This window comes from Coregonus clupeaformis, chromosome 18 (assembly GCF_020615455.1).
Source record: "Coregonus clupeaformis isolate EN_2021a chromosome 18, ASM2061545v1, whole genome shotgun sequence".
Taxonomy (NCBI): Eukaryota; Metazoa; Chordata; class Actinopteri; order Salmoniformes; family Salmonidae; genus Coregonus; species Coregonus clupeaformis.
The window spans coordinates 45,457,379-45,560,393 of NC_059209.1; the positions used below are offsets into that span (position 1 = coordinate 45,457,379).

Genomic DNA, 103,015 nt, shown 5'->3' on the forward strand with positions numbered 1-103,015 from the left:
TGTCACTTTCAGAGCTAAGGTGTACATTTCAGCAGTGGCGGTGTCAATCCCATTACGCAGTGGAGGTGATAGCCAGGCTGCTGTACGTGGCAGAGGATACAGGCCAGAGTCAGGGTGGCAGGTGAGGGTCTACTGTTATATTTTACAGCTGCTCTTTGGGCAACACATCAGGGGAATTGTGGCCTTGAAGACAATGACTGAGTTAAGAACTAGTGTAGCTAACTATAATCACACAGTGAAGTGGCCCAAAGAGCCGTTATTCAATGTTTATGAATGATTTCAATGAGTCAACACTGAATCACTGGGTTGTAGATCTATGACAAAATATGTCAAACAACATAAATATTCCCTTTATTCTCAACATAATGTATGAAAAGAGGAATAAAAACCATCCCTAACATGATCTCTACACTGGATGTAATAAAGTTGTAGAAAGTGATACCATTGCCATAGCAGACATGGCATAGAGATTCAGAGAAGGCAAACATGAATAATTTACAGTATATAAAAATTAACTCAGTCGCCAAGTTTGTGTCAATAGAGCTAATGTGTCTTGACTGTTCTCCCACTCCGATGAGCCTACTAGGGCCCAACCTCCCTGCAAAGTGTTGGTCCTCAGTGCAGTCTATGGCGGGGCCGCTGGCCGGGCCACTGTCTGCTCACTGATAACCTTTACCACTGATGCTCTACCTCCCAGGTGTCAGTCTCTGGCCATTTGCTTTAACTGCGCAGATCCCCTTGTGCTCAATAGTTAACAGCTGCCAATACACAGCCGGGCCCAAGGATCAGACGGCTCTGCTCCAGCCCAATAAAGAGCCCCTGCAGTGGGCCGACGAGAAATCTCACACCTTTGGCCCACATTAGCTATGCAGCATACCCTTTTGATGCCTTAATTGGTTACTTTGAGGGGTTTGTATAGGTAGCAGTCGCTGGCTAAAGACAACCTGATGTCAGTGGAGCTCCAATCCCTTCTGATTCAGCCTACCGGTACATCACCTCAAATACTGGAAAGACACACTTGTTAAACCTGACATCAGGGCTATTACATAGTAATTTTGTGATTGTTGGCTGACGATTTCATCTCAAGTGCAGTTCAATGTTTTAGCTTTAAACAATAACGACTATGATGTTCTTAATCAGTGAATCTTAAAGATGACTGCACAATAACACAGGATACATTCTCAAAGGAATAGATTGATCTAGCATAGTGACAACACTCCCTTTTTCTCTGCAAAACACTGAGCACGGAATAAAACTGTCAGTGAAGCACTTCGGGATTAGTTTAAAATGTAATGTTTTGGTGAATTACATTTGCTTTCTTTGGATGAATACAGTAGATAATATACTGTCAGGCCCATAATTATTGTCACCCTTAGTAAAAGATTAGCAAAAAAAATAAGTAATACTAATACTGAGCTATATTGTATGCGCCAAAGAATTGGGAAATTATATTATTTTATACTAATACAATTGCTCAAAGAGATTTAGCTTCCGTTTTTCAACACCAAACCCACCACTACTGCGCGTGGCCAAAGAGCTGTATTTTCATGTTATCTGAGCATAGCACTGGTTCCAATCCAAGTGCCAATGCTGTTAAACTCCAGGCGGTGCTATAGTCAGATTACATGAAAAACAAGCTTTTTGGCCACGTACACCAGTGGTGGGTTTGGCGTCGAAAAACGGAAGCATATGCAGAAAAGTGCCTCATACCTACAGTAAAATATCTTTGATGTTATGGGGGTATTTTGCTTCCACTGGTCCTGTGGCCCTTGTTAAAGGCAACGGCATCATGAACTTTACCAAGTACCAGGACATTTTAGCCCAAAACTTGGTTGCCTCTGCCAGCAGGCTGACACTTGGCCACAAGTGGATCTTCCAGTGAAACAATAACCCCAAACACATCAAAATCTACAAAGAAATTGATAATTGACCATAAAAATGTACATTTTGCAATTGCCATCTCAGTCTCCGGACTTGCACCCCATTGAAAACCTTGAAAACATTTGAGAAAAAGGCTGTGTCATTATCCTCATAGGGTACTGGAGTACTGAAAACAGAAGTGCCAATAATTTTGACCCTGATCTTTTTCACTAATAAAAAAAATACTTTGAAACAATATTTCCTTCTCTGAGCAATTGCATTAGTATAAAATAATATAATTTCAACAACAACAAAAAATAGCATGTACTATAGCTCAGTATTTGTATTATTTATTTTAGTATTTTTTGCTCATCTTTATCATGGGTGCCAATTATGGACTGGACTGTAGGTAGGTAGTTAACTTCTTCCTGCTGACAGACAGATAAGGCAGAAAAGACTGAACAAATCACTTACCAACCCCCTCTGCCCTATCAAGGCTTGGAGAAGACAGCTCTCACTACTTCAACCTAGGGGATGGGGGATCACACATTTGGTCCACCTCATAAGAAAACAAACCTCAAATTTAGCTTTCCTGACAAAGGGGCAAATGACAAATTCACAGCACTTCAGAAGAAACTTCTGGAAGTCGCTAATGAAGGCTAATGACTTCCCTCGTGACAGAGACTTCACACTAAAGTGTACGAGCCCTTTGACTACAATGTCAGAGACAGGGTGGTCTCAGCTAGAGGAGTTTGTGGAGAGAAAACATAATTGATACACAGGGGACATGTTGGTGGAAAGAGTGACACTGCCACAGGTTGTTTTGTTTAGGTCCAACTTGACTGGAATTGTAGTCTGTAGAACTTAATGACATTGAGGTTGTCTTGCCAACTGGTCTAAACTACTGTATACATACAGCTATTGAAACCAATACATAACCATTACAGCTGCCAGAGGTTGAAGTTCAAACTCAATCTAAATATGAAAATAAACAGAAAACGTAAGTAATGGAAATATGTGTTGAAGAGCAAAGACCAGGTAAGAGTGTATAAAGTATATTTTTGTTGTGACATCTTTAATGTGGCAAGTCAATATGTAGAGAACAACAACTCCCCAGCCTGAGCTAAGGTTGAAAAGCAGAGGAAAACCCTTGAACCCAAAGTCACCTTTCAGCCATTATACATTCCCATAAGAAGCTCAGCAGTAGAAATACAAAACAGTATTTTACACCAAAAAAATACAAACATCCATTTACAGGTAGTCAAGCAAGACTTGTTTGGGGCGATGTCCTTTACAATTATTAATTCATAATTTATTCCTTCCTAAGTATTGTTATAGACAATTCACGAGAAACATACGGTAAATATCCTTTGTTTTATAGAAAACAATCTGTAAAAAACATGATATTGTCTTCTTCTGTACAACTGACTAGGTATCCCCCTTTCCGAGTTGACTTAGAATTAACATATTTACCGAAACTGATCCAGCGGGAAGGCATTTTGTCTGAATTAGGAACATCCACACCTTCCATTACAATGCCAGTAAATTCAGAAAATAAACTGAAACACAACTGATTAAGTTATGTTACATATTAATTAGTTCCATTTTAATTTGTTTCCTAAATTGACTAGAATGGAGGTGTACTTGACCCCAATGCTAAATAAACACCCGAACCCTGTAAGAGTTGCCTCATTGGAATATATGTTTTAAGTATGATGTACAAAAGCTAATTCTGGCTAATCCAAAACATCTCTCTGTCTATTATCCTGAGCAATGCTGGTGACAGGACCTCTTCCTGGTAAAGACTCCTCCAAGCTACAAATCCACACAGGAACAAGGACAAAATCAAACGAGACTTGAAACAATGAAGTACAAAAATAGAACAAACAAAAGACAAATCAAAGACATCACACGTGGAAGTGTAAACATATCCAATCTGCTACAGGTTATTAAGCTTTGGAGAAGTAGGTTCCTCAACATTGCGTTAGGAGGCCCATATAAAAGCCTGGTTTGCAGCTGATGGTCCTCAGTAAATCGTAGTGTCCATGAAAATACAGGTCACATACAAATGTGGGTTTCTTGCAGTTTAGGTTCTTATATCAATGTGTATGGACAAAACTTGGCTGGCAACATGTTGCCATGGCACATATCATCATGTTGAAGTACCTCAGTGTGGGATGTTGCATCCCACCAACAAAGATTTAGCTGCAGTTGAAATATAGTAAAAGCAGGCCGAATTTTTGTCCCCATTACTTGTGCAAGATGCATAAATCACAGCCAAGGATGCCAATTGCATTGCAGGCTAGTCAGGTCTAGCTCAAAGGAGTGGCCTGGGTTTGTTCACTCTTGTAGCTGTGAGAAGGGGACAAGGGGGTGGGGGGGGGGGGTACAGCTGGTCAGTAGCTCAGATGTCCATGTAATCATCCTCCTCATCCCCATCGTCTGATTCACTCTCCAGAGAGGACTCCTGGCTGGAGGTCTCCTGCACCTCCAGGGCTGGCTGGCTCAGCGTCTCCTTCTTCACTGTGGCCGCCGACTGGGAGGACAGGATCACGTTCTGCACAGGGGACAGGAACAGGGGACAGACAACAGGAGGGGTTTAGTCTGACTGACAGACAGGCGAACAGACAGGGTGAGAAGATAGAAAGTGGCGAGAGATAGATACATAGATGGAATTGATAGAGAGATAGAAGGAGAAAGAGAGAAGGAGAAAGAGAGAAGGAGAGAGAGAGAGATAGAGAGGAAGCGGGAAAGCACCTTGAGTCTCTGCTTGGTTTCCTCTGAGATACTTCCTTTGGGGGAGAGCAGGGTGGGTGTAGGCGGGGTGACTGTGATTTCGGGGGGGAACTTGGTGGAGGGGATGAAGAGTTTTGGCATGTTGGGGGGGATGCGGGAGCGGACACGACTGGGGTCCGACATCTTGGACTGCTCACTGCTGCCATACAGCTGCTGGTCTGAACAACAGAGGACATAGAGAAACATTATGACAACGTCTCACAAATATCCTCTACTCCACCTTAATATAATTCTTACTTTCCCTCTTGGTATGTCCTGGTTGTAAATGTTCTTACCGGTGCAGGGATGTGTGGTACTACAGGAAGCAGGCTCGTCATGGTGCCAGCCTGCAGCCTCCTGCCCTGGGGACACAGTGGCCAGCTTCATCTGTTGGCACAGATGAGACTCCTGCTGTCTGTAGGACAGTCCCTCTGGGGGCTCCTCAAGTTCATCTGGAGAAACAACCACATCACATGACCTGGCTGGGTCACAATCCATACAGCAGCCAAACACACACACCAGCATAGTGAAGACAGACAAGATGGCAAGCTCTCACTTATACAACTGGGGTTAGCAGAATAATCAATTTCAGACTGATTCAGTATGCAGTGCACTATACTATAGCAACAATGTTTGCAATGGCCAACATTAACATGAGCTTACTAGAACATAAATATTATTTCTATACACAGACAGACAAAGCCACTGGTTTCAAATATTGTTCCAGGCTGCCATAACAGACCCCACAATGAAAGCTGGAGGCAGATGGGATATATGAGGGAGGGTAATGCCTGCCTGCCTGTGAGAATCACATCCCCATGTAGCAGCATACAATAGCACTGGCAGCACTGACAGCAAATACAATAATCCCACTCCCTCTCTACCCGACCTCTTCATTCAGGTTGCCTGGGAAACCATTGGTAGATTTCAGTGCCAAGCTGCCTGATGCTGAGCACTGATCTCCTTAACCTCACACATGTGTCTGTGTGTGTGTGTGCTCGTGTGGATGATATCCTCCTTGAATCCTTAAATATTTAATGTACTCAATAATCAGGATGGTCAACTAAAGAGGCTTGACACAATTGTGTCATACAGAAACAATGTATCATCCGGAAAACAGTGTTCCAAGTTAAAGACAGATCATTATTTCAAACACTTCCATCTGTAAGTGTCAGATGTACTATGTACTAGGGAGACTTAAGTGATTTACTAAAACAGAAACCATTCAACCAGTTCATAGTGTACAGTAGTTACATAACACAGCTCTGAGTGGGCAAGTGTGCCCCCTGCTGGCTGGTTATCATTACAGAGAGAGAGCAGCTTTGACAAGTCTAATTTATCCTTATCCCCCTAGAGCAGCAGGTGCCACGCAGGGAATCATCAACTGCAGAGACAGCACAGTGAACACAACCAGTTTGCAGCGAAATTACTGTGGGTGCTACAAATCAATTCACATTACACTATATTCTCCAAAGAGGATCTACGCAATTTTAATTAAATGTTTGATGACCTTGTCCTCTTTGTAGCAGCATACTTTAAACAGACCCACTTGGCTGTTTTCAAACTGACCAGGCAGTTTTACTGTTGTGTTTTTAAAAATGTACTGAGAGATTAAACTGACCTGTTTGGGGGTGGAAGGCCATAGTTGAAGCAGGGTGGATAGGCAGGGGGGCTCTCCTGTGCTGGGGCTGCTCGTGGGAGCCGCTGGCTGGAGGTCTGGGCACCTTGTCCAGGGGCTCGTACTGGAGTTTGTCTTGGCTGTCCTGGATCTGGATGGACAGAGGGTGGCAGGCAGTGTGGCTGAGCAAGACCGGGGTTGGCAGAGAGGCAGGGAAGAAGATGTCGCGGTTATCCTTACTGTACTTGGGTGTTGTCGGGGCATCACCAGCCGACTGAAAAAGATAATGACAGTGTGGTAGTAAGGCGAGGAGCGCCTGACCTTGAGTGCCCATCTGCAGTAGAATCTTCTTTCCCCTGTACAGATACTGTAGATGGAGCACTGACAGAACACTGAGAACTGCACATCCGCTTCCCTGGAGGGAAAATGTGCTGGACATAGAACCACCGTAGAAACAGGTTGAGTCATCATAGCCAATGCCATCTCACTGTTTACACAGAAAAATAACCGTCATTACTATTACGCTGGCTTTATGCTAGAGCAGTGTCCTGTGGAGGTCTCAGGGGGTCTGAGGCTTACTTCTCTGTGTTGCCAGAAGATACCGACTCTACCGTTACGCTTACTTATACTGAACTGCACTGTGGTCTGAACACAATCATGGTTACATTAAGACAACGTGGAGCCGGTGCGAGATATGGGTCAGAAAACGTACTTCAATGCAGGGATAGGATATGCCACTTTACTCCAAATGTTACCTTCTTGATGCATCAGTGTGGATAAAGGTACAATTTGGAGTACAGTGGCATATCCCATCCCTGCACTGAAGTACGTTTTCCGACACATATCTCACGCCGGCTCCACTGCGTCTTAAAGTAACCATGATTGCATTCTGACTCCAGTGGAGCTCAGTGTAAACAAACTTAACGGTCGGTATCTTCTGGCAATTCTCTGTGTGGACCCGGTTGTGTGTGGAGTCAGCCTGGGTACCACAGGACCACAACTCCAGGACTACATTCCACCCCTGCCTGCCACTCTCCCATGCATGTTTTGAGGACCACTCATAAACACAAGAGCTGCACAAACAACCTGTGACAACAACCGCCCTGCTCCCACAACTGCTGTCATGGCAACCGGGAAGAACACAGCCAATGGCAAACGGCATGAATACAGTTTCTGTTCAGTTTTCCCTCTGAAATAGGAGAGCATCGGACTGAATACCATCTCTTCTTTTAAAAGTAGCCGAATAGGAGGGAGACATTGGATAACTGGGAAGGAGGAATTAGAGGCAAGGCACTGATAATGACTTACAGGAGTATATAATAGTATCATGACTCATGTCCAGGTTATGGCAACGTGACTACTAAGCACGGCCATAGCTAGCTACATATCAAGTTGAAGGCCGACCGGACTAAATTATCCTTATCACTGCGATTTTAAAAGAATCGGTTCAAGGACATACACTGAGTGTACAAAGCATTAGGAACACCTGCTCTTTCTATGACATACAGTTTCCCGTGTGTATCAAGTATGGTCCACCAACCAAAGGACATCCAGCCAACTTGACCGCTGTGGGAAGCATGGGAGTCAACATGGGCCAGCACCCCGTTGAACGCTTTCGACACTATAGTGTCCATGCCTTGACGAATTGAGGCTGTTCTGACGGCAAAATGGGGGTGCAAACTCAATATTAGGAAGGTGTTCCTAATGTTTTGTACATTCAGTGTACATCTGGTGTATTAGAAGCAAAAAACAATTTTAACAATACTAAACATACACATACGAAACGACAGCATGCAGACGCACACAAACATCAACGACATCACACCCAGACCTGCCTGCTCACACTTCCATCTTCAGTGCCCGCATCACTCTCTGCCACATGGCCACAAACTGCACCATTTTGTGTCTTTCCGTCACCCACGCATTTTCAACATTTAGATAATAAAGCATTTGACCTTTCCATTGTGTTAACAATGGAGGATTGGTTGATTTCCAGTTAACTATATGTATTTTTCAAGATGATTGACGAGAAAAGTATTGTCCAACCCAACGGGTGTCTCACTGCACCCTCATATGCCATGTTTTGAAATATGCAGACAGACGGATTAAAAAGTACATTTACATTGTAATAGTTCTGACAGCCAACTTTCTAGCTCCGACCATAACTTTTTGACTATAGCATTCCCAGAAGGCATGGATTATTGAGTCATTGTTAGTTTTACACTTAAGACATGACTCTGCCGTTGTGCTGTAGAATGTGAATTTTGTCTCTTGTATAATCAATAATATATACATTAGTTTATACTGGATTAAGTGTGAATTTTTGATAACTGTCATTTTGTTAGTTATGTTCCAACATTCCCTCCATCTTGTGCCAATATCAGTTGTTTATTTTTTTTCCTAAGAGATGATCAGTTGGATAGGCTCTCTACAAGGTTTTGTATATCTTACCTATCATATGAATATCCTTTTCTGACTCAAATATGATTCCCTCAAGTTTGCTCTGATGTCCCGTAGCTCAGTTGGTAGAGCATGGCGCTTGCAACGCCAGGGTTGTGGGTTCGTTTCCCACGGGGGGCCAGTATGAAAAATGTATGCACTCACTAACTGTAAGTCGCTCTGGATAAGAGCGTCTGCTAAATTACTAAAATGTAAATGTCGAAAAGATTTAACATCGAAATGTTGTGATATAAACGTTTAAGTTGCATGTATTTGAAAATATCTACATTGGTCAGTCCAAAATTGATTTATAATTCTGTAAATGAAATAAATGTATTTCCTATTTCCAAGTCATTTACGGTTTCTATGCCTTTAGTTTTCCATGTGGACCAATTTAAAATCGGTGAATTCTGAAAAGCAAACCTAAAATTGTTCCATAGGGTTGTGCTTTTAGGGAGTGATATTGGTTCTTGTAGAATAACGTGTCATGTTCTTCCATATTGTTATAGTGTTCTTAACTATAAGTCCCCTGTAGCTCAGTTGGTAGAGCATGGCGCTTGCAACGCCAGGGTTGTGGGTTCGTTTCCCACAGTGGGCCAGTATGAAAATGTATGCACTCACTAACTGTAAGTCGCTCTGGATAAGAGCGTCTGCTAAATGACAAAAATAAAAAAAATAAAAGAAAAAAAACTATGAAGATGTTCTTGCTTTTAGTTTTATCTGTTGAAATAGACACGTGAAAAACTTTCTGGGGATGAGCATGCGCATCTTCAATATGTACCCATTGTTCCTCTTTAGTGTAAGTAAAAGCTTTAGCGAGCTGATACAATTCCAAGTCTGGAAGGTTAAAACCACCCTCAGACTTAGGAAGATGTAAAATGTTCCTTTTTATTTTATGAGTTTTATTTGCCCATATTAAGTCTTATGACTGAGTATACTTTTTAAAGAATGTCTTCGGTGGGGTAATACCGAGAATAAATATAAAAACTTTGCGAGCCATGCCATTCTGAAGAGCTTTATTATACCTGTAAGATTTATGGGAAGATTGTTCCATTTAATTAGATCTGCTTTCATATTGTTGAGTAATAGGATAAAGTTACCTTTATATATTTGTTGTTTGTTGTCACTTATTAAGCATCCTAAGTATTTCATGACTTATTCTTTTTCTTATTGCCATTATTTAGTTTTATTCCACGTACATTTTCTATTCTGAGATTTTTTAGTATTCTGATTTTTTTTTTAGCAAGGGGTGCATAGTTTTCAATATTGGTCAGGTATATCAGGAGATAATCTGCAAATAAGTTTAGTTTATATTAATGTTTACCAATACTGATAACTGTTACGTTTGGGGCCTGTCTAATTATTTCTACAAGCGGTTCAATTGCCAGTGCAAACAGGAGGGGTCAGACAGGACATCCCTGTCTTGTGCTCCTTTCTAAAGCAATTTCATCAGATTTATTATTTGTGTATATTTTTTCTTTAGGACATTTATATAATATTTTTATTTATGTATTATTTCAGATGGAAAGTTGAAAGCTTCCTAAGTTTTTAATAGAATAGGCCATTCAAGATGGTCAAAAGCCTTTTCGGCATCAACAGCCATTATTGATTAATCTATATCTTGTTTCTTAGCGTATTGTATTAAACTGAAACAAATTAAATCAAATTGTATTTGTCATATGCGCCAAATACATCAGGTGTAGACCTTACAGTGAAATGCTTACTTAAGCCTTTAACCAACAATGCAGTTTTAAGAAAAATAAGTGTTAAGTAAAAAATAGAATTACAAATAATTAAAGAGCAGCAGTAAAATAACAGTAGTGAGGCTATATACAGGGGGTACTGGTACACAGAGTCAATGTGTGGGGGCAAAGGTTAGTAGAGGTAATTGAAGTAATATGTAAAAAAAAATAAAAAAAATAATAATAATATATGTACATGTAGGTAGAGAAAGTGACTATGCATAGATAATAAACAGAGAGTGGCAGCAGTGTAAAGGAGGGGGTGGGTGGGGGACGATGACAATGCAAATAATCCGGGTAGCCATTTGATTAGCTGTTCAGGAGTCTTATGGCTTGGGGGTAGAAGCTGTTAAGAAGCCTTTTGGACCTAGACTTGGCGCTCCGGTACTGCTTGCTGTGCGGTAGCAGAGAGAAAAGTCTATGACTAGGGTGGCTGGAGTCTTTGACCATTTTTAGGGCCTTCCTCTGACACCGCCTGGTATAGAGGTCCTGGATGGCAGGAAGCTTGGCCCCAGTGATGTACTGGGCCGTACGCACTACCCTCTGTAGTGCCTTGCGATCGGAGGCCGAGCAGTTGCCATACCAGGCAGTGATGAAACCAGTCAGCATGCCCTCGATGGTGCAGGCGTAGAACTTTTTGAGAATCTGAGGACCCATGCCAAATCTTTTCAGTCTCCTGAGGGGGAATAGGCTTTGTTGTGCACTCTTCACGACTGTCTTGGTGTGTTTGGACCATGATAGTTTGTTGGTGATGTGGACACCAAGGAACTTGAAGTTCTCAACCTGCTCCACTACAGCCCTGTCGTATTTGTTTGTGTCTATTTTTAATAAACCCTTTTTGATTTATAAGTATCAGCTCTGGTAAGACTTTTGCCATCCTATTGCTTATGAGCTTTACTATAATTTTATTGTCACAATTTATTAAACGTATGTGTCTGTAAGCAGCAGAGGACTCTCCAGATTTTTCTGGTTTTAATAGAACTTAAATAACTGTTTGATACATGGAACTAGGAAGCACTGAATTGAGTGACGTGTGTTGTCATTTGTGTAAATAGGGGCGCTACTTTGTCCCAAAATATTAAATAGAATTCTATGGGAAAGCCATCCATTCCTGGTGCTTTTCTCCACGCAAATCTTTTACAGCGAAGAGGGGGGATGATTAGGTGGCCATGATGGTATGAGGGCCAGATTGGGAAATTAGCCAGGACACCAGGACACCCCTACTCTTACGATAAGTGCCATGGGATCTGTAGTAACCACAGAGTCAGGACACCCATTTAATGTCCCATCCGAAAGACGACACCTTACACAGGGCAATGTCCCCAATCACCGCCCTGGGGAATTGGGATATTTTTTTTAAACCAGAGGACAGAATGCCTCCTACTGGGCCTCCAACAGCACTTCCCAGCAGCATCTAGTCTCCCATCCAGGGACCGACCAGGAGCCACCCTGCTTAGCTTCATAGGTAAGCCAGCAGTGGGATGCAGGGTGAATCAGAACCATGCTACGAGGCTGACCAAGAATTGTTCCACTGCACCAGGGTACAGAGAGGGATGAAAGACACCTTCACTCAACATCTTCACTGAGTCTAAACCTTCACATTTCACCAAGTCATTCCATATTTGCTTCATGCAATATATATAATCCTGTAAAATAACGTTTATTTTGTACATGCTCTCGGTTTGCTTTATCTTTACATTAGTAAATGTTGCATTATATCTACATTTTAGGTTGACTTGATGAAAGATTATTCATATCCCTTTTGGTTTTGTTGTTCATACTTGCTGTAGTCTGATCTTTTGGGGCCAGACTATGATCTATTAATGTTTAGGGTCCTTCATGTTCATGCATTGCCAAAATTAGGGGGCAGGGAGGAAACCTGCCAGAATTGAACATGGGTAGTACGGTTCACATCATTGCCCTACTATGTAAACAGAGGACATCCAATAAGGAAAATGAATAACTTCAGTGGGATAAGGAAATGTTCAGCCTATAACTAGTTAGTTATAAATCAACACATACATTTGATTAACCAGACGATTTCGAGTTAATAGCAGTAAGGCACTGCATCGCAGTGCTAGCTGTGCCACTAGAGATCCTGGTTCGAATCCAGGCTCTGTCGTAGTCGGCCGCGACCGGGAGACCCATGGGGCGGCGCACAATTGGCCCAGCGTCGTCCAGGGTAGGGGAGGGAATGGCCGGCAGGGGATGTAGCTCAGTTGGTAGAGCATGGCGTTTGCAATGCCAGGGTTGTGGGTTCGATTCCCACAGGGGGAAAAATAGATAATGTATGCACTAACTGTAAGTCGCTCTGGATAAGAGCGTCTGCTAAATGACTAAAATGTAATGTAAATGTAAGCTAGATGGTAATTAGCTGGCTTGCTTTCTATGGGCTGAACAATGCTGGGTAACGTTAGATATCCTAGCGAACATTAGTTGCTACTTGCTAGCCGCAAGATCGTAATGTTTAACAGGTTGCAGTTGTCTAATGTCACTCGTTTTAGTGTTGAAGGGTTCTTATAACGTTTTGAAAATGTGTGTGATGATGTGTGTGCTCTATTCATGATGTTAGCAGAAAACGATGCCCAAACTCCGAAGGTTTGCGCTAGCTACTGTGTGTGTTTACTTATCCCGGAAGTGCTGGCCGGAAGCGGAAGGGCTGGGGCGGTCCTATGTAAAACAATACATCATGATAAATTCAATTCCGAAACGGGATATTCAACCAGCGTAGGGTGCAGCCTTTAACTCTGAGGGCACAGCCTCTTCATTATCATCACTTCGTGCCGACACATCAAAACAGCCGTTCCAGAACTCAAGTCAAGGACGTAGAGAGGCGGGTGTTAGCAAGACTATGCAGTACCGCGGTCGACCTTGAACTTCCGTGGCTTCAATGATAGGGGGCAGTCGTTCTCCCCTGGTCTAAACTTACTGTTGAGAGTTCGAATAGTAGAATACACAAGGTGCAATTTTGAAACTTGGTTGTGCATCAGCAGTTTCTCTTATGTGTCACACACTGACAGTCACTCAATTAGCCCATGTCAGTTAAATGATTGATTGGTAAATAAGTCTAGTTAGTCTAGCCAGCTATCTAAACTTGTAGTAATCATGGCCGAATTACCGACCTGGCACACAGGGCATGTGCCCAGAGGCCCTGACCTCCAGGGGGCCCCCCATTGATTTTGTTAGTCACTCTCACTCAGATATCATATTAACATTGCATAAGTCATGGCAAAATGTGTAGAATTGCAGGAAATTAACTGCAAAACTGCAACAGCAGCAAAAAGTTATGTAAAGCAAACTTATTTGTTTACCTTTTATTAATAAAATATTTTTTCTGCTAACAGATCCCTCTGTACGTATTAAATTATAGTTTTTAATCCCGGTGCAGAGTTAATGTGAGTTAATGTGTAGCAGCTAATTGTATAGCTAATAGGCTATGTGTTTGTAGATCAACTGTCGTGAATGAAGCTACAGAAACCAATGTGATAATGGCTGTGGTACTTTTAGCTTGTTTTTGCTGTTCTCCAAATAGCATTTCATAGTTTTTAAATTGTTTAGAAATGCAGTAAATGAGCTTCAACTTTCTTAAAAGCCCAGACCTCAGTAAAACTCAGACCCTGGCTACAAGGTTGCCACACAACAACAGAAGGTTAGTCTGGATAAGTCAGCTGATCTACTGATAACATAGCTCACCACAATGGTATTTTGTTCTTAGGATCCCACCGCAGGGATTTCTAGTCAAATCCTGCTCTGAGTCGTTAATTATGAGGCTCCCTGAGGGATTCACACAGGCTTCAACAAACAAACCAACCAACCAACCCCCCCCCCCTAAACTCAAACTGCAACAGACCCACCACACAGCACAGCTCAACACAGATCAACAACAGCAGCTCCTACAGGTTTCCACCACTAGCTGTGAAGCTTCTTATATAAGGAATTATACATAAAGACATAGGAACACAATAAAGACCCTTTGCTCTGAGAAAAAGTACCTGAGAGCACTGCAGCAGACTCCTCCGTGTAGCCTAGTTTTTTTCCACCATTAGTTGTGTATCATATGAAGACTGAAACCAGTCTGGCTGTAAGCAAAGTCAGATTCAGACCATGGATGGTCCCTTCTGCAATTACTGAGATGGGGTTTGAAAGCAGCTTATCAGTTCTGTGTAGGTCATCTCCTGTTCTGATCATATTTTTATTATTATCACATTTTAATGAAATTGCCTCTCTAAATAAGTTCGAGAGCTGAATCTCCATATTATTCCTTGACTTCTGTGAATGCAGCAGGTGGCACTGGAGCGTTTGAGATGTGACCTGACTTCTTGGTAAGGAGGGCATAACTCTGAGCAGAGTGCCAATGAGACCATGGTCAGAGGTACAGGTGAGGGAAAACAATGGACGGACACAAATAGCCTCCCACAAAATTGTGCAAATAAGTCCCAAGTAAATTAATGGGTGAAACAGCAAGATATGATGAATCCTCTCAATACACGACTAGCAGATTGTGCAGATCCTCCCACCCACACGAGTAATGCTCAGGTCCCTCCTGCAGGGGAGTTACTTAGCCTTATGCCAACCTCTTCCCAGGCGTGAGCTCTAACTCAACGAAGAGCAAATAGCCTAGATGTACAATAACAACAACTTCTGTAACTTAAATGTGCTATACATAGATTTAGTTTTTTAAATCTTTGTATTATCATTTCAAAAAATGTAAATATATCTGCTGTAATAGTGGAATGATCACAGTATTACTTACCCGCCAGTGTTGTGATTGGCTGTGATATTCGCCTATGGATTTCTCCCGCCAGAGGGGCATCTGAAAACAAGCACTGAATAGTGTTGGGCATCATTTTACCATCAAAATTGCTGTGAAATATCTTGCAATTCACTTAGCACTAGGCTGCATTCCAACCAAATCCCCCCTCCCCGCATCCTATTTCCCCGTAACATGTCGGGGAGACTTGCGCTTGAGCCTTTATTTTCGGTTTTGGTCCACCAGCTTCAAACGGCTGTTGTTGTTGAGAATATATTTCACAGCGATTTAGATGGTACAAGGGTCCCTACATTTTTCAGTGCTTGTTTTCGCACATAAACTGAAATTGAGCGAACAGCGTAGCATTTTAGCAACCAGGAAAAGACCGAGCGATTGCCACTAGATAACACAGCCACAAAGTCAGAACAGCTTTCCCATTTTGACAACAGATGCTACTCCGGCGGGAGAAATCAATAGGCAAATATCACAGCCAATCACAACACTGGCGGGTAAGTAATACTGTGAAATATCATTCCACTATTACTGCAGATATATTATGGACATTTTCTGAAATTACAATGCAGAAATAAATCAAACATCCTATGTGTAGCACCTTTAACAGGGCCTAAAATTAACACCCCCCTCCTGCCAAATGCGGGTAGATTTTGGCATTGTCGGGTAATATATTTATTTCACCAGCCACGTTGGCGGTTGGTCAGTGCTCCACAGTGCGAGCATTTCACTCTCATTTGTGAATACAAATAGTTAAGTATGATCACATTTATACTAAAATAAATGCTGGAGTAGCTGTTTTCAAAGCATTTCCGCAGTTTTGTTTCATAGCTGGTAAATAAAATCGCACAAAGTCAAAGAACTACGAATCCTATTTAGCCTATTCCACCTTGCGCTGCAACACTGCATGGCTGGGGTCTGTGCGCACGTGAAGAGCTGAGTGAAAATATTCATTTTTAGAAGTGCTGCACACAAGCATAAAAGTTGGTCTAATTTACTTGAAACGAAAGTCTACTGAAGTGAGACTTTGTCCTTGTGTTTCTTGACTATTTACATTGTTTGGTTCACAAGCTAGTTTTTTCTATGTTTGAGTTTCAACTACTAGGGAAGAGAAGACAACGCTTCTACTAGTCAGACTCAATCTCACAGTCACAGGCACAAACACGACTCGAGTTGCGCTACCCCGGTAACCTTCCGCCCTTAAAGGCAGGTGCACATTTTTGTCTCATCTGTGATATTTTGGTTAAAAGACTCAGGTCACAAAAAATTACTAGTAATACATTTATTGTTTTAGAAACATTATAAAGCATGTTCATCGGTTTTTTGTGTGTTTTGTTGGTGTAATTTTTGTGGGCGAAAAATATTTTGGCAGGTAAAAAATCTGAGTGGCTGGTATATTTTGAAATCTAATGGTTTTTCCTTCAAATTAAGAGCTAGACAACCAGGTGAGGGGAGTTCTTTACTAATTATTGACCTTAAATTAATCAATCAAGTACAAGGGAGGAGCGAAAACCCGCAGACACTAGGCCCTCTGTGGAATGAGTTTGACACCTGATCAATGGCAGGGTTTCCCAAACTCGGTCCTGGGGCCCCCCTGGGTGCACGTTTAGTTTTTTGCGCCTAGCACTACACAGCAGATTCAAATAATCTAAGCTTGATGATGAGTTGGCTATTTGAATCAGCTGTGTAGTGCTAGAGGATAAACCAAAACGTGCACCCAGGGGAGGCCCCAGGACAGAGTTTGGGAAACCCTGACTAGGGGATGCTAGGCTACGTTGTATGATTCTTCCGTCTGAGTTCTCAGGTGTGACTCATTCATCTAGATTTGTGCACCTGAAAAAGCATAATGTGAGTAGGTGGCAGGGAGCAGAGGATCACACAGAAGACAGTCATTTTCTGCTCTGCTGTATTATCCCTTCCAAATCACAACCACTAGAATAGTGACTAGACCTTGAATACAAACAATAATGTCAATTAGGTTTAAACATGTGGAAGTGAGAAGAAACCCATGGGTAACCTGGATGTGGTGTGATAAATGGGACACATTGATTACAGCTGACCTCATGCACACTTATGAAACGCTCCTGCTTGGATCCAGCATCAAAGTCTCATCTACATCATGACTTGTGATGCACACACATACACTGAGCTTTTATAAGGCCATGAGTCATGACCACAATCCTCATCTGTATAAATTATGCTAAATAACTAAATTGTGAGCTATGGTAGCCCACCCATCGTTTTCTCCCTCCAGTATAGTGTACAGTGGTTAACATCACCACGACAACAGGATGAGAGACCCGGCCTAGCAGGATGCGGAGGCAGGGGAGGGGGAAATCAGTGACTACCCACAGACAGCAGAATAACTGATGATTTGTTAAAGAATGTGAGAGATAAACACAAAGCTCAGCTGTGATGATTATAGGTTAGGGAAGCATCACACTCCTAACAAAGCTATTATAATGGTATTTTTTCTAGTGTCACGTTGGATATAACTTCCATTTTAATGGATCGAAAATCACTGTTGTGTCTAGCGTCTCTGCATCTGGCTGCAGAAGAAACTTGTTAAACTTTCCCCATAGAATTCAATGTAGCATTGCCTTTCATGTGCAAATAAGCAATGCTGTGCATACCAATGACATACACAGTTCAAACCAATAAAAAGTTATGCAAAGTGTGAAGACGGAGAGGACAAAAGGGAATGTTCTCACTGCACCTGAGGTTATTTTAAGCACTGGCAGGTTGGTGCAGAGAAGAGAAGACTTCAAAAGCCCAGGGATTTACCCAGCTAGTCCTGTGGCTGAGAACACTTCTCATCTTACTACAGACAGAGACTGCATGTTAATAAGCCACACTGCCTCACGTGTTCTTCGGAGGAGAGAAGAATATCAGTGAGTCCATTAGGAAACTCAATACTCTGATCTAGTTGACTTCTTCTGCAGTCAGTCACTGCTGCGCTGCCCACCCATGGAGCTCTGCAGGCTTCACAAGCTAAACGCACAGCACCCAAATAATAAGGGCAAACAGAACTAGCACAACTCCCCAGCAGACAGTTCAGTTAGTTATCTCCCTCAGTTAGGCTACAGTGCTAAACAAGGTTACAGTGAATGGGTCCAAACAACTGTCGCCTTGTGTCATCAAATAATCTAAATCTAAAATGACCATCTTTCCTATACAGCCAGAGTCACTAGCAGTCAGACATTCACAGTAGTGTATTATTTGGTTTGGCTAAAGTAATTGAAACTCAACTGACACATATGCAAAAGGATGCTTTGAAAACAATGGAAAGTAGTCAAATGATACGTTACAGCAGCCACAGGGGAAAAAAGTGAAATGGTATGTGTAGTGCAAACAGAGTAGAGGAACAGACATGCATCAAAATGGATAAAGTATCTCTTTAAAACGGTTTGTTTCCAGATAGCAAAGAAGAGGTGACAGAACAGAATATGTCATGATTAACAATCACAAAATCATTGCTGTTCCGATATTTATTGAGTCGAGCACTGTATCATTCCCCCAGGGCATCTATCCATGGCTGGCAATCTGCAATATTTAGGGTTGGGCGGTAACTACATTTTCATACTGTCATACGGTTTCTGTACCATACCTGGGTATACGGTATTACCGAATGTGCACACAAGGGGTGATATTTGTTTATGTACGTAAACAATTTAGGTAACAGGGATGTTGATCCAGGAGGCGATTGAATGTCTCTGCTGTAACTGGAGCCCTGAGCTGGATATAATTTATTTGGCACATCTTAGATTTATTATATACTGAACCAAAAAATTAACGCAACATGCAACAATTTCAAATATTTTACTGAGTTACAGTTCATATAAGGAAATCAGTAAATTGAAATACATTCATTAGGCCCTAATCTATGGATTTCACATTACTAGGAATATAGATATGCATCTGCTGGTCACAGATACTTTAAAAAAAAGAAGGTACAGAAACCAGTCAATATCTGGTGTGACCACCATTTGCCTCATGCATCTCCTTCGCATAGAGTTGATCAGGCTGTTGATTGTGGTCTGTGAAATGTTTCCCACTCCTCTTCAATGGCTGTGTGAAGTTGCTGGATATTGGCGGGAACTGGAACACGCTGTCGTATGAGTCGATCCAGAGCATCCCAACCATGCTTAATGGGTTACATGTCTGGTGAATATATGCAGGCCATGGAAAACTGGGACATTTTCAGCTTCCAGGAATTGTGTACAGATCCTTGCGACATGGGGCTGTGCATTATCATGCTGAAACATGAGGTGATGGCAGTGATTAACAATCGCGACAATTTGCCTTAGGATCTAGTCACGGTATCTCTGTGCATTTAAATCGCAATTGATAAAATTCACCAGTATTCGTTGTCCGTAGCTTATGCCTGCCCATACCATAACACCACCATAGGGCACTCTGTTCACAACGTTGACATCAGCAAACCGATCGCCCACTCAACGCCATACACGTGGTCTGCGGTTGTGAGGCCGGTTGGACGTACTGCCAAATTCTCTAAAACCACGTTGGAGGCGGCTTACGGTAGAAAAATGAACATTACAATTATTTGGCAACAGCTCTGGTGGACATTCCTGCAGTCAGCATGCCAATTGCATGCTCCCTCAAAACTTGAGACATCTGTGGCATTGTGTTGTGTGACAAAACTGCACATTTTAAAGTGGCCTTTTACTGTCCCCAGCACCAGGTGCACCTGTGTAATGATCATGCTGTTTAATCAGCTTCTTGATATGCCACACCTGTCAGATGGATGGATTATCTTGACAAAGGAGAAATGCTCACTAACAGGAATGTAAACGAATTTGTGCACAGAATTTGAGAGAAATACAATTTGTGTGTTTGGAACATTTCTGGGATCTTTTATTTCAGCTCATGAAACATGGGACCAACACTTTACATGTTGCGTTTATATTTTTGTTCAGTATATTTCACTCATATTGTAATTAATTATAGATCATATTTCATAGAAATCTGGAAACACTGGACAGTTACTTTAAGAAGCAATCAGCAGCCTCCACTGGACCCCATACAAACACAACACTCACAAATGTAAACATTCAATACGTACATTTGTGAGTGTTGTGTTTGTATGGGGTCCATGTAGGTGTAGGGTATATGCATGAAATGTAATGTACTCTGTGTATGTGCACTGTAGTGTGGGCCAGGTCATCCCCCATACCTGTCGTTGTGCTGACGTGGCCATCTGTATCTGGCAGAACTTCACGGCTTGGTCCAGCGCCACGTCCTCATTCACCTGTCCACAACATGCGGGAAGAGAAGAGAACAGAGACAATCAGAGCAGAGCAATACACCGTTCATACAGCCACCTTAGCACCACTGATGCTGCTCTGGGCAGCTAACAGACATAGAAAAATACCTTTCTCAGAGTGAATGTGGCCGTGGCAATAGGAGGCGGCGGCCCTCATTAGGCCTCTCTCTGTGAAGGCTGGCTGCTCTCTATCTGTCAGACTGTAGATATGTGCCTCTGTGTGTGGGAGTCAGGAAGCTGACGCTGCGCAGGAGAAGCACACATGAAAGTAAGCCTCCATGTTCACCTCTCCCTCAGACAAGCTAGTTTATTATGTAGTGGTGTGGTGGTAAACGCTGTTTGGTTCTGCATTGACCATACACAGTAGGTGGAACCCTCTAGGTTGTAACATGCTGCTGCCACAGGAAATGGCTTGCGGAATGACTAGGGCTGTGGCGGTCATGACATTTTGTCAGCCGGTAACTGTCATGCAAATAACTGCCAGTCTCATGATCATTGACGTTAATTAACATAAACAAGTTTACCATCTCCGGGCTTCCACGCATAGCCTACAAGCCACTGATGCAGACCTTTGGAACATCAACAATTTAAAAAGTGGAATAAATCAAAGTAATATAGCCTACACCATCAATAAAATAATTATTTATTTTAGGCAGGTCTAAAGAAACATTTGCCTATGATATTAAGAAAATGTAACCTATTTCAGATGAACAGAATAGTCATCCTTACGTTAGGCCCTGATCTGGCTATGCCATAAGCTGTGATTTACACTAATTAATTTAGCAGACAAGATTCGCTTATAATTCCCGTGGCATTATTTTATATTATTTTATAGTACGAAGACTACAATTGAAGATAGCTGAATAAAATAGAAAGGATATTTTTCGCAAAATGCGGTTAACAAAGTGATAATTTGAAACAGGTCATCCTATATGCTTAATTTACAGTTATTTATGCAACTTTAGTTGTGATACAAACCTTAGGCTACATGTTATCATTTCTAATATATCCTAAGGCTGTATGATGTGACTAATGATGATTTGAAAAAAGTTGCATGAAAGGCATGCGCTCTGCTCTGTTTCTTGCACAGGCTGCTCGCACTTAATCAGTCTCTCATTCACAATTTGACAAGTACTTGATAATATTCTCACCCATCAGACTATTCTGAATTGAATCTGGTCTTTACATATAGCCTACTAATATGTGTGGAATTATTTTTGATTGATGTCATCCATAGCCTGCACTCAAATGGTGAATGGAGGAAGCACTTCCCACGGTTACGTTTTTAATATGCCAGGTAGGCTACACCGGTTGTAAAGCGGATTAATGTGCTTAATTGTAAGAATTGAGCAATAAATATAGCAGCACGCGAGAGCTGGAATCCTCGTTTAAATAGTGGCTTATAAGAACACGTTTCACTAGGCTCTGTGGGCTATGTGCTCTCCAACCCTGTTCCAGGGATCCTAGGCCTATAGGCTACGATTAGAGTTATTTAGCCACTTTAGTTGTGAAAAACATATCAAAATACACTGCTCAAAAAAATAAAAAGGGAACACTAAAATAACACATCCTAGATCTGAATGAATTAAATAATCTTATTAAATACTTTTTTCTTTACATAGTTGAATGTGCTGACAACAAAATCACACAAAAATTATCAATGGAGGTCTGGATTTGTAGTCACCCTCAAAATTAAAGTGGAAAACCACACTACAGGCTGATCCAATTTTGATGTAATGTCCTTAAAACAAGTCAAAATGAGGCTCAGTAGTGTGTGTGGCCTCCACGTGCCTGTATGACCTCCCTACAACGCCTGGGCATGCTCCTGATGAGGTGGCGGATGGTCTCCTGAGGGATCTCCTCCCAGACCTGGACTAAAGCATCCGCCAACTCCTGGACAGTCTGTGGTGCAACGTGGCATTGGTGGATGGAGCGAGACATGATGTCCCAGATGTGCTCAATTGGATTCAGGTCTGGGGAACGGGCGGGCCAGTCCATAGCATCAATGGTGACACACTCCAGCCACATGAGGTCTAGTATTGTCTTGCATTAGGAGGAACCCAGGGCCAACCGCACCAGCATATGGTCTCACAAGGGGTCTGAGGATCTCATCTCGGTACCTAATGGCAGTCAGGCTACCTCTGGCGAGCACATGGAGGGCTGTGCGGCCCCCCCAAAGAAATGCCACCCCACACCATGACTGACCCACCGCCAAACCGGTCATGCTGGAGGATGTTGCAGGCAGCAGAACGTTCTCCACGACGTCTCCAGACTCTGTCACGTCTGTCACATGTGCTCAGTGTGAACCTGCTTTCATCTGTGAAGAGCACAGGGCGCCAGTGGCGAATTTGCCAATCTTGGTGTTCTCTGGCAAATGCCAACGTCCTGCACGGTGTTGGGCTGTAAGCACAACCCCCACCTGTGGACGTCGGGCCCTCATACCACCCTCATGGAGTCTGTTTCTGACCGTTTGAGCAGACACATGCACATTTGTGGCCTGCTGGAGGTCATTTTGCAGGGCTCTGGCAGTGCTCCTCCTGCTCCTCCTTGCACAAAGGCGGAGGTAGCAGTCCTGCTGCTGGGTTGTTGCCCTCCCTACGGCCTCCTCCACGTCTCCTGATGTACTGGCCTGTCTCCTGGTAGCGCCTCCATGCTCTGGACACTACGCTGACAGACACAGCAAACCTTCTTGCCACAGCTCGCATTGATGTGCCATCCTGGATGAGCTGCACTACCTGAGCCACTTGAGTGGGTTGTAGACTCCGTCTCATGCTACCACTAGAGTGAAAGCACCGCCAGCATTCAAAAGTGACCAAAACATCAGCCAGGAAGCATAGGAACTGAGAAGTGGTCTGTGGTCACCACCTGCAAAACCAGTCCTTTATTGGGGGTGTCTTGCTAATTGCCTATTATTTCCACCTGTTGTCTATTCCATTTTCACAACAGCATGTGAAATGTATTGTCAATCAGTGTTGCTTCCTAAGTGGACAGTTTGATTTCACAGAAGTGTGATTGACTTGGAGTTACATTGTGTTGTTTAAGTGTTCCCTTTATTTTTTTGAGCAGTGTATATTAGGCCTATGGGCTAGGCTACATGATGCATGATTTTTTTCCAAAAACTGCATGCACAGTTTTTTTTGCCTTAGGTGGCACACGCTGGGCATCATTCACATGTGAGGATATTCTTACCCATCAGACTATTCTCAATGTAATCTTGTCTTTACATATCCTAAATATTATATGTGTGAATTTTTATTTAGAACGGGACATTATCATGCACCTGTCGGAACCGAGGCAGGGAAAAAAAAGACGTCATCCGTATGCACTTGAATAGCGAATGGAGGACGCTTTTCCCGCGGTTCATTTTCATGCCAGCCAGGTAGGCTACTCCGGTTGTGAAGCAATCTGCTTAATATTAGGAAAGATGAGAAATAAATATAGTAGACCTAGCCTATAGAAAGCTGATGGGATCCTCTTTTTAATAGAGGCCATCAAAACTTTTTCTCACGCTATTGCATAAGCTATAGAAATGTTGCGCAATATAGGCTTATAGGAACAGGTGATCCTATTCCGCTCAAACTCAATGCCAGGGCTCTCATGAAGTGTTTGACTTGATTTTCCAACCATTTGCATTGATGTCATAGTGATTAGAGGGACAATCGGGCGCTGAGTACCAGGCCATTAGCGACTGGCCGTTAGCAAGTTTGGTAGGCTACTAATGTCCATCAGTGGCATCAGAACGCAGTTTTGGAGAAGCCTAGTTACCGTGACTCAACTGTCACATGGAATTTGACTGCGGTCATGACTCGTGACTACCGGTGTGGCGGTAATACGGTCACCGTAACAGCCCTAGGAATGACTTGGCAGACCTGGGGGCCAAAGACTGGGAGGACTGCAAGAGGCAGCACTCTGAGACAGAGGTTGGTTACACTGGAGAGCTGTCATTTTGGACTTGCTTTAGAGGAAGTCCCCCTAGCTTGGTAGAGTGGAGGAGTGGGCTGTGAGAGAACTAACTTTCCTTCTTCTGAACGAGCATAACAGACCAATGAGGGCTTGCCTGGGCACAAACATGTCGGATTAGAGCTGAGCCAAAGCAAACTGTGAAACCTTTGACACAACCTGCCAACTGCTCTTGCTCTGTACTTTATATTCATGGAAGAGGAACATGGCTATTGGCTACATCACTGAACTGTAAAACAGATCCAATGACATGAAACAAAACTGCTGTGCTGCGCAAAAGCCTTTTGCAATTGTGTTAGAAGCTAACTTTTAAGAGATGGCTTGTATTTGGAAAGTAAGAAGCAAGGTGAAGAATTTGGCACTAATACTGTCATTTCGTTTCACTAAAAACATGTTAGGGAAAAGCATGTAGTGTCACTGACTCAACTGTACTAAGAAATATGTGTCAAGGGTTGCTCACTTTGTTCCAGAGATATGCAAGCCCTATTAGAGTGTGTCAGAAGGGACACTGTCATGTTACCCCTTTCCAGCCACAGGGGAAAAAACATTATTTTTCTATGTCGCAAAACATGGGAAGCAAATCTCAGCCAAAGCCTCAGCATACTTTCCAATGGTTTCAATATTATTAACTTGCGAAATAGTATCTGTCAATGTGTGTGTGTGTGCATGTGAGAGAGAGAAGTGACACTGAAAGAAGCTAAATAGCGCGAGGGGTGTAGTAGCTAGCCATCTCCCTCTCTTCAGCCTAGTAGTGGCCCCTCTGTCCTCTGTTGCCTCCCACTCCATCTCTGTGGCTTGACACATAGCCAATGTCATGCCAGGTTCCCCACGGTCAGCATTGATCACTAGATCTATGCATCTTGAGGCTGATGAGAGCTGTGCTCAAACAAGATCCTCAATGCCAGCCAACGCTATAGGAGAAGTTGCCTCAGATGCAATACAGAATGTAATTAATCCCTCTTTTATTTGATCAGTTCCACTATGCAAGTGGAAGAAATTATTAAATTAAATTAACTCAACATTCAGGTTTGGGGATTTTAAAGAACTGCAATAGAAATGTCCCTTTTTGCTCAGTCTCAATCAAACTGAATCTCAAGAACTAGTAGGGTACCTACTTTATACAACAGTGTCAGTTCTAGGTAACAGAAGTCCAAACTGAATCAGAAGTTTACTTTTGGCTTCAGAGTCAGTAAGCGGGCAAGAACATGAGACTGGTTCTACACAAGCAGTGCCAGTGCACTAGAAAGGGTCCCAATCACAATGCACAAAATCATTATGCTGTCTGGACAAACCAAAGTAAATAAAAAATGCACAACCTTTACCTTTCAAACAGGCAACGGCTGTCTCAGAAAAACAGGAAACCAGTAATTTAGTCAGTGAACAATCAAGCTATGTTGTCTGCTGGAAAGACAGAAATAATAAATGAGCAATTCTCTCTGTCTGAATCCACTGAAGCCATTACCGGGCCACGTAATACATAATAAGACCTTTCATCTGAAACATTATTTTTCTTGCAATGATCAAATCCATAACTGTTGTAGAATAAGACATTTAGAATAATTGACATTTAGAATAATAAACACTTTGTACAGTTCTCTATTACGGAGGTGCCGTTCCCCTCACAGCTCCGTAGGCTAGGTCAGGATTTACAAAATGTAATGAAAACACCAATTACATTTATGATGAGATGAGTCCTAAGCTTATAATTACTTATTTTAAATGTTTTGTCATTTAGCAGGAGCAAGTAGGGTTAAGTGCCTTGCTCAAGGGCACAGACAGATTTTTTCACCTAGTCGGCTCGGGGATTCGAACCAGCGACCTTTTGGTTACTGGCCCAATGCTCTTAACCACTAGGCTGCCTGCTGCCCTTTTATGATTATACTTATGATTATGAGCTGTAAATATTAATGGTGCTATTTGTGTTAATATCTTAGTTAATATCTGTAGCACTGTGAAGATGATTAGGCTTGTGTGCTATTTGGTTCCTTACAACAGTATTTTACAGCAGTTGCGTGAGCAGGGAAAGTCCCCTCTCTGTGTTTCAGGTCTCTTTGCTAAATCAATCTCAAGAGGGATTTCCCAAACCCATTTCCTTTTTCAGTGAGTATATATTACGTGTGCATGACATGGCACAGTTATAAATAAATTGTTGATGGGAGAGAGAAATGTGGCAGTAAACATGAAGGTAAACAGGGGAGTTTGCACCAATAACTCATAAAAGTACAGCATACCTGCTTAATGAGCATGTACGTCTCTGACATGATCTTCTCAATGCGCCCCAGGTCATAGGTCATGACCTTCTGGCCCTGCTGCCACACCCGGTAGGTATCCGGCAGAAGAGTTTTGCCTGACTCCATGTCATCCAGGAGCTTCCTCTTCCTGCTGGGCCTGCATAGCGCCCCCTGGGCTAGTCCATGCTCTGCTCCGCTGGCTAACACTGGGCCCTTAGCTACCGGGCACTGGAGCTGCTGCTGGAGCTGCTGCTGTCTGGAGCTGATGCTCAGGTCCTCCAGAGAAAGCTCCGGTGCCCGGCTGCTCTCAGCCACTTTCTCCCCAGGCACCAGGACAGTTCTGGGGGGCTCAGGGTCTGGTTGGCTGCCCTGAGAGTCTGTGGTCTTGGAGGGATGCCCCCAGTGGCCAGCGTCCAGCTCCATGGGCTCCTCTGGCCCTGCTCTGGCCCCCTCGCCCACAGCAGCCTCCACCTTCCCAGATGGAGTTCTCTGCTGCTGCTCCCCCCTGTCTCTGGCTGTGGCCAGCAGGGCTGGCTGTGTCTGAGGGGTTTCCCGGGACACAGAGTCAGAGCCTGGGGCAGTGACCTGGGGACCCTCAGTGAGCTCAGGCTTCTTATGCAGTGCATGACTGCTGTCCTCTGCACTGGGCCTGTTGGACGTGTCCGTGGTCGTCATTTCCCCCATGGAGGGCGCAGGCACTTTGGAAGGCTGCTCCGACACCTGAGAAAGAACAGAGCCTGTCACAACACAAGCAAGAGCTCGGCAAAATTATAAATCCTACAAACTACAGAGCTGCTTTCAGCTCCTCTCCAAGTGTGTAGAGTGCTTTGGTTGCGTACCCTTGTGAGTTTGTTCCGATTGTCCTCCAGAACTTTTACAACTAGGAAAAATGCTCTCTGGGCCAAAACCTGACAATCCACATCCTGCAAAATACTTCCTTTAAGACATGAGAGTGAGAGAGAGAAGGGAAAGAGAAGAGTTGAACAAATTCACACAAAAACACTAGAACAAATGGTTGCCATGAAAAACTGAGAGAACCATGGTTGAGTCATGAGAGATCCTTACTTTCCCTGGTCAGGGGTTCTCTGGAGCATAAAAGAGACTTTGATCAGTGTGTCGTGGTCCTTCAGCTGAGACAGCACCTCCAGCAAGAGGACGATGGATCGGTTCATATGAGATGCAAAACTGCCGGCGCGATCAATCTCATCCACTGGAATACGCCAGATGCCCTGAAGCAGGAAGGAGGAGAAGAATAGGGGGAGGAAAAGGAGGAGGAGAAGAGGCAACAGTTCACTAACACTGCACACATAGCTTAATCAACTAAATACTGTTTGGTATTTGCGTGCCATGGAGACAGGCTTATGTATGACCTCACCTGTCAGGCTAACTAGAGTTATGTTTCAAAACATATTTTCCACTAACACACTCACAAGGCCAACATATCCCTGACATGATCTTCTCAATGTGCTCCACTGGTGGGTTTTCAGTTTTCAATTAAAAAGGGAAAACACTCAACTAAAAATTCTGAGTGAATGTACCTGATATTTTTGGTACATACATGGTGATTTATTTTACACAGACTGATAGTGAAGGAGGGCAAGAGAAAGGGAGAGAGGACACGAGAGGGATAAAGAAGTGTGACAGGGTATTGTTTAAGGCAATATATTAACCAAACCTCTCCATGTATGAGCATATCTGCAGTGCAAGTCAAGATAACCAATTAATGCTGGTGAGAAAAAATGGCAACAGCTAAATGCGTGCTCGTTTTACTCACGCAACACAGAGAACACTGATCATGTGCATGGGTCCTTTGCTAAATAAACACTTATTTTTTAACATACAGAATTATGAAGCAAAAATTCTGGCCGGCTGGCAGAGGACCATGTTTAAATATCCCTTAGGACCAGAGGTGAAAGTAAGGCGGTACGGTCCGGTGTCCCGGAAAAATAAATAGTGGGGGTACGCCATACTGGTAAAACATGAGCCTATTACAATAATTAAAACAAAATGTCAATAAAACTGTAGGCTATTACACCACTAATTATCATTACTGCATGAACGAGGCATGAAACATGTGCGAATGGACTTGAAAACAGGTGGTATAGCCTACAAAATGCGATGTGGTTTGACGAGAACACTGACATTTTGCAAAGGCAGAGATGAGTGGCCGAGACACGCGCGGACACATACATTCTGGACTAATGACAATCTCCAAATGGCATTACACTTTTTAGTATTTTGTGTAACAGAGGTCTCTTTCAATTCACCACTGTTCGGAGGCTGGAAATGCGAGTAGCTGAACGTGAGTGGGTAGCCTAGTAAAGGAGCCCTTTGAAATGATTGTTTGACAAGCGCATGCACACATAGGAGGTCCTGTACCGGGAATAAATTAATTATACTTTCACCCCTGCTAAGGTCTATAGGTAATGGCATGCACAAACCTGAATAAACTCTGGGTTGAGGTGTTATTACAGAGAATCAACAGGTTATTTCATGTAATCATTGGACACGGGCTGGAGGACAGGCTAAATGGAATATTTTGTGCTGCACATCCACCTGAGACGTACCCCACACCAGTGTGTCGCCAGTGTTTTATGTTCATGTAAGCCATAGTGTAATTAGTGTTTCCACATCAGGAGTGTGACACTAAAGACTTGGAGTGAGCAGAATCTACAACCTCTGCATCATCAAGACAGTTACTTTGTGAGAAGGTGTTCAAATTCACAGTTAGCCATTGTTATGTAAATGAAAGCTGAAAAGTACCAGTGCCTTGCCTTGGCCCCACGTCAGAGCAGGTCCGCTGGAGCCATGGCCCAGTGAGACACAGCTGCCAGTGGTGTACATCTCAAATGGAAATTCCCCACAGTATTTCTTTATGTGTGTATGTAGCATGTGCACAGCTGCATGCTACTGCAAGCTCCTCCAGGCACTGGGCTGCTAATAGGGCTGACATCAGGAAACAATTAACAGGAAGATATGGACAAACCCGCAGGAAAGAAAGAGAAAAAGGAGGTGAAAAGAAGGCAAGAGGAATTAATTTGCACTAAAACTGTGGAATTGGAAGATGGGAGCCCTAATGACAAAATGGAAAGAGTTGCTGTAGGGAGAAACAGTGCCTGCAGAGTGGAGGTGGGGGTGGACTGGGGGCTGACTTCAGGCAGGCATGTCAGATCCTGCCCCAGGCAGGCAGCCTCATTACCGGTGTGTTCTGTCTGGGTTCAGGTTGGTTCAGGGAACCACAGAGAGCAGCAGCACATCAAACACACATTGTCTTTTTAATTTCAATATCTCTGAAGGATTGGTAGGTCTTCAGATCATTACGAGTATCACAGGAAACGATCAATCATGTGACAGCATATGTTAAGTGTTGTTATGTGACGACCAAGCAGGTGTGTACAGGCAAGGTTCGGTGCTCCACAGCAGAGCAGACCATGTTAGCTGAGCGCAGATGATGGTCCATTTGCAATTTAAAAAAACACTTGGCAGTGAGCAGCTTATGGACTTAGAAGTGTATGCGAATCGGAGGAGAAGCTGGGCATATCATGATGGAACAAAACAAATGGTATGCCTCCACAGAAGCAACTGGCCCGCCCCTACACCTGGGAGCCTCTTCCTCATCCTACCAAACAGGTCCACATTGTCTGTTGACATTTTCACAGCCTTTTCGAGAGAAGCCAAGCAGGAAACAGAACAGACCTATGAAATCTAATTGCATTCCTGAGTCTGCCTCATGCAGTCAAGAGGCAAAAGCCATTTATCAATATTAATGAACATCCTTCAATAATGATCAGGACAATCCTGAAGAAATAGGACAGGCGATGTGATGTGATCCATCCATCCAGCAGAGCTCTGATCTACAGCTACACTACATGACCAAAAGTATGTGGACACCCCTTCAGATCTAAAGGGGGGGGGGATCCTCCATGGGCACAGTAAATCTGTTTAGGCAGATGTGAAGCCATGGCTTTGCACAGATTACATTGTAGCACAACAGATAAAGCAGATTTACATGACTTTACCAATGATTTTGATCTTTTTTTTGGGGGGTGAGGAAAATTACTTGCTTCAAGTTGGGGAGAATTTCAAGTTTGAGAAAAATATCCATCTTAAAATAATGTATTTTTCCTATAGATTTCTTCTTAAAATGTGACACGTTTCAGGAAGCATTAGATTTTTATTTTATTTTTGAAAATAAAAATGTGTTTTTGGGCAGAAATGCCTTCTGGAACAGGTGAACTTTCATGCGACTTAAAAACAAACTTGTATGCCATCTGTAAATACGAATAATATTGTTAAATTATGAGCCTAGTTGGTTTAGCCACAGCAAAAGACAGGAACCTTTCTGCTAGCCATGATTGGCTGAGATAATGGTTGGGCTGGACATGCTGAGAGATGAGTTGAGATTGGTCTGCCATGTAGCATGCTTCTGTCTATAACATGAGCTGCTCAGTATGTGTAGATAATCCTTGCTACCGCAGCTTTTTTGAAAGATATAACGTTAGCCATGGAGAACTACAAAACTGTTGCTACTGCTCTCAACAACATTGCTGCCCTGATTTTAGCAGGTGCTATCGACAAAGATCAGTGGGAAAAAGTTGTGACAGACTACTTTCTGCACACGGTCAGTGTGAACACGAGTGACTTGAAACAACGTGGGCCAAACAAGCTGTACAAGCAAAATGGAGTTAAAGGGGTTCCAGTCTGCCATGAAGCATTCATCCATGTATAGGGGTAAGAGTCTAGCTACATTTTCAGATATTAAGCATTTCTAATTTTGTCAGAAAGTTGTTTTCATTGCAAGTTAAAGCATACTGTTAGCTAGCTAGTGAACGTTAGCTTGCTGGCTTGCTAAATAACTTTGCGTGTATGATCTGTGTAGTAATATTATTTGTATATCAGTAATCCATTTGTATTGCTAGTTATAGCCTAATGTTAGCTAGCTTGCTAACATTGAACCTAGTTGGTTAGCTTTAGCTACCTGTAGATTCATACTACAGCATTTCATGCATGGTGGCTAGCTATGACAATCCATTTGTATTGCTAGTAGTATGGGTTGGGATTATGCCTGGTTCATTGTTTAGCTAGCTTTTGTCTTAACAAAAGACTCCACTTCGCCAGATGATTACATGACCCATCAAGTTAACCAGGTTTGTCTGGGGGTGATTATGGCCATCTATTGTATTTCATGAACATGTGTACATGTCTAGACAATAGTGACCCATCCACTTAGCTAGGTGTGGCTGTGGGGTGGCTATAGCGTTTCTTTCACATGACCCATTAATTTAGACAAGTGTGTCTGGGTAAGCATCATCTAATAATTATACAATATTTTTATCTGGACACTTAGTTTTTCTATTGCAACTATGCAAATAACCAATTCACTGTTCTGTATCCTCTGCATGTGACAAATAAACGTAGATTTGATATAGTGTGTTTACCAGAGAAGGTAATGTGAAGAACAACATGATCTGCACCAAAGTCAGATTAGAATATAGTCCAAGGACTAAATAAAGTATATTTTTACCTGGAGTTTTTCCTTATTGTAGGCTACTACTTTCACCACTTTTAGTCTTGAAATCTTTTGTTGTTTACTACAATACATAACTCACTCTGTTTAGCACATGGCCTCACATGGTTAAGGCTTAAGAGGGTGTGAACTAGGGCTGTCCCCAACCCCCAAAAATCTTGGTAGACCGAAAGTCGTCTGTTCCTTCGACCAACCGATTGGTCGAAATTTTTAAACTTGTATTTTTCCATACATAGACACACCCTATGTGTTTTAATAAAATCAACTATATGCTTTGAGCTTGTCTGATGCTTACTGTTTGTTGAAATAAGACACAAATGACTCAAGAGGGAGCCAGAGATCAACATAACCATTAGAAGAAAAAAACTTCACCTGACCTAACCATTCTCCTCCCGCTCCTGCTGGCTTTCGCAGATTCTGCCATTACTCTCCTGAAGTTGCTGGTAGTAGGCTACAAGAGGAGTCAGCAACCTTTCTCATGTGGAATGCCAATTTATCTTACAATTTCTACCGATCTGCGTGCCAGTTATGGTTTTCATATGCACATTTTCGTGGAATAGTTTCATTTCATTTATAATAACGTCTTCATATCTCAAAATCATTGTCATATGGTTAATCAAAATCTACCCAAATCTAAATGAAAATGATCAATCTAAAAAGTAACTTTATTGCCATTGCCAAATATGTAAAAATAGCCTACATAAAGCCAACAAATAAAAACCATTACTGCTAGCAGGTAGAAAATATCCTGATAAAAATAAATATCCTATAAATCATATTGGATACGCATGGCCTGTCTGCAACAGACTTGAAACTTTGTTTCAACTATTAACCTGGGTCCGGCCCAAAGCTTGCACTAGCGAACTTCATTGTATAAAATATTCTGGGTCCTCAGAGTTTCCCGTACCAGTGAGCTCATAACAGATACAGCTGTAGGCTATTTGCGCAAGGGGTAAGAAGCAGTGCTTGACATGGGCAGGAGCTCATCGGCGCTGAGTACCGGCACCTCAAATGTTCTACTGCTCGAGCTCCTGTTCCTCTTATACAATATTAGCTAAAAAGTATTATGGACTCCTGCACCTAAATATAAATAGTACCAGCACCCAAAATGAGTACCGGAACCCATTTCAGTCCATGTCAAGCACTGATAAGAAATAATCAGGTAGGCCAATTTTATTACGTTTCCACTGGATCAGAGCATTACATTTTTCCCTTTCACGCTAAGTGATTATCGAAAGAGAAAGAGCTGGAAAGATTATTCAAATACATTGAGGAACTATTGTCATTCTCAATGGATGTAAAAAAAAACAACTTTCTTTGTTTGCCGTTTGAGGTGAAGAAAACATTATTTAGTGGTGGTGCGTTAAGCCAATCAGAAATACTATCAGATCCACAAATGGGCACATTTATATGCCTACATTTGCGCGCAGGCCAGGTAGCCTATAGGCCTACTTCTATGCGTAATCAGGTGCGCATCCTTACTCAACATTGACAGGAGCGCTCCAGACAAAGGACAATGACTAAATTGTCAAAACTCGTAAATGGAATGAAATAAACCAAAACTTGTTTCTCACAAGTGTAGCACTCTGCAAACAATGTGTCCACTCCAACAATGAGAATGGTAAAAGACTGGAATAATAATATTGAATGCATTAATATAAATTACCATAACCAAACAAACATTGTAGATTAGAAATTATAGGAATTAACGGTAAATGTAGGCTACTACTGGTGATATAGAGAATTAATAGATGCTAACAATCAAAATGCAAACAATTAACACAATGAAGGTTATGAAACAATGAATTTGCACAAATTGGCGGGAGAGCGCGCATTCTGGAGAGAGAAGTGCATTGTGCATCTGGGTGCTGCATGGTCAATCCCACATCTGCATTAGCCATGCAGCATTTACGGTGATACGGCCTCTGCAGAAGTCAGGGCATTCATAATTATTGTGCTTCGCGGAACAGCTCAGAGCTGTTGTGAAGGAAGTGAGTTTATGTTTATACAGGATGTACCGCCCCCACCTACCATCAACCAATCATGTCAATGCAGAGCTATACAGAGCCCTCCGCATTGTTACAAAATTTAGGATGTGCACGGCGATGCGGTACGGAGCCATTTGGATCTTCATGCCTCCGGAGGCTCCGTAATTGCGTCACACCCTCCATATGGAGACTCCGACCACATTTTCGGATCAAGCATAAATTGGCTTTTAGTCTAGGCCTCCGCAATGGATTAGTTCACTGAGATGGGCGCAAATATACAGTACCAGTCAAAAGTTTGGACACACCTACTCATTCAAGGATTTTTCTTTATTTTTACTATTTTCTACATTGTAGAATAATAGTGAAGACATCAAAACTATGAAATAACACATTGAATCATGTAGTAACCAAAAAAGTGTTAAACAAATCAAAATATATTTTATAATTGAGATTCTTCAAATAGCCACCCTTTGCCTTGATGACAGCTTTGCACAGTCTTGGCATTCTCTCAACCAGCTTCACCTGGAATCCTTTTCCAACAGTCTTTAAGGAGTTCCCACATATGCTGAGCACTTGTTGGCTGCTTTTCCTTCACTCTGCCATCCGACTCATCCCAAACCATCTCAATTGGGTTGAGGTCGGGGGATTGTGGAGGCCAGGTCATCTGATGCAGCACTCCATCACTCTCCTTCTTGGTCAAATAGCCCTTACACAGCCTGGAGGTGTGTTGGGTCATTGTCCTGTTGAAAAACAAATGATAGTCCCACTAAGCCCAAACCAGATGGGATGGTGTATTGCTGCAGAATGCTGTGGTAGCCATGCTGGTTAAGTGTGCCTTGAATTCTAAATAAATCACAGACAGTGTCACCAGCAAAGCACCCCCACACCATAACACCTCCTCCTGCATGATTTACAGTGGGAACTACACATGCAGAGATCATCCGTTCACCCACACAGCGTCTCAAAAAGACACGGTGGTTGGAACCAAAAATCTCACATTTGGACTACAGACCAAAGGACACATTTCCACCGGTCTAATGTCCAATGCTCGTGTTTCTTGGCCCAAGCAGGTCTCTTCTTCTTATTTAGTAGTGGTTTCTTTGCAGGAATTCGACCATGAAGGCCTGATTCACACAGTCCCCTCTGAACAGTTGATGCTCAGATGTGTCTGTGACTTGAACTCTGTGAAGCATTTATTTGGGCTGCAATTTCTGAGGCTGGTAACTCTAATTAACTTATCCTAACTCTGGGTCTTCCATTCCTGTGGCGGTCCTCATGAGAGCCAGTTTCATTATAGTGCTTGATGGTTTTTGCGACTGCACTTGAAGAAACTTTCAAAGTTCTTTAAATGATCTATATTGACTGACCTTCATGTCTTAAAGTAATGATGGACTGTCGTTTCTCTTTGCTTATTTGAGCTGTTCTTGCCATAATATGGACTTGGTCTTTTACCAAATAGGGCTATCATCTGTATACACCCCCCCCCACCACAACACATCCGATTGGCTAAAATGCATTAAGAAGGAAATAAATTCCACAAACTAACTTTTAAGAAGGCACACCTGTTAATTGAAATGCATTTCAGGTGACTACCTCATGAAGCTGGTTGAGAGAATGCCAAGAGTGTGCAAAGCTGTCATCAAGGCAAAGGGTGGCTATTTGAAGAATCTCAAATATATATTTTGATTTGTTTAACACTTTTTTGGTTACTACATGATTCCATATGTGTTATTTCATAGTTTTGATGTCTTCACTATTATTCTACAATGTAAAACATTTTTAAAATAAAGAAAAACCTTTGAATGAGTAGGTGTGTCCAAATGTTTGACTGGTAGTGTATATATTTGCTACTGCTCGACCCAAAAAAAATCTCAGGTCGACTACAGCCTATCGACCAGTCGACTAATTGGGGTCAGCCCTAGTGTGAACGATGCTGAATAGGTGTAGACAAAGAAGAGCTTTCCAGTAGGTGTACCAAAACATTCAAGGGCCATTTTCTCAAAAGTGGGGTTACACATTTCAAAGCAGAATTAATTACCCATTATTCCTCAACTGCAGTGTATGATATACCATTTTGTAGCTTTGAGTCTCTACTTTTATCCAATGAAAAAAAATAAACACCATTTCAAATTTTGCAACATAAGACTGAATCGAGGTGGTCGGTCACAAATGGTTAATAATTTCCCTAAAATGTAACACTTGTTTGTGCTCCTGTTGATGTTGATGAATCCTCCTTGGTACAAGTGGAAAAAAATATATGACTCAAATGAATTACAACCAGTTCAAAAATGACATCACATATACCGTACCGCTGATGATCAAAATTACATTTTTTTCTTCTAATGGAAGTTAAGATTTGCTACTTATTTGTTGCTCCTTTTTCGGCAATTGTTTACAAGCTGTTCAGGGGTAAATGTTATTGTTCTCACGGTTTGTGTGAGAAATGTAGATGTGTTTACACCCCTGGCCCACACACAGCACAAGCTCTATCACAGGGAATTCACAATGTATCATTTGATCAGGCATTAAACATTGCAACATAATAATGACTGAATCAATAATTCAGGCAGACTTGAGAAAGAATTTGCCTTCTGCTCAAGCTTTGTCCCTGCCAGCCAACCTTAGAGCTAGAATCCTTAGTTGCTTCATAATTTTTGGGACTTAGGCTATACATTCATTTTATATAGCCATTGATTCTTGAAGAATATAACTTATAAATGCCTCATGTGCTTAGTTCACATTTAGTTCAACTGTCATACCCCATCAAGAACCCAAAAATATAAACTTGTTATACGCCAACGTTTGAAAACAAAGTAAATGTAAACACACACTGTATAGCCTCAAAACATGGTTAAAACTATAGTTTTGCTATCATGGATGGTCAGTCCTTCCATCCCTCAGCTTTTGACCAAAACACAGGCAGGGTGACCGCGTCAATTAAGGATTCCAGATTGAAGAAAGAACAAAAGAAAAGAAAAAAGACAAGACAGAGAGGAAAAGAAGATTCTCTCCTTATTCTCCCTTGGTGCTAGGAGGCCTAGGAGCATAGATCAGCCTGGCCCACACCACCTCTCCTCTCAGAGGGAACCGCTCTACCCCTCCCTGCCTGGGACTCTCAATCCACAATCCCACAGTATGTTGTAGTGTAGCAGGTAGACTATCAAATAACACCACCACTGTGATGCAAGAGACCATATTCATCTCCATAGTGGGACCATGCTTTTCAGAGTTGTCCGTGATTGATCATGTTTCCTGGGGAGGCTAGTTATCACTGATGTGGGTTATATTACCATGTGTTACACTCCCAATCAATTATGTCTGCAAAGACTAATAGTCTAATTAATAACCCTCAATAAATACAGTGGGGGAAAAAAGTATTTAGTCAGCCACCAATTGTGCAAGTTCTCCCACTTAAAAAGATGAGAGAGGCCTGTACTTTTCATCATAGGTACACACGTCAACAATGACAGACAAATTGAGAAAATAAATTCCAGAAAATCACATTGTAGGATTTTTAATGAATTTATTTGCAAACTATGGTGGAAAATAAGTATTTGGTCACCTACAAACAAGCAAGATTTCTGGCTCTCACAGACCTGTAACTTATTCTTTAAGAGGCTCCTCGGTCCTCCACTCGTTACCTGTATTAATGGCACCTGTTTGAACTTGTTATCAGTATAAAAGACACCTGTCCACAACCTCAAACAGTCACACTCCAAACTCCACTATGGCCAATACCAAAGAGCTGTCAAAGGACACCAGAAACAAAATTGTAGACCTGCACCAGGCTGGGAAGACTGAATCTGCAATAGGTAAGCAGCTTGGTTTGAAGAAATCAACTGTGGGAGCAATTATTAGAAAATGGAAGACATACAAGACCACTGATAATCTCCCTCGATCTGGGGCTCCACGCAAGATCTCACCCCGTGGGGTCAAAATGATCACAAGAACGGTGAGCAAAAATCCCAGAACCACACGGGGGGACCTAGTGAATGACCTGCAGAGAGCTGGGACCAAAGTAACAAAGCCTACCATCAGTAACACACTACGCCGCCAGGGACTCAAATCCTGCAGTGCCAGACGTGTCCCCCTGCTTAAGCCAGTACATGTCCAGGCCCGTCTGAAGTTTGCTAGAGTGCATTTGGATGATCCAGAAGAGGATTGGGAGAATGTCATATGGTCAGATGAAACCAAAATAGAACTTTTGGTAAAAACTCAACTTGTCGTGTTTGGAGGACAAAGAATGCTGAGTTGCATCCAAAGAACACCATACCTACTGTGAAGCATGGGGGTGGAAACATCATGCTTTGGGGCTGTTTTTCTGCAAAGGGACCAGGACGACTGATCTGTGTAAAGGAAAGAATGAATGGCGCCATGTATCTTTAGATTTTGAGTGAAAACCTCCTTCCATCAGCAAGGGCATTGAAGATGAAACGTGGCTGGGTTTCAGCACGACAATGATCCCAAACACACCGCCCGGGCAACGAAGGAGTGGCTTCGTAAGAAGCATTTCAAGGTCCTGGAGTGGCCTAGCCAGTCTCCAGATCTCAACCCCATAGAAAATCTTTGGAGGGAGTTGAAAGTCCGTGTTGCCCAGCGACAGCCCCAAAACATCACTGCTCTAGAGGAGATCTGCGTGGAGGAATGGGCCAAAATACCAGCAACAGTGTGTGAAAACCTTGTGAAGACTTACAGAAAACGTTTGACCTGTGTCATTGCCAACAAAGGGTATATAACAAAGTATTGAGAAACTTTTGTTATTGACCAAATACTTATTTTCCACCATAATTTGCTAATAAATTCATTACAAATCCTACAATGTGATTTTCTGGATTTTTTTCTTCTAATTTTGTCTGTCATAGTTGACGTGTACCTATGATGGAAATTACAGGCCTCTCTCATCTTTTTAAGTGGGAGAACTTGCACAATTGGTGGCTGACTAAATACTTTTTTCCCCCACTGTATTACAGCCAACTTCCCCTATTGTTCAGTCATTTTTGCAATCATTGTCCATCCCCACACGATAAAATCGGCGAAGGGACTGTGGATCCGTCTCCGTACATTAGCACGTTCGTCACACGCAATATCTAAAATTTTGACTAAACTCGAGTGAATGATGCGTCTTGCCACAGAGACCTTGCATTAAAAAAATTACACTGATTGGCCAGATGGTGGCGCTTGAAATTGCTAACTTTGAAAGGTCATGTCCCTAACACCGTTTGACCTAAAGTATGACATTTCGTACATAGGTCCCTCTCCTCACAAGGAACACATTTGCCTCAGGTACCCATAAGGTGGATTTTCGGCCATTTTGAATTTTGTGAAAAACACTTAAAATGCTACTCCTCTGGCAACGAATGACCGATCTGCACAAAACTTGCTACGTGGCATCTATGGACAAAGGTCTCAATGCAATATTTTCTAGACTAGTACCAAAAACAACATTGCCGCTATTGACCAATAAACATTCATGTGGGCGTGGTCTGGCACATAAATGCATATAAAATCAGTCAAGGATATTCTTATAGTAACAAAAGTTGGTACACGTTGCAAACACTGTCAAGACTCAACATATGCAAGAACATATCGACCACACGGTGGCGCTATAACGGGCACATGTTTATATCTCTTAATCTGTTTGACTCAGAGTGAAGAAATTTGGCACATGCTCGGGGATATGAGTCTAGCTAACCCACACGATATCTCAGACCCCACTGGCCCGATTTTGACAAAATTTGGGTGAATGAATGTGTCTTGCCATAGAGAGCCATTTACAAAATTACACTGATTGGCCCAAGGGGGGTGCTGCATTATTCGTGGGGGACGACATGTTTATTGTTGCCTTGTTTGGCTTTTATTTTCTACTTGTTGAGTAGCTCCCCTCCACCCACTCCACCCTCCCTCCCCAGCTCCCCTCTCTCCCCCTAGCCCTTAGCCAAGCCATAACCCATTCATCCCCTCCACCCACTCCTCCCTCCCTCCCCAGCTCCCCTCTCTCCCCCTAGCCCTTAGCCAAGCCATAACCCATTCATCCCCTCCACATGCCTACTTTATGATGTCAAAACACATCACCTCAGGCTCAAACAAACATCTCACATCGTTAGCGCCTATCAAACCTTTATACCCTGCAGAACAGCAAAACCACACACCTGTTAGGGGGAAACACAAACAGCAACAGGAAATTACTTTTACTACGCACTTTCTTACAATGAGTTTTCCACCTCACATTATCACTCCATCTCTCTGTACAATAACACCATGCTATTCTTGAGAAAAGCCATGCGTAGAGTAAACAATCTCTGTTGCGAGCAGGGGGCTCAACACAACTCTTCCCCCCTTCTCCATAGGCCAACTCAAATGACTCAACCCCCCCCCATGCCTCATAGAATTACTACACTAACTCTACAAACTGTGGAAGAATTCCACTCACATAAACAAGATTATACAACCATGTGCACTTTCCCCAATAAACAGAAAGAGTGAGAGTGATAGAGTGAGAGTAGAGTGAGAGAGAGAGTGAGAGTAGGAGTGAGAGAGTGAGACACTCACCATCACCAACGAAAGCTACTCCACTCGTGTCTGTATTCTTTTGGATGGTTTCCTGCTGGCTGTAACAGCACCAGAGGCCCTGGCAGCCCCCCCACAGAGCAACTCACACTGAGAAAGCGGGGGGTGGGCTGCATGCAGGCGCTGGGGCTGTGAAAGCTGCAGGAGAGAGCAGGAGAGAAGAGGAGCTGCGCACGGCAGAGCTGGAGGAGGACGAGAGGAGGAGGAGGGCAGCAGCCTGGACGAGGAGAGGAGACACGGTGCTGGCGTCAGGGCCCAAAGACTCAGCACGCCACTGACAGACGGGCTGACTCGCTCCTCTCGCTTTTTCAAACCATGCCATCTCAAAACAAAAACACCCACGCACACTCTCTCTCCCCTGACCCCAGCCTGCTAGGGTTTTTTCCCTCCACTCTCACTCTATACACATCATTGTGCCCACCCCTTTAGACTGTACCCATCCAATCAGAGACAGGTTGACTTACTCCCGCCCATAAGCACACACCCACACAATACACAAACAGAAGGCAGAGAGAGAGCACTGAGGAAAGAGGGTGAGAGCAACAGGGAGAGGGAGGAAGAGCGCTAGCGAGAGCAACAATAAGGAGGGGTAGAACACGATCACGCAACAGAAAAAGAGCAACAGGAAAAGAGAGAGGAAGAGTAGGATGGAGGATAGAGGAGGAGTAAGGAAAGAGAGGAATGTGTGTGTAGGCCTATACAAATGAATACAGTGGCTTGCGAAAGTATTCACCCTTGGCATTTTTCCTATTTTGTTGCCTTACAACCTGGAATTAAAATGGATTTTTGGGCGGTTTATATCATTTGATTTACACAACATGCCTACCACTTTGAAGATGCTAAATATTTTTTCTCGTGAAACAAACAAGAAATAACACAAGAAAACAGACAACTTGAGCGTGCATAACTATTCACCCCCCAAAGTCAATACTTTGTAGAGCCACCTTTTGCAGCAATTACAGCTGCAAGTCTCTTGGGGTATGTCTTTATAAGCTTGACACATCTAGCCACTGGGATTTTTGCCCATTCTTCAAGGCAAAACTGCTCCAGCTCCTTCAAGTTGGAAGGGTTCCGCTGGTGTACAACAATCTTTAAGTCATACCACAGATTCTCAATTGGATTGAGGTCTGGGCTTTGACTAGGCCATTCCAAGATATTTAAATGTTTCCCCTTAAACCATTAGTGTTGCTTTAACAGTATGCTTAGGGTCATTGTCCTGCTGGAAGGTGAACCTCCGTCCCAGTCTCAAATCTCTGGAAGACTGAAACAGGTTTCCCTCAAGAATTTCCCTTTATTTAGCGCCATCCATCATTCCTTCAATTCTGACCAGTTTCCCAGTCCCTGCCGATGAAAACATGGTGTTCTCGGGGTGATGAGGTGTTGGGTTTGCGCCAGACATAGCGTTTTCTTGATGGCCAAAAAGCAAAATTTTAGTCTCATCTGACCAGAGTACCTTCTTCCATATGTTTGGGGAGTCTCCCACATGCCTTTTTGCAAACACCAAACATGTTTGCTTATGTTTTTTTTGCAATGGCTTTTTTCTGCCCACTCTTCCGTGAAGCCCAGCTCTGTGGAGTGTACGATTTAATGTGGTCCGATGGACAGATACTCCAATCTCCGCTGTGGAGCTTTGCAGCTCCTTCAGGATTATCTTTGGCCGCTTTGTTGCCTCTCTGATTTAATGCCATCCTTGCCTGGTCCGTGAGTTTTGGTGGGCGGCCCTCTCTTGGCAGGTTTGTTGTGGTGCCATATTCTTTCAATTTTTTTAAATAATGGATTTTAAAATGGTGCTCCGTGGGATGTTCAAAGTTTCGGTAATTTTTTTATAACCCAACCCTGATCTGTACTTCTCCACAACTTTGTCCCTAACCTGTTTGGAGAGCTCCTTGGTCTTCATGGTGCCGCTTGCTTGGTGGTGCCCCTTGCTTAGTGGTGTTGCAGACTCTGGGGCCTTTCAGAACAGGTGTATATATACACTGAGATCATGTGACAGATCATGTGACACTTAAATAAAGTCCACCTGTGTGCAATCTAACTAATTATGTGACTTCTGAAGGTAATTGGTTGCACCAGATCTTATTTAGGGGCTTCATAGCAAAGGGATTGAATACACATGCATGCACCACTTTTCCGTTATTTATTTTGTATACTTTTTTTAAACAAGTTATTTTTTTCATTTCACTTCACCAATTTGGACTATTTTGTGTATGTCCATTACATGAAATCCAAATAAAAATACAATTTAAATTACAGGTTGTAATGCAATAAAATAGAAAAAACGCCAAGGGGGATGAATACTTTTGCAAGGCACTGTACACACATCTGCAGGACTAAAAAGAAAGCATGCCTGCAGCAGGAGGGTACTAGTGCCCACAAGGCCAGTTCAATACAGTAGCACACTGACAACAAGCCTCACCTCCTTCCCTTCCGCTCTTTATCTCCTGCTGGCCCACAAACATGCTATGCAAACTAGTGATGTGCAGTTCATAGAGAAGCATAGAAAAGAAACATGACATGTTTAGAACTGATTATGGATCGCATGGTGCAAGAATGAATGCATTTAATTGATGATTGAATGTTATGATATCATGGATACATCTTTGTAGAACCAAAACATACACACAGCCTTTGCTCAACAAAGTCGAACACAAATTGTTTTGGGTGCTGCAGTTTGAACGATATTGTGCTCATCATCACCCTCACCGCAGTCAAGCAATGCATTCCGCCAAAAGTTGTTCACAATCTAGTCCGGTTGCAGCCACAACTAGACCTCATTTCAAATGTATCAAGAAATAATCTTAGTTGTATGCCTAGAAATCAATAAAATGTACATTGCTTAAAGCACACTTTTACAAGTCTCAGTCACAAATGAGAGCTCCAATAAGCCCCTTATGGTGAACGACATGTGAACAAGAGGCTTGTAGAATCAAGACTTGAGTTTTCAGTTCATCGTTCGCTAGTATGGGGTCCTGTGCACTCTGGGCCTTAAATGAACAAAATTAGTCAAAAGATTTGTTATCAGGGTCAGTAAAAAGAGCCGAACTTTCCATCACTAACGCAAACACCTTGTTTTTCCTGCTTCCTGTTGTTAGTGTTAAAAAATAATTTTAAAAAACTTCTGACATGAGCTCTCCAGCAGGGAGGGTAGACAGACGGCACTGCAGAGGAGTCACTGCTACAACGCCAGATAGAACCTCAGAGAAAGAGCCACATCAAAATAGTCCATATATTACAACATATTCCTCTGCCTTCACACTCCTCCTCCCCTGCCTGCCTGCTCATACCAACTAGTTATCCTGGTCTCAGCAGCTCCGCCTACATAACTCATTGTGCAACACGAAGCTAGGTAGGCTAACAAAACACACCCAACGTTCTACTACTGTACAAAAGCAATCTGAAAAGGTTACACAATAGTTTATACAAGTACTGGGCTCAAGAACAGGTTTTTTTATAGCCACAAACACACAATAGCTAGTATCTCGGTGTAATGAAGACAAACATTTAAAGTGAGGAAAAAAGCCCCAAGATATATTTAAATGTTAAAGACTAGAAAGCAATGTCATTCCTCTGAAATAGGATCCAGAAAGATGACATCCATTTTGTCTGGAGCTTGCAGTAGAGTGCATGTGTGGGCGGATGAATATGTAAGCACATACGTGTCGGGGCAACACCATGCCTTAGCAAGCACACTGTGACTCTGCAGGATCACACAGCAAATCAGAGCAGTATGCCCTGCACAATACAGCACAGCACAGAGCACAGCCTGAGGGAGCAGACCAGAGGACTGATGCCTTTGTTACTGGGCAATTCCACGATAACCAAGTGATGCTGAAACTCAGATTCTTCCATTTTAAATGTATATCGAACAAAAACCAATGATCGCAAAGTTAAACAAACCATACAACTCTAAGCACAAGGAAAATTGTTAAAAGTAGTCCTTGTGCATAGAGTTGTATGGTTTGTTTAACTTTGCGATCATTGGTTTTTGTTTGGCATGCATTTTAAAGTGAAAATCTGAGTCTCAGCATCACTATTTTACCGTGGAACTGCAATTATCAGCATTGTTATGAGGAGAATTACAGCAACAGTAGCCTACATGGATAAAGTAATCCTTCTACCCCCCCCCCACACACAGCGGAGTCGCTCACCACCTTCCGGAGACATTTGAAACCCCACCTCTTTAAGGAATACCTGGGATAGGATAAAGTAATCCTTCTACCCCCCCCCCCAAAAAAAATTGTAAAGTGGTTATCCCACTGGCTATAGGGTGAATGCATCAATTTGTGAGTCGCTCTGGACTAGAGCGTCTGCTAAATGACGTAAATGTGCCCTTGAGCAAGGCACTTAACCCTAATTGCTCCTGTAAGTCGCTCTGGATAAGAGCGTCTGCTAAATGACTTAAATGTAAATGTAAATGTACATATATACAGTGCATTCAGAAAGTTCAGACCCCTACCCTTTTTCCACTTTGTTACAGCCTTATTCTAAAATGGATTAAATTTAAAAAATCTACCCACAATACCCCATAATGACAAAGTGAAAACAGATGTATAAAAAAATTAATAGAAATACCTTATTTACATAAGTATTCAGACACTTTGCTATAAGACTCGAAATTGAGCTCTGGTGCATCCTGTTTCCATTGATCATCCTTGAGATGTTTCTAACTTGATTGGAGTCCACCTGTGGTAAATTCAATTGATTGGACATGATTTGGAAAGGCACACACGTCTATATAAGGTCCCAGAGTTGACAGTGCATGTCAGAGCAAAAACCAAGCCATGAGGTCAAAGGAATTGTCCGTAGAGTTCCGAGACAGGATTGTGTCGAGGCACAGATCTGGGGAATAGTACCAAAACATTTTTGCAGCATTGAAAGTCCCCAAGAACACAGTGGCCTCCATCATTCTTAAATGGAAGAAGTTTGCACCACCAAGACTCTTCCTAGAGCTGACCGCCTGGCCAAATTGAGCAATGGGAGAGAAGGGCCTTGGTCAGGGACGTGACCAAGAACCCGATGGTCACTCTGACAGAGCTCAAGAGTTCCTCTGTGGAGATGGGAGAACCTTCCAGAAGGACAACCATCTCAGCAGCACTCCACCAATCAGGACTGTATGGTAGAGTGGCCAGATGGAAGCCACTCCTCAGTAAAAGGCACATGACAGCCCACTTGGAGTTTGCAAAAAGGCACTTAAAGGACTCTCAGACCATGAGAAACAAGATTCTTTGGTCTGATGAAACCAAGATTGAACTCTTTGGCCTCAATGCCAAGCGTCACGTTTGGAGGCAACCTGGCACCATCCCTACACTGAAGCATGGTGGTGGCAGCATCATGCTGTGGGGTTGTTTTTCAGCGGCAGGGACTGAGAGACTAGTCCGGATCAAAGGAAAGATGAACAGAGCAAAGTACAGAGAGATCCTTGATGAAAACCTGCTCCAGAGGGCTCAGGACCTCAGACTGGGGCATAGGTTCACCTTTCAACAGGACAACGACCCTAAGCACACAGCCAAGACAACACAGGAGTGGCTTCGGGACAAGTCTCTTAATGTCCTTGAGTGGCCCAGCCAGAGCCCGGTCTTGAACCTGATCGAACATCTCTGGAGAGACCTGAAAATAGCTGTGCAGTGACGCTCCCCATCCAACCTGACAGAGCTTGAGAGGATCTGCAGAGAAGAATGGGAGAAACTCCCCAAATACAGGTATACCAAGCTTGTAGCGTCATACCAAAGAAGACTCAAGGCTGTAATCGCTGCCAAAGATGCTTCAACAAAGTACTGGGTAAAGGGTCTAAATACTTATGTAATTGTCCGTTTACGTTTTTTTTACATTTGCAAAAATTTCTACAAACCTGTTTTTGCTTTGACATTATGGGGTATTGTGTGTAGATTGATGAGGGGGGAAACGATTTAATCAATTTGAGAAAAAGGCTGTAATATGGAAAAAGTCAAGGGGTCTGAATACTTTCCGAATGCACTGTAGGTTATATCTACAGGTACATGACAAAATAAAGGAAACACCTACAGGGCATTGGGCCACCATGAGCCAGAACAGCTTCAATACACATTGGCATAGATTCTACAAGTGTCTGGAACTCTATTGGAGAGATGAGACACCATTCTTCTACGAGAAATTCCATCATATGGTGTTTTGTTGATGGTGGTGGAAAACGCTGTCTCCAGAATGTCCTATACGAGTTTTCAATTGGGTTGAGATCTGGTACCAGAGACGGCCATTCATTGACCACTCGTGCCCTGTGGATGGGGCCATAGACATGGTAGCCAAAATAATATCTTGCCCAGCATTTTTATACATGACCCTAAGCATGATGGTATGTTAATTGCTTAATTACCTGTGTGGAAGCAACTGTTTTCAATACACTTTGTATCCCTCATTTACTCAAGTGTTTCCATTATTATTGTCCATCTACAGCTGTTTCTCCATTGTGGATTCCCTGTCATGGTTGATTTATTTGTAGCCTAATATCATGTTTCAATGTACAAAGACGACATGGAAATTACAGAGTGGAAATCACACAAAAACCCAATACTAGTAAAAGAAATGTCACGATTGATTTAAAAACTCTCAACTAGAAACAAATTATTCTCTATGTTGGGATCCCTAAAACGGGATCCATGCCATAACATTAAAAGTCCGTTACAAATAAACCTGTTCAGTTACTGCATTAAAACATTATTTGATGAACAACATTTAGAATTGGTGCAACAAGATTATTGTGATGACATGTAATCAGTTATTAGAAGGCTTACCAGTCAAACAGATGCCTTGGCATTGATCAGCGCAATAAATTATGCAACACAGTCACTCTCAACTGAGCTGGAACATGTCAAAACAGCAGAATATGAGTTAGGCTACACTTGATGGTGGCCCAGTTGATAACACACCAGCCAAACCCAGAGGAACGCTAGGCCAGACTGACCTACATTACATTATAGGACAGAGTGACCTACAGAAAACTCATTTCAGGTGGTCTGGCCTGGCCACCCACTGAAGATTAAGTCTCATCATGTAGCCTACTATCTCATGTCTGATCTATCCACACTGTACTGTAGGCCTATGCTATCATTTCCCATCCAGTCATTTGGCCATTCTGTCACTGAGGAACCACAGAACAGCAATGACTGTCCCCTCTGTCTGCCACACAAAAGGCACAACAGATATCACCACTGACAATGACTGATCTGTCTGTCAGGCTCGAGGTTCAGTGATATTACTGGGCAGACCATGTCAGACAACAGCTGTAGGGTGACTCGCCAACAACAAGAGTGTGGCACCCTGAGCTGACAACTGTGCAACGTGGCTTTCAGAAATCTATTTTGGCTACAATTAGTATTTCAGGGTGAGGTTTACTGTGCCCTTTCATAAAGAGTCTGACTGTCAGTGACTATAACACTCGGTTTGCCATGCAGGGTAGCAGGTTTGGCTTGCTGAGTCCAGATGGAGCCAGGGCTGTGCAGCATGCTCCCTCCACCAGCCTGAGCATGGCCTTCACACACTGTTCTCAGCAGCTTTCTGGAGATGGGTGAGGATACCACAGCCGGGGTCCCTCCTACTACACCAGCTCAATGAAAGATACCAAAATAAGACCAAACCCTAATTTAACATAAGACCACGTAACTCTTTAGACTTCACAGTAAACATTGCTTTTGTGTCAATGGGATATTGCATGAAAGTTCAAATTGAACATGCAGATCTCAAAATAGGACTCGGACCAAAATGTCTTCCTCTCCCATAACAAGGCTATGACAACAAAAATCTAACATGACGAAAACGTAACTACCACATATCTATTTCATGATGCACACGTCAGAGTAGCACTAATAGCTGCTTCCATGGGGCTTTCATTCAAGTCAATGTGAAAGGAGGTACGGTCCCTTCAGAAAATATTCATACCCCTTGACTCATTCCACATCTTGTTGCATTACAGCCTGAATTCAAATAGGATTAAATAGATTGTCATTATGGGGTATTGTGTGTAGATTGGTGAGGGTAAAAACAAAGTGAAAACATGTTTTTAGACATTTTAGCAAATTTATTGAAAATGAAACACGGAAATATCTAATTTACATAATCATTCACACCCTAGTCAATACTTTGTAGAAGCACCTTTGGCAGCGATTACAGCTGTGAGTCTTTCTGGGTAAGTCTCTAAGAGCTTTCCACACCTGGATTGTGCAACATTTGCCCATTATTATTTTCAAAATTCTTCAAGCGCTGTCAAATCGGTTATTGATCATTGCAAGACAAAAATGTTCAGGTCTTGCCATAGCTTTTCAACTACACTGAACAAAAATATGAACGCAACATGTAAAATGTTGGTCCCATGTTTCATGAGCTGAAATAAAAGATTCCAGAAATGTTCCATACGCACCAAAAGCTTACTTCTCTAAAATGTTGTGGACAAATTTGTTTACAGCCATGTTAGTGAGCATTTCTCCTTTGTCAAGATAATCCATCGACCTGACAGGTGTGGCATATCAAGAAGCTGATTAAAATGGCATGATCATTACACAGGTGCACCTTGTGCTGTGGACAATAAAAGGCCACTCTAAAATGTGCTGTTTTGTCACACAACACCACAGATGCAATTGGCATGCAGACTGCAGGAATGTCCACCAGAGCTGTTGCCAGATAATTTAATGTTAATTTCTCTACCATAAGCCGCCTCCAACGTGGTTTTAGAGAATCTGGCATTATGTCCAACCGGCCTCACAACCGCAGACCATATGTAACCACTCCAGCCCAGGACCTCCACATCCGGCTTCTTCACCTGCGTGATAATCTGAGACCAGCCACCCGGACAGCTGATGAAACTGTGGGTTTGCACAACCAAATAATTTCTGCATAAACTGTCAGAAACCATCTCAGGGAAGCTCATCTGCTGCATGCTCGTCATCCTCACCAGGGTCTTGATCTGACTGCAGTTCGGCGTCGTAATCGACTTCAGTGGTCAAATGCGCACTTTCGATGGCCACTGTCACGCTGGAGAAGTGTGCTCTTCACAGATGAATCCCGGTTTCACCTGTACTTACGCTGAGGTCAACGTTGTGAACAGTGCCCCATGGTGGCGGTGAGGTTATGGTATGGGCAGGCATAAACTACGGACAACGTACACAATTGCATTTTATCAATGGCAATTTTAATGCACAGAGATACCGTGACAAGCTCCTGAGGCCCATTGTCGTGCCATTAATCCGCTGTCATCACCTCATGTTTCAGAATGATAATGCACGGCCAGGTCACAAGGATCTGTACACAATTCCTGGAAGCTGAAAATGTCTTCTATGGTCTGCACGACAGCGTGTTCCAGTTCCCGCCAATATCCAGCAACTTTGCACAGCCATTGAAGAGGAGTGGGACAACATTCCACAGGCCACAATCAACAGCCTGATCAACTCTATGCCAAGGAGATGTGTTGCGCTGCATGAGGGAAATGGTGTTCACAACCGATACTGACTGGTTTTCCGATCCACACCCCTAGCTTTTTATTTAAGGTATCTGTGACCAACAGATGCATATGTGGAGTCGGGGACTACGTCGGGTGAGGTTGTGTTTTCTCTAGCAGGAGGTAAGCTTGGCTTCTTATATGGTGTTGAGTTAAGCTTAAACCATGTATTTTAGATTGTAGGTAGGTATTGTAGTTAGATATTGTAGGTAGTTTATTTAGGTAGTTATTGTAGGTAATTATTGTATTCGAGTTAGCCCGGTGAAGCACGAGGCTAGCTAACCTAGCGGGTAGCTACTGGTAACTTTTAGCAACGGTGGATAGTTGTTTCCAATGTTATTTCACGCTTAAGAGTACCTGTAATTAAGCCAGCTAGCTACCTACCATTCAGCTGTTTTTCTAACCTCATTATCTGAAGCATTAACGTTAGGTAGTTAGTAGCTAGTGTACTTAATTACAGCTACTGATTGCAGAAAACCACCCAGATAGCTGGCGTCGGGTAAGTTTGGCTTTATGCATAGCTTGGGCTTTGTCGAGTAGGGCTTAAACTATGTATTTGGATTGTAGTTGGGTATTGTAGCTGGGCATCGTGGGTTGTTGTGGGTAGTTGTTGTATGTAGTTATTGTAGGTTACTTTTGTATTCGGCGGTGCCGGGTGTGGCACGAAGCTAGCTGGCTAACTCACCTCCTGACTGGCGAGTAGCTATTAGCAACGGTAGCAACTAGGTACGGTGTCCTTTTGGCCAGCTACGTTCGTTCGCAGCGACGCCGTTTTTCAAGCAGGGTCAGCACAGCGGCCATTGCTAGCTAGCCAACACTGCCAGCTAGCTGTACTGTAGTAGCTAAATACAATATCTTTGTGCTAGCTAGCCAACGTTTATTTATTGCTGCGTTATGAAAGAACTAGACACGGACACGAATTATCTGTTTAGTGTGTTAACACACTATTGGTAGTTTGTTGTAACCAAGTATTGGTGCTAAACTGTGTGTTATTGGATGCTAGCATGCTAGTTAGCTATGGCGTCATAGTTAGCTGAATAAAGTAAGTTGAGTCTATTCCTTGAAACATTGAACCGCTGTAGTTTACAACAATTCTAATTTCTAAAGTGGAAGTTGGGAGAGTTTTATTCGGGTGGTTCAGTGAAACAATTATAGTTTCTGAGGTGGAAGTTGGGAGAGTTATATTTTTTTGGTGAGGGAGGCCCTGCTCTCTCCTTTCCCAGATGTTTAGTTCATTTCATTCCGATCTCCTCTGCATTATTGTAGCCATCTGCTACAGCCTGTCAACTATGCCTCTGCCTATCCCTGTTCTCTCCTCTCCGCACAGGCTACACAAACGCCTCACACCGCGTGGCTGCTGCCTCTCTAACCTGGTGGTCCCTGCACGCACCACACACCTGGAGTTCCAGGTCTCAGGCAGCCTCTGGAACTGCCGTACTGCTGCCAACAAGGCTGACTTCATCCCAGCCTATACTACCCTCCAGTCCCTCGACTTCCTGGCGCTGACGGAAACATGGATTACCACTGAAAACACTGCTACTCCTACTGCTCTCGCATTCCCCGAGAGCATCTGGTCAGAGGGGTGGTGGCACAGGAATCCTCATCTCTCCCAAGTGGTCATTCTCAATTTTTCCCCTAACCCATCTGTCTATCTCCTCATTTGAATTCCACGCTGTCACAGTCACTAGCCCATTTAAGCTTAATATCCTTGTCATCTATCGCCCTCCAGGTTCCCTTGGAGAGTTCATCAATGAGCTTGACGCCTTGATAAGTTCCTTTCCTGAGGATGGCTCACCCCTCACAGTTATGGGGGATTTCAACCTCCCTACGTCTACATTTGACTCATTTCTCTCTGCCTCCTTCTTTCCACTCCTCTCCTCTTTTGACCTCACCCTCTCACCGTCCCCCTACTCACAAGGCAGGCAATACGCTTGACTTCATCTTTACTAGATGTTGCTCTTCTACTAATCTCACTGCAACTCCCCTCCATGTCTCCGACCACTACTTTGTATCCTTTTCTCTCTCGCTCTCCTCCAACACTACTCACTCTGCCCCTACACAGATGGTAACGCGCCGCCGCAACCTTCGCTCTCTCTCTCCCACTACTCTCTCCTCTTCCATCCTATCATCTCTTCCCTCTGCTCAATCCTTCTCCCTCCAATCTCCTGATTCTGCCTCCTCAATCCTCCTCTCCTCCCTTTCTGCATCCTTTGACTCCCTGTGTCCCCTATCCTCCCGGCCGGCTCGGTCCTCCCCTCCAGCTCCGTGGCTTGATGACTCATTGCGAGCTCACAGAACAGAGCTCCGGGCAGCTGAGCGGAAATGGAAGAAAACTAAACTCCCTGCCGACCTGGCATCTTTTCACTCCCTCCTCTCTACATTTTCTTCATCTGTTTCTGCTGCTAAGGCCACTTTCTACCACTCTAAATTCCAAGCATCTGCCTCTAACCCTAGGAAGCTCTTTGCCACATTCTCCTCACTGCTGAATCCTCCCCCCCTCTCTGTGGATGACTTCGTCAACCACTTTGAAAAGAAGGTTGACGACATCCGATCCTCGTTTGTTAAGTCTAATGACACTGCTGGTCCTGCTCACACTGCCCTACCCTATGCTTTGACTTCTTTCTCCCCTCTCTCTCCAGATAAAATCTTGCGACTTGTGACTGCAGGCCGCCCAACAACCTGCCCGCTTGACCCCATCCCCTCCTCTCTTCTCCAGACCATCTCCGGTGACCTTCTCCCCTACCTCACCTCGCTGATCAACTCATCCTTGACCGCTGGCTATGTCCCTTCCGTCTTCAAGAGAGCGAGAGTTGCACCCCTTCTCAAAAAACCAACACTCGATCCCACTGATGTCAACAACTACAGACCAGTATCCCTTCTTTCTTTTCTTTCCAAAACTATTGAGCGTGCCGTCTTTAGCCAACTCTCTTGCCATCTCTCTCAGAATGACCTTCTTGATCCAAACCAGTCAGGTTTCAGGACTGGTCATTCAACTGAGACTGCTCTTCTCTGTGTCACGGAGGCTCTCCGCACTGCTAAAGCTAACTCTCTCTCCTCTGCTCTTGTCCTTCTAGACCTGTCTGCTGCCTTTGATACTGTGAACCATCAGATCCTCCTCTCCACCCTCTCCGAGCTGGGCCTCTCCGGCGCGGCTCACTCCTGGATTGCGTCCTACCTGACCGGTCGCTCCTACCAAGTGGCGTGGCGAGAAGCTGTCTCCGCACCACGTGCTCTCACCACTGGTGTCCACCAGGGCTCAGTTCTAGGCCCTCTCCTTTTCTCCCTATACACCAAGTCACTTGGCTCTGTCATATCCTCACATGGCCTCTCGTATCATTGCTACGCTGACGATACACAACTAATCTTCTCCTTTCCCCCTTCTGATAACCAGGTGGCGAATCGCATCTCTGCATGTCTGGCAGACATATCAGTATGGATGACGGATCACCACCTCAAGCTGAACCCTGGCAAGACGGAGCTGCTCTTCCTCCCGGGGAAGGACTGCCCGTTCCATGATCTCGCCATCACGGTTGACAACTCCGTTGTGTCCTCCTCCCAGAGTGCGAAGAGCCTTGGCGTGACCCTGGACAACACCCTGTCATTCTCCGCTAACATCAAGGCGGTGACCCGATCCTGCAGGTTCATGCTCTACAACATTCGGAGAGTACGACCCTGCCTTACACAGGAAGCGGCACAGGTCCTAATCCAGGCACTTGTCATCTCCCGTCTGGATTACTGCAACTCGCTGTTGGCTGGGCTCCCTGCCTGTGCCATTAAACCCCTACAACTCATCCAGAATGCCGCAGCCCGTCTGGTGTTCAACCTTCCCAAGTTCTCTCACGTCACCCCCCTCCTCCGCACACTCCACTGGCTTCCAGTTGAAGCTCGCATCCGTTACAAGACCATGGTGCTTGCCTATGGAGCTGTGAGGGGAACGGCACCTCCGTACCTTCAGGCTCTGATCAGTCCCTACACCCAAACGAGGGCATTGCGTTCATCCACCTCTGGCCTGCTGGCTCCCCTTCCTCTGCGGAAGCATAGTTCCCGCTCAGCCCAGTCAAAACTGTTCGCTGCTCTGGCACCCCAATGGTGGAACAAGCTCCCTCACGACGCCAGGACAGCGGAGTCACTCACCACCTTCCGGAGACATTTGAAACCCCACCTCTTTAAGGAATACCTGGGATAGGATAAAGTAATCCTTCTACCCCCCCCCCCCAAAAAAAATAAAATAAAATAAAAATAAATAAAAAAACAATTGTAAAGTGGTTATCCCACTGGCTATAGGGTGAATGCACCAATTTGTAAGTCGCTCTGGATAAGAGCGTCTGCTAAATGACGTAAATGTAAATGTAAATGTAAATATCTGTATTCCCAGTCATGTGAAATCCATAGATTAGGGCCTAACGAATTCATTTCAATTGACTGATTTTCTTAAATGAACTGTAACTGAAATTGTTGCATTTATATTATTGTTCAGTGTAGCTCCATTCCGTTTATTTTAAAAACTCCCCAGTCCTTAACAATTATAAGCATACCCATAACCTGATGCAGCCACCACTATGCTTGAAAATATGGAGAGTGGTACTCAGGAATGTGTTGTATTGGATTTGTCCCAAAGATAACTTTTAATCCTGAATATAAAATGTTAACTGCTTCACCAATTTATTTGCAATATTATTTTAGTGCCTTGTTGCAAACAGGATGCATGTCTTGGAATATTTGTATTCTGTACAAGCTTCCTTCTTTTCACTCTGTCAATTAGGTTAGTATTGTGGATTAACTACAATGTTGTTGATCCATCCTCAGTTTTCTCCTATCACAGCCTCAAAATCTGTAACTGTTGTAAAATCGCCATTGGCCTCATGGTGAAATCCCCCCCACAATCATGTTTTAGCAAATGTTCACTCCTGAACTTAAGGCTTGCCATAACAAACAGGTTGAATACTTACACTGAAGACATTTTAGCTATTCATTTTAAATAAAAAATAATACTTTAAAATAAATCCACTTTGACAAAAACTCATTTTAATCAATTTTAAATTCAGGCTGTAACACAACAAAATGTGGAAAAAGTAAAGGGCTGTGAATACTTTCTGAAGGCACTGTAAATGACTGGTGTGTGGATGAGATGACACACTCCACATCCATCTCCTCTTCTCTAGATCCTCCACAGACCTAATCATCCTACCAGGCACACAATACAGCAAGCCCTCCCTCCACATGTGCTTCCATTCATGACAGTGCTACCTAGGATTCCATAATTCGGCTAAAAGCAACTATACCACTGCATGCTAAAAAACTTGCTGTATGGATCACTGGGAATAAAAACAGTTGTAGCATGGAGAAATCTCTTAAAAGGACTACAACAAATGTAATGAGATGGTGGACACAGAGTATGTTATTCCCAAAAGTACCCTTTTCATTTTCAAGATTTAAACAATTGATGCAATGTTAGAATCTCTCAGTTCTCCCTCCATTGTTTTAGCCATTAAGGGTCTCTTGGTGCAGTATGTTATTGCTATAAGTCGAGGAGGAAGTCTATTGGATGACATGCCAAATCAATGCGCAATTTGAACTCTTAACATTTCCTTCCAATCATTGACTTCTGATTCGATGTGAAATTGTTTGTAATTGCTCTTATTCACTTTTGAGTTCTCAATATTCAAAATAATAACTGTTTTCACTTTCCAAATTGTATAATAAGGTCACGACTAGGGATGAATATTTTCCTGAAAGTCTACCAAGTTTCAATACCGGGAATAATTCATATATATCCCGAGAAATACCGCAAAAATCCGAAGTGCCCATTTAAAGCGTTTAAAACCAAGATATGGTCACTATGCCAGGGTTCTCCCAAAATATGATTGTCGACGTGCCACATTGCCGTCTTGGCTGCTCCACTATGTAAAGATTTCACTGCAAGTGAAACTGATATTTAGTAATGATAGAGCAACTTTGATCGCTAATAACATTGTTGTGAATTGAAAAACAGGCCGTTAAACTCAGAGCGTTATCATGTTCCTCAATTAATTCAGCACATTTCATCAGTAGGCCTAGGCTCTCTCGACACACCCCGAGTAGGCCATAGCGTTGTCGAATCATACAAACTTTGTAACGGCAATCAAACAAAAGTCAAATGACCGAAGTTGCTAAACTTGCTAGATAACCTCCAACAAATGACAGAATATCTCCTATTTGGCAGAATCAAGCTGATGATTATACAGACAGCAGATCAGCTTATGAATAACGGAGAAATGAAGAGGGGCAGTTGTTTAAACAATAAGGTATCTTAACGGGGACCAACTCTGTAAAAAAAAATATCCATATCTACTCTCCTACCATTTGTTGATCACACATTCTCTACCAAAGCTCTCATATGGGCAGCAATACGAGACAGCGCAGAGAAGCGGGGGAAATGTTATAGCAGTATTTTGACATTAATAGGCGAGCCGTGCTTTGATAATGCAACCTATGGATTACAGAATAAAGTTAGGAATTTTAATGCGACACAGTCAGGACTTTGGGTTTCAGTGGGATAAATAATACACTTGATCTAGGCTACATTATTGCATGCTAAATGTTTCTGATCAGTGACAGATGAGCAAATTAGCTACCACTTCCACTTTTCCCAGCCTAATTGTTACCAAATATCCAAACAGAGATTAAGTGAAAACAAAGCTCTGACATTGATTGATTTATATAGAATAGTTCCCCACGCTTATCAATTTATGGTGACTTTGTATGAAGTAAATATGCTAGGCTAAAGCCTTCCATGCGACCACCTGTTTGGATAATGTGCCATTTTATTTTTTGCCAATCTGCTGCTGCACATGTTGTGTATTTTGTGGAATTGTATTAGTGCGACATTGGGAGAACATTTTGTAATTTCCCGGGTCTTGTCACTTAATTTTCTTCTGGAAATGTGAAGTGTGGTTACATATGTTAATCCCTAGTCACGACAGATTGGATACGAAACTGAAGAAGAAGTGGCTGATTTCCTTATCACACTCTTTCCCACATTTTCAAATTACAATTTTCTTAGGGCATTGTGCCCTATGAACTGAACATTGACAAAAGTGTTCCAATTCATAAAGCTGATGATCCAGCAAACTTTACAAATTACAGACCAATCTCAACATTTTTGGAGAAGCTTGCATACAACAAATTAATAAAATATCTGAACAAGGAAAGTCTGTTGTTATATAAACATCAGTATGGCTTCAGAAAATCTCACTATCTACATGGCTGTTACTTATTTAATTGACGAAATACTGTACATATGGCAAATGAATCTCTCAAAAGCATTGATACTGTTGATCATATTTTATTTCAAAAACTTGAAACTATGGTCGTGAATGAACAATCTCTGCTTTAGGTTATCCATCTATCTCAAGGCTAGAAAGTGACTTTCAACGGAATTGACTCCCCCTCTGGAGATTAAGTGTGGTATGCTGCAGGGATCAATTCTTGGACCCCTATTATTTCTGATCTACAGTGGGGAGAACAAGTATTTGATACACTGCCGATTTCGCAGGTTTTCCTACTTACAAAGCATGTAGAGGTCTGTAATTTTTATCATAGGTACACTTCAACTGTGAGAGACGGGATCTAAAACAAAAATCCAGAAAATCACATTGTATGATTTTTAAGTAATTCATTTGCATTTTATTGCATGACATAAGTATTTGATCACCTACCAACCAGTAAGAATTCCGGCTCTCACAGACCTGTTAGTTTTTCTTTAAGAAGCCCTCCTGTTCTCCACTCATTACCTGTATTAACTGCACCTGTTTGAACTCGTTACCTGTATAAAAGACACCTGTCCACACACTCAATCAAACAGACTCCAACCTCTCCACAATGGCCAAGACCAGAGAGCTGTGTAAGGACATCAGGGATAAAATTGTAGACCTGCACAAGGCTGGGATGGGCTACAGGACAATAGGCAAGCAGCTTGGTGAGAAGGCAACAACTGTTGGCGCAATTATTAGAAAATGGAAGAAGTTCAAGATGACGGTCAATCACCCTCGGTCTGGGGCTCCATGCAAGATCTCACCTCGTGGGGCATCAATGATCATGAGGAAGATGAGAGATCAGCCCAGAACTACACGGCAGGACCTGGTCAATGACCTGAAGAGAGCTGGGACCACAGTCTCAAAGAAAACCATTAGTAACACACTACACCGTCATGGATTTCAATCCTGCAAGGTCCCCCTGCTCAAGCCAGCGTATTTCCAGGCCCGTCTGAAGTTTGCCAATGACCATCTGGATGATCGAGAGGAGGAATGGGAGAAGGTCATGTGGTCTGATGAGACAAAAATATAGCTTTTTGGTCTATTTTTTATTTTTGTTATTTTTTAATTTTTTTGTCATTTAGCAGACACTCTTATCCAGAGCGACTTACAGTTAGCGCATACATTATTTTATCGAACCCACAACCCTGGCGTTGCAAACGCCATGCTCTACCAACTGAGCTACATCCCCTGCCGGCCATTCCCTCCCCTACCCTGGACGACGCTGGGCCAATTGTGCGCCGCCCCATGGGTCTCCCGGTCGCGGCCGGCTACGACAGAGCCTGGATTCGAACCAGGATCTCTAGTGGCACAGCTAGCACTGCGATGCAGTGCCTTAGACCACTGCGCCACTCTGCCGTGTTTGGAGGAAGAAGAAGGATGAGTACAACCCCAAGAACACCATCCCACCGTGAAGCATGGAAACATCATTCTTTGGGGATGCTTTTCTGCAAAGGGGACAGGACGACTGCACCGTATTGAGGGGAGAATGGATGGGGCCATGTATCGCGAGATCTTGGCCAACAACCTCCTTCCCTCAGTAAGAGCATTGAAGATGGGTCGTGGCTGGGTCTTCCAGCATGACAACGACCCGAAACACACAGCCAGGGCAACTAAGGAGTGGCTCCGTAAGAAGCATCTCAAGGTCCTGGAGTGGCCTAGCCAGTCTCCAGACCTGAACCCAATAGAACATCTTTGGAGGGAGCTGAAAGTCCGTATTGCCCAGCGACAGCCCCGAAACCTGAAGGATCTGGAGAAGGTCTGTATGGAGGAGTGGCCAAAATCCCTGCTGCAGTGTGTGCAAACCTGGTCAAGACCTACAAGAAACGTATGATCTCTGTAATTGCAAACAAAGGTTTCTGTACCAAATATTAAGTTCTGCTTTTCTGATGTATCAAATACTTATGTCATGCAATAAAATGCAAATTAATTACTTAAAAATCATACAATGTGATTTTCTGGATTTTTGTTTTAGATTCCGTCTCTCACAGTTGAAGTGTACCTATGATAAAAATTACAGACCTCTACATGCTTTGTAAGTAGGAAAACCTGCAAAATCGGCAGTGTATCAAATACTTGTTCTCCCCACTGTATATATTTTTACTCTCACAGAGATCTCAATTACCTTATTAATGTTGAACTGTGTAATTTCTCAAAGTGGTTTAAAATCAACAAATTGTCACTGAATCTCAAAAAACTACTTTGTATTATGTGGTCCAAAGAACAGAAAATACAATACAGACTATATAGGGGTCCATATTGACAATATACCTGTTGATCAAGCCTGTACAACCCACTTTCTTGGTGTTTTGATTGATGATGAATTGTCATGAAAACCACACATAGACAATAACCTCTAAGATCGCCAAAAATGTGGATACTTGGCAAAATTAGATATCTCAAAACAGGAGCACTACTCTGTCTCTATTTCACAATGATCTTCTCATTCATCAGTTACTTTAGCATTACATGGGCCAGAACACACCAAACTACTATCAATCTGTTTTAGAGACCATTAACCATCACTTCTCAAACAATTAGGACTCCTGAATATTTATCAAATTAATTATCTTCAAGTTGCTCAATTTGTTTACGGCTCTTTACAAATCACTTATTCCCTCCTTCCTTCAAAAACTATTTCACCGCCACATATGAATTCCAATCTCAATTCTGAATTACCTACAGAGGCCCTATGATCTGGAACTCACTCCCGCCTGATTTTGCCAAGCTCTCTCTCATTATTATTATTTTTTAATTAAGAAACAAACTGACAACCAGGACTGGTGCATAGTAATGTTAGCCAGGTGAGCCAGCCAGGGTAGCAGAACCTTGATGGCAGAGCTGGCTTGGTGAACTGTGGAACTTACATTGAACAGGTTTGTCTTGTTCCTCTCACAGAAAAGTCCTTGTGCTGGCATATGCTTCAGCTGTTGCCATGGGACACTGCTTCCTAGCAACACATCTCGTGCCGACCGCAGATTCTGTGAAAACACAAAATTATCAGAAAACGGGGGGCATAAAAATGGGGGGGATGCCCCTCAAGAGGCAGACCACATGAACCACAAACACGAGACAAAGAAAAATGTGAAAATGTTACATCATACTACAAGCTTGATTGAATCTCTCATTTTCAGATGCATCATCCACTACAGTACCTAACATCACTGTACTGTTACCTTGTTCCCTGTCATAGCTGCTCTGATGGACATTAACTGTAGTTTAACAGTACAAAGTGACTGTAGCTGAAGTCAATTTGTTGACATGCAAGGGGTGCTCCTTTTTAAATCAGCACTGTGACGTTTTTATTAGATGGTGGAGAGGTTGGGTTAGGCAGAGGAATGGCCATTCAGATAGACATGGAACATATCGCAGACAAGACATTTCCACCACTGCCCTTTTTGAAAAGCTTGCCAACTCTGGCCATTAAATGTGGAGCTGTAAAAACCCAGATTTATAACTTTAAAATGTATATCAAACAAAAACCAATGATTGTAAAGTAAAAAAATTCTGAGTCTCAGCATCACTTTGTTACCGTGGAATTTGCCCAACACTAACCCATAGCCTGAATCTAGTATTCTCTGAGAAATGTACGATAACATTAGCTTGTAATTCAAACCCCAGGAGAAGTAGGATTTGTAGTGAAAAACAAACAGGTTTGTCACTTATTAACCAAGAGGGCTACAGACCTGAACAGCCACAATGCTGCCACTGGTCTGTAACTTTGAGAAGTAGGTAGTTACTTGACAATTTAGCAGAACAGCTCAATTCCTTGTTTTTCATTCAACTCCAAAGGAAATGTAATACAGAACCAATTATGGACTTACCTTTTCACTTCTAAAAAGGTGCAGGCTTTGTGATTTTGAGATTCTTAATCCATTTTTGTCACGTCTAAAACACTGGCGCAGTAAAATACAGCCAGTCAGGGGCCCAGGTCAGTCTACCTGACTGAATGAATCCTCTAACCTCAAGATGAAAAGCATGCTCTGAGGAGAGCTACATAACAGTCTCAAAAGGTTCATAAAGAGACAAGCAACAGTTCACTACGCTGTTATCAATGACCAAAACTCTGCCCTGGATATTGGCTAACCCAACCTCACTGAATTGGGACCAGCAGTCCCACAGGAGGGGCTGACTGGCAAAGTGCTGACTGTAGGGCGTCACGACACTACGCAGTCTTGCTGTGCCAAACCTGGCTGAGAGAGCACTGTGTTGCTGCCACCCACGCACACCTCTGCACACAGAGCCTTGTGTCCAACGCACACTCTGCTGTTTCAGCACCTACTATACCATCCCATAAACCCCACATTCCCACAGGCAAACTGGCACAATTGATAAGAGGAAGTCAGAGTCCAAGCCAAACAAATTGCAGACATACAATTTGTAGAAAAACACCATCTATTTGAATACCAACATACCATACTTGAGGCAATGCTGTAAACTAGATTCATGGTTTCAGATCTGAGGGTTTTAAATGTCAGATTTAATTGCAGGAAATGCCACTGATGATAAGTGTAGGTGTGAATATTCCTGTCAAAACATTCTGTGCATTATATGGAGGGAGGGTGGACCAACTAACCTGTTGGGTCTTGCTGTTGGTGTAGAAGAAGGCCAGGCGGTAGCGGCTCTTGTGGTGCTGAGGGAAGCGGCTCAGGCAGAGGAAGAGACTACGGACACACATCTCCACCAGCATGCGCCGCTGCTCAGTCCGTTCAGAAGGGAGGGCCTTGGGCACCTCCACCATAAATGTGGGTTTGGGGGGTGGCCTGATACATGTGGGTTTGGGGGGTGGCCTGATACATGTGGGTTTGGGGGGTGGCCTGGTGAGACTGGTGAGTGGACGAGGCCTTTGGATGGAACAGGCAGTGGATGAGAGCAGGGATCTATGGTCGGCTTTAGCGCATCAGCCTTAGGTACTGTCACTGACATGGTGTCTACTACTTCTTGGTCCTCCAGCAAGATTACGGTCCTGTCCTTCTTGTTTTTGTGTGGAATTCAGGGTTTAAAGAGGAGAGATTTTCAAACATTAACATGTCCTGCCCTCCCTAAAACACAACAGTCATTGACTTCCACAATATCACTAAAGAACATCCTATTTAAGAAATACTAAAGCTAATGTTCGGGTAGAATGCTTTTCCATTAGTGCATTTCAGGATAAAAGGAAAAACAAAACCCACCTATGTCTTTAACTGTAGGCTGGCCCTCCTTGATGGGGGTGGTGTTCTCAGATGAAGAGGTACTGCCCTTCCCAGACTAAAGCTTAATATGGCTACTGGCCTGGGAGCTGGCGGGGTCTGTGAAGGCATCCTGGGTGGAGTTGTTGTCCAACAGCATCACCACCACGCTGTCCTGACTGCACTCTGCCAGGAGTCAAACACAAACACTGATCATGTGGCCAACTGTGAGCCTGGCCTGGGTGCCAGTTACACCCATGGACCATCCTCTGGGTTATCAAGGGATCAATCACAAACCTGTTAAGGCTTTCATTCAGGAATAAAATAGTTTTGTGGATCCCAAAGAATGAAATGGGGTAAGTGTGTATAGTAGTGTTAATTCTCTATATGCATCAGGATCAGCAGCAGGATAGCCATTATAGTAATCGTACAAACATAAAACAGCACTAGACCTTAGTCATGCTTTGAGGGAGGCCTTTGCACAGCACCGAAGCCACTGAAAAAATAGGTGCCTGCATTCTTCTTAATAAGCACATTGTGCAACCTCAGCAAGAAGCTGCAGTCTTCTGCAGACAATAACCAAATTAGCAGGGGGGCAACAAAGTTCTATGAAAGGAGCTCTGGGGACTTGTTAAAGACCTACTGTAATTAGCCAAATGTAAAAATGTAGCCGATAGAGGTGTTGTAATAAAGATTGCCCCTTAAAAGAAAAGTGTGGGGTAGTGATGAAGTTATGAAAATTGTGGAACTCATTTCAGGACACCTTTACATTGAACAATTGTTTCCCTAAAATTGTGCATAACACTAATGTCCTGAATATGGATTTAAGAGCAGTTTGTGGGAGGGACTTAAGTGCAGTACCATTCAGGGATGCCAGCCACATTGGAGACCTGGGAAGGCAGGAATCATGGTCAAGTTCTGGGGTGGCTGTTAAAAGATATCAGGAGTTTGTTTTAAAAACACACAAAAAAAAGCTACATTCCTGATTTGACAATAGTACTCCTCGTAATTGCTGACTGTTACCATGATGCGTTTCAGACAGGCATCAAACAGGAAGGGCTTGGCACCCCCTGGCAAACCTGCCTGCACATGGTGGTTCATTTCTGCCATCTAGCTCAAAGGATGTGTGCCAATGAGGTGCCAACCACGTTCTGACTGATTTGGCATTATATCATCATCATATCAACTGAACACAATTGCAATGAAAACACAGTAATTATGGCATAACTTTCAAATACAATCAAATAGGTTAAGATCTTTGTTGCAAATGTAAGCCAACACCAAACCCAAGTCAAATAGTAGCCCATGGTCCAAGTCACACGGCAGACCATTTAGTGGAGTGTTTGTGAGAGGACTGAACTTGTCCAGTGACAGCATTCTTCCCTTGGGATCTACATGCATATAAATGACAAAGCAGGTGGCAGAAGCAAGCAGGCAGAGAGGTAGCAGGCAGGTAGGTAGGCAGGTAAGTAGGAAAGAATCTGGAAAGGGTGACAGAGAAACTGGCAACATGGGCAACATGGCTGCAGTATTCAGACATTCAAGCTAAAAAGGGCATACTGAAAAACAAAATGCCAAAGGCTGTTTTTATGGTATAGTGCAATGATATTTTGCAAAGCCGTTTGTAATGAATGGTCAGTTTACATTCAATATTTACAACAGCATTTATTCAATGATATTGTTTCAATTGTGGCAAATATTTGTTTTTAACCCTTGATGTCTTTGCAACAATGTAAACAATACACAATGCTGCTGTGAATATCATTTCAATTATGGGACATACTGGAGAAAAGGAAACCGGAACCAATTGTACATTTCTGTATATAGCCCTATGTTTCTACAAGGGAAAAGCTACTAAGAATACTGCTTCATACATGTGCATTTCAGCTTTTTTGCAGGAACATATTATGCAAATTTGTCCTCAAGTATTAACTGGCACACACGTAAAAAATAAATAATAATAACATTATTTTTACATGATTGCTTCCGCTCTGTAAAATACGCTCTTAAATGGTCCGTACATTTAAACGTAGGTTTAGCATACTCAGATTTTGTGCATTTTAAAGACGCACAGAGTTATACACACTGTAGTGAAGGAGACAATCAGCTCACCACCAACGATAGGGAGTTAAGAGTAAACTGCTTGTGTCCCTCACACTACTGTTGTCATGCAATGCTAAGTGTTAAAATGTAGAGCAAAGTTGCATCAGCGCATTAACTGATATCATATTGTGTTGGTAATACATTTTGAAAAGCTACCTCTCTTGTACTGAAGGATTTTTAACACTGCTCTTATATAGTCTGTATTTGGACAGTATAGGTCTAGTAAAGTAGAATAATTTAAATGACTCTTTACAAGGCGAGTGATTCACCCCACTCTAGTCTTTTAAAACAGAACATTAATGTGTACCCTAAATGCAGCCCCTTCTCCATTTCCCCTCCTCCTACTGTTCCAACTGACAGGTCTACTGCCACTAGTAAACCAGCCATCAGTAATACTCAAGCAGCACTGCAAAACAAGCACTAGACTTTGGTTTAGTAATGAACCTGCACACACAGTAAGAGGCAGTTTTCAGAACCAGTTCTTTGTCCCCCCTCTTCTCAGTTAAAAGTGTCAGTATAGCTACCAAACTTTCCTTGACACATAATATTTATATTAAGACAAGTTTGGACAAGTAAACTGCCTCCCTCTACAAGTGTCCTGTCAGTGTTTGACAAAATCTTCAATTCAGCTCAGTCGTTTCAAGTGAACCTGTAGTGAGATGTCATTGACAGGACAATGCAGCAACTGTTCCCTGGGATCAGGTAAAACCTCTCAATGGAAGCCTGGCTGTGTCTTCTCTGTGGCTCTGTGGTTGTCACATGGGTCTAGAGTCAACACGCTAAAAGCCTGCTGTGTCCAGGACAGAGCTCTCTTTTACTGGCCATTACCCCCTTTAAAAAGACACCACACCTTACAGAGAACATATCGACATCCAAGTCTAACGTGATAGCCAGCAAGCTTTCGTGCATTATTTTCAGAAATAATTGCCCTGCTATGATTATTTGATTATGTCACGCTCGTTGAAGGATGGGTCAGACCAAGGCGCAGCGTGAAATTCATACATGTTTATTATATAAACTAAACACACGAACAAAACAACGTAACGTGAAGTCCTCAGGCTAAACACAATACAAGCCTATACCTGGAACAAGATCCCACAACTAATGATAACAAACAGGCTACTAAAGTATGATCCCCAATCAGAGACAACGAGCGACAGCTGCCTCTGATTGGGAACCACACCCGGCCAAACATAGAAACACAAAAACCTAGAATGAGAACATAGAAATAATAACATAGATCTCCACACCCTGACTCAGCATACAAGAGTCCCATAAGTCAGGGCGTGACAGATTAGTAAGAAATTCAGAAAAACCTGATGAAATCATAAGATAAAAAGGTCCAATGCAGCTGTTTTTATCTCAATATCAAATCATTTATGGGTAACAATTAAGTATCTTACTGTGATTGTTTTCAATTAAAATTGTCAAAAAGAAACAAAAATAGCTTCGTAGCAAAGAGCAATTTCTCAAGCAAGAATGTTGCTAGGACTGTCTGGGAGTGGTCTGAATAGGGAGGGGAAAACAGAAAATTAGCTGTTATTGGCAAAGATTTGGAACTCTTTCTTATTGGCAGGCCAAAACTCCATGCCACCGAAACAGGCTGAAATGTCAGGCTCTTTTTAAACAGCTCTTACATTAAAAGGGCATTATCATAATTTTCACAATTTCGCCCTCTGCCAAACTCTACCATCACACCTCTGTTTGCCTAAACTAAATGCTGTCGCTTTTATAGTGCAGTAAAACAATTTCCAAATAACCTGAGATGCCATATTGCCCATTTCACCATGATATCCCAATCCCCCAGTGCTAATGGGGTCATTACTAGAACCAGAGCAATTATCATCATAGTGATTATCCTTCTCACCACCACTACTACCCAGCCCAGTGAAGGAAGGACCCAACCCCAGAGGCCCAGAGTCTAGGACTGGGACTGTACCATCAGCCTGCTGCTCCCCCTCATACTGCTGCTGCCACGTCTGCTGCTGCCGCCGGAGGGTTTTACGTTTGGTGTAATCATGGTCGACCGGAGTGGCCGTATAAGGTGGGGATGTCAGACCTGCGGCGTTGGAGGGGAGGGAGGCCCCATGAACATCCATCGCACCGCACACAGACGACACAGAGCAGTGAGAGTCCTCGTCCATCACGGAAAGGGGTTTCTCCCTGACGTGAGAGAGAGAGGGGGACAAAACAAAAGGTTGGGCCAGAGTGGGGGAATTTCATGTTTTTCTTTTGATTTGTAGCTGAGTCACAGAATGAGCTTCATATGAAAGAGCATAGATCCCAGTCAAAGGTTGAGGCCCCTCACTTTTCGTTGGAATTGGGCATGCTCTTCTCTTCCCCCCCAGGCGAAGGGTTCAGTGGCCGCCTCTGCCAGGATGTCGAAGAAGATCTCATGCTCCAGGTCCGGTTCCTCAGCCTCCAGCAGCTTGAGGATAGTGGCACTCAGACGGATGTCCAGCTAGCTGGAGAGAGATGCCAGAGAGTCACACAGCTTTAATAACACGAGGTATACTCTCGATATATATCTACTATTGCACAAAAAAGACACTTGCATGTCATTCATTCTAGATGAATACAGCAATAAACTATATTTTCAGAAGTGGTAGCTTCATGTGCAAAAGCACAACTGTAAGTAATGGCCCAGTGGGGACTGGACCTAGAAACCCTCTGGTCTAAAGCATGTGTACCTCCATGGCCAAGTCAGGGTGATTGTGGTAGTGTATCTTTTGGGGTTATCTGGCAGCCTCCTCGTGCAGATTATGTGCTGCCTGCATGGGAAGCAAAAGAGAGGAGAGAGCATCAGATCCTCATCTGGATGAAACACTGGTTGCCATGGTCAATATCTTTCAATGGTCAAATATCAGCCTTTATTGTACTGGAAAAACAGAAAAACAAACAGATACATAGTGATTCTAATCTAAGCTATAGAATGGAGCTATAGAATGGAAGTACTGGGTCTGGAAAGGTGAAGAAGCAGTGAAGGTGACAGGGAAAGACATACAGACAGAGCTGCATCATCTGACCTCTGACTTCCCAGTTTCCCTATAACTCACATCCCCTTCCCCCTCTTCCACTGTACTGACCTCCATGAAGATTCCCGCTCCTTTGAGCCCTAGGGCTCCCCCTGTCTGTATAAATCTAGTCTGCAAGGCAGACCTATGAATCACTTGAGTCTACAGATAGTGTCCCCTGCTGTGCACCTGTTTGTAGAGCTGGACGTATTCCCAGGGTGGCTGCTTGCGTTTCTCAGCTATCTTCCCCAGCATGTAGTGAATGAGCCACTCTTCCTCATCACTATCCCCCTCACAATGAGACGCCCCCTGGAAACACTGGGACGATGTCTCCAGCATGGTATCTCTCCTCTCCTCCATCTGAAATACACACAGACACATTATATCCACTACTGTCAACAGTGATTTCTCTATTAGATAGATCAATGTACTAAACAATGAATTCACACACAGCATGACCAGAAGTGACATCCATTAAATTTAGAAAAGTAGAACACAGTGCACTATTTGGAGTGTTTGAATTGGAATTGAAATTGTAATCTTTGGAATTCAATATTTGTACGATTCACAGTTAATGGAATTAATTCACAAAAAATGACCTCAGGATTTGTTTTTAAATTATTTCAACTTGTATTTCTATATTTCTAGTATAGCTAGGCAATCTGAACAGTGACATAATCGGCCTGAAAGCCTGAGAGAATTGAATTCGAATTTGTGGAATTGTTGGGTATAATATTGAATTGGGAATTAAATTATTGGAATTTACCTAACATTGGAATCGAATTCTCTGAATTCAGAGAGTGACCTGGAATTTAAATTGAATGAAATGGAATTTACAGGGAGAGGAAATTGAATTAGAATAAAATGTATGGAATTAACCCCAACCCTGCTAAACAGTTCTCCATGGCAACATGTAAAGCCAGGCTGAGGCTACATCCAGTCAATTAGCATTTGCACCTCATGGATGCCCTGTACTGACCTTCCCAGCCGTGCCCTCGATGTAGGCTGACACCTCATCCATGGTGAGGATGGGAGTGTCACTGTGGGGCACAATGCCAGAGATCCTCTTCCGCAGGTTGGCCAGGTCAGCAGACACCATGCTCGTCTTGTAGCTGTCAAACTGAGGCAGAATCTTGGGCTTGAAGTACTGCAACATGAAGAGGGCGTTGCTCCAAAGGAGTTCCACCTGCTCTCCATAGAAAAACACAGTTAGTTATGAAGATAAGCAAAACATTTATATTGTACTGTTAAAAAGAAATCATAGTACTAACACACACTTTTTAAAACTAGCCCCCAAAGAGATTTCCCAAAGATTCAACTGTTCCTAAGTAAATCCCTGGTGAATCCCTCTAGCATGATAAGGGACTAACAGCACAGGCTGGTACATTCTCATGCAAAGGCAATCAGATAATTAATCTCACTCAAACTCCCTGAAAGTGAATCAATGGAGTTCCTGGGTCGTATGACTCAGATGACCAACCAGTAGTTAATTAGTCGGGGGACTGCATTCATTAACTAATGAACCTGGTCCCTTTGGAGCAGAGTCTATTCATCATGCAATTACTGCATATCACAGTTACACTACAAGCCAATCCATGTGTAAACAACCTAATGTGGAATTGACAGCCACCTAGTGGCCAGTTGAATACATTACACAATCTCCATTAGCTAATCCTCTCAAAACAATTGGACAACAGAAATGTGAATGGCATTGAAAGATTGACAGTCAGTAATATGACATTAAGAGGGCTGGGTGTTTGACCTGTTTAACAGAGTGCTCTTCTAGATAGCAGGCCTTGCTCTTCTTGCTGGGGTAGGCGTACAGGCAGTAGAACCACTGGTCCAAGGCCATCTCCAACTCCTCTTTGTAGGGATGGGTATCCTCCACTTTAGAGAGAGACAGCTCTTTTTCCAGAACATGAACCTGAACCATGAACATGAAGACAACACTGAGGAAAGTTCTCTCCTGATTAAACTATGAAAAATACGTTGAAAGCCATTAGAAACTAATTAAAACCATATCATAGGAAAACAAAAACAGAGAGAATTGACTGAGCTGACAAAGGACGTCCACACAATCTCAGCTCTGTTGACCGACTCACATAGAACCTGAGCAGAGCTCCGTCTGAGTTGCAGCACCAGGAGCGGTGGCCCAGGTATTCATGGTCAGTGTTGAGCAGCATCAGGGAGGAGGTCAGAATGGGGGTGTTAGAGTAATCTGAAGAAGGTCACAGGAAACAACAACATATTTTAGGGCTTCCAACATAGATTTAAACAGGGCATCATAGCAGTTATGAACAGGATGGACTTCACCACCACATACACTATATATACACAAAAGTATGTGGACACCCCTTCAAATTAGTTGATTAGGCTATTTCAGCCACACCAGTTGCTGACAGGTGTATAAAATCGAGCACACAGCCGTGCAATCTCCATAGACAAACATTGGCAGTAGAATGGCCTTACTGAAGAGCTCAATAACTTTCACCATGACACCGTCATAGGATGCCACCTTTCCAACAAGTCAGTTCGTCAAATTTCTGTCCTGCTAGAGCTGCCCCGGTCCACTGTAAGTGCTGTTAGTGTGAAGTTAAAACTTCTAGGAGCAGCAACGGCTCAGCCGCGTAGTGGTAGGCCACACAAGCTCACAGAACGGGACCGCCGAGTGCTGAAGCATGTAGCGCGTAAAAATAATCTGTCCTCGGTTGCAACACTCACTACGGAAGCAACATCAGCACAAGAACGGTTTGTCGGAAGCTTCATGAAATGGGTTTCCATGGCCGAGCAGTCGCACACTAGCCTAAGATCACCATGCGCAATGCCAAGGGTCGGCTGGAGTGGTGTAAAGCTCGCCGCCATTGGACTCTGGAGCAGTGGAAACTCATTCTCTGGAGTGATGAAACACGCTTCACCATATGGCAGTCTGACGGATGAATCTGGGTTTAGCGGATGCCAGGAGAACGCTACCTGACCCAATAAATAGTGCCAACTGAAAGTTTGGTGGAGGAGGAATAATGGTCTGAGGCTGTTTTTCATGGTTCGGGCTAGGCCCCTTAGCTCCAGTGAAGGGAAATCTGAACGCTACAGCATACAATGACATTCTAGACGATTCTGTTTGGGGAAGGCCCTTTCCTGTTTCAGCATGACAATGCCCCTGTGCACAAAGCGAGGTTCATACAGAAATGGTTTGTTGAGATCGGTGTGGAAAAACTTGACTGGCCTGCACAGAGCCTCAACCCCATCAAACACCTTTGGGATGAATTGGAACGCCGACATCAGTGCCCGACCTCACTAATGCTCTTGTGGCTGAATGGAAGCAAGTCCCCGCAGAAATGTTCCAACATCTAATGGAAAGCCTTCCAAGAAGAGTGGAGGCTGTTATAGCAGCAAAGGGGGAACCAACTCCATATTAATGCCAATGATTATGGAGTTGTTCGACGAGCAGGTGTCCACATACTTTTGGTCATGTAGTGTACCGTCATCGTCCCCTGTAGATATGTGCTGGCGAAGCAGGCAGTTGAAGGCAGCCTCCTCGTGCTTGATCATGTGGTGCAGGAGAATCCAGGGCATGACCGAGGAGAAATAAGGCTTCTTGGGATCATCTGGGATCACCATGCTGCAGTCATTCAGCTGGAGACAAGACACACAACACATTTATATATAATTTTCTGTTTCCAAACACACTCTGTGTCTACCAGGTATATTAGTGTGAGTGTTGCCCCTGTGCGTGTCTGACCTGGATGAGGTTGTTGGCCAGCCGGGCCATGCTGGTGTAGCGGTTGACGTTGCTCAGGAGCTGAGAGTCCACTGTGAAGCAGACCTTGATGCCTCCCAGCAGCGTTGTGATGGTAGAGAACCCCTGGTGAGAGCTGACTGGGACAGAGTTGAGCTGCTGCAGGGCTTCATTCAGGGCCACCTCGGTGCACTCCAGACACTGACGGTAGTCCTTCAGTTTCAAAAGGGAGTTCTGGGGCAGAGACGCCAGGGAAAGAGGAAAAATGTCATAGAATGTACTGATGAAGCATTTAATACTGGTTTGCCATGTCGCTACCACACTGATTAGTATTGACAGACATGCTTATAGAATGTACCGATGTGCTAAGCATTTAATACCGCTTTCCTACGTTGGTACCACACTGATTAGTAGTGATGCCACAAAGAGAAAGACTTATTGAAACTAAAAGAGCCAGCAGCAGCTGGGAAGGCCTCTCAGGCACAGAGCTGACAAACTCCAGAGGCTTGACCCGCCCAGAGCCATAGCTGAGGGTGGGCTGCAGCAGCCGCACCACAGACTCATAGTCCCTAGACTCAAACAGACGCTGGATCTCCTCCAGGGACTGACAACGCTCCAGAAACTTCAGCTTCTTATCAATCGGTCCATGCAATGGGGAGATGGGAACGCTTTCTGATGAACCAAACAACTCAAAACCACAGGGGAACTACACGCTCTCAATGGGATGGTTGGACAAAATAATACATCACAATTGAGGGCCAAGTGCATGTTATTCAAATAGAGTATTTGTGCTATAGTTTTACTGTTCAGCCGTTCCACTGACCTCCTCCACCGAGATGGCTGCATCCACACGCAGGTTGGGCAGGTAGATGGTGTACTTGTCCTCCTCTGTGGTCCGTGCGTGACTCTGCAACATGCCTGTACACACATCATAGCTCTCCAGGGCCTGGCCCATGTCTCCCTGTGAGAGGACACAAGTCACATGTCAATAGAAAATGTAGATCAGAAAATGTAGATCAGATTGGTTTCAATGATTAAGACAAATCAATATGTGAGATGTATGGGGTAAGAGGTCAACTCAGTATGATACTAGAAACAAATATTCAAGTGATATGGTAAATATTCAAGGAAACTGGGGTAAATTATGTTGCCGGATGAATGTGAAGGTTACCTGCAGGGCCAAGAAGCATGCCTTGAGCCAGTAAACACGCACCACCACGGCCAGCCAGTTCTCCTCAAACAGGTTCCCCTGTGATGATCCCAGGACCAGCTGTAACAGGTCCCCCTCAAAGTGCTGCCCTGAGAACTCTGCATCACACACAACACTGCTCTGGCCCCCACTGCACTTTCTTGGGGACCCTTCACAATAAAAACGAAGAAAGGAATACACCAATATGGTTTTTGTAAAAGAAAGAAACCAACAGAAACCGATATTTCATTAAGGAATACCAAAGTACAGCTCTCTGTTTGACACGTACCGTTCTTGCCTTTGCTGTGAGACCATTGCTCCAACTGAAGCTCCATACATGATCGGCTCATCAGCAACATTTCCTGCATAAAACACCAATCACAACTCTCTTACAGACCGATTGACATTCGCATTAGGTGGACTGAAAAAACATAGGCAGAGATGTAAGTACTTCAACTAAAAACACTGTCAATGAAGTAACAAATCAGAAGAGTCAGAATAGATGTCCCATACCCGTATGTGTTGATTACTGCAGTTGCAGAGTAGAGAGTTGGGCAGGCCACTGCTGTGCTTCCTCCAACTATGATACACCTCCAGCACCACTGCAGTCAGCCCACGAGGCCACTCCTCCATGAACCTCTGACCCACCACTTTCAGATAGCGCATCATCAACTCTAATATCCCACCGTTGCTCATATTATTGAGCAGGAAGTTGTGGACATCCTGTTGTTCTGGGGATGAGGAAAGAGTAAGACAATGTAAATTCCATGAGATGTTTGACATCGACTCTGCATTTCAGTCAGAGGATTGTATAAATGTTACAGATGGGGCTCTGTGAAACTCACTCCTCAGCCTGAAGTGTCTCCACTTTTCGGTGGCGCGACTGGGTAAGACGCTTCAGGAGGGCGGTCACATGATGCAATTTGTGAGGCAGAGGTCCTGGGTTCGAGCCTCAGCATAAACCGAATCAGGAGGAAGCTGTACTCGCTAAGCAAGCAGCGTGGCGTTATTTACATAAGACATGTACCTGAATCCATGTATTCAATAGAGTCTAAAGGCATGCCGCTTGTGCCATGGAGCAGCTGGAAGTCCTGCTTGATTTCACACTGGGCCTCCAGGTTACTCAGGCTCACGTCATCATCCTCAAGGTCAAACTTCTTCAGTGTGAGTGGAACAGAAGAGCCTAGTTATCATCCAATAAGAATATATACTTGCAATGTGTTGAAAGTTTCCCCTTGAGGTTTCATGACAATACCTGGATGGTAGGTATTTGAACAGCAGCTCCTGGAAGTCAATCTTCTCCTCCTCCTTGCCCTGGCTCTTTGGCAGTGTCTCCGTTTTCCTCCATTATGCGTCTACTCTTAGGGGCCTTCTTCAACTTCTCCTTCTCTTTTTCAGTGAGCGAGGTTTCCATAGCTGTGAGGGCACAAATTGATCCTTAAACAACAAAATGCATTATCAGAGCATACACTAAACAAGGCGGTGACCCGCTCCTGCAGGTTCATGCTCTACAACATTCGGAGAGTACGACCCTGCCTTACACAGGAAGCGGCACAGGTCCTAATCCAGGCACTTGTCATCTCCCGTCTGGATTACTGCAACTCGCTGTTGGCTGGCCTCCCTGCCTGTGCCATTAAACCCCTACAACTCATCCAGAATGCCGCAGCCCGTCTGGTGTTCAACCTTCCCAAGTTCTCTCACGTCACCCCCCTCCTCCGCACACTCCACTGGCTTCCAGTTGAAGCTCGCATCCGTTACAAGACCATGGTGCTTGCCTATGGAGCAGTGAGGGGAACGGCACCTCTGTACCTTCGGGCTCTGATCAGTCCCTACACCCAAACGAGGGCATTGCGTTCATCCACCTCTGGCCTGCTGGCTCCCCTTCCTCTGCGGAAGCATAGTTCCCGCTCAGCCCAGTCAAAACTGTTCGCTGCTCTGGCACCCCAATGGTGGAACAAGCTCCCTCACGACGCCAGGACAGCGGAGTCACTCACCACCTTCCGGAGACATTTGAAACCCCACCTCTTTAAGGAATACCTGGGATAGGATAAAGTAATCCTTCTACCCCCCCCAAAAAAAATTTTGTAAAGTGGTTATCCCACTGGCTATAGGGTGAATGCACCAATTTGTGAGTTGCTCTGGATAAGAGCGTCTGCTAAATGACGTAAATGTGCCCTTGAGCAAGGCACTTAACCCTAATTGCTCCTGTAAGTCGCTCTGGATAAGAGCGTCTGCTAAATGACTAAAATGTAAATGTAAATGTAAACCAGTCAATTCAATGTTGTCTAAATGGGTTCATGCTTGCAAATCAATGGAATTGACATGCTAAATTTGATGAAAATAAGCTACTGATCATCAGAGGGGGCTGTAGTTGTAGTGACCTCTACAGTCTGGTTCTGTGTGATCTGAACCACAGGGCTGGGCTGGGACAGTGCTGATGGCTCAGGGACAGGGAGTGGAGGCAGGGAGGAGCTGGGTCTGCTTCTGGGGATGGTCTGGATCTCACTGACAGGAGGGCAGGGCTCAGGAGGTAAGGCCTGGAGGCAGTTGGGGTCGCGGTACTGGGACAGGTTGATCCTGTGGCCCAGGCTTGGGCGTGGCGGCTCGCAGTTGGTCTGATGTCTGCACATGGCAAGGAGGATCTCTCCCACATTCTTCCACCTGAGAATAAGTCCAAAATGCTTTTTGTCAATTAAAACAATACATTCCTACCCTTAATCACAATGAAAAACAAATACATGTTTGAATACTCACAGCAACTGTCTACCCTGAAACTACAAAGGGGGGGGGGGGTAAATGTGAAGACTCACGAGAAACAGAGGATGGGTTGGACCAGCACCAGGTCTGGTTTGGGTTTCCGGGCAGAGAGAGCCTGTCTGCGCCTTCGTAGATCCATTGCCTCCTCATGGGCGGCGCATGAGGTCAAGATCAAGACCATAAGGACAGCTGTTTGATAGCGAACATTTATGATAAGTAGACAGGTGGGTAGAAGTAGGGCCGTACCACTTCAGGAACATTTGCATGGAGTCCCTCTTCAAACAAGGCTGCTCTTCAAAGACCTTCTCCTTCAACACCAGCCCTTTGGTGTAACAATAATCATTTTCTAGGGCTTTGCAGATGAAATACAAACAGCCTGGAAAATATTATTTACATTTTACATTTTTAGTCATTTAGCAGACACTCTTATCCAGAGCGACTTACAGTTATACATACTGGCCCCCCGTGGGAATCGAACCCACAACCCTGGCGTTGCAAACGCCATGCTCTACCAACTGAGCTACATCCCTGCCGGCCATTCCCTCCCCTACCCTGGACGACGCTGGGCTAATTGTGCGCCGCCCCATGGGTCTCCCGGTCACGGCCGGCTACGACAGAGCCTGGATTCGAACCAGGATCTCTAGTGGCCTTCGACCACTGCGCCACTCGGGAGACGGGATATTATGATAGATAATTAGGTAACACTTTACTTGGATAGTCCGGATAGTCCATCTGTAGATTATCTACAGATGGTCATACTATCAAAAAACGATCTGTTTATAAGCAACTGCTTGCTAAGGTTACGGTTAGGTTTAGAAAAAGGGTTAGGGAAAAGGTGACTGCATGCTTCCCAGACTAAAAAGGTCTGAAGAGTTTGTGCATAAACTACCAGTCAAAAGTTTGACACACCTACTCATTCAAGGGTTTTTCTTTATTTTTACTATTTTTTTACATTGTAGAATAATAGTGAAGACATCAAAACTATGAAATAAAACATATGGAATCATGTAGTAACCAAGAAAGTGTTAAACAAATCAAAATATATTTTATATTTCAGATTCTTCAAATAGCCACCCTTTAACCTTGATGACAGCTTTGCACACTCTTGGCATTCTCTCAATCAGCTTCATGAGGTAGTCACCTGGAATGCATTTCAATTAACAGGTGTGCCTTGGTAAAAGTTAATTTGTGGAATTTCTTTCTTTCTTAATGCGTTTGAGCCAATCGGTTGTGTTGTGACAACGTAGGGAGGGGGGTATAGAGAAGATAGCCCTATTTGGTAAAAGACCAAGTCCATATTATGGCAAGAACAGCTCAAATAAGCAAAGAGAAAAGATAGTCCATCATTACTTTAAGACATGAAGGTCAGTCAATACGGAACATTTCAAGAACTTTGAAAGCTTCTTCAAGTGCAGTACCAAAAACCATCAAGCGCTATGATGAAACTGGCTCTCATGAGGACCGCCACGGGAATGGAAGACCCAGAGTTACCTCTGCTGCAGAGGATAAGTTCATTAGAGTTAACAGCCTCAGAAATTGCAGCCCAAATAAATGCTTCACAAAGTTCAAGTAACAGACACATCTCAACATCACCTGTTCAAAAATGTCAAACTTCAAAGTAGCCAACCTTTGCCTTGATGACAGCTTTGCACAGTCTTGGCATTATCTCAACCAGCATCATGAGGAATGCTTTTCCAACAGTCTTGAAGGAGTTCCCACATATGCTGAGCACTTGTTGGCTGCTTTTCCTTCACTCTGCGGTCCAACTCATCCTAAACCATCTCAATTGGGTTGAGGTCGGGTCATCTGATGCAGCACCATCACTCTCCTTCTTAGTCAAATAGCCCTTCCACAGCCTGGAGGTGTGTTTTGGGTCATTATCCTGTTGAAAAACAAAATGATAGTCCCACTAAGCCCAAACCAGATGGGATGGCGTATCGCTGCAGAATGCTGTGGTAGCCATGCAGGTTAAGTGTGCCTTGAATTCTAAATAAATCACTGACAGTGTCACCAGCAAAGCACCCCCACACCATCACACCTCCTCCTCCATGCTTCACAGTGGGAACCACACACGCAGAGATCATCCGTTCACCTACTCTGTGCCTCACAAAGACACAGCAGTCAGAACCAAAAATCTCAAATTTGGACTCCAGACCAAAGGACAGATTTCCACCGGTCTAATGTCCATTGCTCGTGTTTCTTGGCCCAAGAAGTCTCTTCTTCTTATTGGTGTCCTTTAGTAGTGGTTTCTTTGCAGCAATTCGACCATGAAGGCCTGATTCACGCAGTCTCCTCTGAACAGTTGATGTTGAGATGTGTCTGTTACTTGAACTCTGTGAAGCATTTATTTGAGCTGCAATCTGAGGTGCAGTTAACTAATGAACTTAGTTACTTTGGTCTTCCATTCCTGTGGCGGTCCTCATGAGAGCCAGTTTCATCATAGCGCTTGAAGGTTTCTGCGACTGCACTTGAAGAAACGTTCAAAGTTCTTTAAATTTTCCGGATTGACTGACCTTCATGTCTTAAAGCAGATGGACTGTCGTTTCTCTTTACTTATTTGAGCTGTTCTTGCCATAATATGGACTTGGTCTTTTACCAAATAGGGCTATCTTCTGTATACCACCCCTACCTTGTCACAACACAACTGATTGGCTCAAAACGCATTAAGAAGGAAAGAAATCCCACAAATTAACTTTTAACAAGGCACACCTGTTAATTGAAATGCATTCCAGATGACTACCTCATGAAGCTGGTTGAGAGAATGCCAAGAGTGTGCAAAGCGTCCATATCCAATTCCGAGGTGCATATTGAAGATATTGGAAGAACTGTCCACATTTACTTTTCGTCAGCCAACAAGATGAGTAGGCCTAACGAACAGCAAAAGCACTAGCCTATGTCAATCTACTATCCCCCATAGTACAAAAGTCGACCTATTCTATTCTGTGTGAGAAATAAATATTCCAAACATAGTCTGGGACAGTTGTGGGATGCGATAGATCCCAAATTAATACAATTACTAGCATCAAAAAACATTTTTTATGCAATGTGGCTGACGCAACAGATCAGAACATTTAGCTTAAAATGTTGATAAACGATTCAGCTATTTCTTCATATTATAAGCGCAGCAATGCGCACATGGTAGTAGGTCAAAAGTGACCGCAAATGTCATTATGCATATAATGCTTTTATTATAAAGGTGCATTCTTATGGTGAAAATTATCTTCCCCAAACTTGAAACTCACGCGCTGCTTATGTACGCCAGTTAGGCTCTACACCCCTTGTAATGCGGATTAATGTGCTTAATTTTAAGAAGTTATTTGGCCACTTAAGTTGTAAAACATATAGGCCTATGGGCTAGGCTACATGAGGTGTGCGTCTATGATTCGAAAAAGTCGCAAAAAAAAGGCATTGTTTCTTATGCTGGGCATCATTCACAAGTGATAATATATAATTCACAAGTGATAGGCTAATATTGTCACCCATCAGACTATTCTTGATTTAATCTTGTCTTCACATATACGTGTGAAATTTGTTTTGATTTAGAATGGACCATTATCATGCACCTGTATCGAAACGGGCAGTGGGAAAAAATACATGTCATCTAACTCCTGAGTGGCGCAGTGGTCTAAGGCACTGCATCGCAGTGCTAACTGTGCCACTAGAGATCCTGGTTCGAATCCAGGCTCTGTCGCCGCCGGCCGCGACCGGGAGACTCATGGGCGGCGCACAATTGGCCCAGCGTCGTCCAGGGTAGGGGAGGGAATGGCCGGCAGGGATGTAGCTCAGTTGATAGAGCATGGCGTTTGCAACGCCAGGGTTGTGGGTTCGATTCCCACGGGGGGCCAGTATAAGAAAAATAAAAAATATGTATTCACTAACTGTAAGTCGCTCTGGATAAGAGCGTCTGCTAAATGACTAAAATGTAAATGTAAATGTAAATCTATGCACTTAAATTGTGAATGGAGGATGCTTTTCCCTGTGGTTTATTTTCATGCCAGCCAGGTAGGCTATACTCCTGTTGTAAAGATAAGCAATCTGCTTAATATTAGGAATGTTGAGAAATAAATATAGTAGGCCTAGCCTATAGAAAGCTGATGGGATCCTCCCTCTTTTTAGTAGCGGCCATCACTCTGTTTTCTCCCACAATTGCATAGCCTATAGAAATATTGCGCAACATGAGCTCTAATGAAGTGTTTGATTAGATTTTGCATTGATGTCAGAGTGATTAGAGGGACAATAGAGTGCTGAGTACCAGGCAGTTAGCAAGTTTGGTAGGCTACTAATGACCAGTAGCAGCATCAGGGCTTGGAGAAGCCTAATTACCGTGACTAAACAGTCACGTGGAATTTGACTGCCTTCATGACTCGTGACCACCGGTGTGTCGGTTATACGGTCACCGCAACAGCCCTAACAGTACCAATATAAATTATCTAATGAATTTGTCACTTTGCAGAAAAATCTGCAGAGCTGGGAAGGTTGTGTCCCCCATATATATAAATAAAACATTATATCGGTTGCAAGAATTTTGTATAATAATTTAAATTGAAAAATTCTAAGTTTTGAATCAAGCGTCGTTTTGCGTATTAGTTCATAATGGAATCAGTACACTGAAAATCTCTTCCCAACTATTTTGCAATCTATTTGTCACAGCTGTCAATTTTTTGGTCCTTAAATTAAACTGGTATACTTTTTTATTTATCACAATTTTCTTTAACCAATGTTGGTCTTTAATGCAAGGCCGACAGACAAGTTCCTTACTTTTTCCCCCTTCCACTTTCCATTTTTGCAGTAATGCTGCAATTCGTTGGTTGTAAAGTAAGTAAAGAAAGTAAGAGGTTGTAATCTGAATAAAGGGAAAAAGGCCATTCTTGAACATGGAGTGAGACATTCTTACTAATTTGCTAGAGAACCAGTTCGGATTGAAGCATAACTTTTGTATGACTGACGCCTTTAGTATGAGGTCTAATGCTTTAATATTTAATCATTTCTGCCCTCCAAATTCCTATTCATTATATAAAATCGGCCTTTTTAATTTTGTCTGGCTTGCCATTCCAAATCAAATTGAATATTATTTGCTCATATCATTTTTTTAAAAATAGGTTGCTAGGTGTATGCAAGACCATAAACAAATAGGTCAACTGGAATATGACTAAAGAGTTAATCAGGGTGATTTTTCCACAAATAGACATGTATTTTCCTTTCCATAGTAGCAAGATAATAATAATAATAATAATAATATGCCATTTAGCAGATGCTTTTATCCAAAGCGACTTACAGTCATGCGTGCATAAATTTTTTTGTGTGTATGGGTGGTCCCGGGGATCGAACCCACTACCTTGGCGTTACAAGCGCCGTGCTCTACCAGCTGAGCTACAGAGGACCAAGATCTTATCTGTTTTTGCTAACTTTCTATTAAAATGTATTGGAGTGAGATCATTTCTTTCTTTCAAGATAACACTTGTTTAACACTTGTTAGTCATATGGTTTACTGATAGGTTACATAACTTGTGCTCTCTGTAAACGATTTTACCTCCAAATAAAAGTCCATGGCTGTCCCCAAGTCATCCCGCAGCACAGCCAAACTAGCCAGATCTTTGAAGGTGGAGTATTTCAGCATCAGCCCTGGATGCTTAAAACCCACCCTTTGGTCGTCCGAATGCATTTCCTGTGAGGTGTGACAACATGTTGAATCAGATAAAGGATTATAGTGCTGGATCATTTTAACAAGATATGCAGTGAAACACATTGGGTCTCTGAAGGGAATGATACCTCTTTGAGCAATGGGGTTTTGAGGAGTACATGATAGGACTTGGCAGACTCCTCAAACTTGTCATGCTTTTGAAGATCTAAAGCTTTATGATACAAAGCAAATGCCTCTGCTTCCTGTAGAGGAAAGACAGGGAAATAATTCAGAACAATCAAATATCTACTTTGAAAGTAAAGTTTAACCAAATGTGGCTAGTGCCATGTGCCTCAGCAAGACTACCATACCTGAACCTCTTTAGTTCAACTCTTTTTAGTTTTCAGGGGTCTTCACATTCGTCAGCAACCGCAGACGCTGCATTTAGTGCTGCAATCTGGATCTGGAGAAAAAAAGGGAAACTCTTGGCAAATTACATCATTGTGCAATGAAAATGTGAGAGTGTATGGTCCTGTGTTCTATCAAAAACTGAACATATGGTACAGCATATGGATCTAGTGATTTGACAACCTGCTCTGGAGGATGCATAGTGCAACTACTTCATCATTACTACTTGGACTATTTGTATAGGATTTTTAGGATGTAAAAGAAAAATACATACCATATTTCATGCACCTACAATGGCCATTAATTCCAACTGTCCAGCCCTGCAGACAAGATTGTAAACACAAACACATTTGACATTGGATAAACACTGCTGCAGGAGATGTTGCTATAGCTGCATGGACAGTAGCTGACTAAACTCAACTTCATGGTGAAGGAAGTTTCTGATGAACTCCACCAATGGAGTGGAGCAGAGACCAGGCTTTGTAGAATTCAGCTCAGACTACATAGATTCGCCCAAGGTCAATACTTAAAAAAATGTAAATTATGAAATGCTTACATTGTACCTATGTTTGTCCTCTGTAGTTGCGTGCCTTTCCTTTTTTGCTGAAATCCATAATTTTTTATAAAATATTTATCAAATACAACCACCGGCTGTTTCCTTGTTGAGATTCAATTGGCACATGCGCATTTGCGCTGAGTTGCCATCTTTGAGTCACAGCAATGAGCAAACAGTCAGTGGTTGTTTTCGATTAACATTTAATGAAAAAGTATGGATTTCAGCAAAGAAAGTTGAGTTTAGTCAGCTAGTTGCAAGTGATTTTCAAGACGATTCCGATTGCAATGCTCAGCAATAGTTCAAAGTTGACTAGCAGGTGACTGCCAGTGCCAGAAATTATGCTAGCTAGCTATCGTTGAACTGAAGCAAAGATTGGAGGCTACAAAACACTGGTGATAACCCAGAGGAGAACAACTTCCCCCTCTCATTGAAGCCATGAAGTTCAAGGCCGACTGCAGTACCGCAGGCATTGTGTGCAGAAAACAGGATCCCGCATTATAGTGAAGGGAAAAATTGCAATCTTTGTGTAAATAAATACAAATCTCGAAGACAATCATAGTATGAATAAGACAATCATGGTACCAATAATAACTTCTATTACACCAGATGCATGTCCTTGAACCGATTATTTTAAAGTTAGACAGCGATATGACGTAGCCTAGATGCAGAAAGTAAACCGCATAGTGGGTCAATTTCCGCAACAACTAAGAGCATTGAAGCGTGAGGCTCAACTTCTCTACTTTTTTGGTGCCCTGGCTACCACGCTGTGAACAGCGTGAAGCGAACCTGTGCATATGCGCAGATACTGTGTGTGACTTTGTGAGAGCGACGTCTTGCATCTCGCTCATCTCAATAACTGCGGTGCTGCTTGTGGCAATGTAATTTAGCTGAGTCTACCTTTAAAATCGCACACATAAGTTATAAGGATAATTTAGTAACTAATGGCAGTATTGAGATACGCAATGTGAGGGGGCAGCACAGAGCTAGCCTGCAACTTCACTTCCTGGAGTAGCTAGAACTGCGCATGTTATTGGTGTGTTCAAGACAACTGAGAACTCTGGAAAAAACGAGGTAGAATCGTGAGGTCAGTGATCTTTAGGTCGGAAAGTTGGCGCTCTAGGTAGATGCCTGAATTTCCAACTTGGAAATCCGAGTTGGATGACCATTGAAAATGATTTTTCCCAGTTGTCTTGAACACACTTAAGTCGGATGTCGGCGAGTTCCAAGTTGTCTTGAACGCGGCACAAGTCTACATAAATCTCCCACGAGATGCCATCTTAACCGGCTTCCTGGGCGCTATTGATGTCGCGTTCACCGCATGTCAGAAACTCGGAACCTTAGAGTTCAAATGAATGTAAGTTATTTGCGTAGAGCTTCCTATTGGTTGATTCTGGTACCTCCCAAGCGGGAAACTCGGGATCCGACTCTTCTGCCTAAGTTAGCAAGTCGGAAATGTCAGAGTTTCCAGCACAACGTGAACGCAGCATGATTATTCACATAGGAATGAATGGTGTCATGTGATCGATGGCTTTGTCCATTCATATATACAGTCACTGTGATAACCCTATGAATCATAGCTAGCTTGTAACTAGTGATACCCTGAACCAATTAGCGCATTCAAATCTCAGACTTCTGACTTCAGTGCGTTCACCACAACTGGGAAATGAAGAAAAAAAATGAGCTCTGACTGGCATTTTTTTTTTTAACGGCCATCCAACTTGGAATTCCAAGTCGGAAACTCTGGTTTCTTTCTAGAGCTCCGACTTGAAGATCACTGACGCCATGATTTCACCATGTTTTTTTGGGTGCTTTCAAGATGTTGTTGCTTTCGAGACAAATGGGAACGTGGGGGAAAAAATGGTGCTTGTGTTGCGTTCAAGACAACTGGGAACTCTGAAAAATAAGAGGTCAAATCATGACGTAAGTGATCTTCAGGTCAGAAAGTCAGAGCTCTAGAAAGAGGCCCGAGTTCAGTTGGAATTCCGAGTTGGATGACCGTTCAAAACTATGTTTCCCGGTCGGAGCGCATTGTCTTCAGAGTTCCCAGTAGCTTTGAACGCCCTGAAGTTGGAAGTCGGAGATTTCTGAGTTCCCAGTTGTTTTGAACGCAGCATTTCAAGACAAATGGGAACCTGGGAAAAAATGTGGTCAAATCATGACATCAGTGATCTTCAGGTCAGAAAGTTGGGGCTCTAAAAAGCATGTTCGTGTTTCCAATTTGGAATTCCGAGTTGGATGACCATTCAAAACGATTTTTCCCCAGTCGGGGCTAATTTTTTTCAGAATTCCCAGTTGTCTTGAACGCACTGAAGTCTGAGATTTCTGAGTTCCCAGTTGTTTTGAACACTGCATACGTATCTGGGCAGAGGATATTATGAATATGATGAATCTCCTCTCCAGACTCCTCATATTGATAGCACAGATAGAACAATGAGACAGATATTTCACCGGATGTATAAATGTGAAGCATCCGCTTGGCGTTTCTACTCGCTACCAGTGAGAGGAAGCCCAGTGGCCCCAGTGGGAGAAGATGGAACGCGATGGAATTTGGCCGACATACTGCAAATGTTCTCATCGATGAAACATTTGATCTGAATACAGTTTTCTGTTCCCAAAACTAGAATATGTTACGAACAGAGTGGACTAGGTTTTGTAGACTTTGCACTTTGCCCAATTTTTTTTTAAATTGCATTGTTTCGAATGAGCACAAAGGTGAATTTAGTTAATGCACACGCGCACTTCACATAGTAGGCGTTCCCTAACGGAAATATGCAAACGTTGGCTAGAACGCGCCAATAGGATCTCGCTAGCTCGTACTTGGCTCTGCCCACTATGACTAATTTGTTCCCATTTGAAACGACGGGCTGTGGTCTCTTGGTTTAGTTATAACAATCTTTGTTGATAGTCTCCTCCTAGCCTAGGCAGCCAATAGTGGGCGCTAGCGCAGGCCACTATCGGCAGGCTAGTCTCCTCCTCTGCCCAGATACTGGTTCAGTGATACTTAGTCTTTGTAAAAAGACATGACAATTCACAATCTACCTATATAAAACTGAGGCGAGGTTGTTGATTTGATGACGAAAATATATTGCTGGCAATCCTCGTCCTGTTAATCGCCATCCTGACCTGAGACGAATCGGTCGCCAGCTAAATTGCTAGCTAGGTCTAGCGCTACAACAAAGATGGTTAAGTGTAACTACAATTTCCTAGCTAACCTCGGTGTGCATCACTTAACTTGTGCATTTCGTTTAGCTAGCTACTCGCCACTTACCAATCCTCCTCAATCTCATCATTCCCCGCATTCACCAGACTCGTTCAGCGCTTGGACAATCGACCATATTTAGGGAGTCTGCATCAATATGATACAATATTATAAAGCTAGCTGTGGTAGACTTGCAAACTTTGACACTCTTTTGTTGTCAATGCACTAGCTAGAGAGCTCGTTCACTCGGAGTGATCCGTTGGCTAGTAAAAGCGTGGATTATTGGACAGCCTAATAGAGGGGCGGGTTCGAAGCGCCAATAATAAAATCTGAATTTCCGTTGAGCGCACGCTCACGGCTCAGTTCACGTCATTTCATTCAGACTCCGGCGCGCGTTGGCTTGCAAAACGAGTTTACCCAAAATATGTGTGTATGTCCCTTAAAGTCCTTGTGTAATGTGATATTGTACCCCCTAGCCCAAATGTCCTTTGTATATTCTTTATATATATGTGTGTTCCCCTTCTACTTTTTGTATTGATTTGTTGTAATAATAATAAAATAAAAAATTTAAAAATCTCTGCTAGGTCGTTACTAGCTAGTTAACACAGCCACAAAGTCATAAACCGCGCCTATTTCTACAATTTCTGTTCTTAAAAGAATAGAGTTCCATGTAGCTATGGCTCTATGTAGTAATGTGTGCGCCTCCCATAGTCTGTTCTTGACTTGGGGATTGTGAAGAGACCTTTGGTGGCATCTCTTGTGGGGTATGCATGGGTGTCCGATCTGTATGCTAGTAGTTTAAACAGACACCTCGGTGCATTCAGCTTGTCAACACTTCTTACAAAAACAAGTAGTGATGAAGTCAATATCTCCTCCACTTTGACCATGAGAGATTTACATGCATATTATTCATGTTAGCTCTCTGTGTACATTAAAGGCCCAGCCGTGCTGCCCTGTTCTGAGCCAAATGTACTTTTCCGAGGTCCCTCTTTGTGGCACCTGACCACACGACTGAACAGTAGTCCAGGTGGGACAAAACTAGGGCCTGTAGGACCTGCCTTGTTGATAGTGTTGTTAAAAAGGCAGAGCAACACTTTATTATGGACAGACTTCGCCCAATCTTAGCTAATGTTGTATCAACATGTTTTGACCATGACAGTTTACAATCCTGGCGTTATTACCAGTGGTGTAAAGTACTTAAGTAAAAATACTTTAAAGTACTACTTAAGTTGTTTTTTTGTTCAACTGTACTTTACTTTACTATTAATAATGTACTTTTTACTCCATACATTTTCCCTGACACCCAAAAGTACTTATTATATTTCGAATGTTTAGCAGGACAGGAAAATGGTCCAATTCACACACTTATCAAGAGAGCATCCCTGGTCATCCCTACTGCCTCTGATCTGGTGGACTCACTAAACACAAATGCTTAATTTGTAAATTATGTCTCAGTGTTGGAGTGTGCCCCTGGCTATCCGTAAATTAAAATAACAAGAAAATTGTGCCGTCTGATTTACTTAATATTAGGAATGTGAAATTATTTATACTTTTACTTTTGATACTTAAGTATATTTTAGCAATTACATGTACTTTTCATACTTAAGTAGGCTATATTTAAAACCAAATAATTAGAGACTTTTACTCAAGTAGTATTTTACTAGGGTTCGATGCCCGGGACCACCCATATACAAAAATGTAAGTCGCTTTGGATAAAAGCGTCAGCTAAATGGCATATTATTATTATTTACTATTACTATGTGACTTTCACGTTTACTTGAGTCATTTTTTATTAAGGTATCTTTACTTTTGCTCAAGTATGACAATTGGGGACTTTTTCCACCGCTGGTTATTACTTAGGTAGTGTAAAGCATAGCACAGAGAATTTTCTACCAACCTTAACTTCGCTATACTTCCTAAATTCCTGACTTTGAATACAAAGATTGTCCTCCAAACTTCCATGGCTAGTTGCAGGTGGTTCTTTTGAATTTAGAAAATGTTCTGTTATTAAATTAAATCAAATTTTTGCTCCATGAAGTAGTCCAACAATGTGTATGACACCATCCTGTCTATTTAAATTCTTCTCACAGATTGAGAAAGGTGAATGTCATTCAACGCGTTGCTTGATTTCTGAGTTGCACTCATGACATGCAGCACTTTGGGGTGGACATCCACCGTCTCAATCAATGAGAGATAAAGATTTGAAATAGACAAGATAGAGGCACACATGTTGTTGGATTACTTCATGGAGCAAAACATTTATTTAATGTAATAACAGAGAATTTTCTAAATTCAAACGAACCACCTGCAACTAGCCATGGAAGTTTAGAAGACATGCCTTGTTTTCCAAGTCGGGAATTGAGGAAGTATGCCAAGTAAAGGTTGGTCAAAAATGCTCTGTGCTACGCTTTACGCAACCTACAGTGGCTTGCGAAAGTATTCACCCACCTTGGCATTTTTCCTATTTTGTTGCCTTACAACCTGGAATTAAAATTGATATTTTTGTCTCATTCGATTTACACAACATGCCTACCACTTTGAAGATGCAAAATAAACAAAATTGTGAAACAATCAAGAAATAAGACAAAAAAACAGAACTTGAGCGTGCATAACTATTCACCCCCCCAAAGTCAATACTTTGTAGAGCCACATTTTTGCAGCAAATACAGCTGCAAGTCTCTTGGGGTATGTCTCTATAAGCTTGGCACATCTAGCCACTGGGATATTTGCCCATTCTTCAAGGCAAAACTGCTCCAGCTCCTTCAAGTTGGATGGGTTCCGCTGGTGTACAGCAATCTTTAAGTCATACCACAGATTCTCAATTGGATTGAGGTCTGGGCTTTGACTAGGCCATTCCAAGACATTTAAAAGTTTCCCCTTAAACCACTCAAGTGTTGCTTCAGCAGTATGCTTAGGGTCATTGTCCTGCTGGAAGGTGAACCTCCATCCCAGTCTCAAATCTCTGGAAGACTGAAACAGGTTTCCCTCAAGAATTTCCCAGTATTTAGCGCTATCCATCATTCCTTCAATTCCTGACCAGTTTCCCAGTCCCTGCCGATGAAAAACATCCCCACAGCATGATGCTGCCACCACCATGCTTCACTGTGGGGATGGTGTTCTCGTGGTGATGAGAGGTGTTGGGTTTGCGCTAGACATAGCGTTTTCCTTGATGGCCAAAAAGCTCAATTTTAGTCTCATCTGACCAGAGTACCTTCTTCCATATGTTTGGGGAGTCTCCCACATGCCTTTTGGCGAACATCAAACGTATTTGCTTATTTCTTTCTTCAAGCAATGGCTTTTTACTGGCCACTCTTCCGTAAAGCCCAGCTCTGTTGAGTGTACAGCTTAAAGTGGTCCGATGGACAGATACTCCAATCTCCGCTGTGGAGCTTTGCAGCTCCCTCAGGGTTATCTTTGGTCTCTTTGTTGCCTCTCTGATTAATGCCCTCCTTGCCTGGTCCGTGAGTTTTGGTGGGCGGCCCTCTCTTGGCAGGTTTGTTGTGGTGCCATATTCTTTCAATTTTTTAATAATGGATTTAATGGTGCTCTGTGGGATGTTCAAAGTTTCGGATATTTTTTTATAACCCAACCCTGACCTGTACTTCTCCACAACTTTGTCCCTGACCTGTTTGGAGAGCTCCTTGGTCTTCATGGTGCCGCTTGCTTGGTGGTGCCCCTTGCTTAGCGGCGTTGCAGACTCTGGGGCCTTTCAGAACAGGTGTATATATACTGAGATCATGTGACAGATCATGTGACACTTAAATTGCACACAGGTGTACTTTATTTAACTAATTATGTGACTTCTGAAGGTAATTGGTTGCACCAGATTTTATTTAGGGGCTTCATAGCAAACAGGGTGAATACATATGCACGCACCACTCTTTTTTTTTTTTCCCATTTCACTTCACCAATTTTGACTATTTGTGTATGTCCATTACATGAAATCCAAATAAAAATCAATTTAAATTACAGGTTGTAATGCAACAAAATAGGAAAAACGCCAAGGGGGATGAATACTTTTGCAAGGCTAAGTAATAACACACTGGCATAAGGCAGTTTCTCTGGAACCCAGCAAGGTCTGTGTGTTCCTCCCCGAATAAAATTGAACGTGTCAGCCAGACAGCCACTCACAAATTATAGACTACCCATAGCTGTCCATTGTGCTGAAATTGCAACATGTCAATGCAGCTGCCTAGCGAATCGATGATAGGCTTTCTGTGGTGCCAGGGCATGTAGCCTATAGCTTTGCTTTAGCTAATGGATAAATGTTTATTGGTAGGCCTTTGGTCGTCATTTTCTCATGTTAAGCCTAACAATTCATGAAGCTATACATGATGCTGCCATTTAGACTGCTGGCTGGCGGCAATAATGTAATTACTTGTTCAGTAATTAAAGTTGGAAATTCAAACATTGCAGATTGCAATACATTTCCGATTCAACGTGCATACTAATCAGCTACCAATTGATTTTTTGAATATACAACTGTCCTGTATAGGCTACCTGAACCTGCATGACATGAGCTGTCCTCACGCTCTCTCCCAGCTTGGATAGAACTTTGTTGTGCATGTAGCCAGTCTATTAATGCCAAATAATACAGTCTGTCCACCCTCAAAACACTAGCTCACTAGGGATTTTCATTATGCAGTGTAGCCTACTATCTATAGTTATATACTGTACATTATTTAGCTGCTATTTAGCTGCTATTTATAAACTTCGAAAAAAAATTACACATCAAATAGCCTAACAATGAGTAAAAAAGTAGTTGGCTTGAGGATAAATTCAGCCACTATTTATTGTTGAACTCAGCGGGCTACACAAATAGGCTGCAATATTCAAGGTCAATAAAATATAATAAAATCCAACTTCAGACTCCCCTGGTCTCCTGAAGTCCTTCTTGCTGCATCTCTCTCTGTCTTTCTCGTTTTCTCTTTCTTTCTCTTATCAAATAGTCTCTCTGTGTCTGTGCTTGTCTCTCTCTATTTCTCTACTTAGAGGCCAATAGTAGCTGAAGTATACGACTGCGTCGCTTTCCATTTTTGTGCGCAAATATTTTGACCACGGCCTGTAGGTCCAGGTTGAGGGGCCTGACTGTTTTCTATACTGAGTATTGCTGACAATCTTTCCTGAGACATTGTGCATTATATGTCCATTGCGCTGCACACAATTTAAACTTACATGCAGTGTGGCGTGTATTCATGGATGCCAAGGGAAGCCAGGCTTCCCCAAATATTTGACCAATAAAAATATATAAATTATAAGATCATTTCTCTTTCGTCTCTTTCTGTGTTTTCATAATTTTCTGTCAATATGCAAGCGGCTGAATTTCTCCGGAGAACGCATCAGAGTGAGGGAAACAGTGCCCCTCTGTCTCAGTGTGTGTAGCCCATGTATCTGATGCTGTCTGGACCAGAAGAGTATGACATGTTGCGACTGGAGCATTTGATTGATTGATGCCAGCAAGTATTTGGCCTCACTTGATAAAACGTTTATAAAATAATTAGCCAATCAGCTTTTGAGCTGAGCTCAACTGTGGGTTGTCCTGGTGCAGCAAAATGCCCCCCAAGGGAGGCCAATTTGGATTTGGCTCCACACCAATCAAATAACATCCTAAGCTAAATGTCATTTTAGTTTCTGGTCTGCTTGTGTTGATGTCCTGCAGTAGGTAATGTAGCTTGCTAAATCAGCCCTTTCCTATGCCATGGATGGATATGGGGATTTGGACTTGTGGTTTTGACTTAATTCTCTGTACAGACCAATGATTATGACGGCGATTCTTATCTAACCATAAATTAATATGTTGTGCCACTGGCCTGAGATGATTTAATGTAGCCTAGATGTAGCCTAGCCCTTTTAGGCTCACGTTAACTAGCTAGCTAACTTAGCTGGTTCATTGTTGCCCATGCAAGGAAGTTAGGCTAGCAAGCATTTTAGCCAGGTAGCCTATGACAACAAAAACTTCAAACATACTGTATGACAGAGCCATAATGTGATGGGTGATTTGAAGGAGTCAGGCGCAGGAGGGCAAATCACAGAATAAAAGGTTTATTCCGAACACAGTAGTACGCAGCAATGCGTCAAACACTTGCACAGTGCAAAAAACAGGCGCACTGGAAAAACAACAAAGCACACGGGTGAAAATAACCCAGCGATAAAAAAGAACTAAGAGCTCCACCGAGCTAAAACGAACCTCCACAATAAACAATCACACACAAAGACAAGGGGGCAGAGGGAACATTTATACAGGTACTGATGAGGGGATATGAACCAGGTGTGTGTAATAAACAAGACAAAACAAATGGAATGATGAGATGAGGAGCGGCAGTGGCTAGAAGGCCGGTGACGATGAACGCTGAAGCCTGCCCGAACAAGGAGAGGAGGCAGCCTCGGAGGAAGTCGTGACTGTACCCCCCCCCTTGACGCGCAGCCTCAGCAGCGCGCCGACACCGGCCTCGGGGACGACCAGGAGGACGCGGAGCAGGACGAGCCAGATGGCGATGGTGGAAATCCCGCAACAGGGAGGGATCGAGGATATCCCTCACCGGGACCCAGCACCGCTCCTCCGGACCATACCCCTCCCACTCCACGAGGTACTGAAGGCCCCCCACCCGACGCCTCGAATCCAGGATGGAACGGACGGAGTACACCAGGGCCCCCTCAATGTCTAGAGGGGGCGAAGGGACATCCCGTACCTCAGACTCCTGGAGCGGACCAACCACCACCGGCCTGAGGAGAGACACATGGAACGAGGGGTTAATGCGGTAATCTGGAGGGAGTAGTAACCTATAAGTAACCTTGTTTATTCTCCTCAGGACTTTGAACGGCCCCACAAACCACGGGCTCAGCTTCCGGCAGGACAGGCGGAGGGGCAGATTCCGGGTCGAGAGCCAGACCCGATCACCCGGTACAAAGACCGAGGCCTCACTGCGGTGGTGGTCAGCGTTGGCCTTCTGGCGACACACGGCGCGTTGGAGGTGGACGTGAGCAGCATTCCACGTCTCCTCCACGCGCCGAAACCAGTCATCCACTGCAGGAGCCTCGGTCTGGCTATGATGCCACAGTGCCAGAACCAGCTGATAACCTAAAACACATTGAAATGGCGATATGGTTAGTGGAGGAGTGGCAGAGAGAGTTCTGGACATATTCGGCCCATGGCAAGAACACCGACCACTCCCCCGGCTGGTCCTGGCAGTAGGACCATAGGAACCTACCCACATCCTGATTCACCCGTTCCACCTGCCCATTAGACTCGGGGTGAAAACCAGAGGTCAGGCTGACCAAGAACCCCAGACGTTCCATGAACGCCTTCCAGACCCTGGATGTGAACTGGGGACCCTGGTCAGACACTATGTCCTCTGGCACCCCGTAGTGCCGGAAGACGTATGTAAACTGGGCCTCCGCAGTCTGCAGGGCTGTGGGGAGACAGGGCAGAGGAAGGAGGCGGCAGGCTTTGGAAAAGCGTTCCACAACGACCAGGATGGTGGTGTTACCTTGAGAGAGGTGAAGATCAGTAAGGAAGTCAATACACAAGTGGGACCATGGCCGTTGTGTAACTGGTAAGGGCTGTAACTTACCCGCTGGGAGGTGTCTAGGTGCCTTACTCTGGGCGCACACCAAGCAGGAGGAGACATACACCCTCACATCCTTAGCCAAGGTAGGACACCAGTACTTTCCGGTCAGAAAGCGCACTGTACGACCGATACCTGGGTGACCAGAGGAGGGGGACGTGTGTGCCCAATAGATCAGACGGTCACGGACAAGAGAAGGCACGTACTGCAGCCCAGCTGGACACTGAGGTGGAGAGGGCTCCGTGCGTAATGCCCACTCTATGTCCGCGTCCATTGCCCATACTACCGGCGTCACAATGCAGGAGGCCGGGAGTATGGGGGTGTTGTCTATGGGCCTCTCCTCTGTGCCGTACAGCCGTGACAGTGTGTCTGCCTTCACGTTATTCGTACCCGGGATGTAAGATAGTGTAAAATCAAACCAGGTGAAGAATAGGGCCCACCTGGCCTGGTGAGGGTTCAGCCTCCTCGCTGCCCGGATGTACTCCAGGTTATGGTGGTCCGTCCAGACAAGGAAAGGGTGTTTCTCCCCCTCGAGCCAGTGCCTCCACACGGTCAGTGCCTCCACACGGTCAGGGCTCGGACAACAGCCAACAGCTCCCGATCACCAACGTCGTAGTTCTGCTCCGCCGGGCTGAGCTTCTTGGAGAAGAAGGCACAGGGGCGGAGCTTGGGTGGCGTGCCCGAGCATTGAGATAGGACAGTGCCTATCCCTACCTCGGACACATCCACCTCCACTACGAACAGTAGTGATGGATCGGGATGGGCCAGTACCCGGGGCTGAGGTGAACAGAACCCTCAGGTTACTGAAGGCCCTGTCAGCCTCAGCAGACCAGCAGAGCCGGGACGGCCCACCCTTCAACAGAGATGTGATGGGAGCTGCGACCTTGCCAAAGCCCTGGATAAACCTCCGATAGTAGTTGGCAGAGCCAATAAAGCGCTGCACCTCCTTAACCGTGGTTGGAGTCTGCTAATTATGCACAGCTGAAATGCGATCTCCCTCCATCTCCACACCTGAGATGGTAATGTGGTATCCGAGGAAGGAGATTGACTGTTGGAAAAACAGACATATTTCTGCCTTGGCATAAAGGTCATGTTCCAACAGTCGGGCCAGCACTTTGCGAACCAGGGACACATGCTCAGCGCGCATAGCGGAATACACCAGAATGTCATTGATGTAGACCACTACACCGCTACCAAGTATGTCCCGAAACACCTCGTTCACAAAGGACTGGAAGACGGATAGAGCATTCATCAAACTGTAAGGCATCACCAGGTATTCGTAATGCCCTGTGGTTGTGCTGAATGCTGTGTTAGACTCGTCCCCCTCTCGGACACGCACCAGGTTGTAGGCAATCCAGAGATCTAATTTTGTGAAGAAGCGCGCCCCATGCATTGACTCGATCACAGATGGAATGAGGGGTAGAGGATAACTATAACGTACACTACCGTTCAAAAGTTTTGGGTCACGTAGAAATGTCCTTGTTTTCGAAAGAAAAGCACATTTTTTGTGTCATTAAAATAACATCAAATTGATCAGAAATACAGTGTAGACATTGTTAATGTTGTAAATGGCTATTGTAGCTGTAAACGGCTGATTTTGGTTGAGCTCAGTATTTTGTATTGCAGGGGTATTTTCCCAGTGTGCATGTTTGTTCCAGTGCGCCTGTTTTGCGCACTGGACTGGTTACGCTGGATTACGTAATAAACTCTGTATACTGTGATTTACCCTCCTGTGCCTGACTCCTTCAAATCACGCACCACAATAGGCGTACAGAGGCCCATTATCAGCAACCATCAGTCCTGTGTTCCAATGGCGCGTTGTGTTTGCTAATGCAAGTTTATCATTTTAAAAGGCTAATTGATCATTAGAAACCCCTTTTGCAATTATGTTAGCACAGCTGGAAACTGTTGTGCTGATTAAAGAAGCAATAAAACTGGCCTTCTTGAGACTAGTTGAGTATCTGGAGCATCAGCAATTGTGGGTTCGATTACAGGCTCAAAATGGCCAGAAACAAATAACTTTCTTCTAAAACTCGTCAGTCTATTCTTGTTCGGAGAAATGAAGGCTATTCCATGCGAGAAATTGCCAAGAAACTGAAGATCTCGTACAACGCTGTGTACTACTCCCTTCACAGAACAGCGCAAACTGGCTCTAACCAGAATAGAAAGAGGAGTGGGAGGCCCCGGTGCACAACTGAGCAAGAGGACAAATACATTAGAGTGTCTAGTTTGAGAAACAGATGCCTCACAGGTCCTCAACTGGCAGCTTCATTAAATGGTACCCACAAAACACCAGTCTCAACGTCAGCAGTGAAGAGGCGACTCCAGGATGCTGACCTTCTAGGCAGAGTTGCAAAGAAAAAGCCATATCTCAGACTGGCCAATAAAAATAAAAGATGAAGATGGGCTAAAGAACACAGACACTGGACAGAGGAAGATTGGAAAAAAGTGTTATGGACAGACGAATCGAAGTTTGAGGTGTTCGGTTCACAAAGAAGAACATTTGTGAGACGCAGACCAAATGAAAATATGCTGGAGGAGTGCTTGATGCCATCTGTCAAGCATGGTGGAGGCAATGTGATGGTCTGGGGGTGCTTTGGTGGTGGTAAAGTGGGAGATTTGTACAGGGTAAAAGGGATCTTGAAGAAGATCCCTCCATTTTGCAACGCCATGCGTGGACGGCGCTTGATTTGAGCCAATTTCCTCCTACAACAGGACAATGACCCACAGCACAGCTCCAAACTATGCAAGAACTATTTAGGGAAGAAGCAGTCAGCTGGTATTTTGTCTATAATGGAGTGGCCAGCACAGTCACCTGATCTCAACTCTATTGAGCTGTTGTGGGAGTAGCTTGACCGTATGGTACGTAAGAAGTGCCCATCAAGCCAATCCAACATGTGGGAGGTGCTTCAGGAAGCATGGGGTGAAATCTCTTCAGATTACCTCAATAAATTGACAACTAGAATGCCAAAGGTCTACAAGGCTGTAATTGCTGCAAATTGAGGATTCTTTGACGAAAGCAAAGTTTGAAGGACACAATTATTATTTCAATGAAAAATCATAATTTCTAACCTTTCCTATTCATTTTGCTATATTTCCTATTCAAACTCATTTCATGTATGTTTTCATGGAAAACAAGGACATTTCTAAGTGACCCCAAACTTTTGAACGGTAGTGTATTGTCCCCTTGTTCAGTGCTTGGTAATCAATGCAAGGGCGCAGACCTCCGTCTTTCTTCTTCACAAAAAAGAAACTTGAGGAGGCGGGCGAAGTGGAGGGACGTATGAACCCCTGACGCAGGGACTCGGAGATGTACGTCTCCATCGCCTCCGTTTCAGCCTGCGACAGGGGATACACATGACTCTTGGGAGGCACAGCGTCTACCCGGAGGTTTATCGCGCAATCCCCCACCCGATGAGGTGGTAATTTGATCGCCTGCGTTTTGGAAAACGTGTGTGCCAAATCGAGATATTTGGGGGGAATGCGCACGGTGGAGGTAGTGTCTGGACTTTCCACGGTGGTACCACCAACGGAAACACCTAGACACCTACCCTGACACTCTTGCGACCAACCCGTGAGAACCCTTTGCGGCCATGAAAAGGTGGGGTTGTGTAGTGCTAACCAGGGAAGACCTAACACAACAGGGAAATCAGGAGACTCAATAATAAAAAAAAGTGACTTGCTCTCGATGAGTCTCGTGCATAACCATAGTGACTGGTGCAGTAACTTCCCTAATGAACCCGGACCCTAATGGTCGACTGTCAAGTGCTCTGATGGGGATTGGAATGGATAGGGTAACCAATGTAATGCCTAGACTATGTGCAAATGACCTGTCCATAAAGTTCCCAGCTGCGCCTGAATCGACCAGCGCCTTACACTGGGGAACTACTGTGTAATCAGGAAACTGGATGTGTAGGGTACAGTGCGCAGCAGAGGGCTCTGAACGAGTGTGGGTGTTCGATACATGGGGTGACGCGAGAGTGCCCTGCCTGCCGCCTCCAGACCCAAAAGAACGCAACGCAGCATGCAGGAGAATGTCCTCTCACGCCACGAGAGTGACACTGGCGCTGTCTTCCTCCACTCTCCTGGATCGCCACTCCACCAAGCTCCATCATCTCATGATCCAGGTTGGGGAGGGGGGGGTGGAACGGGCAGGCCCCTTCCAGGACGTCCTCTAGCAGCCAGCAGGTTGTCCAACCGGATGACCATGTCCACCAGTTGATTGAAGGACAACATGGTGTCCCGGCAGGCTAGCTACCTTCGGACGTCCTCTCGTATATGGCACCGGAAGTGGTCAATGAGGGCCCGCTCGTCCACCCGGACCCAGCCGCTAAAGTCCGAAACTCCAGGGCGAAGTCCTGCGTGGTCCTCATCCCCTGCCTCAGGTGGACCAGCCGCTCACCCGCCTCACCTTCGGGCGGGTGGTTGAATACTGCCCGGAAGAGGCGAGCGAACTCCCCGTAGTTGTCCAACGCGGCTCCTCCTTCACTCCAAACCGCGTTGGCCCACTCCAGGGCTTTCCCCAAGAGACAGGAGACGAGGGCGGACACCTTCTCCCGCTCCGATGGAGTCGGGCTGACGGTTGTGAAGTAGTGGTCCAGCTGCAGGAGGAATCCCTGGCAGCGGGCAGCTGTCCCATCATACTCCCTAGGTCGGGATAGATAAATCCCTCTGGGTGCTGGGGTGTGGGTGGCTGGATCCGGTCACTTAGCTGGTCTCGAAGGATCAGGTCCAATACAAAATAACAAAGAGCTCCACCGAGCTAATCGAACCTCCACAATAAACAATCACACACAAAGACAAGGGGGCAGAAGGAACACTTATACAGGTACTGATGAGGGGATATGAAACAGGTGTTTGTAATAAACAAGACAAAACAAATGGAATGATGAGATGAGGAGCGGCAGTGGCTAGAAGGCCGGTGACGACGAACTCCGAAGCCTGCCCGAACAAGGAGAGGAGGCAGCCTCGGAGGAAGTCGTGACACATAGACCGTTTTGCCAACATGAAAGAGAGGAGGATGGTATTGGCGTTCAACTAGTCTACAAGTAAGGTGATTCAAAAAAATTGTTTTACTTGCGTGCACACACACACAGACACAGACACAGACACAGACACAGACACACACACACACACACACACACACACGAAAACAGTACCATGGACAGCCACATGATATTTAGCAACATTGATTGGACTAAATAGTTTTTGGTATCTTTAAGTTTGTTTTCAGTGTATTAAACTAAGCATATATAGCCTTGTTGATTTGATGATGTTCAAATGTTTAAGTTGAAATGGTGCTGAAATAGCGTAGGCAGAGCTCCTGTTGTCTTTGTGCTGACTTGCGGTAACTCTGTGGTTCTAAATCAGTAGTTGTTTAGTAAACTGTCGAAAACTTTAACTTGCTTGACCATGTTGCAGGTCATATACCTGTTTGCAGTAGCGGTGCGTGGGTAAAATCACTGAGGAAGTCAAGTAAAGCCAGTAAAAAATCTATACTACAACCTATGTTGTGATAATTGCATTGTTTGTCCTATAACCCATTCGTTCATACGCCAGGGAGATACAATAAGGCGATCATCACAAAACCATAGAGCACCAGGACAACCCACAGTTGAGCTCAATGCTGATTGGCTAATTATTTTATATTTTTTTATCAAGAGAGGCCAAATGCTTGCTGGCATCAATCAATCAAATGCTACGGCCGCAACATGCCATACTCCTTTGATCCAGACAGCATTAGATACATGGGCTACACATACTGAAACAGAGGGGCGCTGTTTCCCTCACTCGGATGATTTCTCCGGTGAGAATTATGAAAACACAGAGAGAGACGAAAGATAATCTATTATTTTTTATTTAAAAAAATATATATATTGGTCAAATATTTGGGGAAGCCTGGCTTCCCTTGGCAACCATGAATACATGCCGCTGTTGGTCAGCATGTTAGTCTTGAATGATGTATGCCAAGATTTACCAGAGATAAGGGCTGTTTGTGGTTGATGTGCAACCACACAAGTCAAATGGGGTTCACCAGTATGAACAAAATCGCAAACCGCTTTTTTTGTTCAAGCCCTCAAGAACTGTTGTCCGCTAATGATGATAATGTGTTTGCATCTGCCAATTTATTGGCTGTCCAGTATCCAGATGACCTTTCCCCAGAGCTTTCTATACAGTTAATCTATTTCCGTAATGTGTTGAGCCCGGCAACAGAACTGCTGTATTTGAAGCACCACTCCCTTCTGCCTAGTTTCCCTTATGTTGCTACGGCAAATAGCAATTGTGCTGTTTTTACCATCCCTGTAACTGTCGCTTCTGCAGAGATATCTTTTTCTAAACTAAAACTCATAAAGAACTATGGAAGCATTACAGCCGATTTATGGTCAATCTGGCATCTGTATTGGCCTTACAGCATTTACTGCGATGCAGCCTCTGCAGAAGTCAGAGCATTCATACTACTTGTGCTTCACAGAGCAGAGCTGTTGTGAAGGAAGTTGTGAAGGAGGTGAGTTTGTGCTTATACAGGACATACCGCCCACACCTACCATCAACCAATTATGTCAATGCAGATCTATACGGAGCCCTCTGCATTTGTAACAAAGCAGCTTGATTTGGCCAACGCAAGCCTCCGAAGGCTCCGTAATTACGTCATACCCTCCGTATGGAGCCTCCAGACCACATTACAGATCAAGCATAAATCGGCTTTTAGGCTCTTGATCTGATATGCGCTTTTAAACACCTGAGTAAGCTCAACTCATTTCACTGGTGCCGTCGTAGCCTTGACCACGGCATTTGTTCACCAATATCCCCTTACTTTCAATCAGTTTATTTTTTTCTGGCACATTCCTGAAGCACAAGAAACAAACACTTAGCTTCCTAGTACATATGGAAATTAATAAGCTTAATGAATTACTTTTCGGGGGGTTATTGTCAAAATGATTTATAAAAAAGTATAAAAAATCCACAACAATATCATTACATTGTCACGATCGTAGAAAGGAGCAGACCAAAGCGCAGCGTGTTGAGCGAACATCGTAGACTTTATTATTAAAGAAACCACGATAAAAACAATAAACCACGATCATGAAGTCCTCAGTGACACGACTGAAACGGAAACAATAACCCACAAAACACAGGAGAAAACACACAGAATATATATGGCTCCCAATCAGAGATAACGAGCCGACAGCTGACACTCGTTACCTCCGATTGGGAGTCATTAACCAATCACCAAAAACACAAACAAATGAAACTCACCCAACCCAACACCACCAAATGAAATACACCCTGGCTCTAATATCAAGGTCCGTGGAGCCAGAGTGTCACATTACCCCCCCCTAAAGGTGCGACCTCCGGGCGCACCAGCATACAGTCTCGGGGAGGGTCTGGGTGGGCGTCTGTCCCTGGTGGCGGCTCTGGCCCAGGTCGTGGTCCCCACCCCACCTTAGTCACTATCCGCTTCCGTATTCCCTTCCTCATGACCACCCCCCAACTAAACCCCACTGGATTAAGGGGCGGCACCGGACTACGGGGCAGTACCGGACTAAGGGGCAGTACCGGACTAAGGGGCAGTACCAGGCTAAGGGACAGCACCAGGATAAGGGACAGCAACAGGCTAAGGGACAGTACCTGACTAGACGGCTCATGGCAGGCTGAAGGATCTGGCTGCTCATGGCTGGCTGACGGATCTGGCTGCTCATGGCTGGCCGACGGATCTGGCTGCTCATGGCAGGCTGAAGGATCTGGCTGCTCATGGCTGGCTGACGGATCTGGCTGCTCATGGCTGGCCGACGGATCTGGCTGCTCATGGCTGGCCGACGGATCTGGCTGCTCATGGCTGGCCGACGGATCTGGCTGCTCATGGCTGGCCGACGGATCTGGCTGCTCATGGCTGGCGGAAGGCTCTGGCTGATCCTGTCTGGCAGAAGGCTCTGGCTGATCCTGTCTGGCAGAAGGCTCTGGCTGATCCTGTCTGGCAGGAGGCTCTGGCTGATCCTGTCTGGCAGGAGGCTCTGGCTGATCCTGTCTGGCAGGAGGCTCTGGCTGATCCTGTCTGGCGGAAGGCTCTAGCGGCTCTGGTCTGGCGGACGGCTCTGATGGCTCATGGCAGACGGGCGGCTTTGCAGGCTTTGGGCAGACGGGCAGTTCAGGCCCCGTTGGGCAGACGGCAGACTCTGGCCGTCTGAGGCGCACCGTAGACTTGGTGCGGGTGGCCGGAACAGGCCGGGTCGGGCTGGCGACGCGCACCGTAGTCTTGGTGCGGGTGGCCGGAACAGGCCGGACCGGGCTGGCGACGCGCCCCGTAGACTTAGTGCGGGTGGCAGGAACAGGCCGGACCGGGCTGGCGACGCGCACCGTAGTCTTGGTGCGGGTGGCAGGAACAGGCCGGGTCGGGCTGGCGACGCGCACCGTAGACTTGGTGCGGGTGGCAGGAACAGGCCGGGTCGGGCTGGCGACGCGCACCGTAGACTTGGTGCGGGTGGCAGGAACAGGCCGGACCGGGCTGGCGACGCGCACCGTAGTCTTGGTGCGGGTGGCAGGAACAGGCCGGGTCGGGCTGGCGACGCGCACCGTAGTCTTGGTGCGGGTGGCAGGAACAGGCCGGACCGGGCTGTGGAGACGGACAGGAGGCCTGGAGTGAACAGCGGCCACCACCCGTCCTGGCTGAATGCCTACCCTCACACACTCTGTGTGAGGCATCAGCACAGGACGTACAGGGCGGTGTACCCCTGGCCTGGTGGCCTCCTGGATACTCCCCCTTTTCTCCTCCGTCAGCCCCGTCGTCCATGCCGTGTGCCCCCCCCTAAAAATTTTCTGGGGTTGACTCACGACCCTCCGACGATGGCCCTGCTGCCGCCGTTGCTCCTCTCTCGCCAGGGCCTTGATCCTTCCCCAAGGTCCCTTGCCTCCGAGCATGTCCTCCCAGGACCACGATGTGCCCACCTGGGCCATCGCCAGCCTCTCCATCTCCTTGCCCGGCGCCTCCTCCCATGTCCAGTCTCCTTGCTCCTGGACACGCTGCTTGGTCTTTCTAAGGTGGGTTTTTCTGTCACGATCGTAGAAAGGAGCAGACCAAAGCGCAGCGTGTTGAGCGAACATCGTAGACTTTATTATTAAAGAAACCACGATAAAAACAATAAACCACGATCATGAAGTCCTCAGTGACACGACTGAAACGGAAACAATAACCCACAAAACACAGGAGAAAACACACAGAATATATATGGCTCCCAATCAGAGATAACGAGCCGACAGCTGACACTCGTTACCTCCGATTGGGAGTCATTAACCAATCACCAAAAACACAAACAAATGAAACTCACCCAACCCAACACCACCAAATGAAATACACCCTGGCTCTAATATCAAGGTCCGTGGAGCCAGAGTGTCACATACATTCACAACTCTAACCTGTCTTCATAAAGCTTCCCCAAGCTGTTACCACTGTGTGTAGAGATTGTTTTGGAGTGTTTGAGAGGTGGCATGGTATATCTAGTGCCTAATCTGAGTACCCAGATACAGGAACATCCATGTTGTTTTTATGAATAATACATTTTCACAAACATATCATTACATTCACAATTTTAAATTGTCTTCATAAAGCTTCCTCAAGACATTAACTTTAATTAGACATGAGTAAGAAGTCTGTGAAAGCTGGTATGGTACAGTATATCTAGTCTAGTCTGAGTAGCCAGGTAGAGGAAAATCCATATTTTTAGATGATTCATCCATTTGCACACAATCATTGCTTTCACAACTTTAAATTGTATTCAAAAGGCTTCCCCAAGCTGTGACCATCGTGTAGAGATTGTTTTGGAGTCTGTGAGAGGTGTTATATCTAGACTAGTCTGAGTAGCCAGATAGAGGAAAATCCCACTTGTGACACCAGTGTAGCAAATTCAGGAGATATCCCAAATAGGTTTGAACCCAGAAACGTGCAACTGTGAGTCCAGTAGTGCTGTCATTATAAAGCCTGAACTAAGGGCTACATATAATGACAAAGGTTTTTAATACTGATACAAATGTGGAGCAAAAGATAAATTGATCCAAGAATGAGGTTCTCTGCAGTGCTCTGGACTCTTACCCAGCTGTATGCCAGTGGCAAAATGGTGCATTGCTGTGTCATTGTTGGCAAAAGGACTTGCTCGCTCAATTGCCAGCGCTGTAGTTTCAAGCCTCTGCACTGCAG

General features: G+C 43.9%; 1 protein-coding gene across 1 annotated transcript; it reads right to left on the reverse strand.

Annotated features, from left to right (window-relative positions):
* Window positions 1–2,914: 2,914 nt before the first annotated feature.
* On the reverse strand, window positions 2,915–85,630 carry LOC121587382 (calcineurin-binding protein cabin-1-like). The gene is given in 35 exon segments (XM_045226985.1): window positions 2,915–4,417; window positions 4,618–4,814; window positions 4,932–5,087; window positions 6,257–6,527; window positions 20,391–20,465; window positions 26,672–27,292; window positions 27,294–27,391; window positions 27,511–27,608; window positions 27,737–27,900; window positions 60,376–60,489; window positions 62,085–62,407; window positions 62,779–62,865; window positions 63,570–63,606; window positions 66,456–66,945; window positions 67,091–67,128; window positions 67,130–67,243; window positions 67,986–68,156; window positions 68,776–68,982; window positions 69,559–69,720; window positions 69,899–70,014; window positions 71,276–71,429; window positions 71,536–71,766; window positions 72,356–72,493; window positions 72,704–72,891; window positions 73,011–73,083; window positions 73,235–73,452; window positions 73,749–73,878; window positions 75,109–75,382; window positions 75,476–75,495; window positions 81,009–81,143; window positions 81,248–81,361; window positions 81,470–81,504; window positions 81,507–81,561; window positions 81,781–81,826; window positions 85,331–85,630. Coding segments are annotated over 34 exon segments (5,460 nt in total). The 5' UTR covers window positions 81,784–81,826; window positions 85,331–85,630; the 3' UTR covers window positions 2,915–4,264.
* Window positions 85,631–103,015: the final 17,385 nt, after the last annotated feature.